Genomic DNA, 133,718 nt, shown 5'->3' with positions numbered 1-133,718 from the left:
TGCGGAATTTTTACGCGTAACGTCATTCCTCACTCTCTGTAGCATTTTTTAGGTGATAAACAGCTGCGAAGCGATAGCTGAGGCTTTTATTGGCCTTCTCTTGGTTTTAAATTGCTCTCAAATGGAGTTTGTAGCAATTGTATTCGTCCTGTCGGTCTTTTTTTAATGCGAATTTTCGGTTGACGGATTTTTCGTCTGATTTTTGACTTTTCGTCCTAAAAAACGGGATAAACAGGTTGGGCCCAGCGGGCATTAAGTGCTCTTAGAGCCTTTCAGCTCTGTATCAGCTCAAACTGTTTTGGAGAATTATGGTGTGAAGAGCGGTTCTTAGAGGTTGAAGACCCCTCCACTGTTAATACCCCCATTATTGCCCCTTCCCCCGCGCGCTGTTTACGCCCCATCCCAGTGTTGCCCCCCCCCCCCCTCCCTCCCCTGTCTAGCTTCTGATGAACAACCGCTCGCTAAAAACACGCAAATTTGTACTATTTTGCACAATTTTTTTCAATCTTTTTGAAAATTTTTGACATTTTTTGATATTTATCAACTCTAGGTGTCAAGGAAACTCCTCTAGGGTTTAACATTAGGCTACTGTATAATTTCTAGATGTGATGGAATGTCTTGCAAGATTTTAACATCACGAATTTAAGCTTTTTTTGACAATTTTTGCCTTTTTCAATTTTTTGACATTGTCATTCAGGCTTTTTGAGCCTCAAGGGTCAGAAAACCTCCATTAGAGTTTGATAGTAAGTTACTGGGAAGTTTTTGTTGGTCATGGATTAATATTCAACTTTTTAATATCACAAGTTTCAGCAATTTTTATAAAATAAAACTTGCAATTTTTTTAAAGTTTTATTAAAATTATTTGTCATTTTTCAAGGTTTCTCTATCCGCAAGAGCCACGGAACTTCATCTAGAGTTTGATAATGTTATGGCATTTTTTATAGTTGTAATGGAATGTTTTTCAAGATTTTAAAATTCCGAATTTAAACAATTTTTTAAAATATTTGCAATTTTTTCATGTTTTTGAATATTTGCCGGCATCAGGGGCCAAGGGAACTCCTCCAAGGTTTTATAATAAGCTGCTGCATACTTTCTAGAATTAATGAAATGGCGATAAATATTTTTTTATGACTCCAGTTATAGTAATTTTTGAAGAAAATTTAATTTTTCCTTTTCGGAAAATTTTTTATAATGTTCCAAGTGTATGGATCTTTATGAGCCAGTGAAACTATTTCAGACTTGAAAAAGAGATACTGGATAGTCTCTTGAGTCAATGAAATGGTTCTTAAGATTTTAGTATATTGAATATTAGCAAGAAAACTTGCAATTGTTTTCAAAATTTTTCAGTGTTTGTCCGAGTTTAACGACCATTAATGGCCAATGAAAGTCTTGGAGATGGGATACTTGACAGAACTTTCGAGACAAAAAAAATGGTTTCAGGCTGGAAAACTAGAAGTTGCGGATTGGAATCCCACCATTAAAAATTTTCTTATCTCTTTCTCTCTGTCGGTTAGGGTTTCTTTCCTTCTCGTTCACGTTTTATATCTCTCTCTCCCTCGCTCTCTCTCTCTCTCTCTCTCTCTCTCTCTCTCTCTCTCTCTCTCTCTTGTTGATGAACCACTTCAGCTGCTGTCGTGGCGTATTTTCATCATCTCTTATCTTCATTAACAACGAGTTATCGTAGAAATGTTTATAATAAATGACCTAACAAGTGCTTCTTAGGAAATCATTGCTAATTGCTCTCAAAAGCAATTTGTAGCAAATATATTAATCCTGCTTGTCTCTTTTATGCAATTTTTCGCTTGGCCGATTTTTCCTCTGACTCATTTGATTTTTGTCTTTAGAAACGGGATAAAAAGGTAGCGCCCATTTTGCTTTAAGTTCTCTTAGAGCCGGTCAGCCCGCTAGTCTTCAAGTATGCGATTAACAGAAATGAAATGGCGATAAATATTTTTTATGACTCCAGTTATAGTAATTTTTGAAGAAAATTTAATTTTTCCTTTTCGGAATTTTTATAATGTTCCACGTGTATGGATCTTTATGAGCCAGTGAAACTATTTCAGACTTGAAACAGAGATACTTGATAGTCTCTTGAGACAATGAAATGGTTTTTAAGATTTTAGTATTTTGAATTTTAGCAAGAAAACATCCAATTGTTTCCAAAATTTTTCAGTATTTGTCCGAGTTTAACGACCATTAATGGCCAATGAAAGTCTTGGAGATGGGATACTTGACAGAACTTTGGAGACAAAAAAATGGTTTCAGGCTGGAAAACTAGAAGTTGCGGATTGGAATCCCACTTTAGTATTTTGAATTTTAGCAAGAAAACATCCAATTGTTCCAAAATTTTTCAGTATTTGTCCGAGTTTAACGACCAATAATGGCCAATGAAAGTCTTGGAGATGGGATACTTGACAGAACTTTCGAGACAAAAAAATGGTTTCAGGCTGGAAAACTAGAAATGGCGGATTGGAATCCCACCATTAAAAATTTTCTTATCTCTTTGTCGGTTAGGGTTTCTTTCCTTCTCTTTCTCGTTCACGTTTTATATCTCTCTCTCTCTCTCTCTCTCTCTCTGTGTGTGTGTGTGTTGATGAACCACTTCAGCCGCTGTTGTGGCGTATTTTCATCATCTCTTATCCTCATTAAGAACGAGTTATCGTAGAAATGTTTATAATAAATGACCTAACAAGCGCTTTTTAGGAAAGCATTGTTAATTGCTCTCAAAAGCAATTTGTAGCAAATATATTAATCCTGCTTGTCTCTTTTATGCAATTTTTCGCTTGGCCGATTTTTCCTCTGACCCATTTGATTTTTGTCTTTAGAAACGGGATAAAAAGGTAGCGCCCATTTTGCTTTAAGTTCTCTTAGAGCCGGTCAGCCCGCTAGTCTTCAAGTATGCGATTAACAGAAATGAAATGGCGATAAATATTTTTTTATGACTCCAGTTATAGTAATTTTTGAAGAAAATTTAATTTTTCCTTTTCGGAAATTTTTTTATAATGTTCCACGTGTATGGATCTTTATGAGCCAGTGAAACTATTTCAGACTTGAAACAGAGATACTGGATAGTCTCTTGAGACAATGAAATGGTTTTTAAGATTTTAGTATTTTGAATTTTAGCAAGAAAACATCCAATTGTTTCCAAAATTTTTCAGTATTTGTCCGAGTTTAACGACCATTAATGGCCAATGAAAGTCTTGGAGATGGGATACTTGACAGAACTTTGGAGACAAAAAAATGGTTTCAGGCTGGAAAACTAGAAGTTGCGGATTGGAATCCCACTTTGGTATTTTGAATTTTAGCAAGAAAACATCCAATTGTTCCAAAATTTTTCAGTATTTGTCCGAGTTTAACGACCAATAATGGCCAATGAAAGTCTTGGAGATGGGATACTTGACAGAACTTTGGAGACAAAAAAATGGTTTCAGGCTGGAAAACTAGAAGTTGCGGATTGGAATCCCACTTTAGTATTTTGAATTTTAGCAAGAAAACATCCAATTGTTCCAAAATTTTTCAGTATTTGTCCGAGTTTAACGACCATTAATGGCCAATGAAAGTCTTGGAGATGGGATACTTGACAGAACTTTCGAGACAAAAAAAATGGTTTCAGGCTGGAAAACTAGAAGTTGCGGATTGGAATCCCACCATTAAAAATTTTCTTATCTCTTTCTCTCTGTCGGTTAGGGTTTCTTTCCTTCTCTTTCTCGTTCACGTTTTATATCTCTCTCTCCCTCTCTCTCTCTCTCTCTCTCTCTCTCTCTCTCTCTCTCTCTTGTTGATGAACCACTTCAGCTGCTGTCGTGGCGTATTTTCATCATCTCTTATCTTCATTAACAACGAGTTATCGTAGAAATGTTTATAATAAATGACCTAACAAGTGCTTCTTAGGAAATCATTGCTAATTGCTCTCAAAAGCAATTTGTAGCAAATATATTAATCCTGCTTGTCTCTTTTATGCAATTTTTCGCTTGGCCGATTTTTCCTCTGACCCATTTGATTTTTGTCTTTAGAAACGGGATAAAAAGGTAGCGCCCATTTTGCTTTAAGTTCTCTTAGAGCCGGTCAGCCCGCTAGTCTTCAAGTATGCGATTAACAGAAATGAAATGGCGATAAATATTTTTTTATGACTCCAGTTATAGTAATTTTTGAAGAAAATTTAATTTTTCCTTTTCGGAAATTTTTTTATAATGTTCCACGTGTATGGATCTTTATGAGCCAGTGAAACTATTTCAGACTTGAAACAGAGATACTGGATAGTCTCTTGAGACAATGAAATGGTTTTTAAGATTTTAGTATTTTGAATTTTAGCAAGAAAACATCCAATTGTTTCCAAAATTTTTCAGTATTTGTCCGAGTTTAACGACCATTAATGGCCAATGAAAGTCTTGGAGATGGGATACTTGACAGAACTTTGGAGACAAAAAAATGGTTTCAGGCTGGAAAACTAGAAGTTGCGGATTGGAATCCCACTTTAGTATTTTGAATTTTAGCAAGAAAACATCCAATTGTTCCAAAATTTTTCAGTATTTGTCCGAGTTTAACGACCAATAATGGCCAATGAAAGTCTTGGAGATGGGATACTTGACAGAACTTTGGAGACAAAAAAATGGTTTCAGGCTGGAAAACTAGAAGTTGCGGATTGGAATCCCACTTTAGTATTTTGAATTTTAGCAAGAAAACATCCAATTGTTCCAAAATTTTTCAGTATTTGTCCGAGTTTAACGACCAATAATGGCCAATGAAAGTCTTGGAGATGGGATACTTGACAGAACTTTGGAGACAAAAAAATGGTTTCAGGCTGGAAAACTAGAAGTTGCGGATTGGAATCCCACTTTAGTATTTTGAATTTTAGCAAGAAAACATCCAATTGTTCCAAAATTTTTCAGTATTTGTCCGAGTTTAACGACCAATAATGGCCAATGAAAGTCTTGGAGATGGGATACTTGACAGAACTTTCGAGACAAAAAAATGGTTTCAGGCTGGAAAACTAGAAATGGCGGATTGGAATCCCACCATTAAAAATTTTCTTATCTCTTTGTCGGTTAGGGTTTCTTTCCTTCTCTTTCTCGTTCACGTTTTATATCTCTCTCTCCCTCTCTCTCTCTCTCTCTCTCTCTCTCTCTTTGTTGATGAACCACTTCAGCTGCTGTCGTGGCGTATTTTCATCATCTCTTATCTTCATTAACAACGAGTTATCGTAGAAATGTTTATAATAAATGACCTAACAAGTGCTTCTTAGGAAATCATTGCTAATTGCTCTCAAAAGCAATTTGTAGCAAATATATTAATCCTGCTTGTCTCTTTTATGCAATTTTTCGCTTGGCCGATTTTTCCTCTGACCCATTTGATTTTTGTCTTTAGAAACGGGATAAAAAGGTAGCGCCCATTTTGCTTTAAGTTCTCTTAGAGCCGGTCAGCCCGCTAGTCTTCAAGTATGCGATTAACAGAAATGAAATGGCGATAAATATTTTTTTATGACTCCAGTTATAGTAATTTTTGAAGAAAATTTAATTTTTCCTTTTCGGAAATTTTTTTATAATGTTCCACGTGTATGGATCTTTATGAGCCAGTGAAACTATTTCAGACTTGAAACAGAGATACTGGATAGTCTCTTGAGACAATGAAATGGTTTTTAAGATTTTAGTATTTTGAATTTTAGCAAGAAAACATCCAATTGTTTCCAAAATTTTTCAGTATTTGTCCGAGTTTAACGACCATTAATGGCCAATGAAAGTCTTGGAGATGGGATACTTGACAGAACTTTGGAGACAAAAAAATGGTTTCAGGCTGGAAAACTAGAAGTTGCGGATTGGAATCCCACTTTGGTATTTTGAATTTTAGCAAGAAAACATCCAATTGTTCCAAAATTTTTCAGTATTTGTCCGAGTTTAACGACCAATAATGGCCAATGAAAGTCTTGGAGATGGGATACTTGACAGAACTTTGGAGACAAAAAAATGGTTTCAGGCTGGAAAACTAGAAGTTGCGGATTGGAATCCCACTTTAGTATTTTGAATTTTAGCAAGAAAACATCCAATTGTTCCAAAATTTTTCAGTATTTGTCCGAGTTTAACGACCATTAATGGCCAATGAAAGTCTTGGAGATGGGATACTTGACAGAACTTTCGAGACAAAAAAAATGGTTTCAGGCTGGAAAACTAGAAGTTGCGGATTGGAATCCCACCATTAAAAATTTTCTTATCTCTTTCTCTCTGTCGGTTAGGGTTTCTTTCCTTCTCTTTCTCGTTCACGTTTTATATCTCTCTCTCCCTCTCTCTCTCTCTCTCTCTCTCTCTCTCTCTCTCTCTCTCTTTGTTGATGAACCACTTCAGCTGCTGTCGTGGCGTATTTTCATCATCTCTTATCTTCATTAACAACGAGTTATCGTAGAAATGTTTATAATAAATGACCTAACAAGTGCTTCTTAGGAAATCATTGCTAATTGCTCTCAAAAGCAATTTGTAGCAAATATATTAATCCTGCTTGTCTCTTTTATGCAATTTTTCGCTTGGCCGATTTTTCCTCTGACCCATTTGATTTTTGTCTTTAGAAACGGGATAAAAAGGTAGCGCCCATTTTGCTTTAAGTTCTCTTAGAGCCGGTCAGCCCGCTAGTCTTCAAGTATGCGATTAACAGAAATGAAATGGCGATAAATATTTTTTTATGACTCCAGTTATAGTAATTTTTGAAGAAAATTTAATTTTTCCTTTTCGGAAATTTTTTTATAATGTTCCACGTGTATGGATCTTTATGAGCCAGTGAAACTATTTCAGACTTGAAACAGAGATACTGGATAGTCTCTTGAGACAATGAAATGGTTTTTAAGATTTTAGTATTTTGAATTTTAGCAAGAAAACATCCAATTGTTTCCAAAATTTTTCAGTATTTGTCCGAGTTTAACGACCATTAATGGCCAATGAAAGTCTTGGAGATGGGATACTTGACAGAACTTTGGAGACAAAAAAATGGTTTCAGGCTGGAAAACTAGAAGTTGCGGATTGGAATCCCACTTTAGTATTTTGAATTTTAGCAAGAAAACATCCAATTGTTCCAAAATTTTTCAGTATTTGTCCGAGTTTAACGACCAATAATGGCCAATGAAAGTCTTGGAGATGGGATACTTGACAGAACTTTGGAGACAAAAAAATGGTTTCAGGCTGGAAAACTAGAAGTTGCGGATTGGAATCCCACTTTAGTATTTTGAATTTTAGCAAGAAAACATCCAATTGTTCCAAAATTTTTCAGTATTTGTCCGAGTTTAACGACCAATAATGGCCAATGAAAGTCTTGGAGATGGGATACTTGACAGAACTTTGGAGACAAAAAAATGGTTTCAGGCTGGAAAACTAGAAGTTGCGGATTGGAATCCCACTTTAGTATTTTGAATTTTAGCAAGAAAACATCCAATTGTTCCAAAATTTTTCAGTATTTGTCCGAGTTTAACGACCAATAATGGCCAATGAAAGTCTTGGAGATGGGATACTTGACAGAACTTTCGAGACAAAAAAATGGTTTCAGGCTGGAAAACTAGAAATGGCGGATTGGAATCCCACCATTAAAAATTTTCTTATCTCTTTGTCGGTTAGGGTTTCTTTCCTTCTCTTTCTCGTTCACGTTTTATATCTCTCTCTCCCTCTCTCTCTCTCTCTCTCTCTCTCTCTCTTTGTTGATGAACCACTTCAGCTGCTGTCGTGGCGTATTTTCATCATCTCTTATCTTCATTAACAACGAGTTATCGTAGAAATGTTTATAATAAATGACCTAACAAGTGCTTCTTAGGAAATCATTGCTAATTGCTCTCAAAAGCAATTTGTAGCAAATATATTAATCCTGCTTGTCTCTTTTATGCAATTTTTCGCTTGGCCGATTTTTCCTCTGACCCATTTGATTTTTGTCTTTAGAAACGGGATAAAAAGGTAGCGCCCATTTTGCTTTAAGTTCTCTTAGAGCCGGTCAGCCCGCTAGTCTTCAAGTATGCGATTAACAGAAATGAAATGGCGATAAATATTTTTTTATGACTCCAGTTATAGTAATTTTTGAAGAAAATTTAATTTTTCCTTTTCGGAAATTTTTTTATAATGTTCCACGTGTATGGATCTTTATGAGCCAGTGAAACTATTTCAGACTTGAAACAGAGATACTGGATAGTCTCTTGAGACAATGAAATGGTTTTTAAGATTTTAGTATTTTGAATTTTAGCAAGAAAACATCCAATTGTTTCCAAAATTTTTCAGTATTTGTCCGAGTTTAACGACCATTAATGGCCAATGAAAGTCTTGGAGATGGGATACTTGACAGAACTTTGGAGACAAAAAAATGGTTTCAGGCTGGAAAACTAGAAGTTGCGGATTGGAATCCCACTTTAGTATTTTGAATTTTAGCAAGAAAACATCCAATTGTTCCAAAATTTTTCAGTATTTGTCCGAGTTTAACGACCAATAATGGCCAATGAAAGTCTTGGAGATGGGATACTTGACAGAACTTTCGAGACAAAAAAATGGTTTCAGGCTGGAAAACTAGAATTGGCGGATTGGAATCCCACCATTAAAAATTTTCTTATCTCTTTGTCGGTTAGGGTTTCTTTCCTTCTCTTTCTCGTTCACGTTTTATATCTCTCTCTCCCTCTCTCTCTCTCTCTCTCTCTCTCTCTCTCTGTGTGTGTGTGTGTTGATGAACCACTTCAGCCGCTGTTGTGGCGTATTTTCATCATCTCTTATCCTCATTAAGAACGAGTTATCGTAGAAATGTTTATAATAAATGACCTAATAAGCGCTTTTTAGGAAAGCATTGTTAATTGCTCTCAAAAGCAATTTGTAGCAAATATATTAATCCTGCTTGTCTCTTTTATGCAATTTTTCGCTTACCCGATTTTTCCTCTGACCCATTTGATTTTTGTCTTCAGAAACGGTATAAAAAGGTAGCGCCCATTTTGTTTTAAGTTCTCTTAGAGCCGGTCAGCCCGCCAGTCTTCAAGAATGCGATCAACAGAAGCTGTTTTGGAGACTTATGGTGAAGGGCGTTTCTTAGAAACTGATCCCACACCGCACCCACCCACTGCCCCCACAGCAGTCCCCCAATCAACTTTTGCACCCCCGATGCGGTGCACACCCGCTGCGCTCACCTTACGCCCCTTCAATTAATCTAAAGCTAGCCTCACTAAACCGTGGCTACCTACTGACGAACTCAACCCCTAGCCTATCGTTTGAGAGCAATTCGCCCGACGTTATTTGGTTATGTTTTACAGTTTAAAGAACTTGAATTGTTTTGGGGCGCCGTCTTTTTTTCGCTCTAAGATCTGTTTTTTTCGCTCTAATTTTCTTAGTAGAGTGAGAAAACAGAGTTTTTATTAACATATAGCATTTTTGCTTTGATCTTTACTGTTTTTTTAATATTTTGCTGGTTTTTTTCTAATTGGTGTTCCCAATCAAGTAATAGTAGATTCTGTCTAATTTTTTGTTTAGTCAATGAAAATGCTTTGAATTTGTCCTGCTGTGTTTTCTTTCATTTCGTTATATGGTCAGAAGTCGTCCTGCTTTATTTTCTTTTGTTTCGTCGAGATTTTTGGGATCTATTGTGTCCCCCCCCCCCCCCCGCTTAGTGGGCTTATATTGCGTTAACGTGCTATATAACAACATATAATTCGTAACTGGGGGGGGGGGGGGGGGCAAAGCAGAATAGTTTCGATTTTAGTTTCGACCATATGACGTCACAATCACTTCAAAATCTGCTTTTTGTTCATTCGTTCATGCAATTTCAACTGAATTGCCTGCGTGACGTCATTTCTCTTTTTTAGTGGAGTGACCTTTTCGTTCATTCGCATGCATAAATTTTTGTTCACACGTGACTTACCTCAAGTGAGTGTATATCACTTTAATTGGAGGTCATTTAAGAGCAGCTAATAGAAGCAGCAATAGGTTATGCGGATTCCTAATCAAAATTTAACATATCAGCCCTAAATGAAAAGAATAAGTTTCCTTTTGTCTGTCTTTTTAAACTTTTTTGAGACTGTTTTGGTTTTTATTGTAGAGTTTTATAATACGTGACTTGGCCTCGCTCAGTAAATTCACTTTTGTACTTATTGAATGTGAAGTAGTTTAAGGTCTAAGAGAGTCTGAAATATAATAAAAGTCACTAATAAAACGGATTCTGCACAGTAAATTTAACAAGCCAAATCAATTTGTGATAATTTTCAGTACCATGTGTTGAAAATTATTTTCCTGCGTTTTAGACTGCTTTTTGTGAAGGAGAAGTATTTTGAATGGTAATGCTCTAACTCACGTGGACGAGGCAATTCAGAAAAGTGCATTATTGCTCCTTTATCAAGGTAACTTACATTTTAAAGAGCAAGCGGCGCGGACTAATTTCAAAGTCAATTGATTTTTTTAAACAATTTTGAAGTATATTTTTTGGTTATTTCTTTGTTTGAGGTTTACTAGTTTTGCTTTTTAAATGACATTTCGTGATTATTGTAAATAGCTGGTGAATTTGAAACAATTTTTTTGAATTGGAAGAATTCTGCAGATATTAGCTTCTTAGCTTATTATAATTTTTCAGCTTTGTACGACTTTTGCTACTTTAACTCTTGTTTTTCCTTTCACTTTGCTTGAACTCAAGATGCTAACTTTATTTTATCATTAGTTTGTGCAACTAATTGGTACTTTGCAGAATTTTTTGGATGGTTTTGATAATTTTATTTCAGTTAATTGGTTTCAGGTTTTTCTTAATGATCAATTTAGTCATTATGGCCATGTGTACAGGTTTCTGTTTCAAGTGATACATAGCGTAGCTTGTAGCAATGATTTACTATTTCGTGCGGTCGGCTTTTTGTGTGTTATCTTCTTTTCTATCGTTTTCTCGTGTTTTTTTTTTTCAATTCTCGAAGCTCGTTCAATTAGCGAAGTTGTCAAAATTGACTTTGACAGGATAGCTTTTTCGGCGTTATTTGAAAAATATATCTGATCTGTAGTAATACGTTTGGGAATGTATCAGGTTTCCTGACAACGAAGCACCATAATCTATATTTAGAAATCTGGAATAAATTTTGTTATCGCTTTGGAAGCCTTTACGACTATGAGATCGAAATTATTTTATTTTTATATGCAGTTTATCTGCTGATTTGCTGTGCTGTTTATTAAGGCCACTAAATATTTTTCTGCGACATATTTTTGTTTAATTGATCTCGAACGAAGTTTGCAGCAGTTAGTCATGTGCTTCGTTGAGCAATTTTTCACTTGACCGATTTTTCCTCTGACTCTTTTGACTTCTCGTCCTCAAAAATGTAAATCCCGCCGGGCATTATTTGAATGAGCAGCTCTCTTGGAGGCAGGCTTACGCCTTACTAGTCTCTAAGTGTGCTATTCTTAGAAACTTGAGGAATCGTAATTCATGGTGTGAAGAGCAGTTCTTTATCTTAGAGTTTGACCCCTCAGCCACCGCTAACACCCGCGTCCATCCTCCTCCACCTGGCGATTTGAACCCCTCTTCCAGGCCTATCCCCGTCCCTAGACCCCCCACCCCCCCCCCCCCCCACGTTTGGCCCCGCGCCAATCAGCTCACTCCATCCCTAATGGTAGCTCAACTATACCCCAGCTGGCTACTACCGCAGCCGACCTCTGGCCGTCCGTTTGAGAGTAATTCGCACGACGTTAGTTGGTTTTGTTTTTAGCTGCTCTGTTTCCGAGGTGCATAAATGAAAAAAACTAAAAAGAATCCTCTTTTTTCCTCTAACCAAGTAAGTAAGCATTTTTAACAGCTCTAAAACGAAGTTTGAAGTAATTATTGAGAATGTGTCGGTCTTTTGTGCAAAATTTTTGCTTGACAGTTTTTGCGCTTTTGTTCTATAACATTAAGTGATTAAGATATCAGACTGCTATCCTGGAGGGCTACGATTTGAACCCCTCAGAGTTTTGGCAACCATAAACAAATTTCTAAGCTACAGCCTTAAATTAAATCCCGGCTTGTCATTCCAGAGCAATTCAACCGACGTTAGTCGGTTTGTTTCTGAACTTGTCTACCTACTTATGGATATTGTTATGTTGAAGCTTCATGAATTAATTGACACCGTTTCCAGGGAAAAAAACTCAAAAACGGATTTTTTCAATACTTTTGATCAGAATTTGGCAATTATCACAAGATCTAATTTCTAGAGTTTTTTGCGGTAAGGCGTTTAAAAATGTAGTAATTATTTTTCGGATAAACCCTTCAGCGGCCCGGTTTAGTTTCTTGCAGCTATGTTGATTTTGTACTTAGTTTTTCTTTGTTTATGTTTCAAGTTTCCTGTGAGGATAGTTGTCTTTAGAGGCTTTTTTGAAAGCCAAAGAATTTGTGCTCCTAATCTTCGGAGGCTTTTTTGCTAGCCAAAGATTTTCTACTTCTAAGTTTTTGACCTTTGTTCTAATGTCGCAAAATGTACAGATGGTTTTGTAGAGGACTTTTTAAAGCTTTCATTTTAATTTCTAAAGTTTATTTTTTATCTGATTTGTGCTGCATATTGATGGCGAATTTCATTTTTCAGTGAGCAAACAGCATTGAGAGCAATGAGTTTCATTTTTCAATGTAAAGTGAGTTAAGTTCATTACTTTGATAAACTAATTTTTTCTCAGTACTTTTAAGCAAACCTTGAAATTGCGGACCTGTTAGTTTGACTTTAAAAAGAATGTTGATTGATCTCTCAGATGCCGAGTAGGTTTCATTGCGTATAGTATTATGGTTGATCTCCATTGGTAGCCGGGTTCATTGGATTGATTTATACCTGCAAAGTTTTCCAGTATGTTCAAGTGCTAGCCTTTATCTTCATTTCACGGATATTTTGCCCAGCAGAGACGTGAACCGGCGGTACGTGCGCATATACATGATATGAATTTTAGTGAGCCATGGTCAGTGCAAGGAAAAAAAGATTAAACAAAGAATCTGATTTCCATAAACCGAAGCTCAAAGTTGGAAAAAGACTGCCGAAAAATCTTAATGTGACAAAAATTGATCTACAAACTAAAAAGTTGATCATTAAGTCGCAGTTGAAATCAAACACTGGCGGTGCTGAAAGTACAGTGGATAAAAAGAAAAGAAACATTGCCGAACTTCTAATTCGAGTGTGTCACATGAACGAGAAAATGCGAATCGATGCTGTGACCTCATTGGACGAAATTCTCTTTCCTGATGAATCATCTATCAACCAATTGGAATTGATGAGACATCTAAGTGCAATTGTGAGAAAGCTTTGTGTTGTTTTGTGTGATGTCAGCGTTCAAGTTCGAAAACTGGTGTGCTCATTGTTTAGTAAAATCTGTTCAGCTGTCTCTGAAAAGGATTTTGAAGGGTTATTCGACCTTTTTATGGCTCATCTGTGTAATGCTCTAACGCACGTGGACGAGGCTATTCAAAAAAGTGCATTGATACTCCTTTATCAAGGTAACTTACATCCTACAAGTACAAGCCGATCGCTATTGATAATTAGAATCTATTCTGTCCCCCCCCCCCCCCGTGTTTTGTGTTTTTTATGACTCCAGCTACAAATGTGTTGTTATATAGCACGTTACTATGTAAAAATAATGCACGTGCGTCTAGGGGTCATAAAACATATAATCGCACTAAGCTGGGGGTGGGTGGGGGACAGAATAGATTCGATAATAAATGCTGCCCCCCCCCCCCCACCAACATCTGTGCAGAAACTGGGATTCACAGGTTGGAAAAAATAAGTTCACGGGGAAAGGGAACGGTCGGTTTTTTTACTACAGTAGTTTGCTTTTGTTGGTCGATAATATTTGGATAAGCTAAAAAAACATGAAATCTAATATTTAATTTTTTTTGCTTCATTGGGTTTCCGTTCTTCAGTCAAGTCGGAATTAGCTAAAGTTTTGAGTAAGTAGGGACTATGTTGGTAATGTAAATGCGCCGTTGCCTTGTAGTGATACTGTTTCAGTGTTTGAGAACTATGGCCTGCTAGCAGTTAAACAAGGCAGACGAGTGCTTCCAGTACTTGTTCATATTTTGGCTCCTCTTCCAGTCTCCACCATTGCCAAGAGGTTCAAAACAACTAAACATGTCTCTGCAGGAGAATACGCGTCTGCATGTAACGTGGATGACATTGCAAAGCAGACTGAAGTTATGAAACGTATGCATCAATATCTCAGTCGGATGTACGAGGAACAAAGTGAATGTCAAATTGGGTTCAAAAATGTAAGTCTGAAAGTTTTGACGGATATTTCTAATTGCTCTCGAATGAGAAGCAATTATTGTAAACGTGTGTTTTTTATGCAGTTTTTTCGCTTGACCGTTTTTGCGCTTTTCTAGAATAATCTTTGACTTATCAAGTGACTTTTCACCCCTTCTTGATTTTTGAGTGATTTCAATTGCTTTCACTCCAAAATAAAGTTTGTTTGTTAGAGAGAAGATTACAAGGCCCTGATACGAGTGGTTAATACCACAGTTCAGGTGACGGAAGTGGACTCAGGAGGACGGGGTTTGAACCATAACTTCGGCTGATGTTTGCGCGCCCATATAGAAAAAATTAACCTAGGCTACAGTTCCTGAATGGAATTGTTTAAAAGAAAATACCCAAATTTTATTGTAATGAATTTTATTTGAGGGCTTGGGAAGATGTGCTGATTTGTTAATAGCCTCAATGCGATAGCTGGGGCTATTATTGGCCTTCTGGTGGTTTTTCGACTCGAAGGAGAGTTTTGGTGGATCGTCTTTTATGTTTGAGTTTCTAATTTTGTGTGAGTGTATTTGAAACAGGGAGTCGAATGCCTGAAAAAAATGTTTGAGATGAATTGCTAAAGAGCAGAGAGAAGATAGGGTAGTTTTTCTGTTCATGTCGCTTCTTTGAGAGAGCGAGAAAAGTAGGTGTGAAGAAAATTTCACTTAGTGATTAATTTTTTTAATTACGTTGAGCTTTTTCGGTAATAAAACTTGGTCAAGCGTAGCTTATCTCACTCTCAAAAATGACTTCCTGATTCTCAAGTTGATTTTTCTTCACTTCAATTCAAGGAGATAAAGTCAAGTGTGTGTGTGTGTGTGTGTGGCACTCGAATTGGAGGTTACTGTGAATAGCTCAGAGAAACAGCCCTATATATACAGATAAAACGAAATGTGTCATCTCAGCAATTGATCAGAAAAGTTTAAAATTCTCTTTTTTTGGTCCGGTTTTTAATATCTTTTCGAGACTGCAGATCTACGAAGATATTGCGGCGTTTCTGAACAAATTGATGCTTTTTATTTGATGCTGGATGATTTTAGTACCCTAATAATAGGTGTAAATACTAGCAAATGACATGGATACAGAGCAGCAAAACTATAGTTGGTCTCAGTACTGTACCTGAGAACGTTTAATAGTTGCGGATGTAAAGCTTCATTTACAATATAGAAACTGTTTATATCTGTAATTGTACTTTTAAATGGAATGTTTGTGAAAAAGTTTCTTGTTTCCTATTTTGAGTTCATATTCAATTGACAAAATTTGAATTTCTTGAATTCGAAAAGTGAACGAGGATTTTTTTAGTGATCGCGCATTTAAGTTCAGAGCAAGTCCTTTTTGCTTTTGCTGTGGATTTTTTTAGCTACAGATTTTGATTTGACTATCACGCTTCGAAAACGAGTAATCCTAGCTTCTAATGACTTCTACAACTCATGATTATTTCAATGTGCAGAACGTTATTGTTATAATTGCGGTTATTAAAAGTTCTTTCTCTCTGTTTTGCGTGTGTTGCCGATTTATTGACGGGTAATAGGCATTTACTCAACAATTTGTTATCCAGATAATTGAATTAATAAAATTTGCGTTTTTAATTGTTACAGTTTTTGATAGGAAAGTTTAATATTGTTGGAGTGTTCTTTCGTAAGTGCTAGGTTTCCAGTTTTTCTGCTTTGCCAACTGCTTGGCGTCATGTATTTTTCTAGTTTTTAGGAGAATACGTACCTTATTTTTGCATTAATTACACCGGCCGATTATCTCGTTTCCATTTTTGTCCGATAATGCTGAAGAATTGTATTGAGGAATTGGACATTCATCTAGACATCAAAGTACTCTGGAAACTCGAAAATGAATTTTTCTAATTTTAGGTTTTCTTTGTCTTGTGAATTCAGTAAGCAAAAGTATTAGTTTTTAGGTTAAAAGTTTCTAATTTGTTGGAGTGTATTTGAAACAGAAAGAAATGCGTGGAAACGGAAGTGTTTGGGTAAAATTGATAGAGCAGAGAGAACAAAGGGTGGTTTTTTGTTCATGTCGCTTTCTTGAGAGAGTGGGATAACTAGGTGTGAAAGAAGTGTAACTAAGTGAGCAGATTACTTGGAGCTTTTTTGCGAATAATACTTTGATCACACGTGAACTATCTCATTCTCGAAATTGAGCTCTCCACTCTCAAGTTGACTTTTCTCTACTTCAATTGAAAGAGATAAAGTCGAGTGTGTGTGTGTGTGTGTGGGTGGGTGGTTGTCACTCTAATTGGAGGTTTTTTGAGACCAGCTAAGAGGAGCAGCACTAAGTATACAGATTCTTAATCAAAATATGGCGTCTCAGCAATTGATAAACAAATGAAATTTCTCTTTTTCGGTCTGGTTTAATCATCTTTCCGAGACTGCAAAACTACGAAGCTATTGCAGCGTTTCTGAACAAAGTAATGCATTTTTTTAGTTGATGCTTGATGATTTTAGTGCCCTTATAATAGGTGTAATTACTAGCATGTGACTTTTATGGAAACAGAACATCAAAACTATAGTTGGTCCCAGTACTGTACCTGAGAACGTTTAATAGTTGCGGATGTAAAGCATCACCTACAATATAGAAACTGTCCGTCTCTGTAAATAAATGGAAAGTTAGTGAAAAGGGTTCTAATTTCATATTTTGACTTCATATTCAATTGACAAAATTTGAGATATGATTTCGAATAGATGGAGAGAAGTTATTAGTGGTAGCGCAGACAAGTTGAGAGCAAATCCTTTTTGCTTTTGTTGTGGATCCTAATTTTTTTATCTCCGTGAGATTTTGGTGTGACTATCACGGTTTAAAAACTCAAGTAATCATAGCTTTTAATGACTTCAAATAACTCATGATCGCTTTAATTTGCAGAACGTGATTGTTATAATTACTGAAATTAAGAGAATATTTCCTCCCTTTTTGCTTGCAGTTCTTATTGACTAACAGATAGAAGGCATTTACTCAACATTTCTTTGTCCAGATAATTGAACTGATAAAATTCGCTTTCATAATTAATACAATTTTTTATCAGAATTTGGAATTGTTGGAGTTCGTTCGGAAGTGCTAGGTTTCTGCGTTCGCAATTGCTTGGCTTCATTTATTTTTCCAGTTCTAAACAGAATACATACATTATTTTGAATTTTTGGAAATACCGGCAGATGAGCAACCTATTTATCGCGTTTCCATGTCTTGTAAAATTATGCTGAAGAGTTATTATAGCTGCGAAGCTGTAAGCTGAGCGAAGCTATATTGCGGTGCTCTTGGTTTTTTACAATTCAAAGAATTTGAATTGTATTGGGGCGCTGTCTTTTTTTTAAGATCTGTTCACACATTTTCATGATTTTTGAAGTCAAATTGGAGTAGTGATTTGGGTCACGCCGAAACAGGAAATGGAGCGAAAAAACGAGTGGTTTTGCAGTGTGAAATTTTTTTGCTCTATTTTTAAAGTAGTGAGAAAACGGTGTTTGAACAAAAATTAGCTTTCTCGCTAGTAGTTTTTTGTTCACATGCGGCAATTTCACTTTGATTTTTACTATTTCTCCAATTTTTTGGAGCGGATTTTTTCTAAATGGTTTTTCCAATTCATTCATCGTTCATTCTAGACCTATTTTTTTTGTTTGAAAAAAATTTCAATTTATCTCTATTGGTTTTTTGTTCACATGCGGCTTTGACATTTCTAATCTTCCATAAATTTTGTATGGCATTTGTGGAGGCTCAGGGTTCACAATAGTTGTTCTAATTGTTTAGTCATAAATATGGGCAATTTTTTTTCGAGGCGTTTCTGGAATTCTTCCGGCTATGTTTTTTTAAGATCTGTTCACAGATTTTCATGATTTTTGAAGTCAAAGTGGAGTAGTGATTTTGGTCACGCCGAAACAGGAAGTGGGGCAAAGAAGCGAGTTGTTTTGTGGCGTGAAATTTTTTTGCTCGAATTCTAAAGTAGATTGAGAAAAGAGTGTTTGAAAAATTGAGAAATTGAAAATTCGAAATTGAAATTGAGAAAATTCGCTTTCTAGCTAGTGATTTTTTGTTCACATGCGGCAATTTCACTTGATTTTCCCTGTTTTTTTGGGAGCGGATTTTTTTCTAAATTGTTTTCCCAATCCATTCTTACCTCATTCTAGGCCTAGTTTTTTGTTTGAACCAAATTTCCATTTCTCGCTAGGGTCTTTTTTGTTCATATGCGGAATTTTGACATTGATTTTTTGTTTTTTTTTCTTATTTTTTGATCTGATTTTTTTAAAATGGTTTTCTGAATTCACTCATAGTCCATTCTAGGTCTAGTTTTTCTGTTTAGTCAATGAAAATTCTTTGAATTGTACGTCAGGACTTGTCCGGCTATGTTTTTTTGTTTCGTCGTCTGACGCTCTTTTTTCGTTTTACATTTGTTCACACAGCAAAGCTGAAAAGTCAAATTTTCTGAATGACTTCTTCCTCTCACTAACGGCATTTGCGCGCGTGACGTCATTTCTCACTTGCTTTAACAAAAGTTTTTAGGTTATTTATGTGATTAGATTTTGATCATACGTGACTTACCTCGCTCAATAAATTGACTTTTGCACTTTAAAACTTAAGTTTAATTTGAATTTGTTTAAGGTCAAAGGAACTCCTATGTGCAGTAAAGGTCCCTAATAAGAGGCTTCTGTGGAATGAATTTTAAGCTTTATTAATTTATCGCTGAATGTTTTTTAGCCTAGTTTTTTGAGCGGCGTCGAATTTTTTTTCAATTTAGATCTGTATCTGTTTCTATCTCTATTATATGGCACGCAGGTCTATTCTTTCGCAGCTATTCCGGCAATATGCCGGCTATGTTAATGAAGAATTGAATATTCATCTAGACATCAACGTGCTATGGAAACTCGAAAATAAAATTTTCTAATTTTAGTTTTTCATTGTCTTGTGAATTCAGTCAGCAAAAATATTAGATTTAGGATAAAAGTTTCTCAATTTTTTGGAGTGATTTTGTTCAAACTTTTCTGTTTTGGCTTCAATGATTTGTTCGTTTCTACATCTTTTCACACCAATTCAATTAGTACCTCTCATCTCAACCCCTTATCATTTCGCCCCTCTGTCATTCACAGATTTGCAGTAGTCATTTCAAGCGCGTTTTCTCGTAATCCCATGTTCGGTTGTAATAGTTTCATGTCAAATACCACTGGCCGCTGAGGCATGGAATGTCCAGGCCGCGAGGAATATCCAAACTATTGTTTTTCTAAGTTAATTGTACCAATTATATAAAGCAATAAAACCGCGGTGAAATGGAAGTGCGGATATAATCGAGCGAATTTATAGTTGCTTAAGCAAATAGGGGTGCAAAGTGGGACACCGATTCGTTAATTTCTTGTGACTCTGTTTTTATTTTCTATAATTAAGGAGTTGTAGCGACTGAAAAATTACATTTTTTTTGTTAGTATAACAAGGACCCCGCTCATCCACAATTTTGGCATAATTGTATGCCAAATGAAGAACAGATAGAAAAACACAAAAATTCAAGTATTTTTCAAAAAAACTGGCGAATGAACGAAAAGATAGCCTCCAAAGCAAATAACTCAGTGGAGTAAAAATGATGCATTAGATTGATGAGACATGCCGATTTTAAGAAAGCGAGCGAAGACGAACGGCAAAATCAAACAACAACAACAAACATTAATTACATCAAAAAATTTATGTCCGTTTTAAAAATTAAAACTTAATAACAAAGTCAAAATAGCGTCAGATAAAACTGAAAATAAACAAAACAACTTGTAATTCAACAGAAAAAAATGGTTATTCAACAGTTCATAATAAGGCTTGGTTACAATTAGACAAAAAAGAACAGAAATTTTAATGTTAGAAAATTTGCTGAATTTTTTAAAAAAACAATTATTTTCAAAGTAATGGAAACCATTAGGAATCAAATTAAATATTCCATAGGTTTACAATTAACAATGCTTCTATATAAGGGAATTAAGAACTCTCGGTATTCAATTTTTTATGCAGTTACAAAAAGTACAAATAGACAACAAACAAAAAATCAATTAAAACTGGCCAGAAAATGCTTTGGAAGCCGTAAAGCCATACTTTGGCACCCAAATTATTTTCGATTGCACCTTCGTCGAACACCGATAATTTATTATGTGACCGCTCATTAATGAAACTAAGTAATATTTAGACAAAAAAGAAAAAAATGCAAAATTATTTAATACATTTCTTTTCGAAAAAAATTTATTTCCGAAGACATGTAAGCCATTAATTACAAAATGAAAAAAAGCCCTTGAGACTTGAAATTATCCAGAATATGTCTTACGTCTACAAAAAATAACGTCAAATATGACAAAAATCTAAAATTCAATTACTTTTTTTGAAAAACAAGGGTCGAAGCCAGTAAAGTCATAACGAATTCTCTTAAAACATTAGATTTTGTGACACCAATCCCTTTTGACTCCTGCCCTTGAAATGTAATATGTGACCTTTCATTAATGAAACTAGGTAACAATTAGACAAAAAAGAAAAAAGCAAGATTATGTAATGCTTGTTTTTATCGAAAAAAATTTATCTCCAAAGAAATGAAAGCCATTAATTACAAAATGAAAAAATTGAATAGGTTCATTTATTTTTCCAAAGGAAGCCCTTGAGACCTGCAGGTATCCAGAATATGTCTTACGTCTACAAAAAGAACGTCAAATATGACAAAAATCAAAAATTAATTAATTTTTTGTGAAAAACCCGTGTCGAAGCAAGTAAAGTCATAACGAATTCTTTAAAAACATTGGATTTTGTGACACCAATCCCTTCTGCCACTTTCCCTTGACAACAATAATGTCATCTTTAACCTTTAATAAATGAGACCAGCAGGTAACAAACAGACAATAAACGGAACAAAATTGCGGAACGACAATTAAAGGAACAAACGGAATTGAAGTGTTTTTTTTTTCATTTTGGAATACAATTGTTTTCAAAGTCATGAAAGCCATCATCTATCTTCTAATATCAGAACATCGGCTCAGCTACTCTTCCATGAAAAGCTAATCAAACCGGGTCCTTTTACAGGGAATTGAATACGACTAAATAGACAAAGTAAACATGACAAATAGAGACAAAAATAAAAATTTCAATAAATTTTTCGAGAAAGTATTGTCGAAGCGGTAAAGAAGCACAATCAATATCTTTAAGGACTTAAATATAATCAATTGTGTATTAGTTTGAAACCAAAAAATGTGCTATATAAACTGCCAATAACGTGATAATTTAACAAAACTAGAAAACGTGAAAATTGGGCAATCACCTAAAAATTTTTAAAAAAAATTGTGAAATCTAGTAATATCAAAGCCAGAACACCATAACTTAGGGCGTAAAACCACAATAAAGACTAATTTTGAATCCAGCAGACGAAGGAGCACTCTTTGATTGCTGACACTAAGCTAAAAGTTGACCAGATTAAGAACAAAATTAAGGCAAAGTTCAATAAGCCATTTTTTATTTAACAATCAAATACTAAAAAATACTTTAAAAGTCAAATACTAAAAAATACTTTGACCAGATTAAGAACAAAATTAAGGCAAAGTTCAATAAGCCATTTTTTATTTAACAATCAAATACTAAAAAATACTTTAAAAGTCAAAACAACCATAAGCTTTCAAGCAATCAACTAGAAAAATTAATTTGCAGCTACTTAGGAGGCCACTAGGATCTATCATTAGTGAGCTTCGATTTGAAATGTTCTGTTATTTAATTAATATAAAAAAAGATCGAATTTTTTATATAAAAAACCGACTGATGACAATCAGAATTATTTTTGGATTGTAACGGTCCAATATTGGTACAAAACTAGTCCTACTTATGCTGATTGTCCATTAGGAATATTTAATTTTTCGAATGTCATTGATGTAGATATTTTGTTAAATAAAAAATCAAAAATGAATGCTGCGTTTTTGATCATCAACGAATAAAGTTAGCAAAAAACGGTAAAGTTTTAATTACAGAGCACTCTCAAAGGAAGTTGAAGTATAATTAGCCACCTTTTCAGTCTACAACGATTGTGTTAGTGGTGTTTGGGTGTGCACTTCCAGCAAATTTAATCAAAGTGGACTAAAGAAACTTATTTCGTGCTGTCTTTGATGAAAAAGTCTGAATTATGTGAAATATTTGGCCGGAATTTGTGACAAAAAAATGCAATGAAAATAGCCGACAATTTATTTTGTCTTTAAACGTAGAATCAACAATGTTTCTTGAAAAATTTTATTAAATTTTAACAAAATTGGCGAAATTTTAGTCAAAAATTCCGAAAAAAGGTGAATCAAATCAACGGAATTCACTCTATTTTCTCGAAAGTTTAAACCTCGATATCTCCCTGTAAAATACGAAAATAAAAAAAATCTTTTTAATTCTATATTCTACGCTGGACAAGCTTTCTAATGATACCAGTCTCAACTCTACGATGAATATATCGATCGGCCAAAATTGACTGAACAAAAAAAAACCCATTTGAGTATGTAGTTCCTCCCCCCTCAAGAGGGGTCGGAACAATTAGTTTTCTCATTTTTTCCATCAGGAGTTTGAACTTTTTGTTTCTATGTGACCAAAGATACCATGAAAAGTGAACACTGTTTTTCGAATGCTGACAGCATATTCGTAAAACGTAATTTTGAATTTTGTTAGATTTGAAAAGTACATGTAAATCGGTAGGCTTGAATGTTTGAGGTGTTCTTAAATAATGGTCAATTGGAGCACTAATGATTGTATTGAGGTAAAGGGTCATGCTTAGAAATATCATCTTCATCATCGTTAAAGTTGCTTTGTTGTCATCTGTTTAATAGCCGCCCTCATCTTTTCAGACGGCTATTATAGCCGGACATTTTTTTTACAATTTAAAGAATTTGCATTGTATTGGAGTCCTGTCTATTTTGTACGGTGTGTTCAAACATTTTTCACCTTTCAAAACGGGATAAATGGTAAAGCCTAGTGGGCATTAAGTTTCATTACAGACCCTAAGATTTTTCAAGGTCTTTTTGGGAGTTTTTGAGCCCAAAATGGTAAAACTTTTCACGTTTTCCGGTCATTTTTGAGTTTTCTTTGTTAGATGGGTCTTAAATTGGTGTAGTAGTTCATGAAGGTTTTTTTGTTAGCTAAATCTTATTTAGCGATTATTTTGCTAATGTCTTCTTGTATATCTTTTTTGTCGGTTTTTTTGAAGTATTTTTGGTAAGGGAAACCTAAATGAATGATATTGATTTTTTGCTATTTTTTTCAAGATGTTTGAATTTTTTTCAGTGTTTGGGTATTTAGAGCCCGATTAAATCTTCTAGGGCTGGGAAGTGGGTTTCTAGATTTCCTAGTATTTTTTGTGGCATAGGTTTGTTTGTAAGGACATTAGTTTAAATTTTTTAACTGTTCTTTAATTCCGTCCAATTTTTCCTAATGTTTAACCTCGTTTTTGTCATTATTGCTCATGTTTGTCTCTTACACAAATAGAAATGAAATCAAAATAGTTCCAAACTTTTAAGATGTTGTGACAGTCATCGTTGCTCATTTTCTTCTTTCAATCCCAATCGGGGTTATGGGAATCAATTGCCGTAATTTCTTTGTAATCTGCTGGTTGTATTTTTTGACGTTTTGCGGTATCTTTTTCCTATGCTTATGGATAAAATTTCTTTTGAAAACATATTTATTGAGGTTGTAGAGTGGATTTTATGAAAGAAAAATTTTAACGAACATTTGGGTAATTGTTTCATTGTTGTACTAAATGTTGTTATCAGGCCTGAACGCTCTTTCAGAAACAGTTTTTTTCGTAATTTAGGTGAATAAAGAAGAGTCAAACGCGGACACCAATTTGGTAGGATTTCGTTTGAACTATTTTGAACAATCGTCAATCTCTCTGCATTCAGTTTTGTCAGTTCCAACGGCTGATTTCAACGAAGATGACGAAACCAATGAAATATCGACATCAATGATTACTCTGACGAATGTTCTGTTCCAAATTCTCATTTCGGTCAGCCAGAATCTGAATGAAAGTGTCTCGAATCCAACAAATTACGATGTTTGTCTCCAGAGTTTATTCTACGCAGTTGAGGTTTTACGCGATGTTGTGAGGCTTCACGAGAAACCAGTTTTGGGCATAAAATTTACCCTGGAATCCAAGTTACTTGCATCCAATTTCCGTCGGTATGTATTGCAGGCTTTTCCATATCGCGAAATGGTCCGTGGTCAAGTAATGGTTTTTGGAAAGCAACTGAACAATCTAGTGATGGAAGTTTGTTTACTCCGAACTTTCGAACAGAATCGAGAATATTCGGATGTTTTAATTGACCACATGTTGGAGTCTTTGTTGACGTACTCAGTCTCAACGTTGCCAAATATCTCAAAAGTGTTATCTCTGGCGGGAGGTTTTGTTATGAACGCTTCTTTGGGTAAAACTAATGAGCTAGTCGAGAGAATTTTGACTTTCATGGAGGGGGAAGAATTGACGAAAGAGCAGTATGTTAGTTGTGCCAAGTTTTTATTTGGCCTTTATGAGAGATTACAACCGAACTTGAAGGAGAAATTAGTGACTATTCTAGGCAATTATACAAATGATGAACATTGTGAGAAATTAGAAATTGTCCTCGAGATGTTTCTTGTTTTAAGTCGAAGTTCAACCGAAACAACTGACACCTCGACATTGATTGGAACGTTCTTATTTTCAATGCTCGAAAAACTTGATTTGATGCGACCAGAAACGTGTCAACTTTTCCGACAATGCGTACTGTTTTATGGGATTGTTCCAAATAATGAAGGAAAGTGTCTTCGAGTTATCGCCGATTGGTTCGGAATTTTAAACTCCGTTGCGAAAGAAGAAATGTTTCGCTGTCTGCAAATAGTAACAGCACGATGTCGAAATAGTCAAATCTGGTGGTTAAAATTGCTCATGTATGTTATGTTTTTAAAAGAAAATGGACAATTTATGGATGAAAAAGTTGAAAGCAAATTCGAAAATACTTTTGATTGTATGGCACTGGTTAAGGAAGCATGGCGAAAGCTGGAAATGTCGAAAACTGAAGTTCAGATGCTTTTTGAAGATGTCAAGAAATTAGAACTAGCTTTTGGCGATTATGTTGAAGCTATATCTTTTCATGCGTATGATTGAATTGAATCTTGAGTATTGATGTTGGGTTTTATGTACTAAATTGAATCTCTAGAAAAAACGCGATCTATACTATCAGTATAGTTTCTGTTGAGGGTTTTACGAAGTGAGAGGGCGTACTCAATAATTTGAGTATTAGATACTTATGGTTTAAAAAGAGGTCCAGTTGAGAAAATTGTGATTAATGTTCTGATGCGATTGTTCAAAAAATAGGCACCAATCAGACATGATTCATGTCTTATTGAGATACTCAATATGATTATATAGACTGTTTTCAGGTTTAAATCGATCTGTCAAGAACTTTTTGAAGTTTGCCTGACCTAGTGTCATGAAAGGGCAGAACAGTCAAGAGTGGGCAATGGCCAATCGGCAATCGACCAATCAGGTGTCAGCACAGAAAAGTGTGGACAAAGTGGTTGAAAATGCGATCATTGTTGCAATCAAGTTTTTCCAAAGCAATGAACATGAGAAAGGTTAATAAATTGTTCATCATGCAAAAAGTGTTGGGCCAAAAACAGCTCCGAAAATTGAGATCGTGGAAGTTCGAAATTACAGTAAAAGATAAATTGTGTTAAAATTATGCTTGCAGAAACTGTGGATAAAAACTCTAAGTCTGCAAAGTGATGTTTAACTAGATGTTCAGCCTCACGTAAAAAAAGGAATTAAAACTAAAAATAAGGCGATTGAGGCATTGGAAAGCTTAAGTCCAATTCGTGTATTTTTATAGCACGCGATGCTTGATTGTTAAAAAAAATGGTGGCTCATATAAAATACTGGTCGACTGCACCTGAGTAGAGCCAACAGCATGGTTCTGCATATCTTCTGCTGAATTGTTATACAACCTGAAGTGTGTATTTAGTTGACCAACAGATGCTAATATACAAAAATGAATAGCATTTGCAGTTAATCTCAATATGAATTGAATGTTTGTTGCTAATACAAAATCGATTTTGATCAAAACAGAATCAAGGCCTTTGTAGCTGAGTGGTTAAGATGTCAGATTGTGATTCGGGAGATTGCGGGATTGCACACTTCTGGGGTGATTATTTTTAGCAACTAAAAAACAACAAAACTTTAAGCCCCTCCCCTATAATTTAAATTGGCCCGCCTATCGTTCGAGAGCAATTCATCCGACGTTAGTCGGTTTATGATTTTCTTTTTCAGGCAATTGCACAAATTTTGTGTTGTAATATTTAAGAGTATAGGTCTTATAGGTTAAGCCACTAGTCACTTTAAGCGGCGAATTTTCAGCATTTCTGCCTGTTTTAACTCGTTTATTCTGGTTATTTTATTTAACTATTTTGGAGTGTTGGATTTGAAAATCAAAATAGTAATATAGTTTTATTTTCTTCTTTTCGACAGTGAGTTTCCTGTTTATGAGCTTTTTCTATCATGACAATTATCATGCTATCCAGCTTTTTCTATCATGTCATTTATATTCAAGCTCGTAGATATGCAGCTCAGTGTCAACTTGATACCGTTTACAAGAAACATTTATGAAAAACGGTGTTCGACTTTTATCAATTATATCATGATTAATTTTTCTTTTGCATGTACTAGGATCTCATGATGCATCATCAACTGTACTAGATGTTTTGTCATCGTATTTCTTGCGAATAACTCACGCACTTACTCTGGCTGTCTCACAAAATTTGTATCTTGTTTCGCAAAATTCCAATATGCTATTATTGAAAGGAAAAATTCTGTTCTGCAATTTTTCGCAACTCTCCATTAGTCTTCGGAGTTTACATTTGATTAGAGACGAGCTAAAAGCGACTCTTTGAATTTCTTTTAGTCAAATAATTAGAATTGCATTGTCTATCCTTGCAAACACAACGCCGTCAGTGTAGAGTTAATGATTAGCTGAAAAGTGCCATAGGCGGATCAAAGTCAATAACGGGCCCTAAAACAGAATTTTGAAGGACTCCGATAATTAAACAAAGTAGCAACGAATTTTTATCTAATTTGTTCTAATTTGTCGTACTTGTTATCTCTGCTGGTAGCTGTGATAATTATTTTTATAGCGGCGAAGCAGTAAGCTTAGCGAAGCTATATTACGGTGCTCGTGGTTTTTTTTACGGCTCGAAGAGGAGTAATGGTGATCTATTTTTAAAAATCGGTTACATTTATATTAGAGGATTTGTTTTTGAGGTCAAATGATGCACGTGAAAAGAACTGTTTAGGTCAATCTGCTGAACAAAAGTCAAAAGCAGAGAGAACATTTAGAGTGGTTTTCGTTCATGCTTCACGTGTGGCTTTTTGAAAGCAGTTTTAATATAATTTTATAGGATAACGGTGTTTGTGTCAATGAACTAAGCTAATATTAGTGCGTGTGAAAGCCATTTTGATCATCATACAGCTATTTTTGCAATTTTGCCCTGTTGGATGCTTTTTTAGTAGTTTTTGTAATCTTATTCCATCTTGTAGAACATTGTTTTTATTTGATCTAAGTTATTTTTAGTAATTAAGTTGGTCTTTGTCTTGCGATTCAATAGATTTGAATTTTGAGTTAGTTGCTAAAAAATGGGATAATTTTAATTTTAAAAAAATTTAAAAAAATTCTTGCTTATTTTTTTTCGAATTAAGCATTTGGCATTTTTTTTTGTTTTTCGCTATTTAACTTAGAGCTATTATGCAGGTATTGCGTTTAAGACTTGGCAGTTTAAGGTTTCAATACATAGCAATTTTTACTCAACAAAAATTATACAATTTTGTGTTTTTTTCTAATTTGTTGTTTGACTGTGTTTTTGTTGTTTAACGTTTCTCTCACTGGAGTTGCGAGATGCGCCGATCTAGTGGAAGGATATATTTCACTTTACGCAGAAAACTATCGAAAGGCAGCATGTTAACTTTTTTAGGGTTTTGTGACAATTTTTTTTCTTCCTCTCTTTTCTGTATGTAGCGTTTCTCTTGTTTTTTATATCAAATGGTGGTCATTTATTGGATAATGATTATCTGTGTTTTGAGTTTGGGTGGCGCAACTTGGGATGGAATTTTATCAGATATTTTTCCAGATATGTTTTTAAGCCGTAGTTATATGTTTCCTCTGTTATCGTTTCAAAATGAACCGTAGATTTAATTACCAGGCTCATTTTTCACTGAGTGGTTGGTTAGGGCCTAAAAGAGTTTTCTCGAGTCAGTTCCGGAGTCTTCCTGCTATGTTTTTTTTGTTGCGTCGCCTGACGCTCTTTCGTTTTGTATTTGTTTTATACCATTCATTCGCTTGACTTTTTCATTGACTTTTTAAGCTTGTTTTCTTGCGTTTTGAGTTTAATAAATTGCGCATATTCAGAAATTATGTGTGTTGCTCAAACAAAGTCAATTGTAAGATAAACGGTGGCCAGGGACAAATAGCCGAGTGGATAATGCTTCTGATTCTTACGCCGGGAACTGGAGTTCGAACCTCTCCGTGTCAAAACTTTTTGCACCCAAAATATTCTCAATGATACACCCCTTGCTAATGAAAGTTTTAAAGGTGGCAGCGGTAACTTTTTTCAACTCATTTCTGTATCTGTTTCTCTGTATTTTACGGCCCGCAAGTCTATTTTGCGGCTATTCCGACAGTCTGCCAGCTATGTTACTGATAAAGCTGGGTTGGTTAGCATTGAACTCAAATTGTTCGACGTATTCTATGTGTCTGTTCAACACGCTCAAAATGTTTTAGCTTCTTTATCACCCTCTTTATATAAGGGAGTTACTTTTGCCACTTATAACAGTGCTAGAAAAAATCCACACTGGACGCTTTTTTTGAAGATCCTAGTATCCTAGTTTGTGCATCAGTTGTTCATGGATGTTTTTTTAGTGTTTCAAATCGTGCCCTTAGCTAATTCTTTTTTGCACTATATTGATAACGTCTTCGGAAATGGTTGTGATAAGCTTTGAATCTATGAATTTGATGAACTTTTGCAATTTTGCTGCTTAGCTGTTCCTTTATCTGCAAAAATTTCTTCCAGTTATTATTTTCGCTTAGATGAAAACCTGTGGGTGAAAATGGTATTGATTTGATGCGGTCTTTTTTGTGAACTGCTCGTTGAAGTACTTTTGTTCTATCATAAGAGGTTGAACTGAACAGGCAAGAACCAAAATACTAGCAATTCATTTGAAAACTCTTCAGTTGAAAACTGTCGTAATAAAATATTAGTGTTGTTAATATAACTTTTGAGTTAATAAGGTGTAAAATGAGAATGCGAAGCAGCATGTCAATTCTTTTCCACTTTACTTCTCCAGTCACCGATTACAGATTCAAATAGTCTGGACAGTGCCTCAATTAATATACCAGTACCTCAACCAGTGCCAGTTAATCTGATATTAGTTCCTGGGCATATAAATGACCACGTCTATCACATTTAAGTTGTTTTCCCGAAAAAAAAACTGTTTCAACAATGTTCATATTTCTATGCTAGTAAAATGCGAAGTTTCAGTATTAAGACCAGATTTTTGGTTCCATTCTGCAAATAGACGTTTGAGGGCGGATCACGTCTACACAAGGTTTGAGCGTTGACGTACGAAGATAGAGATCGAATTAATTATTTTTCTTTTCAAACAAAAAAATAATAATATAACCGAAAGGTTAAAGTTTACATGCCTTCAGAATAATCAGGAATATCTATTGAAATAATCAAAATTATACATTAATCTTCTGGTTATTGGTTGATGTTACCCATTAAGCTGTTCGTTCCACTATATATAAAAATAAGACACGAATGATCCTAACTGTCTATCTATTGGAAAATTTTCATGCTGACGTTGTAAAAACTCTGTTAAAGTTCTTTTGAAAAGAGTTTTGTTCTCCGTCGCTCTTACGTTAAAGGGTAACTTTTTCCATTTTTGTATGCTCTTCAAAATCAAAGATCTTTTACTCTGCTGCGTATACTTTTGCGTTTTTATCATCAGTTGTTTTGTCCGTTTGTTCTGTTTTAACTGCAGCCGGCCGGTTTGCACATTTTTTAAATGTTTCTGATACTATTCTCTGATTCAAGTCTGTCTGGAGTTTCAATATACTAAACTTTGGAATAATTAATTCAACTGGTAGGATATGCGATTGGAGAAGGATATCACGACAATGATCGAATTTTCGACGCATGTAACACACTTTTATGCCCCAATTAATCTGTCGATTTATACGCTGTATGTTTTTGCTGACAATGTTTGTAAAAAAAATGCACTGAATGACAAAACAGACAGGACTAAAGATTTGAAAACTTGCAGCCTTACTTAAAAGGTATATGGTTTCTTACTTGCTATAGTGAGCGAATGACGGCCGCCATTTTTAAAGCTGTGCTTTTTGCTTTTGAAAAGATTTGGTGGTATGATCAGGGCATGATACTGTTTGAGTCTCAAACAGGTTGTACAAGTTATGCAATAATGTGACGATGCTCGAAGGGCGTTGATTTAGAAAGAACGTGTTTATTACGTTGTTTCTTGCATCTGAAATCATTGAATTATGGACGTTACTTTCCCAAACCTGATTACAGTATTTCGTGTTCTTCACTGATATCATCAATGTTGTTGTTTTTTGCAGAGTTATCATTTCCTTCGTCGTTCAAATCGGCCGAGCGAAAGTTTGTGCGTGAAATTTGTAGAAGCATCAAAGGATTTGATTGCTTCCAAAAAAGGTAATGAAACCAAATCTAGATTGTGTTAGTTGCTTGTTAACTTCTGTTGTTGATGTTCTGATTTGTTACTTGGTTAAATTTTGACAACTGATTTTGATGTTGAAGTTCGGAAAACGTTTAAAAGAACTTCTGAGAAAGCAGCAGAAACGGAATCTGCCGTATCTTTGTGATACACCTGTGTTCGAATGAATACCCTAAAGAAACCGTAAGTAGTGATGGAGATGTGATGAAAGACCGCAGGTAGGAGAACAATCGTGACTGTGGACTCCGAGTCTTTTCTGCATTAGTTTTCGTAAGAATTGACCGAGAAGTTTCCTATCCACAGTTTACAAAAATGTGACGATGCTCGATTCTTTCTGGCTTAAATGTTACTAAAAGTGATCCGCCATTAAATGGTTGATCGAAATTGAATTGATTGAGGTCTCAGCTCAATTGTTGGAATAAGACCTTGATTAAGGGAACTAGTTGTGATCAGATACTAAAACTTTAAAACCAACTTAATAGCGTTTCGTAGAATACGCTTTGGAAATGAAAGAAAACGTTGAAAATGTTTGGACTAAAAGATTTTTTTTTTCAGAGCAATTAAAAATACTCAAATGTACGGCAAATTAAGGCTTGACACAAAAAGAGGACAATCAAAACAGTCAAATTGGTCAGCATAACAAGTTTGAGCCAGGAAATACTAAATGAGAAACTATACAAACAAGCATGTGGTTTTTCAGCCATCATGACTTTTAGGTAAAAAAAACCTTCGAACAATAGGTACAATAGACAAGCGCTTTGAATTGAGCTTCAGACATATTAGGAAAACATTTGAAATTTATAAATTCTGCTACAAACTATCCATGATGAACTGCTATAGTTTGTTCAATTTGTCGTCGGAAGTTTTAATCAGATACGTTCATTAATTAGGGACGTTTTATCCCACACTAAAATGAAACTGAGTTTTCAAAAGACAAAGTTTCGAAATGCAAAACAAGTGAGTGACTATCCGTTTTTATCCGTGGCTTAGTTTAACTTCAAATCATTAGAAGGGAAATGCCAGCTGCATAGGTCAAATTAAATGACCATACAAAATAGTTAACAACGAAAGCAGCGAATTCACAGAAATTCACATTTTTAAAACAAAAGATGGGTGTATAAAAGTAATTACAGACATTAACTACGAACTAGAACAATGAAATGCGTTCAGTTTTACAATTAGTTTGTATGAGAATTGCCGTTAGAGAATAATTAACCAGACAATTAAATAATAAGCAGGGGTGCTACTCAAAAATCTGCTTTACACGTTTCCAAAACGGGAATTGGATTTGTTGTTGACGTTTAATGAGGTTTTCTTAAGAGTGGAAATCCTGGAGATTGCTCAGAAATTCGTTTGAGCAAAAAGAGCACAAATTCTAATGGAAAGTGCAGACACTCAAAAAATTGTTTGTTTTAAAAACAAATAGTCAAAGGAATGTTATCATTAACTGGAAACCTGAACAATGAGAATTTTTATATTGTTTAGTTAAATGGACGATTAGACATGGCATTAGAGATTCTAAGTGACAAGGAGGCTCGGTAATGTGCGATCGCACATAAGGTTCCGACCCCGCTCATCCACAATTTTGGCATAATTGTATGCCAAATGAAGAACAGATAGAAAAACACAAAAATTCAAGTATTTTTCAAAAAAAACTGGCGAATGAACGAAAAGATAGCCTCAGAAGCAAATAACTCAGAATAAATAACGCAAAATAGCGTCAGATAAAACTGAAAATAACCAAAATAACTTGTAATTCACCGGAAAAAATGGTTATTCATCAGTTCAACGCTCCAAACAATGCTTGGTAACAATTGGACAAAAAATCACAGAAACTTTAAAGTTAGAAATTTCGCTGAATTTTAAAAAAAACTATTAATTTCAAAGTAATGAAAACCATTGGGAATCAACTAAAATATCCCATAGGTTTACAATTACCAATTCGTCTAGAGAAACAACAAAGAAGACCAACAAACAAACAACTAGAAGAACAACAAATAGACAACAAACAAAAAATCAGTTAAAACTTGCCAGAAAATGCTTTGGAAGCCGTAAAGCCATACTTTGGCCCCCCAAAATATGTTCGATTGCACCATCGTCGCACACCGATAATGGATTATGTGACCGCTCATTAATGAAACTAAGTAACAATTAGACAAAAAAGAAAATGCAAAATTATGTAATACTTGTTTTTTTCGAAAAAAATTTATTTCCAAAGTCATGTAAGCCATTAATTACAAAATGAAAAATTTGAATAGGTTCGCCCACTCTTCCAAAGGAACCCCTTGAACAATTATGCAGAATATGTCGTACGTCTACAAAAAGAACGTCAAATATGACAAAAATCAAAATTTCATTTACTTTTTTTTGTGAAAAACCCGTGTGGAAGCCAGTAAAGTCATAACGAATTCTCATAAAACATTAGATTTTGTGACACCAATCCCTTTTGAGACCTTCCCTTGAAATGTATTATGTTACCTCTCATTAATTAAACTTGGTAACAATTAGACAAAAAAGAAGAAAAGCAAGATTATGTAATACTTGTTTTTATCGAAAAAAAATTATCTCCAAAGAAATGAAAGCCATTAATTACAAAATGAAAAAATTAAATAGGTTCGTTTATTTTTCCAAAGGAAACCCTCAAGAACTGCAATTATCCAGAACATGTCTTATGTCTACAAAAAGAACGTCAAATATGACAAAAGTCAAAAATTAATTTACTTTTTTTTTGTGAAAAACCCGTGTCGAAGCCAGTAAAGTCATGACGAATTCTTTGAAATCAATAGATTTTGTGACAACAATCCTATTTGACACATTCTCTTGACAGAAATAATGTCATTTTTAACCTTTAATAAACGAGACCAGGTCACAAACAGACAATAAAAGGAACAAAATTGCGAAGTCGAATTGTTTTCAAAGTCATGAAAGCCATCGTCTATCTTCTAATATCAGAACATCGCTCATCTACTCTTCCATGAAAAGCCCATCAAACCTGGTCATTGTACAGGAATTAAATACGACTAAAAAGACAAAGTAAAAACGACAAATAAAGACAAAATTAAGGATTTCAATTAAATTCTTCGAGAAAGTATTGTCGAAGTGGTAAAGAACCACAATCTATATCTTTAAGGATTTAAATACAATCAATTGTGCGTTATTTTGAACGCAAAAAGGTGATATATAAACTGCCAATAACGTGGTAATTTGACAAAACTAGAAAACATGAAAATTTAAAAAATTAAAAAGAAAATTGTGAAATCTAGTAGTATCAAAGCCAGAACACCATAACTTAAGGCCTAAAACCGCAATAAAGACTAATTTTGAAATCAGAAGAAAGAAGAAGCACTTTTTGATTGCTGACACTAAGCTACAAGTTGACCAAATTAAGAGAAAAATGGAGGCAAAGTTCAATAAGCCATTTTTTATTTAAAAATCAAATATTTTAAAAGTCAAAACGACCATAAGCTTTCAAGCAATCATTTAGAGAAATTAATTTGGAGCTAATTAGGAAGCAAATGGGACCTATCACTAGTGAGCTTTGATTTGAATTGTTCTGTTATTAAATTAATATAAAAAAGATCGAATTTTTTATATAAAAAACCGACTGATGAGAATCCGAATTGTTTTTGGATTGTAACGCTCCAAGATTGTTACAAAACTAATCCTGCTAATGATGATTGTCCATTAGCAGTATTTAATTTTTCGAATGTCATTGATATAGATATTTTGTTAGTTAAAAAATCAAAAATAAATTCTGCTTTTTTGATAATCAACCAATAAAGTTAGCAAAAAACTGCAAAATTTTAACTACAGAGCACTCTCAACGGAAGTTGAAGTAGACTTAGCCCCCTTTTTTGTCTACAAAGATTGTGTTAGTGGTGTTTGGGTGTGCGCTTCCTGCAAATTTAATCAGAGTGAACTAAAGAAATTTATTTCGTGCTGTTCTTGATGAAAAATTCTGAATTTTGTGAAATATTTGGCCGGAATTTGTGACAAAAAATTCAATGAAAATAGCCGACAATATATTTTGTCTTTAAACGTAAAGTCAACAACATTTTCTTGAAAAATTTTAAATTTTATCAAAATTGGCAAAATTTTAGTCAAAAATTTCGAAAAAAGGTGAAATCAACGGAATTCACTCTATTTTCTCGAAAGTTTAAACCTCGATATCTCCCTGTAAAAAACGAAAATCAAAAAAATCTTTTTAGTTCCATATTCTACGCTGGACAAGCTTTCTAATGATACCAATCTCAACTCTCTACGATGAATATATCGATCGGCCAAAATTGACTGAACAAAAAAAAACCCATTTGAGTATATAGTCCCCCCCCCCCCTCAAGAGGGGTCGGAACAATGAAACGCCGAAAACACTAATATCAAGGTGCCATCAAAGTGATATGTACCTAGGATTTCGATTCCTTACCAAAATAAAATTTTAGAGTACTTGAGTGGAAGTGCCAACTTCGCAGATGCGACTAAGTGGCCATATAAAAAATTAACAACAAATGCAGGCAACTGAGAAAAAGTCACTACAGTTCTTTTGAGAACGAACTCAAAGAAAGAAAGTCAGTACAGCCATTAACTACAAACGTGAACAATCAAATTCGTTCAGCCTTGCTTAACCAGTAAGGAGGGCTATGAAAACTAATGACACCTAATGTCATTGAATTTAGTTGCCATCAAAGTGATTATAAGTACCTAAGATTTCGTTTCCTTGCCAACATAAAACGTTTGATCATTAGAATGGAAAAAACAATTTCATGTAATTTTTTTTATTATTTAGGATGGTAAGTAATCAAAAAGAAAACTATTTTTAGTTGGAAGCCTGTACATTTAGAAAAATATTTTATTAATAGCCGCCCTCATCTTCTCAGCCGGCTATTATAGCGCTCCTATTTTTTTTACTTCGTCGAACTTTTTTCGCTTTAGCATTTTGCCGCTTTTTCGACATTTTGCGTGAAATCTTGACTTATCTAGGCTAGTTTCTCTCTTCTCTCTTTCTGCTAAAGTGAATTTGAACGTCAGTTGCTCAGCGAAGCAATTCAAAATGAACAGAGTCAGTATGAAAAATTGAAGTCAGAAATAGAAACGGGATAAACCCATAAAGCCCAATTTTAGATGCCCGCTATTTGAACGTCGTTGCTATAAGTCTTAGTTACCATCTCTTATGCTTATTGGTATTGATAGTAGCCCCTGTAGCCTCTCTCTAAGAAACAGAAGTATGTTCAACTACGAAATGCCAAAATAAATCGGACTTAAAAAATGTTTTTGTACAAAAATTTTTTCAATATCTTCTATTCTTTCAATCCCAATCATGCTTATTGGAATCAACGGCGGCCATTTTACGGCAATCTGCCGGGTATGTTTGTTTAGTTAAATCCCAATGAAACTTGTCATCGGAGATCGCAAGTAATCAAACATCAAAAACCAATAAAAAATAATTCAATTTAGCTGCCATCAAACCCAGAACTTTTACCTAAAATTTCAATTTCTTGTCAGATTATAACTTTTGATCATTAGAAGAGAAATGCCAGCTTCATAGATCCAACTAATTGGCGATGCAACAAAGTTAATAACGAACGAATGCAGTTAACAAAAATTCCTTTTTTGTTTCAAAAAAGAGTTTTATAGAAGTCACTACCGCCATTAAAGACAAATCTGAACAATCAAATGCGTTCAGTTTTGACTAATTATGATGTTTGTCCTAAGAAAATAAGTGACGAGACAACAAAATAACAAAAAGGACTGGTACAACTCAAAAAAAAATTTATTACACTTTTCAACAGCCGGTAATGGAAGGGTTGTTGCTGCTGTTAGTTGATATGATTATAGAGAATAAATGACGTTCCCTTGAAAGTGTTGAATGCTGGGAAATTTCGCAGTAATTGGATTGAGCAAAATTCTGATAGCAAACCCAGACTACTCAAAAAATTGTTTTTTTAAGACAATCTTTCAAAGGGAATTTTATCATTAGCTGGAAGCTTGGAATAATCAGTAAATTCACCTTATTGAGGCGGATGGCCAATGAGACCAGTCTACATAGCCCAAGCAACAAAACACTAAAAAAAGAATGACAAAAACATTAGCATAACCGTAAAATTTCTTCTATTTTTGAACAAATGTTCAGAAAGTAAATAAAAGCATGAAACAAAATGGAATCCTGAAAACAAGTCCACTCTTTCTCAATTAATAAGCCAGTGCAAGCTTTTGTTACTGAGACTAAATGACTGGAAAACGGATATAATAACAAAGACGATCAAATACAAAATGTTGTGTTTGCTCGTCTTGTATTTATTCCACTGATTTATTTCAAAGAAAATGGCGTCAAATAATGTTCAACATTTAGATACAAGATTGACTCATCAAAGAGAACAATTTTTTTTGACCAAAACGGGAATTTCGTTTTGCCTTGTCTTAACTGAGGTTAAGTAATAAGACAAGAGAATTGACTACCAGAACGGCGAGAACTCAAAAATTATTTAAAAGTTGCTAACTCATTAGTTATGGATTGAAAAAGTTACATTGGAAACCGTTATGAACCAGACGAAGTGACGAGCTTCATGAAGTGACAAAACAGAGAAAATTCACTAATCTTCCACGAGATCAGTTATATTTACCATTAGCTGTCCTTAGAGGGATGTTTTAGTAATGTCAAAAATAGAATACATGGATTAGAGATGAAAAAGGATTCGTCCGTCATAACAGTCAAGAGGAAGCAGCATTCCAAACGTCAGCTAAAGGGCCGCACTTAAAAAAATTACTCAAAAACCGAAAGTTGTATTCAAACACTGTTATCTCGTTCCAATAAAGCAGGCTGTGAAGAGTTTTGAGCTCTAAATTACTCGTTCATTGCTCCTTTTACCTCTCCAGCGTAACTAAAATCAGTTCGAAAGTTTGACTTTCAAATGACAAAGTGCCTTACAACGAATGATTAACAGGTCTTGAATAAAAGACAGCGCTCTGATGCAACTCAAATTCTTTGAATTGTTAATCAAAATACTGAATTTCCGAGTAATTCAAGCATCTTTATATCGTATATCTTCACTAAAACGACCGATTATAGCTAAAAGAAATTAATGATTTACTGCCAAATTTTCTATTTTTTAAGTAGTTTAGCAAGAAAAAATCGCCTTAAGTTTTGTATGAAGGGTCAGACTAATTAGTTAACGAACCCTTGATGATCGAATAAATTTGGTTTTGGAAATGAAAGATAGGATTCAAGAGCTTTTGATAAGGTAAGCCTTATTATTTGATACGGGAAGATTGAGTAAGATTATTCATTCTGCAAAATTTATTTGATGAAACAAAGACGGCCTGGCACATATACTGCCCCTTTTCTACAAGGAAATTTATAAAGAAATGGAACAATTTTTGATGGTAATCCCAACTCTTAGGGAACTTTGTGCTTTTCATTGTTTGTTTTCATATGAAATCTGGAAGTCAACGATGTTCAATCTGAAAAATAAACTATTAAATTTGTTTGACCAAATCTTTCGTAAAATTAAGTAAATTTTTTATCCTATTTTAAAAAAATTATTAAAGTACTTATATTTCTTACTGATTCACCTTTTATGTGGAACTTAATTATAAGGCGATGGTCCCTAGATACTGGTGTCTGATTTAACTAAAACAATACAGAAGTTGAAAGGATTTCAGAGGAGATAAGAGAGACGATTTTTGAAATTAAAGTAAAATATTTCAAGAAATCAGAGGAACATTTTTCATGACGAAATTTTTGTCATGAAATTTTTTTGAACGATTAATGGCGTAATATTTAATTGAAGGCCAAGATTTTAGCCGATTCGGAATTCACGAAACCAGCAGAGAAACATCAGTTTGATAAATTTTTATATAAAAAAGCAAAAAGTAATTTATTTCTTTCTAGAGTTGTTTTTATGGTCACGAGATTCAAAAAAGGCGCATAATTTTTTTCAAAGACGAAGAAGAAAAACTTCTGTAACTACCTTTTTGAAACGAAGAAAACTAATGGATCTCATTTTTTGTTCTTCTTCAGGTAAATACTTTTTAATCCCGATGGGCTTCGCTGTTGTGAGAAAAGGGATTTGAGGTGTACCTTTCTAAAGTTAACTTTTTTATGTTTGAGTCGTTGAGTTTTTTTTTTGGTTTTGTGGTTCCTCAATGATCTGGTTTTCAATTTTTGGCATGATTAGCTATTCTTGTTCAACTGTAAGCTAACTGAACAAATGATTTATTTTTTTAAAAAAGATTCAGTATAAAAATTTTAATTTTGCAATAATTTTAACCAACGTGGCAGTTATAGTTTTTCTATAGTAAGAGCAGTGAAGAAATCTCCAAATTTTCATTATATCTTCAGGATAGACCAAATTCGCAAATTCTATGGCAGCAATTAATTTGTTTTTGATTGATGTGTTGAAACATTCTCTGGTACGCCCAGACTAAATTGATCCGTTTTTTAAAACAAAATGGGCTGCTTTCTCATTTTTCGCTGATGCTAAGCTACTATTAATTGACTGTTTTTTTATAAATAACTATATATCCGTACCGGCTGCCTTTATCCCATATAAAAAATGTAATCAAGTAACTTAAAATGAAAACTATTTCAAATATTTTTGAACCAGATTTTCGGAATGTAGTGAAAGACCTTTAGCTCAATTGGATTCTGAAAAAAAAATACGAGGGTTTGATTTTTCTTCAATCAGCAAAATAGCAGATATTTAGCTCTTTATTGTGTAGTTTACATTTTGAGATACTACCATATGCACTTTTGAAGACCTTGGTTTAGTTCTCGAGAAAAAAATTGTTCAATGATGCTGTTGATGAAACGCAATACCCGTTAAAGCAACAGTAAAAATGTAACTGTAAAGGTGCAATAATTTAAAACGGTGCAATTTTCATATGGAAAAGTTACGATGACTGAGTATTCTTGAGAAAATATATCCTTACGTTTAAGGTATGTTTATTAATCTTAACTGTTTTTCTACTAAAGAATTATGTTAAAATTGCAGGAGTGTTAAGGGAAAGTTAGCGAAACTGTTAAGGTACAAAATTTAGCGTAGTTAAAAAACTTACCTTTTGAGTAGAAGTGAATATCGCGGAATTCGAATACACATTAACCGTTGAGGTAAGTCAAGATTGAGAAAGTTAACACTTTCTATTTGCGAATCACAATTAATGCAGAAACTGATTCGAACTGTTGCTGTGTTGATAAATGAACTGATTGTATCACGATTATAAACAGTAATTACGATGAAGTTGATTGAAAATTCTATACTTTACGAAAAGTTAGACCAAGTTTACCTTAGTATTGTCTAATGTGAAGTGTCCACAATTTAGACGTTCTTCATAGAATTCTATCGTTTCAATAGAACACATGCGTTGGTTCAACATAACTTGTGACTCGATCTTGAATAATCTTGGGCTGAGACAGTAGCTCGAAATAAAGTCACTCGAAAGCAAAAAATTGGGACAATAAATTGAAGCGATAGTTAATAATGCATTGAGTTATTGTTCCAAAACGTGTTCAAAATGGAGCAATCTATATGCGAGGCCGGCTTTTTTCTTCAGTCAAATTTTCACTTTTTGTTCACGCATTGTAGAGAAAAAAGAGAAACATCATTTTGTAGCCCTTAGAGTCTACTTTTGATTTTCATAAAAAACTACAAAATTTATTGGAGGTTCAGAAAGGAGAGCTGTTCACAAAATGGAAGGTGAACGGAAAGGAAAAAAGGAAAAGTTTTTTTTTTGGGGGGGGGGCTTTGAATGGGGGATATAGAATTACATTAATAATATTGATTTATTGTTTTAAAACTTATAAAACAGTTATCAATGTATATAATTTCAGTTGTATCAGGTTATTCTATCTTTTTTGGAAAACAATAAAATGATAAGTTCTTTATAATAAACAAGGGTGCAAAGGACAATACATAAACAACAAAGACATTTTAATTTTTCATGGACTCTTTCCTGACAATACATTTTAGGTTTTTACTTTTTTGTAATTCAACCAATTTCCCATTTAACCAAAAAACTTGAATCAATGGAAATCGAAAAGTTAAATTGACTTTAATTTTATTAAAAGGAGAAAGGAAACAAAAAGATTTGACTTCTTCGTTTTTCTTTTGAAATAAATTTCTTTTGAATTTTTTTCTTAAAATATATTGTAGCTGTTATTTATTTTTTCTGTGTTTGTTTGCCAAAAACTCTATCCAAAGGAACAACCGATTTGAAATGTTTTTTCCATCTTCTTGGCTTTCTTGAAAAAACTATTTTTTTGCCTGTTAGGGCCCCTATATCAAGGCCTTCATTTCTTTCAATGGATAAAGTATAGAAACATTATACTGACTTTTTTCAAATTAACAAAGGTAGAGATCGCAAGTTTTTTTGACGAAATAAAAATTCTTTTATATTTCTGTTGGAACTTACCCTAAACTTGAGAACTTTACGCTAAGCTCGAAATTAATTTCGATTGATATTTTCATAATTTTTTGAATATGGGATTATTGAGACGAAAAGCTGGAAACATGAGGAAAGAAGGAAAGTCTGTTTTTTTCCAGTTTTTATGTTCTGTTGATTGTTCCTGATGGTTTTAGTAATTTTCAAGTTTAAGCTTTTGCGGTGGTCTCTAGTTGGTCATCATTTTCAGTCAACACAAAATGTAGACAAGCTTGAGTCAATCAATACCATATTCTTTGCCCTAAATAGGTCTCAAAAAGTCTTATGAAGCTTTTTCTGATAAGTAGAAAATCACAATTTTGTAAATTTTAAAGCAATTATACTTAAAACACTTTTTAGGTGACTAAGTGATCTCATTTTCAATAGTTATCCGATTAAATGTAACGTCTTTTCTGGTCCGTTCACTTCATACAAGCAGGTAAAGTTTTTTTGGCACGATAGAAAAAGTTTTTTTCTAACTTGCCATAAAAAACTAAATATTAGCTGAATGGAAGTCCTTAAAGAACTAAGGGCCCTATGTGATTATAATTAGTTCATTTGATTGCATATGTTGTTTTGCTACTGTAAGAACAGAAAAAAGCTGTCATTTGAGAAAAAAAACAAAATCTGTTTTAGCACTGCAACGTTCTTCTAAACTTACGTTTGGTTGACTTCAAAACATGATGTCTCCTGTTGAATAAAAACTGATTGACTCATCGATTTAAAGAATCCAACTGCGTGAGTTATTAAATACACAAAAATTTAATTGATAAATTAGAAATTTGTCAAAGACGTCCATTTCGTACATTTTCTGTGATTTGTCACGTGAAACATTGATTGCTTGTTTTGCTTGATTTTAATTGTACAAAATTGGTTTTATCCCAATTTAGGGCACATGAATTAAAGTTCATGTTAAGAAACTCCTCGCAAAAAAACAAAACTTGACAGTTTTAATTCTTGATGATTCCCTATTATTCCGTAACAGTTTCTCGAGAACAATGTTCTGGATCTTGATGTAAACTTGATTGGTACATATTGTTTTCATAATTATTTTACAATAAGAGTTCTGGATTTTTTACTTTTCATTTTAAAGTGAGTTGTATTCAACGTTGCGCCGGGAAAATTCCTCCAATTTAAGCTGCGCAAATTGGCAGTCAAAAGTTTTTCCTCTGCGATTAAAGAAATGTTTGACAAAATTGAGGTGCTTGTTGGAACACTTGGAGCTACGCACAGTCTCGAACGAGCAGTCTTGTGAAATAAAATATCAGGTATGATATTGTGCATGACCTACTGTGATTGTTGTGCATAACTTAATCCGTTGTCATAGATTAATAGCAAGTCCCATAGGCCGTTGAGGTATCCCCATGGCTCGCGAGGCATGGCCAAATGAACTAATCTCGGGCTCAAAAAGTAGTGAATAACGTCTGAACAGTTGTAAATTGGAATGTATTATACGGTTTCTGTTCAATTTCTATCTACTGTCCCATTTCTTCGAAAACTTATCGCTTTCGATCTACTGTACCCCACCCCCGAATATTCTGTTTACAAGCAAGTACACACACTTACTCGTCGAGTTATTGAATTCCTTTCAGCGAAATGTTTGGTGTTTCAGCGTGAGGGATACAAACGGCAACGTGACCAAAAGTGTTGAACTCGTGATCAGAAAGCGAAGCAGCTGTGAGATCAAACCAATTGACATCCAATTGGAGAGGCGAAGCTTCACTATGATGAATCTGTTCCTGTCCAAGCTCAATGTGACGTCACGAGAACAGGACGAACTGAACAACTGTGGGGCGAGTGCCAGTGTTGGTTCTGGCGCATCACTTTCAATGATGGGAATCAGTGGTCTGGCTCGTATCCAGAATATGTCAATAAGTGGACAGAGTTCTAACAAAAGCAGCATCTACGAAGGTTTGCGAATTCCCGAGCAAGCACGTGTACATAGAAATTTATGTATGGACTTGACTACATCAACGGTTTCAAAAAGTATCGGACCAGTTCAAATTTTGGAATGGTTTTTAATACCCGCACAGCAATAGCTGGGGATATTAATTGGCCTTCTCTTGGTTTTTTTACGACTCGAAGAGGAGTATTAGTTTTCGTAAGGTTTTTACGACTCGAAGAGGAGTATTGGTTTTCTCTCGGTCTTTTTTTTACAGGAAATAAGATTTGTTCACGCGGCATTTTGACCTAAAAGCGAAAGTGAGAAAAGCTGTCTTGATGAACAGATTTTCGCTAAGCGAGAGAAGTTTTTTTGATCATGCGCTGCGTTTAGTGAATGACTTTTTGACTTTGAAAAGTAGTTTTTGACTGAATGGCACATAAAGATAACCGTTTTTAGACGTTTTTTTCGTCTAAGTGGCCCAATTTTTTTGCTTTTGATTTGGTTTCTTGTAGAAATAATTTTTAGTTGATACTATATTGAAATTTCAACCTCGAAAACTGATGCCACAGTGTTTTGCAGTGCCTGAAAATGCGTTTCAAGTTGAAAATTGGCACATATTTCTTGATTTTTTAGTTAATTTTTTGCTTTTTTTCTATTAATATCTTCATTTTTGGTGCTTTTAACCCTCTTTTGTCAAAAACCAGTTAATATGGCAACTTATCGTTGATAATTCATATACTCAAGGCTTCTTTCTACCTCGATTTAATTTTGTTTTTTAAAATTGTACATATGCTAATCCGATTTTGGTAGTTTTTTCCGATTTTCGTCAGTTTTTTGTTTGTATTTTGGTTGTAATTGATAGAAAGTCTTTTTGTGCAACATGAGGGACTTTAATTTCGTTTCAATAAAAATTCATTCATTTTTTGGCGTTAAGTTTTGAAAAAACAGTTAAAACTTCTTCATTAATGCAGTCTTAACTTAAAAGTTCTTTGACCATTTTTTTGCAAAATGTTTCAATGTTTCGTATTCATGAATTCTGCTTTTTCCTGCTTTTTGTTCTCTTCAGGAGGATAGATCTTTGTATCGGATGACTAGTTATCTTTTCTAAGTCTTGAATGCTGAACAATGAAATGTATTCGTTTTTCTTGAGTTTTTTAAATTGACTTTCAACTTTCAAAAATCAAGAATGACTTTTTGTTACGGTGTTCATTACATTGTGCCCATATTATTATTCTAGTTAGTATCATTCTAGCTCTGTCCTGGAACCTACATTTATTTTTGGTATATTGATTTTTTCAGTTGTTAAAATTGAGTGATTTCAGCTTTTTCTTAGATTTTCGTCATTTCTTTGGTTTGCAATTGATTTCATTCAACATAAAGCAGTACTGAGAGTTTTCTAGTCTTTGCCAAAATTTCCGCTCAAGACTATTTACTGCATGTTTCTTCCGGCCTTGGTATTAATTTAAACGATTTGTTGCCTTTGAATATTCTTCTGCTGCCTATGTCTTTTCTATGATCAATTTAATTTTTTAATTAGTGTCAAATTATGCTGTCTAGCATATGTACAACAAGGAACAAGTGTGTGTTGTTTTTTGTCTTAATTGCAGTGATTAGAAGTGTAATTATGGGTGTTTTTTGTTTCTTAAGTTTGAGCTTTTTTGAAAAGATTTAACTTAGTTTCGAAGATTATTATCTGCCGTTTGCTTTCGCGATCTTTTTCAGATTAGAATCTTGAATTATTTGAGGGCAATTGATAACCTTGTCAGCTTTTTCAGCCTATCAGTTTTTTTACCATCTTAATTATTTCGGATTTTTTAACGTTATCAAACGTTTTCAATGATATTAAATTTTGCTGCATTTTGTTTCTCTTGGTGACAGTGGTTTAAGTTTCACCAATTTTTAGAGCAGACCTGGAGAAGTAAGGAGTTAATGTTTTAATACAAAAAGTAGTGGCTTCCGCTGCAATCACGGTTTTGTAAGTGAAGTTTTGACGCTTCGAGTCGCTTGTGGAAGTCTTCCGGCTATGTTTTTTATACCGAAAGTACTATTCGTTCAGACGGCGTTTCGACCTAAAGCGCAAGATAGTAAAATTACCTATAGGTAGTACTATTTTTCTGACGAGGCAAGGCTTTTGATCATGCGCTTCGATCAGTGAATGACTTTTTGACTTTGAAAAGTGTTTTTTTGACTGAATGCCGCATATAGATAACCATTTTAAGCCGTTTTTTCGGCCAATTACCCTATTTTCTTCTTATAATTTGGTTTTTTGTGGCAATAGGTTTTAATGGAAGCTGTGTTGATATGGGAACAACTAAAATTGACGTCGCGGTGTTTTTGAGAGTCTGATAATGCGTTTTAAATTCTAATTAAGCTCATATTTTACAATTTTTTAATTCATTTTGGCTTTTTAAAAACTAATTTCTTCTTTTTTGGATCTTAAAGCAATTTTTTTCAAAAATCCGAGCATATGGCAATTAATTTTTGACATTTCATGCATTGAATGCTTTTTTATAAAGTGAGGTGTTTTTGTTTTTATAGAATTGTACAAATGATCAAATGATTCCCCGATTTTGGCAGTTTTTGTGCAATTTTTCTGTTTGTTGCCTGGATTTAACTACTCGCAAAAGTCTGTTTTGATAACTGTCAGGGATCCTTATTTTTTTTACTAATAACTGAAAGGTTTTTTTGTCGTTCAGTATCAGAAATTCTCCAACGTTTTTTCATATGCTATTTTGAAAAGTTCCTCGACAATTTGCAAAATAATTTTTGGTTCCGTTCTATGAACCCTGTTGCTATATTTTAGTCTATACAGGAGGATAGCTACATAATTTTCTCCCTAATAAGGAAATGAACTTATTTTTCTGCTATATTTTTTTCGATTTGGTTTTTAGTTTTCAAAAATCGAGATTTAGTCTTTTATGTTTCTTCATGTGTTTTTGTTTTTGTCCTCATTCTCCGCGTTCTAGCATGTATCGGTCTATCATTTTCCGAAGACTTATGGTTCTAATCAGCCCTGCTTTTAAAAGTTGTCAAAAAATGGTTTGTAATTTTTTGCGAAAAGTGTATTGCAAAAACATCCAATTGTTCAGACATCAAATAGAACATTTTCAGATGCATTTTTTGCATTATCACTATGTTAGCCGGCCAAAATGAAACAACTTTCGTTTTCCGATTTTTGCCTAATTTCTCAAAGTTACCAGCCCTTGATGTAGCTGGCAATTGTCTGTATAGGTTTAAACTTACTTAACTTTAACAGTATGTTTAAACATATATAAATGGGGTTTCCTGAACATCGCGGAGATGGGATTCTAACAGAAAAGATTCAGTTTTCTGTATTTTGTATTGTCTTTTTTATCTTCCTATTTTTGGTTTTCTCTGATATAATGCTTTTCGCGTTCATCCTCGGTTCGATTTGAGAAAGTGAGTATAGGGTTGTGAGCTTCAAGTGTATGTGCAGATGTGCTGTGGGATAATAATGCATTTTGCACCTTAATGGAAGTTTAACGCAATACGTGGCCATCGTCAGTAGTGGCATTCGAACCCACGCATCCGAAGATTCTGAGACCTGAACGCAGCGCCTTAGTTCGCTCGGCCCTCCTGCCCGTACTTCGAGTTATCCGCTCGATTTGAAATATTGAGGAAGGTATTACACCACAATGACGGGTTGGTAATATGCACTTGCGTACTTATTGCAAGACTAGCGGGTAATAAAAAGAATTAAATGTACTCAATCAACCAGGTTACTATCTACCGCTTGACCCTTTACTAATAGAACTAAGAAAAATTTTCTGGCTAGATGTTAAAGCGTATCGCCAAACATTTAACACCATAGTTTTCGTAGTGGAAACACCTAATTGTTTAGACATCAAATCTGACATTTTCTGATGTATATTTTGCCGTGTTCACTGTTATCCGGCCAGAAACAAAACCCTAATGTTTTGATGTTTGCCTATTTTCTCGAAAAATAATTACGATCTAGTTCCTTCAGTCCGATTGAATGCATTTCGCTCTCATACTTTTGTTTGGATTTGTGAAAGTGAGTTTACTGTTGTGAGCTTTGCGATTGTATGTGCAGACTAGCTGAAGGGTAGTAACTCATTGCACACTAAGGGAAGTTTAACGCATTAATTGTCAATCTTGACAGGAGTGGGATTCGAACCCACGCATCCGAAGTTACTGCGACCTGAACTCAGCGCCTTTGATCGCTTGGTCATCCTGCCCGTACTTCGCGTTATCCGCTCGATTTGAAATTGAAGAAGGTATTACACTACAAATACAAGTTGGTTATATGCGCTCACACACCATTTTTTGCTCAACTTTTACTAATTGGAACAAACAGGTAATTGAAAGATTGAATTGTATTCAATCAAGCAGGTTATTTATCTACTGCATGACCCTAGTCTATTATCTAGAATCCCATTATTTACTCCATTTACTATTGAAAATAATAATAATAAATGAGGCCTGATGTCTAAGCGTTTTGCCAAACATTTAACACCAAAATTGTTTTTAGTGGAAACACCTATTTGTTAAAACTTCAAGTAAAACGTTTTTGGATGTATATTTTGCACTTTTCATTATGCTAGCCGGCCAAAATTAAAACCATGATTCTTCGATTTTCTCAAATAATAATTACGAGCCCTCGGTTTAGCTGAAAACTGGATGTAAATGTCACTGTTGGCAATAAAAAAAAATTTGAGGCCTGATGTCATAGCCTATTGACAAAAATTCAGTATCCAAGTTTTCTGTAGTAGAAACAGCTTATTGTTCAGACATCAAATGAAACATTTTCAGATTTATTTTTGCAGTTTTTGCTAAGCTAGCCCGCCAAAAAACAACTGCTTTCATGTTTCGATTTCTGCCTAATTTCTCCAGAAAAAATACGAGCCCATGGTGTAGCTGAAAACTGTATGTATAGGTTTAAACTTACTTAACTTTACCAGTATGTTTAATCAGCTGTAAATGGGGGTTCCTAAACTAAGCGGAGGTGAGATTCTACCGGAAGAGATCCATTTTTCTGTGTTTTTTTATTGATTCTCTTTTTCTTTGTGTATTTTTGTTTTTTCTTTTGTCTGATTTAATGCATTTCGCTCTAATATTTTTGTTGTTTCGATTTGCGCAAGTGAGTATGGTGTTGTGAGTTTCGAGTATATATTTGCAGACGTACTGAAAGCAAATAAAGCAATGCCTCCTAAGGGAGGTTAAACGCAATATTTCACAATCTTGACAAGAGAGAGAGATTCGCACTCACGCCTCCGAAGTTACCGCCACCTGAACGCAGCGCCTTAGACCGCTCGGCCATCCTGCTGTTACTCTGCGATTGACTTGAAATTGAGAAAGGTTTTACACCAAAAAGAGCGGTTAGTAATATGCGCTCGCACAGTATTTTTTGCTGAACTAGCAGGTAACTGGAAAACAAGCGGGTAAGAAAATTATTGAAATGCACTCAATCAACCAGGTTAATTATCTACTGAATGACCCGCACTATTGAAAATAAGAAAAAATTTGCGGCCTGATGTCAAAGCTTATTGCCAAACTGCCAACACCAAAGTTTCCTTAGTGGAAACACCTTATTGTTTTGACATCATATAAAAAAATTTTTGATGTTTGTTTTCCTTTTTTGACTATGTAAGCCGGCCAAAAAGGAAACATTATTTTTTCGATTTCCGCCTAATTTCTCAAAAAATTATTACGAGCCCTTGGTATAGCTGATAATTAGATGTATATGTTCAATTTTACTTAAGTTTACCAGTATGTTTAAACATCTGTAAATGGGGATTCTTAAACTAAGTGGAGTTGAGAGTCTACCGAAGAGGTCCATTTTTTCTGTATTTTTGTTCAATTTGTCTTCCTCTTCTGAATCTGTGTGTCTATGCTTTTTTCTTTTGTGTCATTTAATGCATTGCGCTCTTATCCTTTTGTCGTTTCGATTTGTGAAAGTCAGTGTAGTGTTTTTTTCTTCGAGTGCATGTGCAGACGTGCTGAAGGGTAATAATGCATTGCACCCTAATAGAAGATTTATGGAATATTTGGCAATCTTGACTGTAGTGGAATTCGAACCCAGGCATTTCCAAGATTCTGCGACTAGGATGCAATCCTTAAGACCGCTCGGCCATCCTGTCCGAACCTTGCGTTTTGTCTGCTGGATTTGAAGTTGAGAAAGGTATTAAACTACAAAGACAGGTTGGTAATATACGCACGTACATAAATTTTTTTTGCACAATTTTTAATAATTGGCACACAAGCAGGTAATAAAAAGATTGATTTGTGTTCAATCAACCAGGATACTTATCTACTGCTTGGCCCTTTACTTGTCAAAATAATAAAAAAAAATGAGGCCTGATGTTAAAGCGTTTTGCAAAACTTTCAACACCAAAGTTTTTGTTATTGGAAACACCTAATTGTTTAGACGTCATTTAAAACATTTTTGATTTATAATTTGCACTTTTCACTATGTTAGCCGGCCAAATATAAAACCTTAATTTTTTGTTTTACGCCCAATTTTGCAACAAAAAATTAGGTGCCCATGGTTTAGCTGATAACTGGATGTACATGTTTAATTTAACTCAACTTTACCAGCATGTTTAAGCATGTATAAAGGGAAAATCCTAAACAAAGCGGAGCTGGGAGTCTACCAGAAGAGATGCAATTTTCTGTAATTTTCAAATCGGTTTTTCTCTTCTGTACCTGCGTATTTTTGCTTTTATCCTTTTTCTCATTTAATGCATTTCGCTCTCATCGCCTTGTCGTTTTTATTTGTAAAACTAAGTGTAGTGTCTCGAGCCTCGAGCGTATTTGCAGACGTGCTGAAGGGTAATACTGCATTGCACCCTAAGGGAAGTTCAACGGATTAATTGGCATTCTTGACAGGAGGGGGATTCGAACCAACTCCTAAGATACTGCGACCTGAACCCAGCGCTATAGAACGCTCGCCCATCCTTCTCGTAAGTTGCGTTGTCTGCTGAATTTGAAATTGAGGAAGGTATTACAGTACAACGAGGGGTCGTTAATATAAGCTCGAACATAATATTTTTTGCTCAACCCTTACTAATTGGAACACGAGCAGTTAATAAAAGGAGTGAAATGAATTCAATCAACCAGGTTACTTATCTACTGCGTAAGCCTTTACTGTTGAAAATAAGAAGAAAAAATTGAGGCCTGTTGTCAAAGCGTATTAACAAACATTCAACACCAAATGTTTTTTAATGGAAACGTCTAATTGTTTAGTCATCAACTAAAACATTTTCGGATGTATATTTTGCACTTTTCATTGTTAGCTGGCCAAAAATGCAACATTAATTTTTCGATTTTCGCCCAGTTTCTCAAATAATTAGGCGCCCTTGGTATTTGTCTCTTTTAACTTGACTTTACCAGCATGTTTAATTTTGAATAAAGGGGGTAATCCGAAACTAAGTGGAGGTGGTTGTCTATGAGAAAAGATCCAATTTTTTGTAATATAAAAATCGGTTTTTCTCTTCTGTGTCTGCGTGTTTCCTTTTTCTCCTTTAATGCTCTCATCTGTTTGTCGTTTCATCTTGTGAAACTAAGTGCCTTGTCTTGAGCTTCGAGCGTATTTGCAGACGTGCTTAAGGGTAATACTGCATTGCTCGCTAAGTGAAGTTTAACCGAATAATTGGTAATCTCGACAGGAGGGGGATACGAACCCACGCATCCGAAGTTACTACGACCTGAACCCAGCGCCTTAGACCGCTCGGCCATCTTGCCGGTAATAAGCGTTGTTTGCTGGATTTGAAATTGAGGCAAGCATTAGAGTACAAAGACGGGTTGTTAATATGCGCTCGCACATAATATTTTTGCTCAACTCTTACTAATTGCAACACGAGCAGTTAATAAAAAGATTGAAATTATTTCAATCAACAAGTAACTTATCTACTGCTTAAGCCTTTACTTTTGAAAATAAAAAAAAATTGAGGCCTGATGTCAAAGCGTCTTGCCGAACATTCAACGACAATTTTTTCTTAATGGAAACGACTAATTGTTTAGTCATCAACTAAAGTATTTTGGATGTTTACTTTGCTCTTTTCATTGTTAGCTGGCCAAAAATACAACCTTAATTTATCGATTTTCGGCTATTTTCTCAAAAAATAATTACGATCTATTCCTTCTGTCTGATTCAATGCATTTCGCTCTCATCCTTTTGTTGTTTTGATTTGTGAAAGTGAGCATAGTATTGTGCGCTTCGATTTTACGTGCTGAATGGTAATAACTCATTGCACCCTAGGGAGAAGTTTAATGCAACAATTGTCAATCTTGACAGGAGTGGGATTCGAACTCCTTCGACCGCTCGGCCATCCTGCCCGTACTTTGAGTCATCTGCTCGATTTGAACTTGAGGAGGGTATTACATTACAATGACGGGTTTATAATATGCGCTCGATTACTATTTGGAACACAAGCAGGTAATAAAAAGATTGAAATTTACCCAATCAATCAGGTTACTTATCTACTGCTTGGCCCTTTATTATTGAAAATAAGAAAAATTTTGAGGCCTGATGAAATTTTGATTTTCAAAGCGTATATAAAATTTTGATTTTCAAAGCGTATCGCCAAACATTCAAAACCAAAGTTTTCCTAGTAGAGACACTTAGATAATTAGACACCAAATCTAACATTTTTGGATGTATTTTGTGTCCTTTTCACTGTTAGCCGTCAAACGTAAAATCTTAATTTTTTTTGTTTCCGCCATTTTTCTCAAAAATAATAACGATCTCTTTCCTTCTGTCTGATTTAATGCTCTCTGCTCTCATCCTTCTGTTTCGATTTGTGAAAGTGATTATAGTGTTGTGAGCTACGCGGTTGTAATGCGCAGACGTGCTGAAAGGTAAAAACTCATTGCAACCTACGGGTGTTTTAACGCAATAATTGTAATCTTGACAGGAGTGGGATTCGAATCCACGCATCCGAAGATACTGCGACCTGAACGCAGCGCCTTAGACCGCTCGGCCATCCTTCCCGTACTTCGAGTTATCTGCTGCACTTGAATTTGAGGGAGGAATTACACTACAAAGACGGTGGTATTGTGCGCTCGCTTAAAATTTTTTCTCAAATTTTACTAATTGGAACACAAGCGGGTAATAAAATATTGAAATGTACTCAATCAATTCGGTTAGTTATCTACTGCATAATTCTTTACTAATGAAAATAAGAAACATTTTGGGGCTTGATGTTAAAACGTATTGCCAATCATTCAACACCAAAGTTTACGTAGTGGAGACACGTAATTGTTTAGACATCAAATCTAACAATTTAGGATGTATATTTTGCCCTTTTAACTGTTAGCTGGCCAAAAATAAAACCTTAATTTTTCAGTTTTCGCCTTTTTCCTCAAAAAATAACAATCTATCTTCTTTTGTCTGATTTAATGCATTTCGCTATCACCCTTTTTTGATTTGTGAAAGTGAGTGTAGTGTTGTGAGCTTCGAGTGAATATGGAGACGTGCTGAAGGGTAAAAACTCATTACACCCTAAGGGAAGTTTAACGCAATAATTGGCAATCTTGACAGGAGTGGGATTCGAACCCACGCATCCAAAGATACTCCGACCTGAACCAAGCGCCTTAGACCGCGCGGCAATCCTGCCGGTAATTGGCGTTACCTGTTGGATTTGAATTTTGAGTAAGGGATTACACCTACAAAGACGGGTTGGTAAAATGCGCTCGCTTACTTATTGCAACACAAGCCAGTAATAAATAGATTGAATTGTACTCAATCCACGAGGTTACTTATCTATTGCATGACCCTTTACTGAATATAAGAAAAATTTTGAGGCTTGATATTAATGCGTATCGGCAAACAATCAACACCAATGTTGGCGTAGTGGAAACACCTAATTGTTTAGACATCAAATCTAACATTTTCGGATGTCTTTTCTGCCATTTTCACTGCTAGCCGGCCAAAAATAAACCTCATTGTTTCGGTTTTCGCCTTTTTTTCTTAAAAAATAATTGCGATCTAGTTCTTTCTGTCCGATTTAATGCATTTCGCTCTCATCCTTTTGCAACACAAGCCAGTAATACTTATTGCAACACCAGCCAGTAATAAATAGATTGAAATGTACTCAATCCACGAGGTTACTTATCTATTGCATGACCCTTTACTGAATATAAGAAAAATTTTGAGGCTTGATATTAATGCGTATCGGCAAACAATCAACACCAATGTTGGCGTAGTGGAAACACCTAATTGTTTAGACATCAAATCTAACATTTTTGGATGTCTTTTGTGCCATTTTCACTGCTAGCCGGCCAAAAATAAACCTCATTGTTTCGGTTTTCGCCTTTTTTTCTTAAAAAATAATTGCGATCTAGTTCTTTCTGTCCGATTTAATGCATTTCGCTCTCATCCTTTTGTTTCGATTTTTTAAAGTGAGTGTATTGTTGTGTGATTTGTGTGAATGTGCATACGTGCTGAATCGTAATATTTCATTGCACTCTAAGGTAAGTTTCAGGCAAGAATTGTCAATTTTGACAGGATTGGGATTCGAACCCACGCATCCGAAGATCCTGCAACCTTAACGCAGCGCCTTAGACCGCTCGGGCATCCTGCCAGTACTTCGCGTTATCTGCTGCATTTGAATTTCAGGAAGGTGTTAGGCTAGAAAGACGGTTTGGTAATGTGCGCTCGCTTACTTACTGGAACACAAGCAGGTAATAAAAAGGTTGAAACGTACTCAATCAACCAGGTTACTTATCTACTGCCTGACCCTTTACTTATTAAAATAAGAAAAAAAAATTTGAAGCTTCATATTAAAGCGTATTGCCAAACATTCAACATCAAAGTTTTCGTAGTGGAAGCACCTTATTGTTTATATATCAAATATAACATATTCGGATGTATAATTCACCCTTTTTGCTGTTAGCCGGCAAAATAAAAACCCTAATTTTTTTGATTTTCATCTCTTTTCTCAAAAAATAATCACAATCTAGCTCTTTTTGTCTGATTTAATGCATTTCGCTATCATCCTTTTGTTTCGATTTGTGAAAGTGAGTATAGTGCTATGAGCTTCGCGGTTGTATTGCGCAGACGTGTTGGGGGGTAAAATCTCATCTCAACCTAAGGGAAGTTTAACGCAATAATTGTAATCTTGACAGGAGTGGGATTCGAATCCACGCATCTGAAGATACTGCGACCTGAACGCAGCGCCTTAGACTGCTCGGCCATCCTGCCCGTACTTCGAGTTATCTGCTGCATTTGAATTTGAGGAAGGGATTACACTACAAAGACGGGTTGGTAATATGCGCTCGATTATTTACTGGAACAAGCAATTAATAAACAGATTGAAATGTACTCAATCAAACCGGTTACTTATCTACTGCCTGACCCTTTACTAATGAAAATACGAAAAAAAAATTCGAGGCTTGATATTGAAGCGTATTGCCAAACATTCAACATCAAAGTTTTCGTAATGGAAGCACCTTATAGTTTATATAACAAATATAACATTTTTGGATGTATAATTTGCCCTTATCGCTGTCAGCCGACCAAATATAAAACCTTAATTTTTTGATTTTCATCTCTTTTCTCAAAAAATAATTACAATCTAGCTCTTTTTGTCTGATTTAATGCATTTCGCTATCATCCTTTTGTTTCGATTTGTGAAAGTGAGTATAGTGCTGTGAGCTTCGCGGTTGTATTGCGCAGACGTGTTGAAGGGTAAAATCTCATTGCAACCTAAGGGAAGTTTAACGCAATAATTGTAATCTTGACAGGAGTGGGATTCGAATCCACGCATCTGAAGATACTGCGACCTGAACGCAGCGCCTTAGACTGCTCGGCCATCCTGCCCGTACTTCGAGTTATCTGCTGCATTTGAATTTGAGGAAGGGATTACACTACAAAGACGGGTTGGTAATATGCGCTCGATTATTTATTGGAACAAGCAAGTAATAAACAGATTGAAATGTACTCAATCAACCCGGTTACTTATCTACTGCCTGACCCTTTACTAATGAAAATACGAAAAAAAATCGAGGCTTGATATTGAAGCGTATTGCCAAACATTCAACATCAAAGTTTTCGTAGTGGAAGCACCTTATAGTTTATATAACAAATATAACATTTTTGGATGTATAATTTGCCCTTTTCGCTGTCAGCCGGCCAAATATAAAGCCTTAATTTTTCGAGTTTCATCTATTTTCTCAAAAAATAATTACAATCTAGCTCCTTTTGTCCTCTTTCTGTCCGATTTAATGCATTTTGCTCTCATCCTTTTGTTTCGATTTTTTAAAGTGAGTGTATTGTTGTGTGATTTGAGTGAATGTGCATACGTGCTGAATCGTAATATTTCATTGCACTCTAAGGTAAGTTTCAGGCAAGAATTGTCAATTTTGACAGGATTGGGATTCGAACCCACGCATCCGAAGATCCTGCAACCTTAACGCAGCGCCTTAGACCGCTCGGGCATCCTGCCAGTACTTCGCGTTATCTGCTGCATTTGAATTTCAGGAAGGTGTTAGGCTAGAAAGACGGTTTGGTAATGTGCGCTCGCTTACTTACTGGAACACAAGCAGGTAATAAAAAGGTTGAAACGTACTCAATCAACCAGGTTACTTATCTACTGCCTGACCCTTTACTTATTAAAATAAGAAAAAAAAATTTGAAGCTTCATATTAAAGCGTATTGCCAAACATTCAACATCAAAGTTTTCGTAGTGGAAGCACCTTATTGTTTATATATCAAATATAACATATTCGGATGTATAATTCACCCTTTTTGCTGTTAGCCGGCAAAATAAAAACCCTAATTTTTTTGATTTTCATCTCTTTTCTCAAAAAATAATCACAATCTAGCTCTTTTTGTCTGATTTAATGCATTTCGCTATCATCCTTTTGTTTCGATTTGTGAAAGTGAGTATAGTGCTATGAGCTTCGCGGTTGTATTGCGCAGACGTGTTGGGGGGTAAAATCTCATCTCAACCTAAGGGAAGTTTAACGCAATAATTGTAATCTTGACAGGAGTGGGATTCGAATCCACGCATCTGAAGATACTGCGACCTGAACGCAGCGCCTTAGACTGCTCGGCCATCCTGCCCGTACTTCGAGTTATCTGCTGCATTTGAATTTGAGGAAGGGATTACACTACAAAGACGGGTTGGTAATATGCGCTCGATTATTTACTGGAACAAGCAATTAATAAACAGATTGAAATGTACTCAATCAAACCGGTTACTTATCTACTGCCTGACCCTTTACTAATGAAAATACGAAAAAAAATCGAGGCTTGATATTGAAGCGTATTGCCAAACATTCAACATCAAAGTTTTCGTAGTGGAAGCACCTTATAGTTTATATAACAAATATAACATTTTTGGATGTATAATTTGCCCTTTTCGCTGTCAGCCGGCCAAATATAAAGCCTTAATTTTTCGAGTTTCATCTATTTTCTCAAAAAATAATTACAATCTAGCTCCTTTTGTCCTCTTTCTGTCCGATTTAATGCATTTTGCTCTGATCCTTTTGTTTCGATTTTTTAAAGTGAGTGTATTGTTGTGTGATTTGAGTGAATGTGCATACGTGCTGAATCGTAATATTTCATTGCACTCTAAGGTAAGTTTCAGGCAAGAATTGTCAATTTTGACAGGATTGGGATTCGAACCCACGCATCCGAAGATCCTGCAACCTTAACGCAGCGCCTTAGACCGCTCGGGCATCCTGCCAGTACTTCGCGTTATCTGCTGCATTTGAATTTCAGGAAGGTGTTAGGCTAGAAAGACGGTTTGGTAATGTGCGCTCGCTTACTTAATGGAACACAAGCAGGTAATAAAAAGGTTGAAACGTACTCAATCAACCAGGTTACTTATCTACTGCCTGACCCTTTACTTATTAAAATAAGAAAAAAAAATTTGAAGCTTCATATTAAAGCGTATTGCCAAACATTCAACATCAAAGTTTTCGTAGTGGAAGCACCTTATTGTTTATATATCAAATATAACATATTCGGATGTATAATTCACCCTTTTTGCTGTTAGCCGGCAAAATAAAAACCCTAATTTTTTTGATTTTCATCTCTTTTCTCAAAAAATAATCACAATCTAGCTCTTTTTGTCTGATTTAATGCATTTCGCTATCATCCTTTTGTTTCGATTTGTGAAAGTGAGTATAGTGCTATGAGCTTCGCGGTTGTATTGCGCAGACGTGTTGGGGGGTAAAATCTCATCTCAACCTAAGGGAAGTTTAACGCAATAATTGTAATCTTGACAGGAGTGGGATTCGAATCCACGCATCTGAAGATACTGCGACCTGAACGCAGCGCCTTAGACTGCTCGGCCATCCTGCCCGTACTTCGAGTTATCTGCTGCATTTGAATTTGAGGAAGGGATTACACTACAAAGACGGGTTGGTAATATGCGCTCGATTATTTACTGGAACAAGCAATTAATAAACAGATTGAAATGTACTCAATCAAACCGGTTACTTATCTACTGCCTGACCCTTTACTAATGAAAATACGAAAAAAAAATTCGAGGCTTGATATTGAAGCGTATTGCCAAACATTCAACATCAAAGTTTTCGTAATGGAAGCACCTTATAGTTTATATAACAAATATAACATTTTTGGATGTATAATTTGCCCTTATCGCTGTCAGCCGACCAAATATAAAACCTTAATTTTTTGATTTTCATCTCTTTTCTCAAAAAATAATTACAATCTAGCTCTTTTTGTCTGATTTAATGCATTTCGCTATCATCCTTTTGTTTCGATTTGTGAAAGTGAGTATAGTGCTGTGAGCTTCGCGGTTGTATTGCGCAGACGTGTTGAAGGGTAAAATCTCATTGCAACCTAAGGGAAGTTTAACGCAATAATTGTAATCTTGACAGGAGTGGGATTCGAATCCACGCATCTGAAGATACTGCGACCTGAACGCAGCGCCTTAGACTGCTCGGCCATCCTGCCCGTACTTCGAGTTATCTGCTGCATTTGAATTTGAGGAAGGGATTACACTACAAAGACGGGTTGGTAATATGCGCTCGATTATTTATTGGAACAAGCAAGTAATAAACAGATTGAAATGTACTCAATCAACCCGGTTACTTATCTACTGCCTGACCCTTTACTAATGAAAATACGAAAAAAAATCGAGGCTTGATATTGAAGCGTATTGCCAAACATTCAACATCAAAGTTTTCGTAGTGGAAGCACCTTATAGTTTATATAACAAATATAACATTTTTGGATGTATAATTTGCCCTTTTCGCTGTCAGCCGGCCAAATATAAAGCCTTAATTTTTCGAGTTTCATCTATTTTCTCAAAAAATAATTACAATCTAGCTCCTTTTGTCTGATTTAGTCCATTTCGCTATCATCCTTTTGTTTCGATTTGTGGAAGTGAGTACAGTGCTGTGAGCTTCGCGGTTGTATTGCGCAGACGTGATGGAGGGTAAGAACTCATTGCAACCTAAGGGTGTTTTAACGCAATAATTGTAATCTTGACAGGAGTTGGATCCTAACTCACGCATCCGAAGATACTGCGACCTGAAGCCAACTCCTTAGACCCCTCGGCCATCCTGCCAGTACTTCGAGTTATCTGCTGCATTTGGATTTGAGGAAGGGATTTCACTACAAAGACGGGTTGGTAATATGCGCTCGATTATTTATTGGAACAAGCAAGTAATAAACTGATTGAAATGTACTCAATCAACCAGGTTACTTATCTACTGCATGATTCTTTACTAATGAAAATAAGAAAAATTGTGAGGCTTGATGTTGAAACGCGTTGCCAAACCGTCAACACCAAAGTTTACGTAGTGGAGACACTTAATTGTTTAGACATCAAATACAACATTTTTGGCTGCATATTTTGCCCTTTTAACTGTTGGCTTGCCACGAATAAAACCATAGATTTTCGGTTTTCGCCTTTTTCTCAAAAAATAATGACAATCTAGCTCCTTTTGTCTGATTGAATGCATTTCGCTATCATCCTTTTTTCGATTTGTGAAAGTGAGTATAGTGCTAGGAGCTTGGCGGTTGTATTGCGCGGACGTGCTGAAGGGTAAAAACTCATTGGAACATAAGGGTATTTTAACGCAATAATTGTAATCTTGACAGGAGTGAGATTCGAACCCACGCATCCGAAGATACTGCGACCTGAACGCAGCGCCCTAGACCGCTTGGCCATCCTGCCCGTGCTGCTAGTTCTGCTGCATTTGAACTTGAGGTAGGGATCACACTACAAAGACGGTTTGGTAATATGCGCTCGATTATTTATCGGAAGATAAGCAAGTAATAAACAGATTGAAATGTACTCAATCAACCAGGTTACTTATCTACTGCATGATTCTTTACTAATGAAAATAAGAAAAAAATTTGAGGCTTGATATTAAAGCGTATTGCCAAACATCCAACACCAAAGTTTTCGTAGTGGAAGCACCTTATAGTTTATATATCAAATATAACATTTTCGGATGTATAATTTGCCCTTTTCGTTGTTAGCCGGCCAAATATAAAGCCTTAATTTTTCGATTTTCATCTATTTTCTCAAAAAATAATTACAATCTAGCTCCTTTTGTCCGATTTAGTCCATTTCGCTATCATCCTTTTGTTTCGATTTGTGGAAGTGAGTACAGTGCTGTGAGCTTCGCGGTTGTATTGCGCAGACGTGATGGAGGGTAAGAACTCATTGCAACCTAAGGGTGTTTTAACGCAATAATTGTAATCTTGACAGGAGTTGGATCCTAACTCACGCATCCGAAGATACTGCGACCTGAAGCCAACTCCTTAGACCCCTCGGCCATCCTGCCAGTACTTCGAGTTATCTGCTGCATTTGAATTTGAGGAAGGGATTTCACTACAAAGACGGGTTGGTAATATGCGTTCGATTATTTATTGGAACAAGCAAGTAATAAACTGATTGAAATGTACTCAATCAACCAGGTTACTTATCTACTGCATGATTCTTTACTAATGAAAATAAGAATTTTGAAGCTTGATGTTGAAATGCGTTGCCAAACCTTCAACACCAAAGTTTACGTAGTGGAGACACTTAATTTTTTAGACATCAAATATAACATTTTGGGATGTATATTTTGCCCTTTTAATTGTTAGCTGGCCAAAAATAAAACCTTAATTTTTCGGTTTTCGCCTTTTTCTCAAAAAAAATAATTACAATCTAGCTCCTTTTGTCTGATTTATTGCATTTCGCTATCATCCTTTTGTTTCGATTTGTTAAAGTGAGTACAGTGCTGTGAGCTTCGCGGTTGTATTGCGCAGACGTGCTGAAGGGTAAAAACTCATTGGAACCTAAGGGTATTTTAACGCAATAATTCTAATCTTGACAGGTGTGGGTTTCGCACCCACGCATCCGAAGATGCTGCGACCCGAACGCAGCGCCTTAGACCGCGCGACCATTCTGCCCTTACTACGAGTTATCTGCTGCATTTGATTTTGAGGAAGGGATTACACTTTTAAGACGGTTTGGTAATATGCGCTCGATTATTTATCGGAACACAAGTAAGTAATAAACAGATTGAAATGTACTCAATCAACCAGGTTACTTATCTACTGCATGATTCTTTACTACTGAAAATAAGAAAAATTTTGAGGCTTGATGTTGAAACGCGTTGCCAAACATTCAACACCAAAGTTTACGTAGTGGAGACACTTAATTGTTTATTTATCAAATATAACATTTTCGGATGTATAATTTGCCCTTTTCGCTGTTAGCCGGCCAAATATAAAGCCTTGATTTTTCAATTTTCATCTTTTTTCTCAAAAAATAATTACAATCTAGCTCCTTTTGTCTGAGTTAATCCATTTCGCTATCATCCTTTTGTTTCGATTTGTGAATTTGAGTATAGTGCTGTGAGCTTCGCGGTTGTATTGCGAAGACGTGCTGAAGGGTAAAAACTCATTGGAACCTAAGGGTATTTTAACGCAATAATTCTAATCTTGACAGGTGTGGGTATCGCACCCACGCATCCGAAGATGCTGCGACCTGAACGCAGCGCCTTAGACCGCTCGACCATTCTGCCCTTACTACGAGTTATCTTCTGCATTTGATTTTGAGGAAGGGATTACCCTTTTAAGACGGTTTGGTAATATACGCTCGATTATTTATCGGAACACAAGTAAGTAATAAACAGATTGAAATGTACTCAATCAACCAGGTTACTTATCTACTGCATGATTCTTTACTAATGAAAGAAAAATTTTGAGGCTTGATGTTGAAACGCGTTGCCAAACATTCAACACCAAAGTTTACGTGGTGGAGACACTTAATTGTTTATTTATCAAATATAACATTTTCGGATGTATAATTTGCCCTTTTCGCTGTTAGCCGGCCAAATATAAAGCCTTAATTTTTCAATTTTCATCTATTTTCTCAAAAAAAAAAATTACAATCTAGCTCCTTTTGTCTGATTTAATCCATTTCGCTAGCATCCTTTTGTTTCGATTTGTGAAAGTGAGTATAGTGCTGTGAGCTTCGCGGTTGTATTGCGCAGACGTGCTGAAGGGTAAAAACTCAATGGAACCTAAGGGTATTTTAACGCAATAATTGTAATCTTGACAGGAGTGGGATTCGAACCCACGCATCCGAAGATACTGCGCCCTGAACGCAGCGCCTTAGACCGCCCGGCCATCCTGCCCGTGCTGCGAGTTATCTGCTGCATATGAATTTGAGGAAGGGATTACACTACAAACACGGGTTGGTAATATGCGCTCGATTATTTATTGGAACAAGCAAGTAATAAACTGATTGAAATGTACTCAATCAACCAGGTTACTTATCTACTGCATGATTCTTTACTAATGAAAATAAGAATAATTTTGAAGCTTGATGTTGAAATGCGTTGCCAAACCTTCAACACCAAAGTTTACGTAGTGGAGACACTTAATTTTTTAGACATCAAATATAACATTTTGGGATGTATATTTTGCCCTTTTAATTGTTAGCTGGCCAAAAATAAAACCTTAATTTTTCGGTTTTCGCCTTTTTCTCAAAAAAATAATTACAATCTAGCTCCTTTTGTCTGATTTATTGCATTTCGCCATCATCCTTTTGTTTCGATTTGTTAAAGTGAGTGCAGTGCTGTGAGCTTCGCGGTTGTATTGCGCAGACGTGCTGAAGGGTAAAAACTCATTGGAACCTAAGGGTATTTTAACGCAATAATTCTAATCTTGACAGGTGTGGGTTTCGCACCCACGCATCCGAAGATGCTGCGACCTGAACGCAGCGCCTTAGACCGCTCGACAATTCTGCCCTTACTACGAGTTATCTGCTGCATTTGATTTTGAGGAAGGGATTACACTACAAACACGGGTTGGTAATATGCGCTCGATTATTTATTGGAACAAGCAAGTAATAAACTGATTGAAATGTACTCAATCAACCAGGTTACTTATCTACTGCATGATTCTTTACTAATGAAAATAAGAATAATTTTGAAGCTTGATGTTGAAATGCGTTGCCAAACCTTCAACACCAAAGTTTACGTAGTGGAGACACTTAATTTTTTAGACATCAAATATAACATTTTGGGATGTATATTTTGCCCTTTTAATTGTTAGCTGGCCAAAAATAAAACCTTAATTTTTCGGTTTTCGCCTTTTTCTCAAAAAAATAATTACAATCTAGCTCCTTTTGTCTGATTTATTGCATTTCGCCATCATCCTTTTGTTTCGATTTGTTAAAGTGAGTGCAGTGCTGTGAGCTTCGCGGTTGTATTGCGCAGACGTGCTGAAGGGTAAAAACTCATTGGAACCTAAGGGTATTTTAACGCAATAATTCTAATCTTGACAGGTGTGGGTTTCGCACCCACGCATCCGAAGATGCTGCGACCTGAACGCAGCGCCTTAGACCGCTCGACAATTCTGCCCTTACTACGAGTTATCTTCTGCATTTGATTTTGAGGAAGGGATTACCCTTTTAAGACGGTTTGGTAATATACGCTCGATTATTTATCGGAACACAAGTAAGTAATAAACAGATTGAAATGTACTCAATCAACCAGGTTACTTATCTACTGCATGATTCTTTACTAATGAAAGAAAAATTTTGAGGCTTGATGTTGAAACGCGTTGCCAAACATTCAACACCAAAGTTTACGTGGTGGAGACACTTAATTGTTTATTTATCAAATATAACATTTTCGGATGTATAATTTGCCCTTTTCGCTGTTAGCCGGCCAAATATAAAGCCTTAATTTTTCAATTTTCATCTATTTTCTCAAAAAAAAAATTACAATCTAGCTCCTTTTGTCTGATTTAATCCATTTCGCTAGCATCCTTTTGTTTCGATTTGTGAAAGTGAGTATAGTGCTGTGAGCTTCGCGGTTGTATTGCGCAGACGTGCTGAAGGGTAAAAACTCAATGGAACCTAAGGGTATTTTAACGCAATAATTGTAATCTTGACAGGAGTGGGATTCGAACCCACGCATCCGAAGATACTGCGCCCTGAACGCAGCGCCTTAGACCGCCCGGCCATCCTGCCCGTGCTGCGAGTTATCTGCTGCATATGAATTTGAGGAAGGGATTACACTACAAACACGGGTTGGTAATATGCGCTCGATTATTTATTGGAACAAGCAAGTAATAAACTGATTGAAATGTACTCAATCAACCAGGTTACTTATCTACTGCATGATTCTTTACTAATGAAAATAAGAATAATTTTGAAGCTTGATGTTGAAATGCGTTGCCAAACCTTCAACACCAAAGTTTACGTAGTGGAGACACTTAATTTTTTAGACATCAAATATAACATTTTGGGATGTATATTTTGCCCTTTTAATTGTTAGCTGGCCAAAAATAAAACCTTAATTTTTCGGTTTTCGCCTTTTTCTCAAAAAAATAATTACAATCTAGCTCCTTTTGTCTGATTTATTGCATTTCGCCATCATCCTTTTGTTTCGATTTGTTAAAGTGAGTGCAGTGCTGTGAGCTTCGCGGTTGTATTGCGCAGACGTGCTGAAGGGTAAAAACTCATTGGAACCTAAGGGTATTTTAACGCAATAATTCTAATCTTGACAGGTGTGGGTTTCGCACCCACGCATCCGAAGATGCTGCGACCTGAACGCAGCGCCTTAGACCGCTCGACAATTCTGCCCTTACTACGAGTTATCTTCTGCATTTGATTTTGAGGAAGGGATTACCCTTTTAAGACGGTTTGGTAATATACGCTCGATTATTTATCGGAACACAAGTAAGTAATAAACAGATTGAAATGTACTCAATCAACCAGGTTACTTATCTACTGCATGATTCTTTACTAATGAAAGAAAAATTTTGAGGCTTGATGTTGAAACGCGTTGCCAAACATTCAACACCAAAGTTTACGTAGTGGAGACACTTAATTGTTTATTTATCAAATATAACATTTTCGGATGTATAATTTGCCCTTTTCGCTGTTAGCCGGCCAAATATAAAGCCTTGATATTTCAATTTTCATCTTTTTTCTCAAAAAATAATTACAATCTAGCTCCTTTTGTCTGAGTTAATCCATTTCGCTATCATCCTTTTGTTTCGATTTGTGAATTTGAGTATAGTGCTGTGAGCTTCGCGGTTGTATTGCGAAGACGTGCTGAAGGGTAAAAACTCATTGGAACCTGAGGGTATTGTAACGCAATAATTCTAATCTTGACAGGTGTGGGTATCGCACCCACGCATCCGAAGATGCTGCGACCTGAACGCAGCGCCTTAGACCGCTCGACCATTCTGCCCTTACTACGAGTTATCTTCTGCATTTGATTTTGAGGAAGGGATTACACTTTTAAGACGGTTTGGTAATATACGCTCGATTATTTATCGGAACACAAGTAAGTAATAAACAGATTGAAATGTACTCAATCAACCGGGTTACTTATCTACTGCATGATTCTTTACTAATGAAAGAAAAATTTTGAGGCTTGATGTTGAAACGCGTTGCCAAACATTCAACACCAAAGTTTACGTGGTGGAGACACTTAATTGTTTATTTATCAAATATAACATTTTCGGATGTATAATTTGCCCTTTTCGCTGTTAGCCGGCCAAATATAAAGCCTTAATTTTTCAATTTTCATCTATTTTCTCAAAAAAAAAATTACAATCTAGCTCCTTTTGTCTGATTTAATCCATTTCGCTAGCATCCTTTTGTTTCAATTTGTGAAAGTGAGTATAGTGCTGTGAGCTTCGCGGTTGTATTGCGCAGACGTGCTGAAGGGTAAAAACTCAATGGAACCTAAGGGTATTTTAACGCAATAATTGTAATCTTGACAGGAGTGGAATTCGAACCCACGCATCCGAAGATACTGCGCCCTGAACGCAGCGCCTTAGACCGCCCGGCCATCCTGCCCGTGCTGCGAGTTATCTGCTGCATTTGAATTTGAGGAAGGGATTACACTACAAACACGGGTTGGTAATATGCGCTCGGTTATTTATCGGAACATAAGCAAGTAATCAACAGATTGAAATGTACTCAACCTACCAGGTTACTTATCTACTGAATGATTCTTTACTAATGAAAATTAAGAAAAAAAATTGAAGCTTGATATTAAAGCGTATTGTCAATCATTCAACATCAAAGTTTTCGTAGTGGAAGCACTTTATTGTTTATATATCAAATATAACATTTTCGGATGTACAATTCGCCCTTTTTGCTGTTAGCCGGCCAAATATAAAACCCTAATTTTTTGATTTTCATTTATTTTCTCAAAAATTAATTACAATCTAGCTCCTTTTGTCTGATTTGATGCATTTCGCTATCATCCTTTTGTTTCAATTTGTGAAAGTGAGTAAGTGCTGTGAGCTTCGCGGTTGTATTGCGCAGACGTGCTGAAGGGTAAAAATCAAGGGAACCTAAGGGTATTTTAACGCAATATTTTTAATCTTGACAGGAGTGGGATTCGAAGCCACGCATCCGAAGATACTGCGACCTGAACGCAGCGCCATAGACCGCTCGGCCATCCTGCCCGTACTTCGAGTTATCTGCTGCATATGAGTTTGAGGAAGCGATTACACTACAAAGACGGGTTGGTAATATGCGCTCCATTTTTTTGGAACACAAGCAAGTAATAAACAGATTGAAATGTACTCAATCAACCAATTTACTTATCTACTGCATGATTCTTAACTAATGAAAATAAGAAAAATTTTGAGGCTTGATGTTGAAACGCGTTGCCAAACATTCAACACCAAAGTTTACGTAGTGGAGACACTTAATTGTTTAGACATCAAATATAACATTTTCGGATGTATATTTTGCCCTTTTAACTGTTAGCTGGCCAGAAATGCAACCTTAATTTTTTGATTTTCGCCTACTTTCTCAAAAAAATAATTTCAATCTAGCTCCTTTTGTCTCATTTAATGCATTTCGCTATCATCCTTTTGTTTCGATTTGTCAAAGTGAGTATAGTGCTGTGAGCTTTGCGGTTGTATTGCGCAGACGTGCTGAAGGGTAAAAACTCAATGGAACCTAAGGGTATTTTAACGCAATAATTATAATCTTGACAGGAGTGGGATTCGAACCCACGCATCCGAAGATACTGGGACCTGAACGCAGCGCCTTAGACCTCTCGGCCATCCTGCCCCTACTTCGAGTTATCTGCTGCACTTGAATTTGAGGAAGGATTTACACTAAAAAGACGGGTTGGTAATATGCGGTCGATTATTTATTGGAACACAAGCAAGTAGTAAACAGATTGAGATGTACTCAATCAACCAAGTTACTTATCTACTGCCTGACCCTTCACTAATGAAACTAAGAAAAAAAAATTGAAGCTTGATATTAAAGCGTATTGCCAAACATTCAACATCAAAGTTTTCTTAGTGGAAGCACCTTATTGTTTATATATCAAATATAACATTTTCGGATGTTTAATTCGCTCTTTTTGCTGTTAGCCGGCAAAGTATAAAACCCTAATTTTTTTTTATTTTAATCTATTTTCTCAAAAAATAATTACAATCTAGCTCCTTTTGTCTCATTTAATGCATTTCGCTATCATCCTTTTGTTTCGATTTGTGAAAGTGAGTATAGTGCTGTGAGCTTTGCGGTTGTATTGCGCAGACGTGCTGAAGGGTAAAAACTCAATGGAACCTAAGGGTATTTTAACGCAATAATTATAATCTTGACAGGAGTGGGATTCGAACCCACGCATCCGAAGATACTGGGACCTGAACGCAGCGCCTTAGACCGCTCGGCCATCCTGCCCGTACTTCGAGTTATCTGCTGCATTTGAATTTGAGGAAGGGATTACACTACAAAGACGGGTTGGTAATATGCGCTCGATTATTTATTGGAACACAAGCAAGTAGTAAACAGATTGAAATGTACTCAATCAACCAAGTTACTTATCTACTGCCTGACCCTTCACTAATGAAAATAAGAAAAAAAATTGAAGCTTGATATTAAAGCGTATTGCCAAACATTCAACATCAAAGTTTTCTTAGTGGAAGCACCTTATTGTTTATATATCAAATATAACATTTTCGGATGTTTAATTCGCCCTTTTTGCTGTTAGCCGGCAAAATATAAAACCCTAATTTTTTTGATTTTCATCTATTTTCTCAAAAAATAATTACAATCGAGCTCCTTTGGTCTGATTTAATGCGTTTCGCTATCATCCTTTTGTTTCGATTTGTGAAAGTGAGTATAGTGCTGTGAGCTTTGCGGTTGTATTGCGCAGACGTGCTGAAGGGTAAAAACTCAATGGAACCTAAGGGTATTTTAACGCAATAATTATAATCTTGACAGGAGTGGGATTCGAACCCACGCATCCGAAGATACTGGGACCTGAACGCAGCGCCTTAGACCTCTCGGCCATCCTGCCCCTACTTCGAGTTATCTGCTGCACTTGAATTTGAGGAAGGATTTACACTAAAAAGACGGGTTGGTAATATGCGGTCGATTATTTATTGGAACACAAGCAAGTAGTAAACAGATTGAGATGTACTCAATCAACCAAGTTACTTATCTACTGCCTGACCCTTCACTAATGAAACTAAGAAAAAAAAATTGAAGCTTGATATTAAAGCGTATTGCCAAACATTCAACATCAAAGTTTTCTTAGTGGAAGCACCTTATTGTTTATATATCAAATATAACATTTTCGGATGTTTAATTCGCTCTTTTTGCTGTTAGCCGGCAAAGTATAAAACCCTAATTTTTTTTTATTTTAATCTATTTTCTCAAAAAATAATTACAATCTAGCTCCTTTTGTCTCATTTAATGCATTTCGCTATCATCCTTTTGTTTCGATTTGTGAAAGTGAGTATAGTGCTGTGAGCTTTGCGGTTGTATTGCGCAGACGTGCTGAAGGGTAAAAACTCAATGGAACCTAAGGGTATTTTAACGCAATAATTATAATCTTGACAGGAGTGGGATTCGAACCCACGCATCCGAAGATACTGGGACCTGAACGCAGCGCCTTAGACCGCTCGGCCATCCTGCCCGTACTTCGAGTTATCTGCTGCATTTGAATTTGAGGAAGGGATTACACTACAAAGACGGGTTGGTAATATGCGCTCGATTATTTATTGGAACACAAGCAAGTAGTAAACAGATTGAAATGTACTCAATCAACCAAGTTACTTATCTACTGCCTGACCCTTCACTAATGAAAATAAGAAAAAAATTGAAGCTTGATATTAAAGCGTATTGCCAAACATTCAACATCAAAGTTTTCTTAGTGGAAGCACCTTATTGTTTATATATCAAATATAACATTTTCGGATGTTTAATTCGCCCTTTTTGCTGTTAGCCGGCAAAATATAAAACCCTAATTTTTTTTGATTTTCATCTATTTTCTCAAAAAATAATTACAATCGAGCTCCTTTGGTCTGATTTAATGCGTTTCGCTATCATCCTTTTGTTTCGATTTGTGAAAGTGAGTATAGTGCTGTGAGCTTTGCGGTTGTATTGCGCAGACGTGCTGAAGGGTAAAAACTCAATGGAACCTAAGGGTATTTTAACGCAATAATTATAATCTTGACAGGAGTGGGATTCGAACCCACGCATCCGAAGATACTGGGACCTGAACGCAGCGCCTTAGACCTCTCGGCCATCCTGCCCCTACTTCGAGTTATCTGCTGCACTTGAATTTGAGGAAGGATTTACACTAAAAAGACGGGTTGGTAATATGCGGTCGATTATTTATTGGAACACAAGCAAGTAGTAAACAGATTGAGATGTACTCAATCAACCAAGTTACTTATCTACTGCCTGACCCTTCACTAATGAAAATAAGAAAAAAAATTGAAGCTTGATATTAAAGCGTATTGCCAAACATTCAACATCAAAGTTTTCTTAGTGGAAGCACCTTATTGTTTATATATCAAATATAACATTTTCGGATGTTTAATTCGCCCTTTTTGCTGTTAGCCGGCAAAATATAAAACCCTAATTTTTTTGATTTTAATCTATTTTCTCAAAAAATAATTACAATCTAGCTCCTTTTGTCTGATTTAATGCATTTCGCTATCATCCTTTTGTTTCAATTTGTGAAAGTGAGTATAGTGCTGTGAGCTTCGCGGTTGTATTGCGCAGACGTGCTGAAGGGTAAAAACTCAATGGAACCTAAGGGTATTTTAACGCAATAATTGTAATCTTGACAGGAGTGGGATTAGAACCCACGCATCCGAAGATACTGCGACCTGAACGCAGCGCCTTAGACCGCTCGGCCATCCTGCCCGTACTTCGAGTTATCTGCTGCATATGAATTTGAGGAAGGGATTACACTACAAAGACGGGTTGGTAATATGCGGTCGATTATTTATTGGAACACAAGCAAGTAGTAAACAGATTGAAATGTACTCAATCAACCAAGTTACTTTTCTAGTGCCTGACCCTTTACTAATGAAAATAAGAAAAAAATTTGAAGCTTGATATTAAAGCGTATTGCCAAACATTCAACATCAAAGTTTTCTTAGTGGAAGCACTTTATTGTTTATATATCAAATATAACATTTTCGGATGTTTAATTCGCCCTTTTTGCTGTTAGCCGGCAAAATATAAAACCCTAATTTTTTTGATTTTAATCTATTTTCTCAAAAAATAATTACAATCTAGCTCCTTTTGTCTGATTTAATGCATTTCGCTATCAGCCTTTTGTTTCAATTTGTGAAAGTGAGTATAGTGCTGTGAGCTTCGCGGTTTTATTGCGCAGACGTGCTGAAGGGTAAAAACTCAATGGAACCTAAGGGTATTTTAACGCAATAATTGTAATCTTGACAGGAGTGGGATTCGACCCCACGCATCCGAAGATACTGCGACCTGAACGCAGCGCCTTAGACCGCTCGGCCATCCTGCCCGTACTTCGAGTTATCTGCTGCATTTGAATTTGAGGAAGGGATTAGACTACAAAGACGGGTTGGTAATATGCGCTCGATTATTTTTTGGAACAAGCAAGTAATAAACAGATTGAAATGTACTTAATCAACCAGGTTACTTATCTACTGTATGATTCTTTACTAATGAATATAAGAAAAATTTTTAGGCTTGATTTTGAAACGCGTTGCCAAACCTTCAACACCAAAGTTTACGTAGTGGAGACACTTAATTGTTTAGACATCAAATATAACATTTTCGGATGTATATTTTGCCCTTTTAACTGTTAGCTGGCCAAAAATAAAACCAGTTTTTCGATTTTCGCCTTTTTCTCAAAAAATAATTACAATCTAGCTCTTTTTGTCTGATTTAATGCATTTCGCTATCATCCGTTTGTTTGGATTTGTGAAACTGAGTATAGTGTTGTGAGCTACGCGGTTGTATTGCGCAGGCGTGCTGAAAGTTAAAAACTCATTGCAACCTAAGGGTGTTTTAACGCAATAATTGTAATGTTGACTGGAGTGGGATTCGAACCCACGCATCAGAAGATACTCTCACCTGAACGCAGCGCCTTAGACCGCTCGGCCATCCTGCCCGTACTTCGAGTTATCTGCTGCTTTTGAATTTGAGGAAGGGATTACACTACAAGGACGGGTTGGTAATATGCGCTCGATTATTTATTGGAACAAGCAAGTAATAAACAGATTGAAATGTACCCAATCAACCAGGTTACTTATCTACTGCATGATTCTTTACTAATGAAAATAAGAAAAATTGTGAGGCTTGATGTTGAAACGCGTTGCCAAACCGTCAACACCAAAGTTTACGTAGTGGAGACACTTAATTGTTTAGACATCAAATATAACATTTTCGGATGCATATTTAGCCCTTTTAACTGTTGGCTGGCCAAAAATAAAACCATAGATTTTCGGTTTTCGCCTTTTTCTCAAAAAATAATGACAATCTAGCTCTTTTTGTCTTATTTAATGCATTTCGCTATCATCCTTTTGTTTCAATTTGTGAAAGTGAGTATAGTGCTGTGAGCTTCGCGGTTGTATTGCGCAGACGTGCTGAAGGGTAAAAACTCAATGGAACCTAAGGGTATTTTAACGCAATAATTGTAATCTTGACAGGAGTGGGATTCGAACCCACGCATCCGAAGATACTGCGACCTGAACGCAGCGCCTTAGACCGCTCGGCCATCCTGCCCGTACTCCGAGTTATCTGCTGCATTTGAATTTGAGGAAGGGATTACACTACAAAGACGGGTTGGTAATATGCGCTCGATTATTTTTTGGAACAAGCAAGTAATAAACAGATTGAAATGTACTTAATCAACCAGGTTACTTATCTACTGCATGATTCTTTACTAATGAAAATAAGAAAAATTGTGAGGCTTGATGTTGAAACGCGTTGCCAAACCGTCAACACCAAAGTTTACGTAGTGGAGACACTTAATTGTTTAGACATCAAATATAACATTTTCGGATGCATATTTTGCCCTTTTAACTGTTGGCTGGCCAAAAATAAAACCATAGATTTTCGGTTTTCGCCTTTTTCTCAAAAAATAATGACAATCTAGCTCTTTTTGTCTTATTTAATGCATTTCGCTATCATCCTTTTGTTTCAATTTGTGAAAGTGAGTATAGTGCTGTGAGCTTCGCGGTTTTATTGCGCAGACGTGCTGAAGGGTAAAAACTCAATGGAACCTAAGGGTATTTTAACGCAATAATTGTAATCTTGACAGGAGTGGGATTCGAACCCACGCATCCGAAGATAATGCGACCTGAACGCAGCGCCTTAGACCGCTCGGCCATCCTGCCCGTACTTCGAGTTATCTGCTGCATTTGAATTTGAGGAAGGGATTACACTACAAAGACGGGTTGGTAATATGCGCTCGATTATTTTTTGGAACAAGCAAGTAATAAACAGATAGAAATGTACTTAATCAACCAGGTTACTTATCTACTGCATGATTCTTTACTAATGAAAATAAGAAAAATTGTGAGGCTTGATGTTGAAACGCGTTGCCAAACCGTCAACACCAAAGTTTACGTAGTGGAGACACTTAATTGTTTAGACATCAAATATAACATTTTCGGATGCATATTTTGCCCTTTTAACAGTTGGCTGGCCAAAAATAAAACCATAGATTTTTGGTTTTCGCCTATTTCTCAAAAGATAATGACAATCTAGCTCTTTTTGTCTTATTTAATGCATTTCGCTATCATCCTTTTGTTTCAATTTGTGAAAGTGAGTATAGTGCTGTGAGCTTCGCGGTTGTATTGCGCAGACGTGCTGAAGGGTAAAAACTCAATGGAACCTAAGGGTATTTTAACGCAATAATTGTAATCTTGACAGGAGTGGGATTCGAACCCACGCATCCGAAGATACTGCGACCTGAACGCAGCGCCTTAGACCGCTCGGCCATCCTGCCCGTACTTCGAGTTATCTGCTGCATTTGAATTTGAGGAAGGGATTACACTACAAAGACGGGTTGGTAATATGCGCTCGATTATTTTTTGGAACAAGCAAGTAATAAACAGATTGAAATGTACCTAATCAACCAGGTTACTTATCTACTGCATGATTCTTTACTAATGAAAATAAGAAAAATTGTGAGGCTTGATGTTGAAACGCGTTGCCAAACCGTCAACACCAAAGTTTACGTAGTGGAGACACTTAATTGTTTAGACATCAAATATAACATTTTCGGATGCATATTTTGCCCTTTTAACTGTTGGCTGGCCAAAAATAAAACCATAGATTTTCGGTTTTCGCCTTTTTCTCAAAAAATAATGACAATCTAGCTCTTTTTGTCTTATTTAATGCATTTCGCTATCATCCTTTTGTTTCAATTTGTGAAAGTGAGTATAGTGCTGTGAGCTTCGCGGTTGTATTGCGCAGACGTGCTGAAGAGTAAAAACTCAATGGAACCTAAGGGTATTTTAACGCAATAATTGTAATCTTGACAGGAGTGGGATTCAAACCCACGCATCCGAAGTTACTGCGACCTGAACGCAGCGCCTTAGACCGCTCGGCCATCCTGCCCGTACTTCGAGTTATCTGCTGCATTTGAATTTGAGGAAGGGATTACACTACAAAGACGGGTTGGTAATATGCGCTCGATTATTTTTTGGAACAAGCAAGTAATAAACAGATTGAAATGTACTTAATCAACCAGGTTACTTATCTACTGTATGATTCTTTACTAATGAATATAAGAAAAATTTTTAGGCTTGATTTTGAAACGCGTTGCCAAACCTTCAACACCAAAGTTTACGTAGTGGAGACACTTAATTGTTTAGACATCAAATATAACATTTTCGGATGTATATTTTGCCCTTTTAACTGTTAGCTGGCCAAAAATAAAACCAGTTTTTCGATTTTCGCCTTTTTCTCAAAAAATAATTACAATCTAGCTCTTTTTGTCTGATTTAATGCATTTCGCTATCATCCGTTTGTTTGGATTTGTGAAACTGAGTATAGTGTTGTGAGCTACGCGGTTGTATTGCGCAGGCGTGCTGAAAGTTAAAAACTCATTGGAACCTAAGGGTGTTTTAACGCAGTAATTGTAATGTTGACTGGAGTGGGATTCGAACCCACGCATCAGAAGATACTCTCACCTGAACGCAGCGCCTTAGACCGCTCGGCCATCCTGCCCGTACTTCGAGTTATCTGCTGCTTTTGAATTTGAGGAAGGGATTACACTACAAGGACGGGTTGGTAATATGCGCTCGATTATTTATTGGAACAAGCAAGTAATAAACAGATTGAAATGTACTCAATCAACCAGGTTACTTATCTACTGCATGATTCTTTACTAATGAAAATAAGAAAAATTGTGAGGCTTGATGTTGAAACGCGTTGCCAAACCGTCAACACCAAAGTTTTGTAGTGGAGACACTTAATTGTTTAGACATCAAATATAACATTTTCGGATGCATATTTTGCCCTTTTAACTGTTGGCTGGCCAAAAATAAAACCATAGATTTTCGGTTTTCGCCTTTTTCTCAAAAAATAATGACAATCTAGCTCTTTTTGTCTGATTTAATGCATTTCGCTATCATCATTTTGTTTCGATTTGTGAAAGTGAGTATAGTGTTGTGCGCTACGCGGTTGTAATGCGCAGACGTGCTGAAAGGTAAAAACTCATTGCAACCTAAGGGTGTTTTAACGCAATAATTGTAACCTTGACAGGGTTGGGATTCGAACCCACGCATCCGAAGATACTTCGACCTGAACGCAGCGCCTTAGACCGCTCGGCCATCCTGCCCGTACTTCGAGTTATCTGCTGCATTTGAATTTGAGGAAGGGATTACACTACAAAGACGGGTTGGTAATATGCGCTCAATTATTTATTGGAAGAAGCAAGTAATAAACAGATTGAAATGTACTCAATCAACCAGCTTACTTACCTACTGCATGATTCTTTACTAATGAATATAAGAAAAATTTTGAGGCTTGATGTTGAAACGCGTTGCCAAACCTTCAACACCAAAGTTTACGTAGTGGAGACACTTAATTGTTTAGACATCAAATATAACATTTTCGGATGTATATTTTGCCCTTTTAACTGTTAGCTGGCCAAAAGTAAAACCAGTTTTTCGGTTTTCGCCTTTTTCTCAAAAAATAATGACAATCTAGCTCTTTTTGTCTTATTTAATGCATTTCGCTATCATCCTTTTGTTTCCATTTGTGAAAGTGAGTATAGTGTTGTGCGCTACGCGGTTGTAATGCGCAGACGTGCTGAAAGTTAAAAACTCATTGGAACCTAAGGGTGTTTTAACGCAGTAATTGTAATGTTGACTGGAGTGGGATTCGAACCCACGCATCAGAAGATACTCTCACCTGAACGCAGCGCCTTAGACCGCTCGGCCATCCTGCCCGTACTTCGAGTTATCTGCTGCTTTTGAATTTGAGGAAGGGATTACACTACAAGGACGGGTTGGTAATATGCGCTCGATTATTTATTGGAACAAGCAAGTAATAAACAGATTGAAATGTACTCAATCAACCAGGTTACTTATCTACTGCATGATTCTTTACTAATGAAAATAAGAAAAATTGTGAGGCTTGATGTTGAAACGCGTTGCCAAACCGTCAACACCAAAGTTTACGTAGTGGAGACACTTAATTGTTTAGACATCAAATAACATTTTCGGATGTATATTTTGCCCTTTTAACTGTTAGCTGGCCAAAAGTAAAACCAGTTTTTCGGTTTTCGCCTTTTTCTCAAAAAATAATGACAATCTAGCTCTTTTTGTCTTATTTAATGCATTTCGCTATCATCCTTTTGTTTCCATTTGTGAAAGTGAGTATAGTGTTGTGCGCTACGCGGTTGTAATGCGCAGACGTGCTGAAAGTTAAAAACTCATTGGAACCTAAGGGTGTTTTAACGCAGTAATTGTAATGTTGACTGGAGTGGGATTCGAACCCACGCATCAGAAGATACTCTCACCTGAACGCAGCGCCTTAGACCGCTCGGCCATCCTGCCCGTACTTCGAGTTATCTGCTGCTTTTGAATTTGAGGAAGGGATTACACTACAAGGACGGGTTGGTAATATGCGCTCGATTATTTATTGGAACAAGCAAGTAATAAACAGATTGAAATGTACTCAATCAACCAGGTTACTTATCTACTGCATGATTCTTTACTAATGAAAATAAGAAAAACTGTGAGGCTTGATGTTGAAACGCGTTGCCAAACCGTCAACACCAAAGTTTACGTAGTGGAGACACTTAATTGTTTAGACATCAAATAACATTTTCGGATGTATATTTTGCCCTTTTAACTGTTAGCTGGCCAAAAGTAAAACCAGTTTTTCGGTTTTCGCCTTTTTCTCAAAAAATAATGACAATCTAGCTCTTTTTGTCTTTTTTAATGCATTTCGCTATCATCCTTTTGTTTCCATTTGTGAAAGTGAGTATAGTGTTGTGCGCTACGCGGTTGTAATGCGCAGATGTGCTGAAAGTTAAAAACTCATTGGAACCTAAGGGTGTTTTAACGCAGTAATTGTAATGTTGACTGGAGTGGGATTCGAACCCACGCATCAGAAGATACTCTCACCTGAACGCAGCGCCTTAGACCGCTCGGCCATCCTGCCCGTACTTCGAGTTATATGCTGCTTTTGAATTTGAGGAAGGGATTACACTACAAGGACGGGTTGGTAATATGCGCTCGATTATTTATTGGAACAAGCAAGTAATAAACAGATTGAAATGTACTCAATCAACCAGGTTACTTATCTACTGCATGATTCTTTACTAATGAAAATAAGAAAAATTGTGAGGCTTGATGTTGAAACGCGTTGCCAAACCGTCAACACCAAAGTTTACGTAGTGGAGACACTTAATTGTTTAGACATCAAATATAACATTTTCGGATGCATATTTTGCCCTTTTAACTGTTGGCTGGCCAAAAATAAAACCATAGATTTTCGGTTTTCGCCTTTTTCTCAAAAAATAATGACAATCTAGCTCTTTTTGTCTGATTTAATGCATTTCGCTATCATCATTTTGTTTCGATTTGTGAAAGTGAGTATAGTGTTGTGCGCTACGCGGTTGTAATGCGCAGACGTGCTGAAAGGTAAAAACTCATTGCAACCTAAGGGTGTTTTAACGCAATAATTGTAACCTTGACAGGATTGGGATTCGAACCCACGCATCCGAAGATACTTCGACCTGAACGCAGCGCCTTAGACAGCTCGGCCATCCTGCCCGTACTTCGAGTTATCTGCTGCATTTGAATTTGAGGAAGGGATTACACTAGAAAGACGGGTTGGTAATATGCGCTCAATTATTTATTGGAACAAGCAAGTAATAAACAGATTGAAATGTACTCAATCAACCAGCTTACTTACCTACTGCATGATTCTTTACTAATGAATATAAGGAAAATTTTGAGGCTTGATGTTGAAACGCGTTGCCAAACCTTCAACACCAAAGTTTACGTAGTGGAGACACTTAATTGTTTAGACATCAAATATAACATTTTCGGATGTATATTTTGCCCTTTTAACTGTTAGCTGGCCAAAAGTAAAACCAGTTTTTCGGTTTTCGCCTTTTTCTCAAAAAATAATTACAATCTAGCTCTTTTTGTCTTATTTAATGCATTTCGCTATCATCCTTTTGTTTCGATTTGTGAAAGTGAGTATAGTGTTGTGAGCTACGCGGTTGTATTGCGCAGACCTGCTGAAAGTTAAAAACTCATTGCAACCTAAGGGTGTTTTAACGCAATAATTGTAATCTGGACAGGAGTGGGATTCGAACACACGCATCCGAAGATACTGCGACCTAAACGCAGCGCCTTAGACCGCTCAGGCAGCCTGCCCGTACTTCGAGTTATCTGCATTTGAATTTGAGGAAGGGATTACACTACAAAGACGGGTTGGTAATATGCGCCCGATTATTTATTGGAACAAGCAAGTAATAAACAGATTGAAATGTACTCAATCAACCAGGTTGATTATCTACTGCATGATTCTTTACTAATGAAAATAAGAAAAATTGTGAGGCTTGATGTTGAAACGCGTTGCCAAACCGTCAACACCAAAGTTTACGTAGTGGAGACACTTAATTGTTTAGACATCAAATATAACATTTTTGGCTGCATATTTTGCCCTTTTAACTGTTGGCTTGCCAAGAATAAAACCATAGATTTTCGGTTTTCGCCTTTTTCTCAAAAAATAATGACAATCTAGCTCTTTTTGTCTGATTTAATGCATTTCGCTATCATTCTTTTGTTTCGATTTGTGAAAGTGAGTATAGTGTTGTGCGCTACGCGGTTGTAATGCGCAGACGTGCTGAAAGGTAAAAACTCATTGCAACCTAAGGGTGTTTTAACGCAATAATTGTAACCTTGACAGGATTGGGATTCGAACCCACGCATCCGAAGATACTTCGACCTGAACGCAGCGCCTTAGACCGCTCGGCCATCCTGCCCGTACTTCGAGTTATCTGCTGCATTTGAATTTGAGGAAGGGATTACACTACAAAGACGGGCTGGTAATATGCGCTCGATTATTTATTGGAACAAGCAAGTAATAAACAGATTGAAATGTACTCAATCAACCAGCTTACTTATCTACTGCATGATTCTTTACTAATGAATATAAGAAAAATTTTTAGGCTTGATGTTGAAACGCGTTGCCAAACCTTCAACACCAAAGTTTACGTAGTGGAGACACTTAATTGTTTAGACATCAGATATAACATTTTCGGATGTATATTTTGCCCTTTTAACTGTTAGCTGGCCAAAAGTAAAACCAGTTTTTCGGTTTTCGCCTTTTTCTCAAAAAATAATTACAATCTAGCTCTTTTTGTCTGATTTAATGCATTTCGCTATCATACTTTTGTTTCGATTTGTGAAAGTGAGTATAGTGTTGTGCGCTACGCGGTTGTAATGCGCAGACGTGCTGAAAGGTAAAAACTCATTGCAACCTAAGGGTGTTTTAACGCAATAATTGTAATCTGGACAGGAGTGGGATTCGAACACACGCATCCGAAGATACTGCGACCTAAAAGCAGCGCCTTAGACCGCTCGGGCATCCTGCCCGTACTTCGAGTTATGTGCATTTGAATTTGAGGAAGGGATTACACTACAAAGACGGGTTGGTAATATGCGCCCGATTATTTATTGGAACAAGCAAGTAATAAACAAATTGAAATGTACTCAATCAACCAGGTTACTTATCTACTGCATGATTCTTTACTAATGAAAATAAGAAAATTTGTGAGGCTTGATGTTGAAACGCGTTGCCAAACCTTCAACACCAAAGTTTACGTAGTGGAGACACTTAATTTTTTAGACATAAAATATAACATTTTCGGATGTATATTTTGCCCTTTTATCTGTTAGCTGGCTAAAAATAAAACCTTAGATTTTCGGTTTCCGCCTTTTTCTCAAAAAATAATTACAATCTAGCTCCTTTTGTCTGATTTAATGCATTTCGCTATCATCCTTTTGTTTCGATTTGTGAAAGTGAGTATAGTGAGTGCTGTGAGCTACGCGGTTGTAATGCGCAGACGTGCTGAAAGGTAAAATCTCATTGCAACCTGAGGGTGTTTTAACGCAATAATTGTTATCTTGACAGGAGTGGGATTCGAACCCACGCATCCGCAGATACTGCAACCTGAACGCAGCGCCATAGACCGCGCGCCCATCCTGCCCGTACTTCGAGTTATCTGCTGCATTTGAATTTGAGGAAGGGATTACACTACAAAGACGAGTTGGTAATATGCGCTCGATTACTTATTGGAACAAGCAAGTAATAAACAGATTGAAATGTACTCAATCAACCAGGCTACTTATCTACTGCATGATTCTTTACTAATGAAAATAAGAAAAATTTTGAGGCTTGATGTTGAAACGCGTTGCCAAAACTTCAACACCAAAGTTTGCGTAGTGGAGACACTTAATTGTTTAGACATCAAATATAAGATTTTCGGATGTATATTTTGCCCTTTTAACTGTTAGCTGGCCAAAAGTAAAACCAGTTTTCGGTTTTCGCCTTTTTCTCAAAAAATAATTACAATCTAGCTCTTTTTGTCTTATTTAATGCATTTCGCTATCATCCTTTTGTTTCGATTTGTGAAAGTGAGTATAGTGTTGTGAGCTACGCGGTTGTATTGCGCAGACCTGCTGAAAGTTAAAAACTCATTGCAACCTAAGGGTGTTTTAACGCAAAAATTGTAATCTTGACAGGAGTGGGATTCGAACCCACGCATCCGAAGATACTGCGACCTGAACGCAGCGCCATAGAGCGCTCGGCCATCCTGCCCGTACTTCGAGTTATGTGCTGCATTTGAATTTGAGGAAGGAATTAAACTACAAAGACGAGTTGGTAATATGCGCTCGATTACTTATTGGAACAATCAAGTAATAAACAGATTGAAATGTACTCAATCAACCAGGTTACTTATCTACTGCATGATTCTTTACTAATGAAAAAAAGAAAAACTTTGAGGCTTGATGTTGAAACGCGTTGCCAAACCTTCAACACCAAAGTTTGCGTAGTGGAGACACTTAATTGTTTAGACATCAAATATAACATATATATTCGGATGTATATTTTGCCCTTTTAACTGTTAGCTGGCCAGAAATGCAACCTTAATTTTTCGATTTTCTGCTACTTTCTCAAAAAAATAATTTCAATCTAGCTCCTTTTGTCTCATTTAATGCATTTCGCTATTATCCTTTCGTTTCGATTTGTCAAAGTGAGTATAGTGCTGTGAGCTTCGCGATTGTATTGCTCAGACGTGCTGGAAGGTAAAAACTCATTGCAACCTAAGGGTGTTTTAACGCAATAATTGTAACCTTGACAGGATTGGGATTCGAACCCACGCATCCGAAGATACTTCGACCTGAACGCAGCGCCGTAGACCGCTCGGCCATCCTGCCCGTACTTCGAATTATCTGCTGCACTTGAATTTGAGGGAGGAATTGTACTACAAAGACGGGTTGGTAATATGCGGTCGAATATTTTTGTTGGAACACAAGCAATTAATAAACAGATTGAAATGTACTCACTCAACCAGGTTACTTATCTACTGCATGATTCTTTACTAATGAAAATAAGAATAATTTTGAAGCTTGATGTTGAAACGCGTTGCCAAACCTTCAACACCAAAAATTACGTAGTGGAGACACTTATTTGTTTAGACATCAAATATAACATTTTCGGATGTATATTTTGCCCTTTTAACTGTTAGCTGGCCAGAAATGCAACCTTAATTTTTCGATTTTCTACTTTCTCAAAAAAATAATTTCAATCTTGCTCCTTTTGTCTCATTTAATGCATTTCGCTATTATTCTTTCGTTTCGATTTGTCAAAGTGAGTATAGTGCTGTGAGCTTCGCGATTGTATTGCTCAGACGTGCTGGAAGTTAAAAACTCCTTGCAACCTAAGGGTATTTTAACGCAATAATTGTTATCTTGACAGGAGTGGGATTCGAACCCACGCATCCGAAGATACTGCGACCTGAACGCAGCGCCTTAGACCACTCGGCCATCCTGCCCGTACTTCGAAGTATCTGCTGCACTTGAATTTGAGGGAGGAATTGCACTACAAAGACGGGTTGGTAATATGCGGTCGAATATTTTTGTTGGAACACAAGCAAGTAATAAACAGATTGAAATGTACTCAATCAACCAGGTTACTTATCTACTGCATGATTCTTTACTAATGAAAATAAGAATAATTTTGAGGCTTGATGTTGAAACGCGTTGCCAAACATTCAACACCAAAGTTTATGTAGTGGAGACATTTAATTGTTTAGACATCAAATATAACAATTTCGGATGTATATTTTGCCCTTTTAACTGTTAGCTGGCCAAAAATAAAATCTTAGTTTTTCGGTTTTCGCCTTTTTCTCAAAAAGTAATTGAAATTGAGGAAGGTATTACACTACAGAGATGGATTGGTAATATGCGCTGGCACATTGTTTTTCTGCTCAACTAATACTAATTGGAAAACAAGCAGGTAATAAAAAGATTGAAATGTATTCAATCAATCAGGTTACTTATCTACTGCATGACCCTTCACTTTTTAAAATAGGACAAAAATTGAGTCCTGGTGTCAAAGCGTATTGCCAGACATTCAACATTAGAGTTTTCTTAGTGGAAACGCCTTATTGTTTAGACATCAACTCAAAACATTTTCGGATGTATATTTTGCACTTCTCACTGTTAGCTGGCCAAAAGTGCAACCTAGCTGGCCAAAAATGCAACCAAAAATGCAACCTAGAGTGTTGTGAGCTTCAATTGTATGCGCAGACGTGCTAATGGGTAATAAATCATTGCGCAATAATTATCAATCTTGAGAGGAGTGGGATTCGAACCCTCGCATCCGAAGATGCTACGACTTGAACGCAGCTCCTTAGACCTCTCGGCAATCTTTCCGGTAATATACGTTGTCTGCTCGACTGGAAATTGAAGAAGGTATTACACTACAAAAACGGATTGGTAATACGAGCTCGCACATTATTTTTCTGCTCATCTAATACCAATTGGAAAACAAGCAGGTAATAAAAGGATTGAATTGTACTCAATCAACCAGGTGACTTATCTACTGCATGACCCTTTACTATTGTAAATAAGAAAAAATTGAGGCCGGATGTCAAAGTATTGCCAAACATTCAACACCAAAGTTTTCTTACTGGAAACATCTAATTGTTTAGACATCTAAAATTTTTGCGAATGGAAATTTTGCACTTTTCACTATGTTAGCCGGCCAAAAATTAAACCTTACTTTTTCGATTTTGCCTAAGTTCTCGAAAACTAATTACGAGCTCTTGGTGTATCTAATAACTGGATGTATGTTTAAATTAACTTAACTTTACCAGTATGTTTAAACATGTATAAATAAGGTTCCTACAATCAGCGGAGTTGAGAGTCTACCAGAAAAGATCCAATTTTCAGTATTTTTTAAATCGATTTTTCTCTGCTGTATTTGCGTATTTTTGCGCTTTTTTCTGTCTGATTTAATGCATTTCGCTCTCATCTTTTGCATTCGATTTGTAAGTGTTGAAAATAAGAAAAAAGTTGAGGCCTGATGTCAAAGCTTATTGCCACACATTCAACACCAAAGTTTCTGATTGTTTAGACATCAACTAAAACAATTTTGGATGTATATTTTGCACTTTTCACTGTTAGCCGACCAAAATCTCATTTTTTTGATTTTCGCCCACTTTTCCAAATATAATTAAGAGCCCTTGGGGTTGCTGATAACCGGATGTATATGTTTAAATTTACTTAACTTTACCAATATAGATGAACTTGTATAAATTGGGGTTCCTAAACTAAGCGTAGGTGGAAGTCTACCAGAAGAGATCCAATTTTGTATTTTTTAATCGATTTTTCTCTGCTGTATGTGCGTATTTTTGCGTTTTTTTTCTGTCTGATTTAATGCATTTCGCTCTCATCCTTTGTGTTCGATTTGTAAGTGTTGAAAATAAGAAAAAAGTTGAGGCCTGATGTCAAAGCTTATTGCCAGACATTCATCATTAGAGTTTTCTTAGTGGAAACACCTAATTGTTTAGACATCAACTAAAACGTTATCGGATTTATTGTTTGCACTTTTCACTGTTAGCCGATCAAAAATACAACCTTAATTTTTTCGGTTTTCGCCTACTTTCTCAAAAATAATTACGAGCTACTTCATTGTGTCTGATTTAGTGCAATTCGCTCTCATTTTTTTCTCGATTTGTTAATGCGAGTAGAGTGTTGTGAGCTTCACGTGTATGATGTGAAGACGTGCTGAAGGGTAATTAATCATTGCACCCTCTGGGAAGTTTAACGCTATATTTGTCAATCTTGACATAAGTGGGCTTCGAACCCATGCATTCGATGCTTCCGCGACTTGCACACAGCTCCTGAGACCGCTCGTCCATCCATGCCGTATTTTGCGTTGTCTGCTGGACTTGAAATTGAAGAATGTATTACACTACAAGGACGGATTGGTAAAAAGCGCTCGCACAATACTTTTTCTGAGCTCTTACTAATTGGAACAAGCATTAATAAAACGGTAGAAATGTATTCAACCAGGTTACTTTTCTACTGCATAACCCCTTTACTTTTGAAAATAAGAAAAAAATTGAGGGCTGATGTCAAAGCGCCTTGCCAGACATTCAACACCAGAGTTTTCTTAGTGGAAACACCTAATTATTAAGACATCAACTAAAACATTATCGGATGCATGTTTTGCACTTTTCACTTTTAGCCGATGAAAATACAACCCTAATTTTTTTCGATTTTCGCCTACTTTCTCAAAATTAATTACGAGCTAATTCATTCTGTCTGATTTAATGCAATTCGCTCTCATCTTTTTTTTCTCGATTTGTTAATGTGAGTAGAGTGTTGTGAGATTCACGTGTATGATGTGCAGACGTGCTGAAGGGTAATTAATCATTGCACCCTCAGGGAAGTTTAACGCAATAATTGTCAATCTTGACATAAGTGGGCTTCGAACTCACGCATTCGAAGCTTCCGTCACTTGCACACAGCTCATGAGACCGCTAGTCCATCCATGCCGTACTTTGCGTTGTCTGCTGGACTTGAAATTGAAGAATGTATTACACTACAAGGACGGGTTGGTAAAAAGTGCTCGAACTTTTTTCGTTTTTCGCCAAATTCTCAAACAATAATTACGAGCTACTTCCTTCTGTCTGATTTAATGCAATTTGCAATCAGCTTTTTGTTGTTTTGATTTGTGAGTGTTGAAAATCAGAAAAAAGTTAAGGCTTGATGTCAAAGTATTGCCAGACATTCAACACCAGTGTTTTTTTAGTGGAAACACCTGATTGTTTAGACATGAACTAAGGCATTTTCGAATGTATGTTTTGCGCTTTTCATTGTTAGCCGGCCAAAAATGCAACCTCAATTTTTTCGATTCTCGCCTTCTTTCTCAAATAATAATTACGAGCCCTTGGGGTAGCTGTTAACCGGATGTATATATTCAAATTTACTTAACCTTACCAGTATAGTTAAACATGTATAAATGGGGTTCCTAAATTAAGCAAAGGTGGGAGTCTACCAGAAGAGAGCCAATTTTCTGTATTTTTTATCGGTTTTTCTCTGCTGTATCGGCGTATTTTTGCTTTTTTTTCTGTCTGATTTCATGCATTTCGCTCTCATCTTTTGCGTTCGATTTGTGAGTGTTAAAAATAAGAAAACAGTTAAGGCCTGATGTTAAGGCTTAGTGCCAGACATTCAAAACCAAAGTTTCTAATTGTTTAGACAGCAACTAAAACAATTTCGGATGTATATTTTGCACTTTTCACTGTTAGCCGACCAAAAGTACAACCTCAATTTTTCCGATTTTCGCCTACTTTCCCCAAAAAATAATTAAGAGCCCTCGGGTTTGCTGATAACCGGATGTATATGTTTAAATTTACTTAACGTTACCAGTATAGATACCAATATAGATATGTACAAGTGGGGTTCTTAAACTAAGCGGAGGTGGGAGTCTACCAGAAGTGATCCAATTTTCTGTATTTTTATCAGTTTTTCTCTGCTGTATCTGCGTATTTTTGCTTTTTTCTTCTGTCAGATTTAGTGCATTTCGCTCTCATCTTTTTCTTGTGTCGATTTGTAAAAATGTTGAAAATAGAAGAAAAATCGAGGCCTGATGTCAAAGCGTATTGGCAGACATTCAACAGCAGGGTTTTCTTAGTGGAAACACCTAACACCTAATTGTTTAGACATCAACTAAAACCTTTTCGGGTGTATATTTTGCCATTTTAACTGTTGGCTGGCCAAAAATAAAACCATAGATTTTTGGTTTTCGCCTTTTTCTCAAAAAATAATGACAATCTTGCTCTTTTTGTCTGATTTAATGCATTTCGCTATCATCCTTTTGTTTCGATTTGTGAAAGTGAGTATAGTGTTGTGCGCTACGCGGTTGTAATGCGCAGACGTAATAATTTAACGCAATAATTGTCAATCGTGACATGAGTGGGATTCGAATCCACGCATCCGCAGATTCTGAGACTTGCAAACAGCCCCAAAGACCGCTCGTCCATCCTTCCAGTACTTTGTGTTGTCTGCTGGACTTGAAATTGAAGAAGGCATTACACTACAAAGACGGATTGGTAATATGAGATCGCACATCTTTTTCCTGCTCAACTAATACTGATTGGAAAACAAGCAGGTAATAAGATTGAAATGTACTCATTCAACCAGGTTACATATCTACTGCAGGACCCTTTACTATTGAAAAATAAAAAAAATTGAGGCCTGATGTCAAAGCGTATTGCCAGACATTCAACACCAAAGTGTCTAATTGTTTAGATATCAACTAAAACATTTTCGGATGTATATTTTGCACTTTTCAATTTTAGCCGACCAACAGTACAACCTTAATTTTTTCGATTTTCGCCTACTTCATCAAAAAATAATTACGAACCCTTGGGGTTGCTGATAACCGGATGTATATGTTTAAATTTACTTAACTTTACCAATATAGATGAACTTGTATAAGTTGGGGTTCCTAAACTAAGCGTAGGTGGGAGTCTACCAGAAGAGATCCAATTTTGTATTTTTTAATCAATTTTTCTCTGCTGTATCTGCGTATTTTTGCGCTTTTTTTCTGTCTGATTTAATGCATTTCGCTCTCATCTTTTGCATTCGATTTGTGAGTGTTGAAAATAAGAAAAAAGTTGAGGCCTGATGTCAAAGCGTATTGCCAGACATTCAACACCAAAGTGTCTAATTGTTTAGACATCAACTAAAACATTTTCGGATGTATTTTTTGCACTTTTCACTGTTAGCCGGCCAAAAATACAACCTTAATTTTTTCGAGTTTTTCCTACTTTCTCAAAAATTAATTACAAACCCTTGGGGTTGCTGATAACCGGATGTATATGTTTAAATTTACTTAACTTTACCAATATAGATGAACTTGTATAAGTTGGGGTTCCTAAACTAAGCGTAGGTGGGAGTCTACCAGAAGAGATCCAATTTTGTATTTTTAATCAATTTTTCTCTGCTGTATGTGCGTATTTTTGCTTTTTTCTGTCTGATTTAATGCATTTTGCTTTCATCTTATTGTTGTTTCGATTTGCGAAAGTGTTGAAAATGAAACAAATCGGGGCCTGATGTCAAAGCGTATTGCCAGACATTCAACACCAGAGTTTTCTCTGTGGAAACACCTAATTGTTTAGACATCAACTAAAACATTATCGGATGTATATTTTGCGCTCTTCACTGTTAGCCGATCAAAAATACAACCTTAATTTTTTCGATTTCCGCCTACTTTCTCAAAAAATAATTACAAGCCCTTCGGGTTGCTGATAAACGGATTTATATGTTTAAATTTACTTAACCATACCAATATAGTCAAATATGTATAAATGGGGTTCCTAAACTGAGCGGAGGTGGGAGTCTACCAGAAGTGATCCAATTTTTTGTATTTTTATCAGTTTTTCTCTGCTGTATCCGCGTATTTTTGCTTTTTTCTTCTGTCTGATTTAGTGCATTTCGCTCTCATCTTTTTCTTGTGTCGATTTGTGAAAATGTTGAAAATAGAAAAATCGAGGCCTGATGTCAAAGTGTATTGGCAGACATTCAACACCAGGGTTTTCTTAGTGGAAACACCTAATTGTTTAGACATCAACTAAAACATTATCGGATGTATATTTTGCGCTCTTCACTGTTAGCCGATCAAAAATACAACCTTAATTTTTTCGATTTTCGCCTACTTTCTCAAAAAATAATTACAAGCCCTTGGGGTTGCTGATAAACGGATTTATATGTTTAAATTTACTTAACCATACCAATATAGTCAAATATGTATAAATGGGGTTCCTAAACTAAGCGGAGGTGGGAGTCTACCAGAAGTGATCCAATTTTCTGTATTTTTATCAGTTTTTCTCTGCTGTATCTGCGTATTCTTGCTTTTTCTTCTGTCTGATTTAGTGCATTTCGCTCTCTTCTTTTTCTTGTTTCGATTTGTGAAAATGTTGAAAATAGAAAAATCGAGGCCTGATGTCAAAGTGTATTGGCAGACATTCAACACCAGGGTTTTCTTAGTGGAAACACCTAATTGTCTGGACATCAACTAAAACATTATCGGATGTATGTTTGGCACTTTTCACTGGTAGGCGATCAAAAATACAGCCTCAATTTTTTCGATTTTCGCCTACTTTCTCAAAATAATTAAGAGCTACATCCTTCTGTCTGCTTTAATGCAATTCGCCCTCATCTTTTTGTTGTTTCGATTTGTGAACGTGAGTAGGGTGTTGTGAGCTTCAATTGTATGTGCAGACGTGCTGAATAATGACAATCTTGCTCTTTTTGTCTGATTTAATGCATTTCGCTATCATCCTTTTGTTTCGATTTGTGAAAGTGAGTATAGTGTTGTGCGCTACGCGGTTGTAATGCGCAGACGTAATAATTTAACGCAATAATTGTCAATCGTGACATGAGTGGGATTCGAATCCACGCATCACTCAGATTCTGAGACTTGCAAACAGCCCCAAAGACCGCTCGTCCATCCTTCCAGTACTTTGTGTTGTCTGCTGGTCTTGAAATTGAAGAAGGCATTACACTACAAAGACGGATTGGTAATATGAGATCGCACATCTTTTTCCTGCTCAACTAATACTGATTGGAAAACAAGCAGGTAATAAGATTGAAATGTACTCATTCAACCAGGTTACATATCTACTGCAGGACCCTTTACTATTGAAAAATAAAAAAATTGAGGCCTGATGTCAAAGCGTATTGCCAGACATTCAACACCAAAGTGTCTAATTGTTTAGATATCAACTAAAACATTTTCGGATGTATATTTTGCACTTTTCAATTTTAGCCGACCAAAAGTACAACTTTAATTTTTTCGTTTTTCGCCTACTTCATCAAAAAATAATTACGAACCCTTGGGGTTGCTGATAACCGGATGTATATGTTTAAATTTACTTAACTTTACCAATATAGATGAACTTGTATAAGTTGGGGTTCCTAAACTAAGCGTAGGTGGGAGTCTACCAGAAGAGATCCAATTTTGTATTTTTTAATCGATTTTTCTCTGCTGTATCTGCGTATTTTTGCGCTTTTTTTCTGTCTGATTTAATGCATTTCGCTCTCATCTTTTGCATTCGATTTGTGAGTGTTGAAAATAAGAAAAAAGTTGAGGCCTGATGTCAAAGCGTATTGCCAGACATTCAACACCAAAGTGTCTAATTGTTTAGACATCAACTAAAACATTTTCGGATGTATTTTTTTGCACTTTTCACTGTTAGCCGGCCAAAAATACAACCTTAATTTTTTCGAGTTTTTCCTACTTTCTCAAAAATTAATTACAAACCCTTGGGGTTGCTGATAACCGGATGTATATGTTTAAATTTATTTAACTTTACCAATATAGATGAACTTGTATAAGTTGGGGTTCCTAAACTAAGCGTAGGTGGGAGTCTACCAGAAGAGATCCAATTTTGTATTTTTAATCGATTTTTCTCTGCTGTATGTGCGTTTTTTTGCTTTTTTCTGTCTGATTTAATGCATTTTGCTTTCATCTTATTGTTGTTTCGATTTGCGAAAGTGTTGAAAATGAAACAAATCGGGGCCTGATGTCAAAGCGTATTGCCAGACATTCAAAACCAGAGTTTTCTCTGTGGAAACACCTAATTGTTTAGACATCAACTAAAACATTATCGGATGTATGTTTGGCACTTTTCACTGGTAGGCGATCAAAAATACAGCCTCAATTTTTTCGATTTTCGCCTACTTTCTCAAAATAATTAAGAGCTACATCCTTCTGTCTGCTTTAATGCAATTCGCCCTCATCTTTTTGTTGTTTCGATTTGTGAACGTGAGTAGGGTGTTGTGAGCTTCAATTGTATGTGCAGACGTGCTGAATAATGACAATCTTGCTCTTTTTGTCTGATTTAATGCATTTCGCTATCATCCTTTTGTTTCGATTTGTGAAAGTGAGTATAGTGTTGTGCGCTACGCGGTTGTAATGCGCAGACGTAATAATTTAACGCAATAATTGTCAATCGTGACATGAGTGGGATTCGAATCCACGCATCACTCAGATTCTGAGACTTGCAAACAGCCCCAAAGACCGCTCGTCCATCCTTCCAGTACTTTGTGTTGTCTGCTGGTCTTGAAATTGAAGAAGGCATTACACTACAAAGACGGATTGGTAATATGAGATCGCACATCTTTTTCCTGCTCAACTAATACTGATTGGAAAACAAGCAGGTAATAAGATTGAAATGTACTCATTCAACCAGGTTACATATCTACTGCAGGACCCTTTACTATTGAAAAATAAAAAAAATTGAGGCCTGATGTCAAAGCGTATTGCCAGACATTCAACACCAAAGTGTCTAATTGTTTAGATATCAACTAAAACATTTTCGGATGTATATTTTGCACTTTTCAATTTTAGCCGACCAAAAGTACAACTTTAATTTTTTCGATTTTCGCCTACTTCATCAAAAAATAATTACGAACCCTTGGGGTTGCTGATAACCGGATGTATATGTTTAAATTTACTTAACTTTACCAATATAGATGAACTTGTATAAGTTGGGGTTCCTAAACTAAGCGTAGGTGGGAGTCTACCAGAAGAGATCCAATTTTGTATTTTTTAATCGATTTTTCTCTGCTGTATCTGCGTATTTTTGCGCTTTTTTTCTGTCTGATTTAATGCATTTCGCTCTCATCTTTTGCATTCGATTTGTGAGTGTTGAAAATAAGAAAAAAGTTGAGGCCTGATGTCAAAGCGTATTGCCAGACATTCAACACCAAAGTGTCTAATTGTTTAGACATCAACTAAAACATTTTCGGATGTATTTTTTTGCACTTTTCACTGTTAGCCGGCCAAAAATACAACCTTAATTTTTTCGAGTTTTTCCTACTTTCTCAAAAATTAATTACAAACCCTTGGGGTTGCTGATAACCGGATGTATATGTTTAAATTTACTTAACTTTACCAATATAGATGAACTTGTATAAGTTGGGGTTCCTAAACTAAGCGTAGGTGGGAGTCTACCAGAAGAGATCCAATTTTGTATTTTTAATCGATTTTTCTCTGCTATATGTGCGTATTTTTGCTTTTTTCTGTCTGATTTAATGCATTTTGCTTTCATCTTATTGTTGTTTCGATTTGCGAAAGTGTTGAAAATGAAACAAATCGGGGCCTGATGTCAAAGCGTATTGCCAGACATTCAACACCAGAGTTTTCTCTGTGGAAACACCTAATTGTTTAGACATCAACTAAAACATTATCGGATGTATATTTTGCGCTCTTCACTGTTAGCCGATCAAAAATACAACCTTAATTTTTTCGATTTCCGCCTACTTTCTCAAAAAATAATTACAAGCCCTTCGGGTTGCTGATAAACGGATTTATATGTTTAAATTTACTTAACCATACCAATATAGTCAAATATGTATAAATGGGGTTCCTAAACTGAGCGGAGGTGGGAGTCTACCAGAAGTGATCCAATTTTTTGTATTTTTATCAGTTTTTCTCTGCTGTATCCGCGTATTTTTGCTTTTTTCTTCTGTCTGATTTAGTGCATTTCGCTCTCATCTTTTTCTTGTGTCGATTTGTGAAAATGTTGAAAATAGAAAAATCGAGGCCTGATGTCAAAGTGTATTGGCAGACATTCAACACCAGGGTTTTCTTAGTGGAAACACCTAATTGTTTAGACATCAACTAAAACATTATCGGATGTATATTTTGCGCTCTTCACTGTTAGCCGATCAAAAATACAACCTTAATTTTTTCGATTTTCGCCTACTTTCTCAAAAAATAATTACAAGCCCTTGGGGTTGCTGATAAACGGATTTATATGTTTAAATTTACTTAACCATACCAATATAGTCAAATATGTATAAATGGGGTTCCTAAACTAAGCGGAGGTGGGAGTCTACCAGAAGTGATCCAATTTTCTGTATTTTTATCAGTTTTTCTCTGCTGTATCTGCGTATTCTTGCTTTTTCTTCTGTCTGATTTAGTGCATTTCGCTCTCTTCTTTTTCTTGTGTCGATTTGTGAAAATGTTGAAAATAGAAAAATCGAGGCCTGATGTCAAAGTGTATTGGCAGACATTCAACACCAGGGTTTTCTTAGTGGAAACACCTAATTGTTTAGACATCAACTAAAACATTATCGGATGTATGTTTGGCACTTTTCACTGGTAGGCGATCAAAAATACAGCCTCAATTTTTTCGATTTTCGCCTACTTTCTCAAAATAATTAAGAGCTACATCCTTCTGTCTGCTTTAATGCAATTCGCCCTCATCTTTTTGTTTCGATTTGTGAACGTTAGTAGGGTGTTGTGAGCTTCAATTGTATGTGCAGACGTGCTGAAGGGTAATAGTTCATTGCTCCCTCAGGGAAGTTTAACGCAATAATTATCAATCTTGAGAGGAGGGGGTTTCGAACCCTCGCGTCTGAAGATGCTTAGACTTGAACGCAGCGCCTTTGACCGCTCGGCCTTCTTTCCCGTAATTTGCGTTGTCTGCTTGACTTGAAATTGAAGAAGGTGTTACACTACAAAGAGGGATTGGTAATATGCGTTCGCACATTTTTTTCCTGCTCAACTAATACTGATTGGAAAACAAGCAGGTAATAAGAAGATTGAAATGTACTCATTCAACCAGGTTACATATCTACTGCAGGACCCTTTACTATTGAAAAATAAAAAAATTGAGGCCTGATGTCAAAGCGTATTGCCAGACATTCAACACCAAAGTGTCTAATTGTTTAGATATCAACTAAAACATTTTCGGATGTATATTTTGCACTTTTCAATTTTAGCCGACCAAAAGTACAACTTTAATTTTTTCGTTTTTCGCCTACTTCATCAAAAAATAATTACGAACCCTTGGGGTTGCTGATAACCGGATGTATATGTTTAAATTTACTTAACTTTACCAATATAGATGAACTTGTATAAGTTGGGGTTCCTAAACTAAGCGTAGGTGGGAGTCTACCAGAAGAGATCCAATTTTGTATTTTTTAATCGATTTTTCTCTGCTGTATCTGCGTATTTTTGCGCTTTTTTTCTGTCTGATTTAATGCATTTCGCTCTCATCTTTTGCATTCGATTTGTGAGTGTTGAAAATAAGAAAAAAGTTGAGGCCTGATGTCAAAGCGTATTGCCAGACATTCAACACCAAAGTGTCTAATTGTTTAGACATCAACTAAAACATTTTCGGATGTATTTTTTTGCACTTTTCACTGTTAGCCGGCCAAAAATACAACCTTAATTTTTTCGAGTTTTTCCTACTTTCTCAAAAATTAATTACAAACCCTTGGGGTTGCTGATAACCGGATGTATATGTTTAAATTTATTTAACTTTACCAATATAGATGAACTTGTATAAGTTGGGGTTCCTAAACTAAGCGTAGGTGGGAGTCTACCAGAAGAGATCCAATTTTGTATTTTTAATCGATTTTTCTCTGCTGTATGTGCGTTTTTTTGCTTTTTTCTGTCTGATTTAATGCATTTTGCTTTCATCTTATTGTTGTTTCGATTTGCGAAAGTGTTGAAAATGAAACAAATCGGGGCCTGATGTCAAAGCGTATTGCCAGACATTCAAAACCAGAGTTTTCTCTGTGGAAACACCTAATTGTTTAGACATCAACTAAAACATTATCGGATGTATGTTTGGCACTTTTCACTGGTAGGCGATCAAAAATACAGCCTCAATTTTTTCGATTTTCGCCTACTTTCTCAAAATAATTAAGAGCTACATCCTTCTGTCTGCTTTAATGCAATTCGCCCTCATCTTTTTGTTGTTTCGATTTGTGAACGTGAGTAGGGTGTTGTGAGCTTCAATTGTATGTGCAGACGTGCTGAATAATGACAATCTTGCTCTTTTTGTCTGATTTAATGCATTTCGCTATCATCCTTTTGTTTCGATTTGTGAAAGTGAGTATAGTGTTGTGCGCTACGCGGTTGTAATGCGCAGACGTAATAATTTAACGCAATAATTGTCAATCGTGACATGAGTGGGATTCGAATCCACGCATCACTCAGATTCTGAGACTTGCAAACAGCCCCAAAGACCGCTCGTCCATCCTTCCAGTACTTTGTGTTGTCTGCTGGTCTTGAAATTGAAGAAGGCATTACACTACAAAGACGGATTGGTAATATGAGATCGCACATCTTTTTCCTGCTCAACTAATACTGATTGGAAAACAAGCAGGTAATAAGATTGAAATGTACTCATTCAACCAGGTTACATATCTACTGCAGGACCCTTTACTATTGAAAAATAAAAAAAATTGAGGCCTGATGTCAAAGCGTATTGCCAGACATTCAACACCAAAGTGTCTAATTGTTTAGATATCAACTAAAACATTTTCGGATGTATATTTTGCACTTTTCAATTTTAGCCGACCAAAAGTACAACTTTAATTTTTTCGATTTTCGCCTACTTCATCAAAAAATAATTACGAACCCTTGGGGTTGCTGATAACCGGATGTATATGTTTAAATTTACTTAACTTTACCAATATAGATGAACTTGTATAAGTTGGGGTTCCTAAACTAAGCGTAGGTGGGAGTCTACCAGAAGAGATCCAATTTTGTATTTTTTAATCGATTTTTCTCTGCTGTATCTGCGTATTTTTGCGCTTTTTTTCTGTCTGATTTAATGCATTTCGCTCTCATCTTTTGCATTCGATTTGTGAGTGTTGAAAATAAGAAAAAAGTTGAGGCCTGATGTCAAAGCGTATTGCCAGACATTCAACACCAAAGTGTCTAATTGTTTAGACATCAACTAAAACATTTTCGGATGTATTTTTTTGCACTTTTCACTGTTAGCCGGCCAAAAATACAACCTTAATTTTTTCGAGTTTTTCCTACTTTCTCAAAAATTAATTACAAACCCTTGGGGTTGCTGATAACCGGATGTATATGTTTAAATTTACTTAACTTTACCAATATAGATGAACTTGTATAAGTTGGGGTTCCTAAACTAAGCGTAGGTGGGAGTCTACCAGAAGAGATCCAATTTTGTATTTTTAATCGATTTTTCTCTGCTATATGTGCGTATTTTTGCTTTTTTCTGTCTGATTTAATGCATTTTGCTTTCATCTTATTGTTGTTTCGATTTGCGAAAGTGTTGAAAATGAAACAAATCGGGGCCTGATGTCAAAGCGTATTGCCAGACATTCAACACCAGAGTTTTCTCTGTGGAAACACCTAATTGTTTAGACATCAACTAAAACATTATCGGATGTATATTTTGCGCTCTTCACTGTTAGCCGATCAAAAATACAACCTTAATTTTTTCGATTTCCGCCTACTTTCTCAAAAAATAATTACAAGCCCTTCGGGTTGCTGATAAACGGATTTATATGTTTAAATTTACTTAACCATACCAATATAGTCAAATATGTATAAATGGGGTTCCTAAACTGAGCGGAGGTGGGAGTCTACCAGAAGTGATCCAATTTTTTGTATTTTTATCAGTTTTTCTCTGCTGTATCCGCGTATTTTTGCTTTTTTCTTCTGTCTGATTTAGTGCATTTCGCTCTCATCTTTTTCTTGTGTCGATTTGTGAAAATGTTGAAAATAGAAAAATCGAGGCCTGATGTCAAAGTGTATTGGCAGACATTCAACACCAGGGTTTTCTTAGTGGAAACACCTAATTGTTTAGACATCAACTAAAACATTATCGGATGTATATTTTGCGCTCTTCACTGTTAGCCGATCAAAAATACAACCTTAATTTTTTCGATTTTCGCCTACTTTCTCAAAAAATAATTACAAGCCCTTGGGGTTGCTGATAAACGGATTTATATGTTTAAATTTACTTAACCATACCAATATAGTCAAATATGTATAAATGGGGTTCCTAAACTAAGCGGAGGTGGGAGTCTACCAGAAGTGATCCAATTTTCTGTATTTTTATCAGTTTTTCTCTGCTGTATCTGCGTATTCTTGCTTTTTCTTCTGTCTGATTTAGTGCATTTCGCTCTCTTCTTTTTCTTGTGTCGATTTGTGAAAATGTTGAAAATAGAAAAATCGAGGCCTGATGTCAAAGTGTATTGGCAGACATTCAACACCAGGGTTTTCTTAGTGGAAACACCTAATTGTTTAGACATCAACTAAAACATTATCGGATGTATGTTTGGCACTTTTCACTGGTAGGCGATCAAAAATACAGCCTCAATTTTTTCGATTTTCGCCTACTTTCTCAAAATAATTAAGAGCTACATCCTTCTGTCTGCTTTAATGCAATTCGCCCTCATCTTTTTGTTTCGATTTGTGAACGTTAGTAGGGTGTTGTGAGCTTCAATTGTATGTGCAGACGTGCTGAAGGGTAATAGTTCATTGCTCCCTCAGGGAAGTTTAACGCAATAATTATCAATCTTGAGAGGAGGGGGTTTCGAACCCTCGCGTCTGAAGATGCTTAGACTTGAACGCAGCGCCTTTGACCGCTCGGCCTTCTTTCCCGTAATTTGCGTTGTCTGCTTGACTTGAAATTGAAGAAGGTGTTACACTACAAAGAGGGATTGGTAATATGCGTTCGCACATTTTTTTCCTGCTCAACTAATACTGATTGGAAAACAAGCAGGTAATAAGAAGATTGAAATGTACTCATTCAACCAGGTTACATATCTACTGCAGGACCCTTTACTATTGAAAAATAAAAAAATTGAGGCCTGATGTCAAAGCGTATTGCCAGACATTCAACACCAAAGTGTCTAATTGTTTAGATATCAACTAAAACATTTTCGGATGTATATTTTGCACTTTTCAATTTTAGCCGACCAAAAGTACAACCTCAATTTTTTTCGATTTTCGCCTACTTTCTCAAAAATAATTACCAGCCCTTGGGGTTGCTGATAACCGGATTTATATGTTTAAATTTACCTAACCTTACCAATATAGATAAACATGTATAAGTGGTGTTCCTAACCTAAGCGGAGGTGGGAGTCTACCAGAAGAGATCCTATTTTCTGTATTTTTTATCGATTTTTCTCTGCTGTACCTGCGTATTTTTGTCTTTTACTTCTGATTGATTCAATGCATTTAGCTCTTGTCTTTTCTTTGTATCGATTTGTGAAAGTGTTGAAAATAAGCAAAAAATTGAGGCCTGATGTCAAAACGTATTGCCAGACATTCAACATAGAGTTTTCTTAGTGGAAACACCGAATTGTTTAGACATTAACTAAAACATTTTCGGATGTATTTTTTGCACTTTTCACTGTTAGCCGGCCAAAAATACAACCTTAATTTTATCGAGTTTTTCCTACTTTCTCAAAAAATAATTACGAGCCCTTGGGGTTGCTGATAACCGGGTGTATATGTTTAATTTTATTTAACCTTACCAATATAGTTAAACATGTATAAATGTTGTTCCTAAGCTAAGCGGATGTTGTAGTCTACCAGAAGAGATGCAATTTTTGTATTTTTATCGATTTTTCTCGGCTGCATCTGCGTATTTTTGTCTTTTACTTCTGATTGATTCAATGCCTTTCGCTCTTGTCTTTTCTTTGTTTCGATTTGTGAAAGTGTTGAAAATAAGCAAAAAATTGAGGCCTGATGTCAAAACGTATTGCCAGACATTCAACATAGAGTTTTCTTAGTGGAAACACCGAATTGTTTAGACATTAACTAAAACATTTTCGGATTTATATTTTGCACTTTTCACTGTTAGGCGGCCAAAAATACAACCTTAGTTTTTTCGATTTTCGCCTACTTTCTCAAAAATACGAGCTACTTCCTTATGTCTTATTTAATGTAATTCGCTCTCATCTTTTTGTTGTTTCCATTTGTGAAAGTGAGTAGAGTGTTGTGTGCTTCAATTGTATGTGCAGACGTGCTGAAGGGTAATAATTCATTGCTCCCTCAGGGAAGTTTAACGCAATAATTATCAATCTTGAGAGGAGTGGGTTTCGAACCCTCGCACCTGAAGATGCTTAGACTTGAACGCAGCGCCTTTGACCGCTCGGCCTTCTTTCCCGTAATATGCGTTGTCTGCTTGACTTGAAATTGAAGAAGGTGTTACACTACAAAGACGGATTGGTAATATGCGTTCGCACATTTTTTTCCTGCTCAACTAATACTGATTGGAAAACAAGCAGGTAATAAGAAGATTGAAATGTACTCATTCAACCAGGTTACATATCTACTGCAGGACCCTTTACTATTGAAAAATAATAAGATTGAGGCCTGATGTCAAAGCGTATTGCCAGACATTCAACACCAAAGTGTCTAATTGTTTAGATATCAACTAAAACATTTTCGGATGTATATTTTGCACTTTTCAATTTTAGCCGACAAAAAGTACAACCTCAATTTTTTCGATTTTCGCCTACTTTCTCAAAAAATAATTACCAGCCCTTGGGGTTGCTGATAAACGGATTTATATGTTTAAATTTACCTAACCTTACCAATATAGATAAACATGTATAAGTGGTGTTCCTAAACTAAGCGGAGGTGGGAGTCTACCAGAAGAGATCCTATTTTCTGTATTTTTATCGATTTTTCTCTGCTGTACCTGCGTATTTTTGTCTTTTACTTCTGATTGATTCAATGCATTTAGCTCTTGTCTTTTCTTTGTTTCGATTTGTGAAAGTGTTGAAAATAAGCAAAAAATTGAGGCCTGATGTCAAAACGTATTGCCAGACATTCAACATAGAGTTTTCTTAGTGGAAACACCGAATTGTTTAGACATTAACTAAAACATTTTCGGATGTATTTTTTGCACTTTTCACTGTTAGCCGGCCAAAAATACAACCTTAATTTTTTCGAGTTTTTCCTACTTTCTCAAAAAATAATTACGAGCCCTTGGGGTTGCTGATAACCGGGTGTATATGTTTAATTTTATTTAACCTTACCAATATAGTTAAACATGTATAAATGTTGTTCCTAAGCTAAGCGGATGTTGTAGTCTACCAGAAGAGATCCTATTTTCTGTATTTTTATCGATTTTTCTCTGCTGTACCTGCGTATTTTTGTCTTTTACTTCTGATTGATTCAATGCATTTAGCTCTTGTCTTTTGTTTGTATCGATTTGTGAAAGTGTTGAAAATAAGCAAAAAAATTGAGGCCTGATGTCAAAACGTATTGCCAGACATTCAACATAGAGTTTTCTTAGTGGAAACACCGAATTGTTTAGACATTAACTAAAACATTTTCGGATGTATTTTTTGCACTTTTTACTGTTAGCCGGCCAAAAATACAACCTTAATTTTTTCGAATTTTTCCTACTTTCTCAAAAAATAATTACGAGCCCTTGGGGTTGCTGATAACCGGGTGTATATGTTTAATTTTATTTAACCTTACCAATATAGTTAAACATGTATAAATGTTGTTCCTAAGCTAAGCGGATGTTGTAGTCTACCAGAAGAGATCCAATTTTTGTATTTTTATCGATTTTTCTCTGCTGCATCTGCGTATTTTTGTCTTTTACTTCTGATTGATTCAATGCCTTTCGCTCTTGTCTTTTCTTTGTTTCGATTTGTGAAAGTGTTGAAAATAAGCAAAAAATTGAGGCCTGATGTCAAAACGTATTGCCAGACATTCAACATAGAGTTTTCTTAGTGGAAACACCGAATTGTTTAGACATTAACTAAAACATTTTCGGATTTATATTTTGCACTTTTCACTGTTAGGCGGCCAAAAATACAACCTTAGTTTTTTCGATTTTCGCCTACTTTCTCAAAAATACGAGCTACTTCCTTATGTCTTATTTAATGTAATTCTCTCTCATCTTTTTGTTGTTTCCATTTGTGAAAGTGAGTAGAGTGTTGTGTGCTTCAATTGTATGTGCAGACGTGCTGAAGGGTAATAATTCATTGCTCCCTCAGGGAAGTTTAACGCAATAATTATCAATCTTGAGAGGAGTGGGTTTCGAACCCTTGCACCTGAAGATGCTTAGACTTGAACGCAGCGCCTTTGACCGCTCGGCCTTCTTTCCCGTAATATGCGTTGTCTGCTTGACTTGAAATTGAAGAAGGTGTTACACTACAAAGACGGATTGGTAATATGCGCTCGCACATTATTTTTCTGCTCAACTAATACTAATTGTAAAACAAGCAGGTAATAAAAAGATTGAAATGTATTCAATCAATCAGGTTACTTATCTACTGCATGACCCTTTACTTTTGAAAAAAAGACAAAAATTGAGGCCCGGATTCAACGCGTATTGCCAGACATTCAACATTAGAGTTTTCTTAGTGGAAACACTTTTTTGTTTAGACATCAACTAAAACATTTTTAGATGTATATTTTGCACTTTTCACGGTTAGCCGGGCAAAAATACAACCTTTATTTTTCGATTTTCGCCTACTTTCTCAAAAAAATAGTTACGAGCTACTTCCTTCTGTCTGATTTAATGCAATTCGCTGTCATCTTTTTTTGATTAGTGAAAGTGAGTTGAATGTTGTGAGCTTCAAGTGTATGTGCAGACGTGCTGAAGGGTAATAATTCATTTCTCTCTCAGAGAAGTTTAACGCAATAGGTGTCAATCGTGACATGTGTGGGATTCGAAGCCTCGCATCCGAAGATGCTTAGACTTGACCGCAGCGCCTTAGACCGCTCGACCATCTTTCGCGCAATATGCGTAGTCTGCTGGACTTGAAATTGAAGAAGGTATTACACTACAAAGACGGATTTGTAATGTGCGCTCTTGCATAATTTTTTTTCGCTCAACTCTTAACAATTGGAAAACAAGCAGCTAACAAAACTATAGAAATGTATTCAATAAGCCAGGTTACTTTTCTACTGCATAACCCCTTTACTATAAAAAAAGAGGACAAAAATTGAGGCCTGGTGTCAAAGCGTATCGCCAGACGTTCAACACCAGAGTTTTCCTAGTGGAAACGCCTGATTGTTTAGACATCAACTAAAACATTTTCGGGTGTATATTTTGCCATTTTCACTGTTAGCTGGCCAAAAATGCAACCTTAATTTTTTGATTTTCTCATACTTTCTCAAAAAAATAATTACGACCTACTTCCTTCTGTCTGATTCAATGCAATTCGCTCTCATATTTTTGTTGTTTCGATTTGTGAAAGTGAGTAGAGTGTTCCGAGTTTCCAGTGTATGTGCAGACTTACCGAAGGAAAGTAATGTATTGCTCGCTCAAGGCAGTTCAACGCAGTAATTGGCAATCTGACAAGAGTGGGATTCAAACCCACGTATCCGAAGATACTGCCACCTAAGCGCAGAGCCTTAGACCCCTAGCCCATACTGCTCGTGCTTTGAGTTATCTGCTGGACTTGAAATTGAGTAAGGTATTACACTACAAAGATGGATTGGTAATATGCGCTGGCACATTATTTTTCTGCTCAAATAATACTAATTGGAAAACAAGCAGGTAATAAAAAGATTGAAATGTATTCAATCAATCAGGTTACTTATCTACTGGATGACCTTTTACTTTTTGAAAATAAGACAAAAATTGAGGCCTGGTGTCCAAGCGTATTGCCAGACATTCAACATTAGTTTTCTTAGTGGAAACACCTAATTGTTTAGACATCAACTCAAAACATTATCGGATGTCTATTTTGCACTTTTCACTGTTAGCTGACCAAAAAAACAACCTCAATTTTTTCGATTCTCGCCTTCTTTTTGAAAAAAATAATTACGAGCCCTTGGGGTTGCTGATAACCGGATGTATATGTTATATTATTATATATATTGGTAAGGTTAATTTACTTAACCTTTCCAATATAGTTAATCATGTATAAATGGAGTTCCTAAACTAAACGGAGGTGGGAGTCTACCAGAAGAGATCCAATTTTCTTTATTTTTGTCGATTTTTCTGTGCTGTATCTGCGTTTTTTGCTTTTTCTCTCTGATTTAATGCATTTCGCTCCCATCTTTTTGTTGTCCCGATTTCTGAAAGTGTTGAAAATAAGAAAAAAATTGAGGCCTGACGTCAAAACTTACTGCCAGACGTTCAACACCAGAGTTTTCCTAATGGAAGCACCTAATTGTTTAGACATCAACTAAATCATTATCGGATGTGTATTTTGCAATTTTCACTGTTAGCTGATCAAAAATGCAACCTTAATTGTTTTTGATATTTGCCTACTTTCCTACTTAACCTTACCAATATAGTTAAACATGTATAAATGGGGTTCCTAAACTAAGCAGAGGTTGGAGTCTACCAGAAGAGATCCAATTTTCTCTATTTTTTTTGTCGGTTTTTCTCTGCTGTATATGCGTATTTTTGCTTTTTTCTTCTGTCTGATTAATTGCATTTCGTTCTCATCTTTTTGTTGTTTCGCTTTGTGAGTGTTGGAAATAATAAAAAAGTTAAGGCCTGATGCCAAAGCGTATTGCCAGACATTCAATACCAGAGTTTTTTTTAGTGGAAACACCTAATTATTTAAACATCAACTAAAATTTTTTTGGATGTATATTTTGCATTTTTCACTGTTAGCCGGCCAAAATTACAGCCTTAATTTTTTCGATTTTCGTCTACTTTCTCAATAAATACGAGCTACTTCCTTCGGTCTGATTTAATGCAATGCGCTCTCATCTTTTTGTTGTTTCGATTTGTGAAAGTGAGTAGTGTTGTGAGCTTCAATTTTATTTGCAGACGTGCTGAAGGGTAATAATCCATTGCTCCCCCAGGTAAGTTTAACGCAAAACTTATCATTCTTGAGAGTAATGGGTTTCGAACCCTCGCATCCAAAGATGCTTAGACTTGAACTCAGCGCCGTAGACTGCTCGGCCATCTTCCCCGTAATATGCGTTGTCTGTTGGACATGAAACTGAAGAAGGTATTACACTACAAAGACGGATTGGTAATATGCGCTCGCACGTTGTTTTTTTCTGAACTCTTACTAATTGGAACAATCAGGTAATAAAACTATAGAAATGTATTCAATCAACCAGGTTACTTTTCTACTGCATAACCCCTTTACTATTCAAAATAACACAAAAATTGAGGCCCGGTGTCAAAGCGTATTGCCAGACGTTCAACACCAGAGTTTTCCTAGTGGAAACGCCTGATTGTTTAGACATCAACTAAAACATTTTCGGGTGTATATTTTGCCATTTTCACTGTTAGCTGGCCAAAAATGCAACCTTAATTTTTTGATTTTCGCCTACTTTCTCAAAAAAATAATTACGAGCTACTTCCTTCTGTCTGATTCAATGCAATTCGCTCTCATATTTTTGTTGTTTCGATTTGTGAAAGTGAGTAGAGTGTTCCGAGTTTCCAGTGTATGTGCAGACTTACCGAAGGGAAATAGTGCATTGCTCGCTCAAGGAAGTTCAACGCAGTAATTGGGAATTTGACAGGAGTGGGATTCAAATCCACGCATCCGAAGATACTGCCACCAAAGCGCAGAGCCTTAGACCCCTCGCCCATCCTGCTTGTGCTTTGAGTTGTCTGCTGGACTTGAAATTGAGGAATGTTTTACACTACAAAGACGGATTGGTAATATGCGCTTGCGCATAATTTTTTTCGCTCAACTCTTAACAATTGAAGCACAAGCAGGTAATAAAATGATTGAATTGTATTCAATCAATCAGGTTATTTATCTACTGCATGACTCTTTCTATTGAAAACAAGAAAAAGTTGAGGCCTGATGTCCAAGCTTTTTGCCAAACATTCAACACCAAAGTTTTCCTAGAGGAAACACCTAATTGTTTAGACATCAACTAAAACATTTTCGGATGTATATTTTGCATGTTTCACTGCTGGCGGGCCAAAAATACAACCTTATTTTTTGCCAGACTTTCAACACCAGAGTTTTTTTTAGTGGAAGCACCTAATTGTTTAGACATCAACTAAATCATTATCGGATGTATATTTTGCAATTTTCAATGTTAGCTGATCAAAAATGCAACCTTAATTTTTTTCAATTTTCGCCTACTTTCTTACTTAATCTTACCAATTTTGTTAAACTTGTATAACTGGGGTTTCTAAACTAAGCAGAGGTGGGAGTCTACCAGAAGAGATCCAATTTTCTGTATTTTATCGGTTTTTGCTTTTTTTCTTCTGTCTGATTTAATGCATTTCGTTCTCATCCGTTTGTTGATTCGCTTTGTGAGTGTTGAAAATAAGAAGAAAGTTAAGGCCTGATGTCAAAGCTTATTGCCAGACATTCAACACCAAAGTTTTTTTAGTGGAAACACTTAATTTTCTAGACGTCAGAAGAAAAGACTTTGGTATTGTGCGATCGCTCAAAATGTTTTCTGCTCCACTTTTACTAATTTGAACACAAGCGGGTAAAAAAATATTGAAATTTACTCAATCAACCAGGTTACTTATCTACTACATGACCCTTTACTATTGAAAGTGAGGAAAAAATTGAGGCCTGATGTCAAAGCGTATTGCCAAACTTTCAACACCAAAGTTTTTTTAGTGGAAACACCTAATTGTTAAGACATCTAAAACTTTTTCCGATGTAATTTTTGCACTTTTCACTTTGTTAGCCGGCCAAAAATAAACCTTACTTTTTCGATTTTCGCATAATTTCTCGAAAAATAATCACGAGTCCTTGGTGTAGCTGATAACCGGATGTATATGTTTAAATTTACTTAACTTTACCAGTATGTTTAGACATGTATAAAATGTGTTCCTAAACTAAGCGGAGGTGAGAGTGTACCAGAAGAGATCCACTTTTCTGTATTTCTTAAATCAATTTTTCTCTGCTGTATCTGCGTATTTTCTTCCGTCTGATTTAATGCATTTCGCACTCATCTTTTTGTTATTTCGATTTGTGAGTGTTGAAAATCAGACAAAGTTGAGGCCTGATGTCAAAGCGTATTGCCAGACATTCAACACCAAAGTTTATTTAGTGGAAACACCTAATTGTTTAGACATCAAGTGAAACATTTTTGGATGTATGTTTTGCACTTGTCACTGTTAGCCGGAAAAAAATCAACCTTAATTTTTCGAATTTTGCCTATCTCAAAAAATAATTACGAGCTTCTGCCCTCTGTCTGATTTAAAGCATTTCGCTCTTATCTTTTTGTTATTTCGATTTGTGAAAGTATTGAAAATAAGAAAAAAAAAGTTGAGGCCTGATGTCAAAGCGTATTGCCAGACATTCAACACCAATGTTTTTTTAGTGGAAGCACCTAATTGTGTAGACATCAACTAAATCATTATCGGATGTATATTTTGCAATTTTCAATGTTAGCTGATCAAAAATGCAACCTTAATTTTTTTCAATTTTCGCCTACTTTCTTACTTAACCTTACCAATATTGTTAAACTTGTATAACTGGGGTTTCTAAACTAAGCAGAGGTGGGAGTCTACCAGAAGAGATCCATTTTTCTGTATTTTATCGGTTTTTGCTTTTTTCTTCTGTGATTTAATGCATTTCGTTCTCATCCGTTTGTTGATTCGCTTTGTGAGTGTTGAAAATAAGAAAAAAGTTAAGGCCTGATGTCAAAGCTTATTGCCAGACATTCAACACCGAAGTTTTTTTAGTGGAAACACTTAATTTTTCAGATGTCAGAAGAAAATACCTTGGTATTGTGCGCTCGCTCAAAATGTTTTCTGCTCCACTTTTACTAATTTGAACACAAGCGGGTAATAAAATATTGAAATTTACTCAATCAACCAGGTTACTTATCTACTACATGACCCTTTACTATTGAAAGTGAGGAAAAAATTGAGGCCTGATGTCAAAGCGTATTGCCAAACTTTCAACACCAATGTTTTTTTAGTGGAAACACCTAATTGTTAAGACATCTAAAACTTTTTCCGATGTAAATTTTGCACTTTTCACTTTGTTAGCCGGCCAAGAATAAACCTTACTTTTTCGATTTTCGCATAAGTTCTCGAAAAATAATCACGAGTCCTTGGTGTAGCTGATAACCGGATGTATATGTTTAAATTTACTTAACTTTACCAGTATGTTTAGACATGTATAAAATGTGTTCCTAAACTAAGCGGAGGTGAGAGTGTACCAGAAGAGATCCACTTTTCTGTATTTCTTAAATCAATTTTTCTCTGCTGTATCTGCGTATTTTCTTCCGTCTGATTTAATGCATTTCGCACTCATCTTTTTGTTATTTCGATTTGTGAGTGTTGAAAATCAGACAAAGTTGAGGCCTGATGTCAAAGCGTATTGCCAGACATTCAACACCAAAGTTTATTTAGTGGAAACACCTAATTGTTTAGACATCAAGTGAAACATTTTTGGATGTATGTTTTGCACTTGTCACTGTTAGCCGGAGAAAAATCAACCTTAATTTTTCGAATTTTGCCTATCTCAAAAAATAATTACGAGCTTCTGCCCTCTGTCTGATTTAAAGCATTTCGCTTTTATCTTTTTGTTATTTCGATTTGTGAAAGTATTGAAAATAAGAAAAAAAAAGTTGAGGCCTGATGTCAAAGCGTATTGCCAGACATTCAACACCAGAGTTTTTTTTAGTGGAAGCACCTAATTGTGTAGACATCAACTAAATCATTATCGGATGTATATTTTGCAATTTTCAATGCTGATGAAAAATGCAACCTTATGAAAAATTAGCTGATGAAAAATGCAACCTTAATTTTTTTCAATTTTCGCCTACTTTCTTACTTAATCTTACCAATTTTGTTAAACTTGTATAACTGGGGTTTCTAAACTAAGCAGAGGTGGGAGTCTACCAGAAGAGATCCAATTTTCTGTATTTTATCGGTTTTTGCTTTTTTTCTTCTGTCTGATTTAATGCATTTCGTTCTCATCCGTTTGTTGATTCGCTTTGTGAGTGTTGAAAATAAGAAGAAAGTTAAGGCCTGATGTCAAAGCTTATTGCCAGACATTCAACACCAAAGTTTTTTTAGTGGAAACACTTAATTTTTTAGACGTCAGAAGAAAAGACTTTGGTATTGTGCGCTCGCTCAAAATGTTTTCTGCTCCACTTTTACTAATTTGAACACAAGCGGGTAATAAAATATTGAAATTTACTCAATCAACCAGGTTACTTGTCTACTACATGACCCTTTACTATTGAAAGTGAGGAAAAAATTGAGGCCTGATGTCAAAGCGTATTGCCAAACTTTCAACACCAATGTTTTTTTAGTGGAAACACCTAATTGTTAAGACATCTAAAACTTTTTCCGATGTAAATTTTGCACTTTTTACTTTGTTAGCCGGCCAAGAATAAACCTTACTTTTTCGATTTTCGCATAAGTTCTCGAAAAATAATCACGAGTCCTTGGTGTAGCTGATAACCGGATGTATATGTTTAAATTTACTTAACTTTACCAGTACGTTTAGACATGTATAAAATGTGTTCCTAAACTAAGCGGAGGTGAGAGTGTACCAGAAGAGATCCACTTTTCTGTATTTCTTAAATCAATTTTTCTCTGCTGTATCTGCGTACTTTCTTCCGTCTGATTTAATGCATTTCGCACTCATCTTTTTGTTATTTCGCTTTGTGAGTGTTGAAAATAAGAAGAAAGTTGAGGCCTGATGTCAAAGCGTATTGCCAGACATTCAACACCAGAGTTTTTTTAGTGGAAGCACCTAATTGTGTAGACATCAACTAAATCATTATCGGATGTATATTTTGCAATTTTCAATGTTAGCTGATGAAAAATGCAACCTTAATTTTTTTCAATTTTCGCCTACTTTCTTACTTAATCTTACCAATATTGTTGAACTTGTATAACTGGGGTTTCTAAACTAAGCAGAGGTGGGAGTCTACCAGAAGAGATCCAATTTTCTGTATTTTATCGGTTTTTGCTTTTTTTCTTCTGTCTGATTTAATGCATTTCGTTCTCATCCGTTTGTTGATTCGCTTTGTGAGTGTTGAAAATAAGAAGAAAGTTAAGGCCTGATGTCAAAGCTTATTGCCAGACATTCAACACCAAAGTTTTTTTAGTGGAAACACTTAATTTTTTAGACGTCAGAAGAAAAGACTTTGGTATTGTGCGCTCGCTCAAAATGTTTTCTGCTCCACTTTTACTAATTTGAACACAAGCGGGTAATAAAATATTGAAATTTACTCAATCAACCAGGCTACTTATCAACTACATGACCCTTTACTATTGAAAGTGAGGAAAAAATTGAGGCCTGATGTCAAAGCGTATTGCCAAACTTTCAACACCAAAGTTTTTTTAGTGTAAACACCTAATTGTTAAGACATCTAAAACTTTTTCCGATGTAAATTTTGCACTTTTCACTGTGTTAGCCGGCCAAAAATAAACCTTACTTTTTCGATATTCGCATAAGTTCTCGAAAAATAATCACGAGTCCTTGGTGTAGCTGATAACCGGATGTATATGTTTAAATTTACTTAACTTTACCAGTATGTTTAGACATGTATAAAATGTGTTCCTAAACTAAGCGGAGGTGAGAGTGTACCAGAAGAGATCCACTTTTCTGTATTTCTTAAATCAATTTTTCTCTGCTGTATCTGCGTATTTTCTTCCGTCTGATTTAATGCATATCGCACTCATCTTTTTGTTATTTCGATTTGTGAGTGTTGAAAATCAGACAAAGTTGAGGCCTGATGTCAAAGCGTATTGCCAGACATTCAACACCAAAGTTTATTTAGTGGAAACACCTAATTGTTTAGACATCAAGTGAAACATTTTTGGATGTATGTTTTGCACTTGTCACTGTTAGCCGGAAAAAAATCAACCTTAATTTTTCGAATTTTGCCTATCTTCTCAAAAAATAATTACGAGCTTCCGACCTCTGTCTGATTTAAAGCATTTCGCTCTTATCTTTTTGTTATTTCGATTTGTGAAAGTATTGAAAATAAGAAAAATAAAGTTGAGGCCTGATGTCAAAGCGTATTGCCAGACATTTAATACCAGAGTTTTCTTAGTGGAAACACCTAATTGTGTAGACATCAACTAAAACATCTTCGGATGTATATTTTGCATTTTTCACTGTTAGCCGGCCAAATATACAACCTTAATTTTCCGTTTTTCGCCTACTTTCTCAAACAATATTTACAAACTACTTCCTTCTGTCTGATTGAATGCAATTCGCTCTCATCTTCTTGTTGTTTAAAAAGATTGAAATGTATTCAATCAATCAGGTTACTTATCTACTGCAGGACCCTTTACTATTGAAAATAAGAAAGAAATTGGGGCCTGATGTCAAAGTATTGCCAAACATTCAACACCAAAGTTTTCTTAGTGGAAACACCTAATTCTTTAGACATCTAAAATTTTTGTTGATGTAAATTTTGCACTTTTCACGATGTTAGCCGGTCAAAAATTAAACCTCACTTTTTCGATTTTCGCATAAGTTCTCGAAAAATAATTGCGAGCCCTTGGTGTAGCTGATAACTGGATGTATATGTTTAAATTAACTTAACTTTACCAGTTTGTTTAGACATGTATAAATGGGGTTCCTAAACTTAGCGGAGGTGAGAGTGTACCAGAAGAGATCCACTTTTCTGTATTTCTTAAATCAATTTTTCTCTGCTGTATCTGCGTATTTTCTTCCGTCTGATTTAATGCATTTCGCACTCATCTTTTTGTTATTTCGATTTGTGAGTGTTGAAAATCAGACAAAGTTGAGGCCTGATGTCAAAGCTTATTGCCAGACATTCAACACCAAAGTTCCTTATTGTTTAGACATCAAATAGAACATTTTCGGATGTATGTGTTGCACTTCACAGTGTCAGCCGGTCAAAAATACTTAATTTTTTCGGTTTTCGCCTACTTTCGCCTGCTTTTCGGTTTTTTCCTACCCGGTTTTCAACTTGAGGAAGGTATTACACTGCAAAGACGAATTGGTAGTATGCGCTTGCACATTTTTTAATCGACTCTTACTAATTGAAACACCAGCAGGTAATAAAACGATAGAAATGTATTCAATCAACAATGTTACTTATCTACTGCATATCCCTTTGCTATTAAAAATAAGAAAAAAAATGAGGCCTGATGTCAAAGCGCATTGACAAACTTTTAACACCAAAGTCTTCTTTGTGTAAACACCTGATTGTTTAGGCATCAACTAAACCATTTTTGGATGTATATTTTGCCTATTTTACTCTTAGCTGGCCAAAAATGCAACCTTAACTTTTCGATATTCGCCTAATTTCTCAAAAAGATAATTGCGAGCTACTTCCTTCTGTCTGTTTAGACATCTAATAAAATATTTTTGGAAGTATGTTCACTTTTCACTATTGCAGCCGGCCAAAAAGTAAACCTGATTGTTTTGATTTTTGCCGAATTGCTCATAACTTTTGTTGCTAATAACTGGATGTATATGTTACTATCGAAATTAGAAAACTTTGAGGCCTGATGTCAAAGCGTATTGACAGAGATTCAACATCAAAAAATGCTGTAGTAGAAGCAGCTATTTTTTCTGTCATCACATACATTTTTTCTATGCTAGCCGGCCGGAAAAAATTTTTTTCGTATTTGCTTAATTTCTAGAAAGAATACGAGCCAATGGTGTAGCTGACAATTGTATGTATAGGTTTTAACTTGTATAACTTTAACAGTATGTTTAAATATATATAATAAATAGGGGTTCCTAAACTAAGCGGAGGTGAGAGTCTGCCAGAGATCCAATTTTTCTGTATCTTTTTAATCGATTTTCTCTTTATCTGCGTGTTTTTGACTTTTCGTTTTGTCTAATTTAATGGGTTTTGCTCTCATCCTTTTGATATTTCGGTTGTTGAAAGAGAGTAGTCTTGTGAGCTTCCAGTGTATGCGCAGACGTACCGAAGGGAAATAATGCAATGCACTCAGGGAAGTTTAAGGCAATAAATGACAATCTTGACAGGAGTCGGATTCTAACCCACGCGTCTGAAGATACTGCGACCTGAACTCAATGCCTTAGACCGCTCGCCCATCCTGCCGGTACTCTGCGTTGTCTGCTGGATTTGAAATTGAGAAAGGTGTTAAACTACAAAGGCGAGTTGGTATTATGCTCTCGTAATAAGACAAATTTTTGGGCCTGATGTTGAAGCGTATTGCCAAACATTCAAGACCAAAGTTTTCTTAGTGGAAACACCTAATTCTTTAGACATCTAAAACTTTTGTTGATGTAAATTTTGCACTTTTCACGATGTTAGCCGGTCAAAAATTAAACCTCACTTTTTCCATTTTCGCATAAGTTCTCGAAAAATAATTACGAGCCCTTGGTGTAGCTGATAACTGGATGTATATGTTTAAATTAACTTTACTTTACCAGTATGTTTAGACATGTATAAATGGGGTTCCTAAACTTAGCGGAGGTGAGAGTGTACCAGAAGAGATACACTTTTCTGTATTTCTTAAATCAATTTTTCTCTGCTGTATCTGCGTATTTTCTTCCGTCTGATTTAATGCATTTCGCACTCATCTTTTTGTTATTTCGATTTGTGAGTGTTGAAAATCAGACAAAGTTGAGGCCTGATGTCAAAGCTTATTGCCAGACATTCAACACCAAAGTTCCTTATTGTTTAGACATCAAATAGAACATTTTCGGATGTATGTGTTGCACTTCACAGTGTCAGCCGGTCAAAAATACTTAATTTTTTCGGTTTTCGCCTACTTTCGCCTGCTTATCGGTTTTTTCCTACCCGGTTTTCAACTTGAGGAAGGTATTACACTGCAAAGACGAATTGGTAATATGCGCTTGCACATTTTTTAATCGACTCTTACTAATTGAAACACCAGCAGGTAATAAAACGATAGAAATGTATTCAATCAACATTGTTACTTATCTACTGCATATCCCTTTGCTATTAAAAATAAGAAAAAAAAATGAGGCCTGATGTCAAAGCGCATTGACAAACTTTCAACACCAAAGTTTTCTTTGTGTAAACACCTGATTGTTTAGGCATCAACTAAACCATTTTTGGATGTATATTTTGCCTATTTTACTCTTAGCTGGCCAAAAACGCAACCTTAACTTTTCGATATTCGCCTAATTTCTCAAAAAGATAATTGCGAGCTACTTCTTTCTGTCTGTTTAGACATCAAATAAAATATTTTTGGAAGTATGTTCACTTTTCACTATTGCAGCCGGCCAAAAAGTAAACCTGATTGTTTTGATTTTTGCCGAATTGCTCATAACTTTTGTTGCTAATAACTGGATGTATATGTTACTATCGAATTTAGAAAACTTTGAGGCCTGATGTCAAAGCGTATTGACAGAGATTCAACATCAAAAAATGCTGTAGTAGAAGCAGCTAATTTTTCAGTCATCACATACACTTTTTCTATGCTAGCCGGCCGGAAAAAAATTTTTCGTATTCGCTTAATTTCTAGAAAGAATACGAGCCAATGGTGTAGCTGACAATTGTATGTATAGGTTTTAACTTGTATAACTTTAACAGTATGTTTAAATATATATAATAAATAGGGGTTCCTAAACTAAGCGGAGGTGAGAGTCTGCCAGAGATCCAATTTTTCTGTATCTTTTTAATCGATTTTCTCTTTATCTGCGTGTTTTTGACTTTTCGTTTTGTCTAATTTAATGGGTTTTGCTCTCATCCTTTTGATATTTCGGTTGTTGAAAGAGAGTAGTCTTGTGAGCTTCCAGTGTATGCGCAGACGTACCGAAGGGAAATAATGCAATGCACTCAGGGAAGTTTAAGGCAATAAATGACAATCTTGACAGGAGTCGGATTCTAACCCACGCGTCTGAAGATACTGCGACCTGAACTCAATGCCTTAGACCGCTCGCCCATCCTGCCGGTACTCTGCGTTGTCTGCTGGATTTGAAATTGAGAAAGGTGTTAAACTACAAAGGCGAGTTGGTATTATGCTCTCGTAATAAGACAAATTTTTGGGCCTGATGTTGAAGCGTATTGCCAAACTTTCAACACCAAAGTTTTGTTAGTGGAAACACCTAATTGTTCATACATCAAATAAAGCGTTTTCGGATGTATATTCTGCACTTTTCACTATGTTATCCGGCCAATGGGAAACCTTATTTTTTCGTTTTTCGACTAATTTCTCAAGAAATAATTACGAGCCCTTGGTGTAGCTGATTACTGGAGATATGTTTAAATTTATTAATAGCCGCACAGCGATAGCTGGGGCTATTATTGGCCTTCTCTTGTTTTTTTTTATTTCGTCGTCATGATTTTTGTTACGACCATATGACGTCACAGCCATTTTTTGTTCATTCGTTCATGCAATTTCAACTGAATTGCATGTGTGACGTCATTTTTCGCTCTTAGTGGAGCGAGTTTTTTTGTTCATGCGCGTGATTAAATTTTTGGTCACACTTGACTTACCTCACTCTCAAAAATGACTTCCTCAATTTGAAATTGACTTTTATTTACTTTAATTCAAAGAGATAAGGTAAAATGGGTGTGTGTCACTCTAAATGAAGGTTATTTGAGATCAACTAATAGAGGCAGTGATAACTTTTTTTAATCAAAATATAACAGATCAGCCTTCAATGAAAAGACGATTTTTTTTGGTCTGTCTTTTTTACTGTTTTTTTTAGACTGCCGATCTACGAATCTATTGCGGCTATTTTCTGGCAATCTGCCAGCTATGTTTTAACTTTATCTTTATGTTTAAACATGTATAAGTTGGGGTTCCTGAACTAAGTGGAGGTGGGTGTCTACCAGAGATCCAATTTTTTGTTTTTTTTATCGATTTTTCTCTTCTGTATCTATTTTTTTTTGCTTTTTTCTTTTGATCACATGTCTTTGCATTGATCCTATTGGGCTGCTAGTAGGATCGGAATATAAGATAATAAATTGCTAAGTGCAATAACTCTCACTAATTATAGTTATAATATCAGTGACCTTTCTAAGTATTCTGCATAATTTCTTCGTTAATTATATCGAGTGGTCAAAATTGACTAACAACGGAAACAGCATATGGGGGCTCTGTAACACGCTATTAATTGGCTATGCTTCTGTATAACCGTTATTATAGCTGTAAGCTGAGCGGAGCTATATTGCGGTGCAATTTCACTCAGATTTTTACTGGTTTTTCGATTGTTTGGATCGGATTTTTTTCTTAATGATTTTCCCAATCAATTCATAGTTCATTTTAAGTCTAGTTTTTTGTTAGAATCAAAATTAAATTTCTCGCTAGTGGCATTTTGACATCGATTTTGTTTTTTTTTACCTGATTTTTTTAGAAATGGTTTTCCCAATGCACTCAAAGTCCGTTCTAGGTCAAGTTTTTTGTTTAGTCAATGAAAATTCTTTGAATTGTACTTCAGGACTTGTCTTGCTACGTTTTTACAATTCAAAGATTTTGAATTGTATTGGGGCGCTGTCTTTTTTACGACTCGAAGAGGAGTATTGGAGAGGCCTTTTTTTAAATCAATTTTATTGGAGTGATTTTTGAAGCGGAAATGAAATGCGTGAAAAAATTTGGAGAAATTTTGGTGCTGAACAAAAGTGAAGAGCGGAGCTGAAAGTGAGTGGTTTTTGTTCATACCGCGGTTTTTGAGAGAGCAAGAAATTGATGTGTGAAAAAATTCTCTAAGCGAGCGAAATTTTTTTGTTCACGTGCGGCTTTTAAAAGCAGTTTTTTTGGCAACTTTTGATGGTTATGAGGTTGGATTATGATAATGTAGTAGTTTTAGGCTCATTTTGATAGGAAATGAAGGTTTCAAGTAGATAGAGTTTAATGCTAATTTGGAGGTTTTTGATCAGTTTTGCTGATTTTTAGACGAAATTTAATGATTTTTTGCCTGTTTTTTTGTTTTAATGCTTCAAGTGGGATTTGAATAGAAGCTTGTTATTTAAGGAATATTCAGATACCAATTGACTAAAGTTTTGGTATGAATCATTTTTTCTCAGGAAAATTGACAGAAAAATTGAGAAATTTTAAACTATTTATCTTATTTTTTTTTGCAGTTTTTCCTTTTTTTCAAATCTTAGAAAAGTTTTTTTTTAGCCTATTGTGACTTGCCCATTGTTTTGCGAGCTTTTCTAACTGCGAATGAACTTTATTCGGCTTTATGTTTCCTTGTACTAATAAAAAAACTCATTAAGTTTTTCTAGTTTTGTTCGATTTGTTTTCGAATGTCGTTTCTCTTCGTCCTTAAATTTTTATAGCTATTATGGAAGTTCAGGGTTCACAATAGTTGTTCTAGTTGTTTAATCATAAGTATGGGCAATTTTTTCCTTCGAGTCGTTTCCGCAATTCTTCCGGCCATGTTTTTTTAAAGATCTGTTCACACAGTTTCATGATTTTTGATGTCAAATTGGAGTAGTGATTTTGGTCACGCCGAAACAGGATTTTGCGGCGTGAATTTTTTTCGCTCTAAGTTTGAAGTAGAGTGAGAAAACGGTGTTTGAACAAAAATTCGCTTTCTCGTTAGTGGTTTTTTGTTTCCGATCGGATTTTTTTCAAAGTGTTTTTCCCAATCCATTAATAGTTCATTCTAGGCCTAGTTTTTTGTTTGAAGCAAATTTCTATTTCTCGCTTATGGTTTTTTGTTCATATGCGGCAGTTGGACACTGATTTTCTGTTTTTTTCCAATTTTTGTTAGAATCAAAATTACATTTCTCGTTAGCGGCATTTTGACATTGATTTTGTTTTTTTTTTTTGGTTTTTTACCTCATTTTTTTTAGAAATGGCTTTCCCAAATCGTCTACTTGTTTGTCTAGTCAATGAAAATTCTTTGAATTGTGCGTCAGGACTTGTCCTGCTATGTTTTTTTGTTTCTTCCTCTGACGCTCTTTTTTCGTTTTACATTTGTTCACACAGCAAAGCTGAAAAAGTCAATTTTTCTGAATTACTTCTTCCTCTCACTAACGGTTTTGCGCGCGTGACGTCATTTCTCACTCTCTCTAGCAAAAGTTCTTTGCGTGATTAGATTTTTATAACACTTCACTCACCTCACTCAATAAAATGACTTTTGCACTTTAAAACTTAAGTTTAATTTGAATAAAATTAAGGTCAAAGGAACTCATATGTGTAATATAGGTCCCTAATAAAAAAGCTTCTTCGGAATGATTTTTCACCAGCTTTATTAATTTATGGCTGAATGTTTTTAACATAACTTTTTGAGCGGCGTCGATTTTTTCAACTTAGATCTGTATCTGTTTCTATCTCTATTATACGGCACGCAAGTCTCCTTTCGCAGCTATTCCGGCAATCTGCCGGCTATGTTAAATCATTTATGAACTCCCTGATGCCGCTCGCTTGAAGATCTTGCCACCCCTTGAAATGCTCTAAAATTGACTGCTGAAAATAAATTGCACCTTACATGAAGGCATTACAAAGTCTTAGAATTGATTGTTTTTACCATTATTTCGGACTTCTAATTAACTAGATAGAAAAATAACTGAGTTGGTCCTTGTTTTCTTGCATAGGTGTAGGCTCTCAACAGCAGCAGCAACAACAGATGCGAACTAAAGGAGCCTTGAGCTACAGAGCTGCTCAGATTCCATGTGCTGCTCAAGTGCCACAAGAAATCAAAGAGTCCCGAGACAAGCTGCCAATTTTTGAATATAATGAACGCATTATCAAGACGCTACAAGAGAACAGAGTCGTCATTGTTTCGGGTCCGACTGGAGCTGGAAAAACTACACAGGTTAGAATTTATCAATTTTTGGCTGCTTCTGAGGCTAAATTACTGGAACTACATTCATAAAAACTTGGGGGGGGGGGGGGTATCGAAAGAGAAGATCCTTTAGTCTTGTTCGGTTGTTGAATGTTGGCAAGTGGATCTCTCGTTTCCTTGGCAACACCTCAGACCCGATAGCATGTTACTGATGAAAAAAAAATAGTGCTTCCATTTAAAAGAAGCAATGCAAGGGATCTATTCTGGTCCTGCCCTGTGTGTGTGTTTTAGGAATGCCTTATTTTGTGATCCCAATGTTTTATTCCATAATGCAAATTGCAATTATCCCCTAAAATGACAGCATTACTCTAGTTATTAAATTTAGCATTATTACATACTTATTATTGAATTATTGCCATATGAGTTTTAAGTACCTGTTCTGGATAGTCATCTATTATGGGCCGACAGAATTTGGTATGAATTTTTCTGGTTAAGATTAGTGTTGCGGCTTACTTTTGTTTTGACAGTGGCAGAAAACGATCACTGTTGATGTCATGAATAGTAGTAGCTGACAAAGGCGAGATCCTGACTCGCTGGGGGCTGCTCTTCATAACTTGGACTCGGGTCTCGGAGCTCCTCTTTGTCTGTCCTTTCTGTTATCTTGGAAACTTAGTCAGAATTCATCTTCACGTGACTGTGGTTGCTTGATTTTGTTAATTTCAATTTTCATTGCAGTGAGCTCCTCTGCTTCTTCAAGAGGTTCTAAGACTTGACTGCTTTCAGACTGCGTCATTATGTCCACGAGCTTTTCTGTTTGGTCGACAATTCTGATGAATTCTTGATACGTCTGAGAAAATATTTCAGAGTCCAGTTTGATATTTGCCTTTTATCTCACCAACAAGCAGTTGCGCGAGCTTGACAGTACTAATCATACTTCGCTTGTTACACAACTTCGTTTTTCTTGTAAGTGTCGTTTTAATTTCACTCAATTTTTCTTTTGTCTGTTTGAAGACTTTGAGGGGTAGTTTTTGTCGACTGAGGTCAACTTGGGTGACCTTAAGGGACACTTTGGTGACCTTTGGGGGCACTTGGGTGGTCAACTGAGATCAGCTCGGCTGATGTACGGGGACAGCAGCCAATGTGAAGAGGAAAAACATAGTCAGGAAACGTTTTGCGGTGAAGCAGAATAAATCCTGGTAGTTTAAGTCACTGTATCACTTCCCCAGTGGAATATAGCCATTTATAACTGACATGCTTAAGCGGTTATATGTGCAAGTCAATATTAGTGCAAAATAGCGCATAAGTTTGCTCATGCGAGGTCATAAAAACAAAAATTTTGTTGAGGGTCAGACAAGCGGACGAATCAGTTGGAAGAACTGACCTCTTATGGGGAATATACTGATATGAAATCCGCTCCTTTTCCTTGGCCATAACGTTTACTTAAAGTTTTTAATGGTTACTGAAGCTATAATCATAATATGCGCCTTTTACTGATAAATCGATTGAATTACTCACTCGGAACCTTCGATTTATATTTTTTTGTGTTCGCTTTTTGTTTTCATTTTTTTTCGGTTGGAGATTGAATTAACTTTGTTACCATGACTATGTTTATAAAACAACAGATCACCAGTTTAATAAATCAAATTTCTACAGATCATTTCCGTTTTCCGTATATATACGTTTCTATGCTCCCCACTTTGGTCAGGTTTGAACAAAAACTCAGAAATCTAATTGGTTTATACGAGTCATTTAATGAGAGAACTCTGCACTAATCAGGTACAAGCACCTGTTGTTATTAGTTAGACGAAACGGTTAATTATCAAACGGGTAATTTTCAATTACTTTGTACTTCAGTATTTCTTCCTGTTGTTACGAGTAGTTTTTGTTGGTTTGTACGACTCGAAGGAGCGTTTTGCGTTTCCTCAGTTTTTTGATAGGCCAGCGAGCTTTTCAGGGAGAGAATTAATGTTGAAAAGCATTTCTTATTTTTTATCATAAGGTTTTGAAGTTTTAAGTTTCACATCTTCTTGCCTTTTGTTTTACTTTTTGTAACTTTTGGTAAGTTAGATTTCTTTTGTCATTTTTTTCTGGTTTCCGATAACTTTGGAGATTTTTCTGATTTTTTCAATACTTTTATTGGTCAACCGAAGTTGAGTTGACTGGGGTAAGTCTCGCCCATCTGTAAATTTGTTCTCGATTTATCGTATCATTTTCTGCGTTGAATTATTTTAAGATCGATCGAATGCTGCATCTGCGTTACCAAATTTGATGTTGAATCTAATATACATTTTTGTGGCTCAGAAGTCAAAAATAGAATTATTAATGGTCATTTTCCTTTAAGTGTTTGAGGATTTTTCTGCTTTCTTTTGTTCCTATTTTTGTCCCTCGCGCCTTATATCACAGAATGACGAGTTAATAGTGGTAGTTAAAATCCTTTAACTATATTAACCTGCGAAGTCTCAACTCAACGAATATTGAGTGAAATATTGTGGCATGGTTGTTATCCTTTCCCCTTCCGTAACAGCTAGTTTAAGGTATTGCTTTCAGGTTGTTTTTGTATTTCTCGGTTTGTTTCATATACTGATTTTGGTTCTTGATGTGTGGAATTCCGAAGCTCGAGTTTCGGTCGTTTTCGGAATCTGTTGTTTTTTGTTTTAAATGGAAAAGCGAAAGAGGATAATTTATTTAGACTTACAGCATTAAAAAAATGACTTCTAAACCGACCAACTCTGTTTAAATTAAGGACAAACAGATCAGTCCTAAATTTCCCAGAATTGATGTCAATTGTTAGCATTCGTAGTTTGGTCAATTGATTTACTTTATTTTTAATAGCCGCCCTCATCTTCTCAGCCGGCTATTATAGCGCTCCTATTTTTTTTACAATCCAAGAATTGGATTGTATTGTTGCTCTGTATTTTTTACAATTCAAATAATTTGAATTGTATTGGGGCGCTGTCTTTTTTTTTAAGATCTGTTCACACATTTTCATGATTTTTGAAGTCAAATTGGAGTAGTGATTTTGGTCACGCCGAAACAGGAAATGGAGCCAAAAAGCGAGTGGTTTTGCGGCGTGAATTTTTTTTGCTCTAATTTTAAAGTAGAGTGAGAAAATGGTGTTTGAACAAAAATTCGGTTTCTCGGTAGTGGTTTTTTGTTCACATGCGGCAATTTCACTCTGATTTTTACTGTTTTTTCGATTTTTTGGATCGGATTTTTTTCTAAATGGTTTTCCCAATCCATTCAAAGCTCATTCTAGGCCTAGTTTTTTGTGTGAATTAAATTTTCATTTCTCGTTAGTGGTTTTTTTGTTCACATGCGGCATTTTCACATTGATTTTCTGTTTTTTTTTTCTTATTTTTTTCAGAATTTTTTAAAAATGGTTTTCTCAATTCACTCTTAGTCCATTCTAGGTCTGGTTTTTCTGTTTAGTCAATGAAAATTCTTTGAATTGTACGTCAGGACTTGTCCTGCTATGTTTTTTTATTTTTGTAAGATGTTTTCACACCTGTTTTCATGACTTTGAGCTTTCAAAACGGGATAAACAGGTAAAGCTCAGCGGGCATCAAGTTTCATTAGAGGCCCGCGTTTAGTAGTCGCTCAAGTACTCAGAGTGGTGAAGCTACTGGGAAGGCCGTAATTCAAGGTTAAAAGTTCATTTTTGGGAGTTTTTGAGCCTAAAATAATGAAATTTTTAGCACTTTTTCGTCATTTTTTGGATTTTTAGTTAGAGCAGTCAGAAATTGAGGTTTATTAAAGTTGATAAAGGTCCTTTGCAAGACGTAATTGCTTTTTACGGCCACTTTAAGCGCTATATCTATTGCTACTCCAAATATAAACAAGGTAATTTATACTAACTTTTTCAAATTGTTTGAAAATTTTTGTCATTTTTTGAGTTGTATCAGACTTTGATGTCTAAACAGCTCCTCTGGGGTTTCATAGTAGGTTATTGAATAGTTTCTAGTGGTAATGAAGTGGTTTTGAACATTTTAACTTCATGAATTTTGCCATTTTTTTAAAATCAAACTTGTTTTTTTTTTTTTTTAAATTTTCTGACATTTATTGTCATTTTTCCCAGGGGGCAAGAAGCCTCATCTAGGGTTTGCTAACAGTTTACTGAAAATATTTTTTGGCCATGGAATGGTATTCAACATTTTAATATCTTTTACCAATTTTTTGATAAAGTTGCAATTTTTTTTCTTTAAATTTTTGAAATTTTTATTCAGTGGCCAGGGAACCTCCTATAGGGTCTGCTAGCATGTTACTACATAGTTTTTAGGGGCAATAAATTGGTTTCCAATTTTTAATTTTGCAATTGTAGGGAATTTTTTAAATAAAGCTTGCAATTTAAAATTTTCGATTGATTTCAAATTTTTCGATTTTGTCATTCTCTGAGTTTAACTATCTTTACTGGCCAACGAAAGTTTTTAAATGTTATAGACAGTTTACAAAACAGAACTCCATAGTCAAAAAATGTTGTGACCTTTTTTATAGCCCTATTTTTGGAATTTTTCTTTCAATTTTCTCTTCTCAGTTTCTTGATGCATTTGTTATTTTTGTCCGGTTTATCTACTTTTAGTGGCAGATTCATCTCTTTCAAGATTTTTGCGTGAGTTAATGAGCATTTTGAAATGAGTCGTATATGGCCTTCAAGTTAAAAGCTTCAAGGGTTTTAGCAATGATAGTTTTTTGGTTAGTTTGTTTGATTCTTTTAGTTTCTCAACTTTTGAGATTTTGTCTTGTTGGCTGGGATTGTTCAATTGATCTACTGGTCAGGTTCATTAGGTGTCTTTCCTTCAATGACTTGGATTGTATTTCAGGACTTGTCCTGCTATGTTTTTTTTACTTCGTCGAATAAAAAATTGTTTCGCTTTACCTCATTTTGCCGCCTTTTCAACATTTTGCGTGAAATCTTTTTGACTTCTCTAGGCTAGTTTCTCTCTTCTCTCATTCTGCTAAACGTGATTTTGAACATCAGTTGCTCAGCAAAGCAATTCAAAATGAACAGAGATAGTACAAAAATGGATGTCAGAAATAGAAACGGGATAAACCCATAAAGCCCAATTTTAGATGCCCGCTATTTGAACGTCGTTCCTATAAGTCTTATTTACCATCTCTAATGCTTATTGTTATTGATAGTAGCCCCTGTAGCCTCTCTCTTAGAAACAAAAGTATGTTCAACTACGAAATGCCATCAAAATAAATCGGACTTAAAAGTTTTTGTACAAAATTTTTTTTTTTCAATATCTGTTATTTCAATCCCAATCATGCTTATTGGAATCAACGGCGGCTATTTTCCGGCAATCTGCCGGGTATGTTTTCAAATTGCACAAAACTTTTGGTTGTTTTTCCCCTGAGTTTTGCGTTACCTGATGAGTTAAGGCATTAATTGCTCTCACGCGACGTTTGTAGCAATTATTTTATTTAGGTGGTCTTTTTGTAATGCGATTTTTTGCTTGACCGATGTTTCGTCTCACCTTTTTGACTTTTCGTCCTCAGAAGTGGGATAAACAGTAAACGCGTGTCGTTTGAGTGCAATTCGCGCGACTATAGATGGTTCTGTTATTATTATTTGTTCGACAGTTTGAAGCAATAAAGTTTTATAGTCAAATGCTTACGCAAGTTTTTCGCTTCGCGAATGTTTGTCCTTGACTTTTGTATAACAGCAGTCTCGGTAATAATGTTAGGCAGCTGGGCTGAATTAGCGGGAGTTTACCACTCTAAAAGTGCATTTTTTAAAATTAAAATTTGTAGAGCGCAAATATCGTCATTTACTGCCGTTCGCTCCAGCATAACTAAGCCCTCACTGTCGTTTGCCCGAGCGACAGAGCAGTTCTTACGATTTTGTCTTTCTATTTGATTCTACAGTTTGTCCCGTCTATGTGCGCTCTCCAAATTAAGTCAGTATGAAAGCTTGGTGGTGACAATGGTCGCTCTAATTGTCAATGCCTGCGGAAATGAGAACAATACGAAATTGAATTTTTCATGAATTGCTTGCAAAGGTATTACCAAAACTGAATTATTTAAAATCTATGCACAGACTTATTGGTCCGGGTTGTGTTGGAAGACAGGAATAGTTAAGACCGAGCAGAGTTTAATTGGCGAGAGTTGGTTGGGCTCTAATAGGGTAGACTTGGGGGTGGCAGTCGAGGAGTGACAGTAGGGATTCATTCGATCATGCGACGAATTTGGACTTGAGGTCTTTGAATGCCTCCTGTTTGCACTTGGCCTCCTCTTCCTCTTGGATCTTCTTGGCTTTCTCTTGTTCCACTTCTCTTGCAAAACTGTTGTCACCCGAGGCCTTCATCTTTGCCTAAATTGGTTCAATTAAACAGAACTTGCTGGCCCACTATAGTTGAATCAATTTGGATGCCTGTGACTACGTTATCGTTGAATAATAACTAAGTAGCAATGTCCAGGGAGTTTTTTTACAATGAAAGTACATGCAATTGTCCAGTTGGAACAAAATACAGTGTCGTCCATTTAATTTGTCGTCTTGTTGATTCCCTTCCCCGATAGTTTCATATCAAGTTCCAGAAGCCGCTGAATCATTAACCTCGACGGCGATCATTACAGTATAATAAAATAATTGATCAGAGTCACGTATCCTATACTTGATCTTGTAGTTAACAAAATGAAAAACCCTAATTAACGCCAGCGATATTTCACCAGAACGTTGTCTTATTTCTTATAGTATATTTTATTTTATAATGCAGTGGCTAATGAATGGTGGTCGTAGATAGTGTAAATGACCTGGAAGAATTCCTTGGCCCCAGTGACTCCCTTCTCTCCCACGTCTATCTCATTAAGGGATGCCAGTTGTTTGAGGGGAGAGTCCTCGTCTATCTCCTCAGAACATGCTTTCCTTCAACAGCAAGGACACCATAATGAGGAAGCAAATAAGGCATGAATCTGTATATAAACATCAATGACATCAATTTCAGTAGATTGCTAAGCTGTAAACTAAATCGCTTCTGACATATGAGTTTCTTTAAATAATGTGAGACCTATCGCCTTTTTTCTACTGATACCTATCACCAAACTGTCTAGCAATGGTTAGTGTAACATTATTTGCACCTCTAGAAACATAAGCTCCATTTCTAAATAAATTCTAGCAGTTGTCTGTACTATTATTCGTTCCCGACCCAAGAGTGGTTGTCGAAAATCAAAAGGCTTGAAAGAATAATTGTTTTCAGCAGCTTCTTAACTCTTCAAAAGTGTTAGCGTTTCGTATGTAATCAGGTAACTTATTCCATCCTTAGCGCCTTGAAAACTGAAACTGTTTCTCATCGCATTTGATGAGCATTTCGGGATTCGAAACAGTTTCTGAAGTGAAGGTCGGGCAGATGTTGTATTGCATTGAAATAAATTAATTATATAGATAGGAGCCATCGATCGATCAACTTTAAACATGAGTGCTAACAATTTGAAAAGAATCCTTTGTTCAATAGGCAACCAGTGTAATTCTTTGAGAAAATATTTTGCAGATACGTTCTGTGAAAAACCCAATAAAAACTTTGCAGCCAAATTATGTAGTTTTCTCATAAGCTTTTTACTCAATTGGAGGTATATAACATTACAGAAATCCCGGCTTGAAAGAACGACAAAGGATGCAAGTTGTTTCCTTTGATTTTCGCCCAAAAACATGGGAATCGAATAGACCTTTTTTTCGTAGTTGTATATAACACTGTCTATAAACGCGGCTCAACTGATTTATAAAAGTCACCTTGCTCTCTAAAGAAAAGCCGAATAAATTTATCGAGATACTCATTGGTAACTCAATTCCAAGTAAATAAGAGGAGTCAATATACGGTATATTAGAATGGGTATTGCAAAAAAAAACAATCACATCAGGTCTACTACTTATCTATTATTTGTTACAAAATAAAAATTATGGAGGTATCATTAGATTCTAATTCAAAGATAAATTGACTGTCAGCTGCATAAAAATCATAAATGACGCCAGTTGAATTTAAAAACTCATAAATTGATGTTAAATAGAAACAGAAAAACACTGGCCACAAATTCGAGTCCTATGGAACTCCAGCTTAGTTGTAAAAGTAATCGGATAGTTCATTCTCAACAGTGACTCGCGTATTGCGACTTCTCAGGTAACTATCAATAAACAGTAAGACTGAGTCATGAAATCCAAATTTACTTTGCAGTATATCGAGTAAAACATTAAAATTGACTGTATCAAATGCTGATGTTAAATCAAGAGATATTAGAAGTGCAAATGCTTCTTCTTGCCAGAATCTCTCAGGGCAATTAACTATTGCTGTTTCCGTATAATGATGCTGACGATAAGCAGACTGTAGTGTCTGCCCTAATCCGTTCCAGTCGAAGTAATCAGCCACCTGCAACAAAAACACTTCGACTATTTTGGACAGTGTTCTAATATTAGTAACAGGTCTATAATTTTCAATTTCATTCTCGTGATTTTCAATTTATTCCTTGCTTCAGAGAAGTTGGAAACACACCCATTAACAAAACCCAGTTTATGACGTCAGTAACAGACTCGAGGTAAGAACTGATTATAAATTTCAAGACGTGTGCCGGAAAGATATCATGAGGTGCAGCGGAATTCGATATTTTGCTCAACATTAGCCGTAAATCCGAACTACTGGCTAACACGAAAGAAGAATTAGATTTGCAACTTGTCTCTGTTTCGAACGTAGTTTTATCGAATTTCTGTAAAAGAGTACTCGCGTTTTCTCAAAAGAAATGACAAAATCTTCGCTTAAAGTACTTGGAAATTCATTTTTGGCAATTTATGAAATTTTTTCTGTTGATTAAATTTTCTCGTTCCACTTTCAGAAGTTCCCGATAATAGTATAAATGTGATTGTAATCTGACCTCGCTCTCAGTTGATTGCATTTTTCTGCAGGCTCATTAAACTTTACGCTGCAGGCGTTTCGCATTAATGCATTCATCATGAGAAAATCATGGTCGATTTGACTGCACAATAAACCTTTTGAATGGCACCAGCTTAGCTCTGACAGAAATGACCCTTGACTAGAAACAATCAAAAAGTTTATTAGTTTATTTTTAAAATAGAATACTTCTGCATAACCCATTTTCAGCAAAATGAGTTCAATCGAGTTGTTTCGAGTCATTTCCAGATAATTTACATCGCAAATAGATGCGTAAAACTTTAAGCAAACTCCTCCTGATGCACTGATTTTCATGCGTACAGAACGCGATAAAGTTTCTGGCGGTTGACTTTCTCAATTACTACGTTAAAGGTTATAGCGTAATGGTCAGAGGGCATAGTTTTATCAATGTTCAGGCCAGATGTGACATCTTTTTTCATAAAATATAAATCAAGCAAATTGCCTTTATCCGTTGTTGCTTCACTGTGCACAGATACTACACGATGCTCTTCCATCAGAAACGTAAATTTCACCTGGTGGGGTCCACTTTTATTCACAACAATATTGAAATCTCCCATAATAACTACATTGCAAAACTACATTTGAATACATGGCTATGTTTTCAGACAGTAAACTGCATAACTCTTCCAGGAAAACATTGAAGGAACCTGATGGTGGTATCCAACTATAATGAGAGTATTTGACGATAAAGAACAACTTCAACTCTTAAGCATTCCAAGGACGGTAACATACGTTCAAAAATAGGCTTTCCTTTGAATTTACTCTTTACTAATAGAGCTACTCCACCACCGACAACTTGTACGATGAACGTTTAAAGACAGAGTAACTAGAGCGCGCTTATAAATCAACACAATGTTGGTTGAAATCGGATATCCATGTTTCGATAATAGCCAAGAACGAAAAATCATGAGATATTAGATAAGGCTCAGTGAAATCTACTTTATTGCAAATTGACCGTGCGTTCCATAGGCCTGCAGCTAAGTGATATTGTTGCAGTCAATTGACCTGCATGTGGCTGCTCAAGGTCTTCCCTCAGTTTCGCGCTTCCTCTTAAAAGTAACGTCTTTAAATTAGTTTAGCAGGCCAAGTTTCAGTCCTCTCAACAATTTCTGTCATGTCTTCGAAAAACAATGTGAAAAAATTTAGGTTGCCTGTGCCTGCTAGACAGTTCTCTGCATGGCAAAGATTTGAAGTTTTGCTCATTACAATAATCAGGCAGCGACGTGATATCAATGGATTGCGGAAAAGTACTGATAAAGTAATGTCTCCTTGGAGGAAATCTTGGTTTAGATTGCACTCCTTAACAACTAGCATTTGTTTTGCTTTACTGAAATATGGCAATATCATTAACAGACGTATACGTTTGATTTATCCCTTGAGACCGAAAAGTGACGGCCCCAACGACTTTGAAATTTAAATTATGGTCGTGAAGTGTTGGGTCCAACAACTTTTTTTGCATACGTGGCTCGAATAATTGGATTGACGAACCGTTTGGTAGGCATCACTGCATACAGTGACAATTTCATTATCTTGCGAACTCACAATACTCTTTAATTTAACATCGGATTCACTTTTGCTGTTTATTCAATTTGCCATTCAATTGAGATAAAATACGAGTGGGAGTTAGCTCATAACAATCTCCGCATGACCACTGCACACTACCAGTTTAATCTGTAAAAGGGTCACATTCCTTGCACAAACCAGCAGAAGCACACCACATGCATAACGTTGAGCACTGCCCCAGTGTGCATTTGCATCCAACACAAAACGTCGGGGATGACGAGGGTCAGCCCCAAGCATATTCGTAAAATGTTAAAAATACTATTTAATAAGTTTATCACAATAATTAGGCTATCGTAATTTTCTTTCCTGTAAATTGTTTTTTTTTGTTAAATTTTGTCCTCATAACTTCAACTTTAAAAAAACTTAGTCTTTTCTTTGGCTTGCATGTTGGTCCGTGAACTACTATTAGTATATTACTGATAGCATTTAAGTCTTCTGTGGGCAGCGTAAGTTTGTGAAGTGTTACTTTAAAAAAACTTAGTCTTTTCTTTGGCTTGCATGCTGGTCCGTGAACTACTATTAGTATATTACTGATAGCATTTAAGTCTTCTGTGGGCAGCGTAAGTTTGTGAAGTGTTGTTAACCATATTTGCTACATTTACACTCATAGTTGGATGTGGAACCACTGACTCGAGAGCGGGAGGGGAATTAAGGCACGGAATTGTAAAAACGTTTGTTGCACCCTGTGCCAAAATTAATGCACAGGTTTATTACCTCTATCTTAAAGTTGGCGTTGTTTTCATCTTATCATGAACCTTACAAAATGAATCTATTCTTGCAACTTATCAAACAATAAAACGTTGAATTCAAAATTGTCCTCGCTCACCGAAATACAGCGAGGAATTCTCTGAATGTGACGGATCCTTTGTTGGGGTCCTTGTTTGCCTCTCTGAGCAGTCCCTTAAGAGTGAGGTGGGTCTGGGGACATCCGAGGTTCTCAAACAGAGTCTTCAGGTCATTCAGATTCAGACTCGTCTTATCAGCACTCTTCTCAGCAACCTCTGAAACAGAGACAAAATTATGCACCTGGTTGCATCAAAGATACTGTTATCGTCTAGTAGGTGCAACTACGATGAAAATTGAACTGTACTGGATTCGAACCAACGTCTCTTTCTAGTAGGCATTATGTGCTAACCATTGCACCATCTTGCCTTAAGCTCTCAAATGTAGGCATCCCTGACAACCCATTGATCACTTATACTCCATACAAGCATTTTACAAGTTTTAAAATGCCGAAAATTTGCAGCATTTTAACTTTTGGCTTTGTAGATGGGAACTTCTGGCATTTTTCGGTTTGGTGAAGACAAAAGGCCAGCATTTTCAACATGAGCCAGCCTTTTTCAGCAATAGTTTCAACATCAATTCTACCAAAAAAATATCGGATGAATTTACAATGAATTGTTAATAAATACCTTTGAACTTGGTGTCGAGGTGCTGGATGGTTTTGCGGGTAAGGTTAGGGTTCTCGGAGTAAATTGAGATACCCTGCTGGTTCATGGTTGGAGACAGCTCCCCCTCGTTTATCTTGTTCCTCTTTTCTAACTTGAGAGCTAGCTCTGCTGATGCCGACATCCTTCTCGCCTCGTTGTCTTTTTGATATTGAATTTGGTGATTGATAGGTTGATTTGATGATCAGACTCTTGTCACGGCAGGTTATTACAAGTATTGCTAAAAGCGATATTAGATTATTGAAATTGGAGTGCTCAAATGGAAGCTTTGTAGGCTCCTGTCACCCTCCCCACACCCCACCCCCTTCCTCCTCCTCCTCCTCTTGGACAAAAGTTTTTCATTAGCAAGTGAGAACAATTTAATGCGTTTCTGCGCTGATATTGATTTGGGTATAGTTCAATAAGAGGTCGAAATAGGTATTAAAATTCATCCATTGTAATAGGATAAGGGTGCAAAAATACCAACTACAGAAAATTATTTCTACGGAGGGGGCACAATTCCCTTTGGTACTCTGCAAATTACAATTGGTTGTTATTTTACTGAATTATCCTCGTACTAGACTTTCATTGAAAGATGATCCCCCTGTTTATGGCAATGGACTGTAACATCCGATTGACTGTAACCGATGAAAAATTGACATTTTTCTTTATGATAAGCAACAGGACGGCTTGGCTTGTTCGAGACTGCGCGTAGCATATAATGTTCCAACATACTTCTCAAGTTTGTCAAAAAACTTTTCTTTCTTCTGAGCGAAATAGCTCTTTTGACTATCCGCTTTGCTATGCTCAGATGCTATAAGCTAAATGAAGCTTTTTTTCTGGAGCAACCTTGACCACAATTTTCTCTAATATGAAAACTAAAAAATGACAACCCTCATTTTGACTTGGTTTTAACAGATTAAACCTCATGCGTTATCAATAAATTTACCATATAAAGCAGGTTCTCAAAAAGTTTGAGTTTCAATAAGAGCAATCGCTCGCAAAGAAAATTTATCTTAAACAATCACAGATAGTAATTTGCAGAAAGAAATTGCAAATATCGGTTTAAACGCTGGAAATAGCCGAACAATGAGCGACTGACTTTTTCCCATATAATTTTTGTCGTAAAAACGTGCGCAACTGATGAAATCTTTGCCAAGATCCAAATTTCAAAGATTCAAGATCCAGTTGAAAACGTATCTCAAGGAAATGTTACCGAATATGAAGAAATCATCAAAAAATAGGGTTGTTGATTGTTTAGTTTTGTCTTCTTTAAATCGAACAAAACAAATAAAGGTTTGTTTTTTCCAATACTTGCCTGACAATTTTATGAAAAATTATGGAAAAGTTATTTTTTATTTTACTTTTTTTCTTATTTTTTTGTATTAAAATACTGAGGGTTTTGTATTTTAACTGCTTCACGCAGGTGGACCCTTTAATATGAAGATTCAGTAAATTTTGATTGGAAGAAACTATCTTTTAAAGTCAAATGAACAAAAGTTTACAAGACGGTTGAAGTGTTGACAAAAAACATTGCTTTTTTTCAGTTTTTATTGTAACAAATTTAACATAAGTAATCAATTCGTCTAATCATAGTTATATAGAACTCTATATTAACTACCGGAGTTGCTCTCGGCTAGTAATTAGAAACAGAACTTTCGTACCTTAGTAAAAAAAACTTTAGAATAGGGCAAGCATTTAAGTCTGAAGTGAGGAGGTTGAAAAAGAAGAGCATCATTTCGTTCCTTGCCAACTTGTTGCTATTATTGTTGTTGATTTTGAATTTTATTGAAAGAACCAATTCTGTTACTTGTGTCAATCAAGTCAAGTTCCAAATGATGTATAGCAGGTGGTTTTGAGTATGAGGTGGATGCCCAAGAAATCTTGTAAAGTTAGGTTTTCTTATTTAAATTTTGTTCTTTCGCTTAAAAAATAGAATAATGTTCCCATCCATACCTTTGATGTTGAATCCAATAAGTTAATGATATTGAGGTCCTAACTTGCACATAAATAAGTTTGTTTGAAAGGAAATTAGTTTATTAGTTATAGAAAATTTTTTGTAGTTTTCTCGTATATAGGGAGCATCACAGTTGTTCATTTGCATAGGGTTGTGAAATGAAGTCAGAGAAAATTTTTTAGGGGCAACAAATATTTCTGAAGAATATTTTGAGTTCAGAGAAAAAGGAATTTAAATGTTCTTCCTTTCTTTTTCTCGTTTTAGAAAATTTTAGTGTCTGTTTAACCTTTCGACTCCCAGCCATGTTCTTTAATGTTGTTCTGTTTCGGTTGAATACAAAAAGCTGAATTAGGTTCTAAGAAGAGAGAGTTCACAATAAGTAGAAAAAATTTTATTTGTCTTTCGAATTTTTAATTCTTATAAGGAATTTGTTCTTGTTTTGTTTTGAAACAAATTTTAATAATCGAAAATATTTATATTCATGTAATCTAATGGCAATTTTTTTCCTAGCAACTTCCTATTGATATTTATTTCTATTATTTTTTTTATTTATAATATTATGAATACGTAATTTATATTAATATGAATACTTATTTTACCGTCTGTTTAATATTTCGCTTTCCATGTTGTATAATATTTTTCTGTCTTGGTAAGGAGAAGAGAGGAGTTCGCGAAAAGTAGAAAGTGTTCTTTTTTGTCTTTCGAATACTTAATTTATATAAGGAACTTCTTTGGTTTGTTTCAACTTTGTATAATTAATTTTAGTTATAGTCATATAATGCAATGGTATTTTTTGGAGCATTTATAAAACAAATATAAATTAATGTCCTCCTAAACCCCCCCCCCCCCCGCTCCAACATTAAACTAAAACTTTCTTTTTTTTCAATTTTTTGAACACCTCTCCTTTTTAAACTAAAAATGTTTAGTTTTTTAATCTGTAAATCAAAACTATCTTCTAAGGGCTACAAAATAATATTTCTCTACGATACGTAAACAAAGTGAAAATTTGACTGAAGAAACAAGCCGGCCTGACATATATATTCCTCGATTTTCAAAAAAATATATATATTGCAATAGTAAGATTATTTCATTGAACGTCGAAATTTAGACTACCCAGTAATGAAAACGATTGAGTTCAAATTAAAAAGACAACAAATAAATTACAAAATAGGTGACAATTAGTTTGTACAAATGGCAAAGCAAAAATGTTGCTCTTACCAGCTGTCAAGTTTGAAATCTCCGCAAGAACTACTGAACAGTTCTAAAAATATGATTATTGTGCAAGAAATGGTATATTATTTGGTGACCATCGGTTGTAATGCTTTGTGTTTCAATAGTGTCCGTTTCATTGATTTACGTCGTTGCGTGATTGACTGATTTTTGTCGTTTTATATTAATAGTGCGTTTTGCGATCTGAAAAGGTGCTTCAACAGTTTCGTTGCCGCCACTGTAGGTAAAATTTGAATTTTAAATGTTCAAAATATAGCGTATTTTGGGGGAAACCAGATATATAAATCCTGTTGTGGTAATTATAGCCCAAAACACGAAGTAGTTCTGGACCATAATTGTCGCAACAGATCAGCAAGGACAATAAACGAGGGCATTTTTGAAAACATTAGAAACCTTAGGTTTAATTTGTTGTTATTTTCATTTCTACTTGCTGTAGTCAGTACCACAATGGTACAGCATTTGGTTGCTGGAAAATTGCTTTTAAAAGGGGATATAGAAAAGAATCTTGGTCCATTATTTTCTTACCACAAAATTTTTTTATTTGAACGGACAGAGCGTGACAATAAAATTACCCAGTTGAAAGCGCCGACTAATTATAAGTATGAGTGGTATAAATGGCATCAGAGACCTCCTGGCTCAAGAATACGGACCCAGACATATTAATTGATCCAACTGTTTTTTTCTCCAAAATGTTAATTACTAATATAACCAAAAGGTTTGAAGTGTACATGCCTTTAAAGTAATCAGAGTTATATATTCAAATAATCAAAATTATGTACGAAACAAATTGCTTTCCAAATAACAATGTTTTAGTGAGATATCGAACTAACAGCAAAGGCTGTGATGTATTTTTACTCAAGGCAAAAACCTTTCTGGTCGAACGAGAGAAGATGCTAATAACAAAACACATTATTTTCAAAAGCTATTGTTTTGATGGGCGACTACACTTTTAACTATTTATGTGAGGGAAAAGGAAAGCTTGATACAAGTTGTAAAATGCTTTCGATCTTAAGTCATTGAACAGAAAAAATCAAACCCAAGTTACCCATGTCACCATGATTGATTTTCTAATTATTGATTTGTGCACAAAAAATCTAAAAACAATCTAATTGGGACATCAGCAATTGGCGGCGTCAAATGGAACCCTATTAAGGAGATCAGATACTGTGACAGAACGATTACAATATTGAATAGCTGAAAACTTTTGGGTAGTCAAATGGCATATTTTTCGCCGACTCAAAAATCAACCAAGAACCAACAAAAACGGCTTTCTGATTTACTATTTGAGCTCAATTGTTAATGTATTTGTTCATCCCACTCTTCTGATTTTTATAAAACCGATTTTTATATACTTATATATATTTTCACATGTTTTTTTGACAGAATGACGCGTATAGATAACATTTTTAGTCGTTTTTCGTCCAAATGGCCGTTTTTTTTAGTTTGGTGTTGTGGAAATATTGTAAGTCGATGCTGTAATAATAGCTACCCTTCTCAAATTGGTTCCACAGTAATTTTAATAGCCTAACATTGCGTTAAAGTGTAAAGGGGCTTATATTTCTCAATTTTGTCATGAATTTTTGGCTACTTTCTGATTTTCTGCTATGATTCCCTCATTTTTGGATATTTGATAATTCGTGCATTGAACGCATCTTTCCCGACGTTAAGTATTTGTGTTTTACAAAATTGTACTCATCCTGATCTAATTCTGACAGTTGTTGATTTTCATCATTTTATTTGTATTTTGGCTTTATTTTTTAAACATTTTTCGATCTAGACAAGCGGATGGCTGTTGTTTGTCCAAGCATTGAATGATAAATAATAGATGTATTTGTTTTTCTACTTTACTCTTTTGCTGTCTCATTTTTAACTTTCAAAACTCAAGAAGCAGTTTTTTTGTTTCTGGTTTTCCATATTTTCTACAGTCTAGCACATATCATTCTGGTATTATCTTCCTATAATTCTGCTAGACCTATAATTTTATTCGCTCTACTTTTATCAGGTCTTTAAACAATTTAACGATTTTAGACGTCTTAGATGGTTTTTCAATGCAATTTACTTAATATAATGCTGCACTGCGAATTTGCTGGAACTCTGTTTTTATGTTTTACTGATTTTTAATTTCTGCGAATGTTCTTGGGCCTCGGTTTTATTAAGAAACGATTTTTGGCCTGAGAGTTTTTTTTGTTCCTTTTGTCGTTTTTATGATTAGATTAACTCTTGCAAATAATTTGAGCTCATTTGTTCCATGATATCTTCAACAAGTTTGTTTTATTTTCGTCTCCATTGCTGTGACAGCAAAAGAAGTTAATTTGTTTTTTGAGTTGATTGTATTC

The 133,718-nt window shown here is 35.6% G+C and overlaps 3 protein-coding genes and 23 non-coding genes across 26 annotated transcripts; 2 read left to right on the top strand and 24 right to left on the bottom strand.

Moving 5' to 3' along the window:
* The first annotated feature begins 12,834 nt into the window (after positions 1-12,834).
* On the top strand, positions 12,835-25,317 carry LOC142343084 (uncharacterized). The gene is made up of 3 exons (XM_075394774.1): positions 12,835-13,410; positions 13,922-14,178; positions 23,973-25,317. The coding sequence occupies exons 1-3, from the start codon at positions 12,876-12,878 to the stop codon at positions 25,296-25,298; spliced, it is 2,118 nt and encodes a 705-aa protein (XP_075250889.1). The 5' UTR covers positions 12,835-12,875; the 3' UTR covers positions 25,299-25,317.
* A 219-nt stretch (positions 25,318-25,536) lies between these two features.
* On the top strand, positions 25,537-116,404 carry LOC142351581 (3'-5' RNA helicase YTHDC2-like). The gene is made up of 4 exons (XM_075403734.1): positions 25,537-25,768; positions 30,817-30,910; positions 42,958-43,256; positions 116,124-116,404. Exons 1-4 carry the CDS (start codon positions 25,624-25,626, stop codon positions 116,402-116,404), a joined length of 819 nt encoding a protein of 272 aa, XP_075259849.1. The 5' UTR covers positions 25,537-25,623.
* Trnal-cag (transfer RNA leucine (anticodon CAG)) lies at positions 54,334-54,415 on the bottom strand. The gene has a single exon. It is a non-coding gene; the product is annotated as a tRNA-Leu (tRNA).
* Trnal-cag (transfer RNA leucine (anticodon CAG)) lies at positions 54,952-55,033 on the bottom strand. Its single transcript has one exon. It is a non-coding gene; the product is annotated as a tRNA-Leu (tRNA).
* On the bottom strand, positions 56,197-56,278 carry Trnal-cag (transfer RNA leucine (anticodon CAG)). Its single transcript has one exon. It is a non-coding gene; the product is annotated as a tRNA-Leu (tRNA).
* Positions 57,442-57,523, bottom strand: Trnal-cag (transfer RNA leucine (anticodon CAG)). The gene has a single exon. It is a non-coding gene; the product is annotated as a tRNA-Leu (tRNA).
* Positions 58,060-58,141, bottom strand: Trnal-cag (transfer RNA leucine (anticodon CAG)). The gene has a single exon. It is a non-coding gene; the product is annotated as a tRNA-Leu (tRNA).
* Trnal-cag (transfer RNA leucine (anticodon CAG)) lies at positions 59,288-59,369 on the bottom strand. The gene has a single exon. It is a non-coding gene; the product is annotated as a tRNA-Leu (tRNA).
* Positions 61,749-61,830, bottom strand: Trnal-cag (transfer RNA leucine (anticodon CAG)). The gene has a single exon. It is a non-coding gene; the product is annotated as a tRNA-Leu (tRNA).
* On the bottom strand, positions 63,593-63,674 carry Trnal-cag (transfer RNA leucine (anticodon CAG)). Its single transcript has one exon. It is a non-coding gene; the product is annotated as a tRNA-Leu (tRNA).
* On the bottom strand, positions 66,052-66,133 carry Trnal-cag (transfer RNA leucine (anticodon CAG)). The gene has a single exon. It is a non-coding gene; the product is annotated as a tRNA-Leu (tRNA).
* On the bottom strand, positions 66,668-66,749 carry Trnal-cag (transfer RNA leucine (anticodon CAG)). The gene has a single exon. It is a non-coding gene; the product is annotated as a tRNA-Leu (tRNA).
* On the bottom strand, positions 67,289-67,370 carry Trnal-cag (transfer RNA leucine (anticodon CAG)). The gene has a single exon. It is a non-coding gene; the product is annotated as a tRNA-Leu (tRNA).
* Trnal-cag (transfer RNA leucine (anticodon CAG)) lies at positions 67,908-67,989 on the bottom strand. The gene has a single exon. It is a non-coding gene; the product is annotated as a tRNA-Leu (tRNA).
* Positions 68,529-68,610, bottom strand: Trnal-cag (transfer RNA leucine (anticodon CAG)). Its single transcript has one exon. It is a non-coding gene; the product is annotated as a tRNA-Leu (tRNA).
* Positions 69,148-69,229, bottom strand: Trnal-cag (transfer RNA leucine (anticodon CAG)). The gene has a single exon. It is a non-coding gene; the product is annotated as a tRNA-Leu (tRNA).
* On the bottom strand, positions 69,767-69,848 carry Trnal-cag (transfer RNA leucine (anticodon CAG)). The gene has a single exon. It is a non-coding gene; the product is annotated as a tRNA-Leu (tRNA).
* Trnal-cag (transfer RNA leucine (anticodon CAG)) lies at positions 70,386-70,467 on the bottom strand. Its single transcript has one exon. It is a non-coding gene; the product is annotated as a tRNA-Leu (tRNA).
* Trnal-cag (transfer RNA leucine (anticodon CAG)) lies at positions 71,612-71,693 on the bottom strand. The gene has a single exon. It is a non-coding gene; the product is annotated as a tRNA-Leu (tRNA).
* Positions 72,226-72,307, bottom strand: Trnal-cag (transfer RNA leucine (anticodon CAG)). Its single transcript has one exon. It is a non-coding gene; the product is annotated as a tRNA-Leu (tRNA).
* Trnal-cag (transfer RNA leucine (anticodon CAG)) lies at positions 72,840-72,921 on the bottom strand. Its single transcript has one exon. It is a non-coding gene; the product is annotated as a tRNA-Leu (tRNA).
* Positions 73,454-73,535, bottom strand: Trnal-cag (transfer RNA leucine (anticodon CAG)). The gene has a single exon. It is a non-coding gene; the product is annotated as a tRNA-Leu (tRNA).
* Positions 78,348-78,429, bottom strand: Trnal-cag (transfer RNA leucine (anticodon CAG)). The gene has a single exon. It is a non-coding gene; the product is annotated as a tRNA-Leu (tRNA).
* Positions 80,186-80,267, bottom strand: Trnal-cag (transfer RNA leucine (anticodon CAG)). The gene has a single exon. It is a non-coding gene; the product is annotated as a tRNA-Leu (tRNA).
* Trnal-cag (transfer RNA leucine (anticodon CAG)) lies at positions 81,423-81,504 on the bottom strand. The gene has a single exon. It is a non-coding gene; the product is annotated as a tRNA-Leu (tRNA).
* A 5,869-nt stretch (positions 116,405-122,273) lies between the features above and the next one.
* LOC142351911 (EF-hand domain-containing protein D1-like) lies at positions 122,274-128,463 on the bottom strand. Its single transcript, XM_075404171.1, has 4 exons — positions 128,181-128,463; positions 127,595-127,769; positions 123,065-123,176; positions 122,274-122,624 (listed from the first exon to the last, which is right to left on the bottom strand). The coding sequence occupies exons 1-4, from the start codon at positions 128,338-128,340 to the stop codon at positions 122,487-122,489; spliced, it is 585 nt and encodes a 194-aa protein (XP_075260286.1). The 5' UTR covers positions 128,341-128,463; the 3' UTR covers positions 122,274-122,486.
* Positions 128,464-133,718: the final 5,255 nt, after the last annotated feature.

The sequence above is a fragment of the Convolutriloba macropyga genome, chromosome 1 (assembly GCF_964194025.1).
Source record: "Convolutriloba macropyga chromosome 1, txConMacr16.3, whole genome shotgun sequence".
Taxonomy (NCBI): Eukaryota; Metazoa; Xenacoelomorpha; order Acoela; family Convolutidae; genus Convolutriloba; species Convolutriloba macropyga.
This window is presented reverse-complemented; position numbering and strand designations above follow the sequence as displayed.

Excerpts from the sequence above, each read along its gene's own strand:
- LOC142343084 (XM_075394774.1), top strand. The coding sequence starts at position 12,876 with ATGGTCAGTGCAAGGAAAAAAAGATTAAACAAAGAATCTGATTTCCAT. Across the intron at positions 13,411-13,921 it reads ATTGATACTCCTTTATCAAG|TGTTTGAGAACTATGGCCTG; the intron begins GTAACTTACATC and ends ATACTGTTTCAG. Across the intron at positions 14,179-23,972 it reads GTCAAATTGGGTTCAAAAAT|GTGAATAAAGAAGAGTCAAA; the intron begins GTAAGTCTGAAA and ends TTCGTAATTTAG.
- LOC142351581 (XM_075403734.1), top strand. The coding sequence starts at position 25,624 with ATGAAAGGGCAGAACAGTCAAGAGTGGGCAATGGCCAATCGGCAATCG. Across the intron at positions 30,911-42,957 it reads TTTGATTGCTTCCAAAAAAG|CGTGAGGGATACAAACGGCA; the intron begins GTAATGAAACCA and ends TTGGTGTTTCAG. Across the intron at positions 43,257-116,123 it reads CAAAAGCAGCATCTACGAAG|GTGTAGGCTCTCAACAGCAG; the intron begins GTTTGCGAATTC and ends TTTCTTGCATAG.
- LOC142351911 (XM_075404171.1), bottom strand. The coding sequence starts at position 128,340 with ATGTCGGCATCAGCAGAGCTAGCTCTCAAGTTAGAAAAGAGGAACAAG. Across the intron at positions 127,770-128,180 it reads CCTCGACACCAAGTTCAAAG|AGGTTGCTGAGAAGAGTGCT; the intron begins GTATTTATTAAC and ends TCTCTGTTTCAG. Across the intron at positions 123,177-127,594 it reads GAATTCCTCGCTGTATTTCG|GAAAGCATGTTCTGAGGAGA; the intron begins GTGAGCGAGGAC and ends TTGCTGTTGAAG.